At 43.8% G+C, this 143,512-nt stretch overlaps 3 protein-coding genes across 6 annotated transcripts; 2 read left to right on the forward strand and 1 right to left on the reverse strand.

Annotated features, from left to right (window-relative positions):
• Positions 1 to 796: 796 nt before the first annotated feature.
• On the forward strand, positions 797 to 14,964 carry LOC131556588 (cytochrome P450 2U1). The gene is made up of 5 exons (XM_058803294.1): positions 797 to 1,235; positions 6,505 to 7,137; positions 10,342 to 10,503; positions 11,466 to 11,633; positions 12,035 to 14,964. Exons 1-5 carry the CDS (start codon positions 797 to 799, stop codon positions 12,211 to 12,213), a joined length of 1,581 nt encoding a protein of 526 aa, XP_058659277.1. The 3' UTR covers positions 12,214 to 14,964.
• A 1,763-nt stretch (positions 14,965 to 16,727) lies between these two features.
• HADH (hydroxyacyl-CoA dehydrogenase) lies at positions 16,728 to 35,210 on the forward strand. The gene is made up of 8 exons (XM_058803748.1): positions 16,728 to 16,909; positions 20,111 to 20,239; positions 21,507 to 21,664; positions 26,362 to 26,488; positions 27,726 to 27,815; positions 29,349 to 29,421; positions 32,520 to 32,636; positions 33,667 to 35,210. Exons 1-8 carry the CDS (start codon positions 16,781 to 16,783, stop codon positions 33,783 to 33,785), a joined length of 942 nt encoding a protein of 313 aa, XP_058659731.1. The 5' UTR covers positions 16,728 to 16,780; the 3' UTR covers positions 33,786 to 35,210.
• Positions 35,211 to 46,748: 11,538 nt separating this feature from the next.
• LEF1 (lymphoid enhancer binding factor 1) lies at positions 46,749 to 116,821 on the reverse strand. Of its 4 annotated transcripts, XM_058802994.1 has the most exons (12): positions 116,612 to 116,821; positions 115,753 to 115,816; positions 114,166 to 114,299; positions 76,393 to 76,525; positions 72,360 to 72,450; positions 70,048 to 70,131; positions 68,124 to 68,246; positions 67,264 to 67,426; positions 64,502 to 64,609; positions 60,776 to 60,824; positions 60,074 to 60,114; positions 46,749 to 47,842 (listed from the first exon to the last, which is right to left on the reverse strand). In XM_058802994.1, the coding sequence occupies exons 1-11, from the start codon at positions 116,819 to 116,821 to the stop codon at positions 60,080 to 60,082; spliced, it is 1,194 nt and encodes a 397-aa protein (XP_058658977.1). In that variant the 3' UTR covers positions 46,749 to 47,842; positions 60,074 to 60,079. The 4 variants fall into 4 exon arrangements, with proteins under 4 accessions (XP_058658977.1, XP_058658979.1, XP_058658976.1 ...); XM_058802996.1 differs by lacking the exon at positions 70,048 to 70,131; XM_058802993.1 differs by lacking the exon at positions 60,074 to 60,114.
• Positions 116,822 to 143,512: the final 26,691 nt, after the last annotated feature.

Raw genomic sequence — 143,512 nt, forward strand, 5'->3', positions numbered from 1 at the left:
TATTGCAGTAAATTATTGGGAAGATCAGACAGTGGCAGTTTATGATGTCTAATTACCTCTTGGGGGTTAAATTTTATATTGCTGATCAGCTGGGAAGAGTGCACTCAGGTGTTTACTAGAGGGAGGGGGAAGTTACCCTCAACACCACTTCTGGGTGGGTGTGGGGGATTGGGGTGTTTGGGTGTGGTTTGGATTTTTGTGTCTGTGTTTGAGGTTTTTATTACTATTTTATTTGAGGGAAAGGAGGAGAGCTACATGTCTTTTTCCTCTAAAATTTAAGTGCCTCTCTTCGAAGCCTCACTGTGCTGTTTTACATTTGCTAAGCAGGGGACCTAAAGCTGGGATGTGGTTCTAGGTTCGTCCTTGGCTGTGGAAACAGAAAGTTTCGGTGTATTCCCTCGAACTGCCGGATTTTTGTGTTTGGGAACGGGGAAAAAGGATCCATCTGCATTTCCTTCCCTCCTAAACAGCTAAAAAAATAGACATTTGCCTAAGGAGCATTTGAAAGCAAGTCCTGCGGGGGGGTGGGGAGGAGCGCTCACTTTTGGTGTAATTGTTTTTTTGGGGTTTTTTCCCACGAGTAGGACAGCGGTTAATGTTCAACGCTTTACAAACCGGGGCTCTGCCGCGCCGTGCCGTGCGCGGGGGCGGTGTCGGGGCCGGGCCCGCTCCCCGCCCACAGGCCCGGCGGGCCGGGGTCAGGGCGCCGCCGGCCTCGCCTCCCGCCCGCCCCCGCCATCTTAAACCGCTACGCGCCTCCGGTGAGCCGAGGCCGGCGGTGCCGCTGCCCGCGGAGATGGCGGGGACGAGCACGGAAGCTCGGACGTGGCTGCTGCGGCCGCCCACGGCCACTGAGCTGCTGCTGGTGGGCCTGTGCTGGCTCGGCTGCTACTGGCTGCTGCGGCGCTGGCCGCGGGCGCTGTCGGGGCTGCCGCCGGGCCCCGCGCCCTGGCCGCTCGTGGGCAACTTCGCCTTCGCCCTTCTGCCGCCTCCGCTGCTGCGCAGGTGGGCGGTGGATGTGAAGGGCGACCGGCTCTCCCCCGCCTTCTCGCCCCACGTCTTCCTCACCGGCCTCACCAAGATGTACGGCAGCATCTTCCGGCTCTTCGTGGGCAGCCGCCCATTCATCATCCTCAACACTTTCGGGGCGGTGCGGGAGGCGCTGGTGCAGAAGGCGGAGGTGTTCAGCGACCGGCCCTCCGTGCCCATCGTCCTCATGATCACCCACCACAAGGGTAAGCGCCCGGGGCACCCCTAGACCCGCCCGGGCAGCTGCCGCACGCCCGGAGGTGGCCGGGCTGATGCTTGGGAGTGATGCGGAGCGGGGGCTGCTCGGGACCGGGGCTCCTCTTCCGAATTTATAAATAAGTCCCACGCATTGTGGACTGAACTGTTTGTTTGCTTTTTGCTCCTTGCCTGTGTCCCTCGCCGTGCTGCTGACAGAGAGAAACTCGCCCTGCCTTGAGGTGCAGCATCCCCGCGAAGTTCGCAGTGCGGTGCCGTGCACCACAGAGCGTCTCTGTGTGGCTGAAGTGCCCGGTGCCTTTAGCTCTGTGTGCAGTAACGGGACTGGGGAGCCTTTAGCTCTGTGTGCAGTAACGGGACTGGGGAGCCTTTAGCTCTGTGTGCAGTAACGGGACTGGGGAGCTGCTGGACTGCTTTAGACTGGAGAAGGGGAGGCTCAAGGGGAGGCCTTATCTCTCTCTCCAACTGCCTGCAAAGGGCTTGTAGCCAGGGCGGGGTTGGTCTCCTGGGTAATAAGGGATAGGACAAGAGGAAATGGCCTCAAGTTGCACCAGGGGAAGTTTAAGTTGGGCATTGGGAGGAATTTGTTCACAAAAAGGGTGGTTTGACAGTGGAATGGACTGCACAGGGGCATGGTGGAATCACCATCCCTGGAGGTGTTTATGGAAAAGCTGGATGTGGCACTCAGTGCCATGGTCCCATTCACAAGGTGGTGTTTGGTCATGGGTTGGAATCAATCTCCGAGGTGTGTTCCAGCCTCATTGTTTCTGTGGCTGCCATTTGTGCAGGGCTTTAAGGCACAGCTGGTCTGTCACCTTTCTGATTTTGGCTGTGTGAGGGGAAGAAATTTCAAGTACTTGGGCAGTGGTATGAAACTGAGCACTCCCCCAGCTCTTACCAAGGTAGCAGTGGCAGAGATCAGGCTTCTGCAGAGTCCCATGGCCGCGCACTCTGCGCTGCCTCTGTACAAGGTACTGTTGCTGAGATATTTGCAAATGTGTTATTCTGCTTGTCAAAACTTACTGAGCATGTTTGGGTTTGGTTGTCTTTTTTTTTTTTCTTTTTAAGTCCAAAGGAGAGTTACTAGTTTTTGTAGGAAAAAAGCATGAGGAGTTTAAACAGTGCTGACAATACTGCAGGTAGAATTTCTTCATGTTTAGTTTTTAGGTCATTACTGATCTCTGTGTTTATGGAAATATACTTACCTTTTTCAGTTTAGGAGGTGGACCCCAGAAGGCTTGTTAGTGTGCTAGCTTGTTGTGAGATGTAGTTTTTTTTTTTTTTTTCCAGGGCTAGGGAAATCTGGTTTTTAAGTGCATGAAACATTTTTCTTTTTTTTTTTTTTTTTTTTCCCCTATACCAGAATTGACCTAGTAAAGAGAAGAAAGTGAGGAACCTAGATCATGTTTATAAAAATGGCATCAGGTACCATTGCTGAAATCAGTTTAAAGAATAAAAAAAAGATGAATTGTGTTGTTTTAATGATATTGTTCCAAGACAGATCTTACTGGCAAGTTGTTATCGTGCGTGAGTATTTTTAGGTACAGTACTTCATGAAGAACTGGAGGAGGAAAGGGGAAGAGGAGTTAGATAATTTTAGCAGTGCTGCAAATCCACATGTTCAGGCTAGATTTTTTTTTCCCTTTAATGCTGTGAATTTCATATGTATCTTGTTCCTTATCAGATTTTTTGAATATGAAGAGTAGCCAGGGCAGCTGGCAGCTTCCACCAGTGGGTGCTCCAGGAGAGCTGGACGTAGCAGGAACCTGTTGTCCACAGCCAGAGCATGCTGCAGGCAAGCCCAGGGACAGTGCCTGTCTGTGTTGCGCTGTGGCAGGGACATTGTGTTGCTCTGGGTTTGGTTTTATCTGTAAGGTCACCATAGGCATGAGGACTGCAGCATCAGGGCTGCCCATAAAACATCCCCAGCTGTTCCAAGGTGCTCATGTTAGCAGCATGCTGGATTGCCCCAGATGCAGGAATATTGTAGAGTGAACCACAGGGCTGGTGTGTTCTGAGTGCACAAAGGGTGAATGTGGGCAGTGGGGCCACTGCCCCCCACAAGCTGGTTCTCCAAATGCCAGTGGAAGCTGCAGGTGCTGTCCCTGTGCTGCCTTGGGTTTGGTGGTGGCATGAGGAGATGACTGAGCCTCTGCCAGGCTGTGTTTGTGCTAACACAAAGTGTTGCTTTTTCCGTCTGTGGTTTGTGGGGGAGGCAGACAGGTTACAGCACTCAAACTGGAGGCCTCTTAAGATTGGTTTGGGTGATAATTTCAGGGGTTTGTGGGTGAGATGTTTCTGCAGCTCAGGACAGCAGCAGTTGTGTTGGTATGTCCTAGGAAAGGAAACAAGGGCAGGATGAGCCCTTACTCCTTCAGCTCTACCTCTCAGAATTTGGGTACTACAGCTCTGGGAGGTTTAGTGTCCATTTTGGGTTCCTGCATGTCCTTGGGTTCTTTGGGTTCCTTCATTCTCTAAGTGAGCTGTTGTGGTGAGAACTTAGAGACATTTTCTTGTGAGCTACATTTGCTGGTATAGTTTTGTCTTTACCTTGAGCTGCCCTGCCAGGTATGGAATGGAAGCTGTGTGGTTCTATTGCAGGTAAGATGAAAAGAAAGTGCGTGGGGGAGAGCAGGTAGAAGTATCAGAAATGGCAAATACTACATTTCAGCAACTTGATTAGCAAGTGAGGGAGGCCTTGGCTGGATAGGAAATGCCATAAGAACTTAAGGGAGAAGGTAGCAGTCAATTCTTAATTTTGAATTCATCATCACATATGTTTGCAGAAAGAGAAGTAGTAGACCGGGGAGAAACTAGACATTTCTGTGGTCTGATTTTAGTATTTTAGTTTTTTGTATTCTGTAGCTTCGAGTGGTAGCAAAGACTGAATCTGCAGAGTAGATGGAGTCAGAGGGGTTGTCTGCCTTTATAGCCCTGCCCTGTGCATATCCACATGTGGACATCTGGCAACACAGAATTTGAATGTTTTTAAATGTCATGAGTGCTGTGTTTGTCATTGTTCCCAGGACTGTAGCAGCACTAGAGCTAGCAGTAAAAAATGTGGGGGATGGAGGAGAGTAAGTAAGCCTTTGCTTCTTGTGAGGATTTTAATTTTTTTTTTTTTTTTTTTGTGTAAAAAGGGGGAATAAAATGAACTCTCTGGTTTTCTGAGTTCGTTGGTTATGTTGAAAGGGTTTCATTATCAGCTCATAGAAATTTGGCCTCTGTAGTGAGCATGAAGTCCTGGTTATTGTTGCTTCAGAGTTTATTATTGTATGGCCTTCAGGGTTTTTTTGTTGTTGTTTGTTTTGTTTTGCTTTAATTTCTTTACAGGGGAGGTTATTTTTGTTGTTTGTGGTTTTTTAAAGAGTAGAGATGTCTGTGCTGAGTAACTTGGCTTTTTAAGGCGGGCAGATTTTCTTTGAAATCAGCAAAGGACTGATTATTGTAGATTGCTAGGGATGCAGTTGAGAGTTTGCTTTCTTCTCTTTCCTCTGTTGTTCTGTCTTTATGCTCTTCTTTTTCCTTAATCTGTCTTCTATGTAATTATTTCCCAATTTACAAATGAGTTGTTAGTATTCTGCAGCAGTTTGGGGTTTGGGGACATCAGAAAACACCGATGCTCTCTGCTGATTGCTGGAGAGGCTCACTGTGTGTGAGGACATTTGTTGTTGGTGTCAGCTTTTCCGTGGGCCTAGGCAAGTCTCTTTTACATTCAAGACAATAGATCTGTTTTGTTTTATTGAAAGTATTTGGATCCTGAAACTAATTTTCCTAACCCCCCCCCCAAAAAAGGGAAGAGACTGTGGGTGCATAGTCTGTTTTAGAGATATTTGTTGTGGGATAGAAACAGTGATAATTTTGTTTTGTTCTAAGAAATCGATGTTTCTTTTGCAACCCAGCCACAAAGCCTGGAGACCCAGGGTTCTTGGTTCTTGGCCAAATTCAACCCAGGTTGGTTCTTGGCCAAATCCAGCCCCAAATACTCCCGTTTTTTCACTTAACCTACTTGAGGACACTAGTGCTAACAGGAAACAGTTGAGAGAGAAAATCTGGAAAGATTTTGGTTCTGTTTTTTTGAAGGGCCAGGAAGTGGACATTTGAATAGATTGCCTGAGGAATGTCTTCATGCAGAGAAGATGAAATTCAGCTGATTCTGAGCTTGTCCTGACTCTTCCTAATGTTCTTATTTAGGACGTTTGAAGCTAGGTCATGTGTTTGTATTCTTTGAGCATTAAGAACTTGGAACGTTAACTTGTAGTAGAAATGTAAGTAATGTTAAGTATTGAAACATGATGCATCTTCTAGTACTAATGTACTGCTTCTATTTTGTTATGACCATTTCTCTGTTTAAATTCAAGGTTAAGATTTGCAGTTGACAGATGAAGAACTGATGTTGCTTTTACAAAGTAACTTTTTGTTTCCAGAAAAAAAAATTTTTAAAAAGCGGTATCGTTTTACTAGAAGAACAAATCCAGAACTAGATCATGTTTGATGACTAAACTTCTCTGGTTAACCATGGAGTACATTAGAAATTGCAGGTTGTGTATTTGTTACCCTGTGGTGTCTTTGGTGTGGTCTTTTAATTCAACATAAGAGATGTTTCTGTTTGAAAGTGAGTAATTGGGATTTAATTTAGATGGTGTTTCTTAATGACTCAATCATCTAGAACAAGTGCCTGCAGGCATCAAAACTGTTGAGATGCCTATCAAGCAGGATTTTGCCAAGTGTCCCTGAACGTGCTTTCACCTTCCCAGTTTTCTTGCAGTGTGAGTATCCTGTATTTTTATTACAACTTAAAGATAAAGCTTGCTTGTAATAAACACACTGGCAAAAAGTTTGTATAACACGAAGGGGAAAAATGCAAATCAATTTGTGTTTTAATGTCTTCTGTTATGCCTTGCTGAAGAAGTTCATATCTCAGGATATTGGGGAGAAAAGGATGTATCTAACATATATCCCAGACTAACTGTTCCCTCTTCTCCATCTATTTGTTTCTTGCAAAGTCTAGTGAAACTAGTGATGTAACTAGTGATGTAACTTGGATATTTGTTTCAGTGATGAGGAAAAGGAGGGACAGGATTTCCAAAAGCTATGATAAAGAACCTTGTGTTTTTCCTTTAGCTCCTAGACAGGTGCTTGGGAGAGGTTTGCTGTGTATCATTTCCCTCTTTTCTGGCTCTTGGGTTGCAGGCATGGCTAACTATTTCTAATTGAAAGATGGGCATTTTGGTTTCAGTCTCTCCCTTTTTCTTTCAGGCGTTATTTTTGCGCCTTATGGCCCTGTGTGGAAGCAACAGAGGAAATTCTCTCTATCAACACTGCGTCATTTTGGAGTAGGGAGACACAGCTTAGAGCCTAAAATCATTGAGGAGCTGAACTTTGTAAAGGAGGAGATGCTGAAGCACGGCAAGGATTCATTTAATCCCTTCCCGATCATTCGCAACGCGGTGTCCAATGTTATCTGTTCCATGGCCTTTGGCAAGCGCTTTAACTACGAAGATGCTGAGTTCAAGATGATGCTGAAGAACATGGCCCGTGCCCTGGAGCTGAGTGTGAACAGCTACATGATCCTGGTCAACATCTGTCCCTGGCTCTACTACCTTCCCTTTGGGCCCTTCCGCGAGCTCCGGCAAACCGAGTTGGACATCACTGCTTTTCTGAAGAGAATAATTGCCCAGCACAGGGACACACTGGATGCAGCAAATCCCAGGGACTTCATTGATATGTATTTCATCCACGCTGAGGAAGAGAAGAACAACAAGGAGAGCAGTTTCAATGATGATTACCTGTTTTTTATCATCGGGGATCTCTTCATCGCCGGCACTGATACGACTTCCAACACATTGCTGTGGTGTCTGCTCTACATGTCTCTTTACCCTGAAGTACAAGGTGAGATTACTTTTATTGTAAGTGATTTATCCCAGACTGTAAAGCTCCAGATGGATGCTCAGAAACAGAAGCAAGCAGCAACAGCGAAGGAATCATTTGGAGAGCCAGCAGTTTGTGTTGTATGTGTGAATTGAAAGGCTGGTGTGTAATCAGGCATCTTCTATCCTGCTGTTCTATGATGATTTCTGGGTTAGTGCTATATATTAAGAGCTAAATAGCCCTTTAACCTGTGAATTTCTTCTGGTTTGGGACAACTTTATCTTTCCCAAGCAATTCCAGGGAACTTTAACATGTTTGAAAAAGTTTGGCAGTTGTGACATTCCAGGCTTGTAGTAGTGATAGAAGATGTGTGAAGACCATAGTGCTAAGGTCTGCTTTTATGGCTCCCTGAGCAGCGAGGTTCTTGGACCTGGCAGCAGAGTCTGGGGAAGTAAAACACCACCTGCTGTAGGGGAGGATCAAATCAGAAACAGCTTAAGCAAACTGGATTTGCACAAATGCACAGCACCAGCTGCCAGTGTTGTTAGAGGGCCTCTCCTCATCAGTGCTCAGGGCAGTTGGATGGGTTGCTGATGATGAGGGATGGGGGGACACAGACAGAGGCAGAACAAATTGGTCTTGTTCAGTGTTAGAGAAGGATGACTGAGGGGAAACCTTATGCTATCTACTACTGTCTGATGAAAAGATGTTAAGAAGATGGAGGCAGTCTCCTCTGAGGTGTGCTGTGGAGGGAAGGGAAGCAGTGGAAACAACCTTCTGTAAGAAAATTCTGATCAGATACCAGGAAAAGAAATTGCCCTGTCAGCGTGGCAAAGGAGTGACACAGATTGCCCTGAGAGTTAACAGAATCTCTGGTTTTGGAATTTTTCAAAACTAAGTGGGTCATGACCGGTGGTAGTCTCATCTACCCTGAGTTGGATCTGTTTGGAAAAATCTCTTCAAATAGGTCAAGATCACAGTTTATTGCACAAAGTCAAACAAACTGCAAAACAGGGAGAGAGTTCACTGGGGACAAATGTGAAGTAAACTTTTATTGCACAGGCTTATTCTTCTGTTTTAATGCTGTCTGTTATCACTGCTTGACTTGATATGCACTTACATGGATTATATACATTCTAAATTACACAAATGGAGTCCAGAAGAGATTTGTGTTTGTTTTTTTTTAACTTTTTTTCCTTCTGCCTGGTGCTGTATGTGTATGTGCTAGTCAATTTTCACTTTTCTGCTGATCTCTAACAATTTTATTACCTCTCTGCTTTCCCCTTATGTTGTGGCTCCTGTCAAGTAATCTAAATATGCTCAGTAGTTCAGACTGCATCACTTTTAATATCCCATTCCTTTTATCCTGATTGCCTTGGAGCTGTGTATGGGCCCCTTTTTTATTCCTGGAAATACATTTCTCTTAAATGTATTTCCTTCCTAGAGAAAATACTGGAATTATGTTTCCTTTAGAAGTAGCAAAAGTTGCTTGCAGTCATGGAAAGGAAACTAAGGGCTATCAGAGGAAAAAAAGTATTTTTCTCTGTGGAAAAAGGTTTTGCTTTTTACACGGAAATAGAGAATGATGTGGATGGACAATATGGTGAAGCCATGGGGAGTATTTGGTTTGTTCTGTTCCCTGACTTTGTTTTGGTCCTTGACTTCTGAAGATCATTGAGATTTTTAAAAATATGAAAAGTTGTGGAACAGTTCAAATAACATGCTCTTGCAGAGGCTGCTGGAGTTTACATTTTGCAGCTGAAAATGTGAGCAGCATTTTGGCTGCTCTCTGTGTAGTTCCTCATATTTTTAGAAACAATGAACAAATGAGTTCAGGATAAAGCACTGATGTGACATTCGGTATGAGACAGTCTCATTATATAGTTTTTTAATATTGAAAACTTTATTTATTTATTTATTTATATTACTGTGAACATACGTGCCTGAATATAGGGCTACGATAGGTCCCTAATAGAACGTAAAGAAAGAACTTTCTTCCCCACAAAGAAAGTACTGGAGAGTCACACCGTCAGCACGTCTCTTGCTGTATTTTTTGTGTTTTTCAATGTTCCTCATGCATGAGCTTTCCTTCTGGGGCAAACCCAGTAGGTGGCAGCAGCGGCTCCTCAGATGCAGTTCAGGCAGCAAGTGGGGATGCTGCTCGGGAAATGGAGAGGTTTTTTGCGTTGATTTATTTAATCTTGTATCACTGTTAAGGAGAGAAAAGAGCAAAAACTCAGAATATCAGCAGCCTAGTTGGAAAAGGCAAGTGGAACAACCACAAAGTATGCAGGATATAAAGGGTAAAAATAAAAGTTGACTTTTATTATTATTGAATAAAGGTTAGTTTTGAGGTCTCCTTCTCCAAGATTGTCTTTTGTGGTGTAGCCAGATTGTAAGTTACCTGCAAGAAAAGGCACATCATCCTGTATGTATGTTGGTGAAGCAAGTCCTGAATTTGGAAACTTCTGTGAAGAGAATTATTTGTATGCTGAGGCTTCAGCATACAAAGAAATGAAAGGGGCAAGGAAATAATCTGATCTTTTTTGCTCCTCATGAATGAGAAAGTTGATAAACTCATGAATTTTTTTGACTTTGCAGAAGGGCTGCAAGGGAAAGGAGCACTGCTGCAGCCTTTGGGGGAAATGGGAAATACCTGATTTTAGGTTCTGTGAATAGGAAGTAGGAAATGGCCTTAAGAAGTTAAATGACTTCAGTGCTTGCAGTAACAGCACCAGAATTCCTGCTCCAGAATGAAGTATCTAAAGCAACTGCATGAAAAACTTTCCCATCTCTTCATGCTCAGGCACACACTGCACACAGTTCTCTCACTGTTCAAGTTTTTAATTGCAGAGCAGAAGCTTGATCTTCCCATCGTTCAAATGACTGTATAATTAAACTCCTAAAGTAAGATTATGAATACATTTGGAGTAGCAGCAGGACTTTTCCTGTATTTTTCCAATACTGCAGTGCTAGCAATGTCTGTCAGCTCAGTAGCTTTACTCTTGACTCTTGTCAAGATTGTGCTTGGTTGTTTTCTCCTTGGCTGAGTCTGTTCCTAAGGCTAATGTTGGCATAGCTGTTTCAGCTAGGAATAACATCTTGAAGTAATTTTGAGAAATCTAAGTAAACAGTGAAGCAAGCACAGTCAGATGAAATTGAGATTATGTCTTCCCACATATTATGTCCTTTGACTTCTTTATTTTTCTTGCTCCCTTTGAATAGAGAAAGTTCATGCAGAAATTGAAGCAGTTCTGGGACGTGACAAAGTTCCCTCTCTTGCTCACAAGGCTCAAATGCCCTTCACAGAGGCAACCATTATGGAAGTGCAGAGGATGACTGCAGTTGTTCCCCTTTCCATTCCTCGAATGGCCTCAGAAACTGCTGGTAAGCATTTCTAGAGACTTGTTACTACAGCATTTCCTCTGGGGCTGAAGATGTGATGGGTTATCTAGTGATAATTTGCAAAGACCTCATTTACGTATTAGGCCTGTAAAACAAATATGTAAATGTCCTTTCTAGGAAGCAGGAGGCCTTGACATAGTTCTCTGTGTAAGCAGCATGTCTGACCTGACATCCAGCAGTTTTTCTAATCTCCAGTGATTTCTTCTCTGGGAGTCAGCATGTATTGACTAATGTGCTGAGTCCATAGCTGGCAGCTGAGACTGCAGCTTTGTACCTGAAGCAGCAGAGCTGTTCTTGGCATTCTGACACAGAGGTCTGAAAACATCAGTTTAGAGTGATTGGTTTGATAAAGGCTTACACCACTGACCTCCACACGTACAGAAAGCATTAAGAAATAGCACCTCCCAACTCAGCTATGTGTTTTCATAAACATAGCTGAGCCCTGGCCAAAGTCAGTGTGAGAGAGCAATACTCAGCTTTTAAACCTATTACTGAATTGATCAGCTTTTCTAAATGTTTTGATTTGCAGGGGAGTGAGGTGCAGCAAGCTGAAATGAGACTAGTAATTTCAAAACTCTTGTGTCACAACAGTTCAAAGTCCATCCTTTGACTGTGGTGGGGCTCTGTGACAGCACAGGAGCAGGAGGAAAGTGGGTCACAGTATTGGGGTGCTGCAGAGTGCATTTCTGACAACTGCTGCTTCCTTCTCTCTGCAGAAGCTGTTGGTGTAACTTGGTGTCTTTCCAGCTGCTCAGGCTTGTGTGATTCTGACTCAAGCAGGGTAGCAGAGATCACCTTTGCCTTCAGCTTTTGCTACATTTGCAGCCGACATCTAGGGATTGATACAATTTTTTGTGACATCCTCTTGTTGTCTTTTTACTGTTGTTTTTCCTATGTTTCCTTCTAGCAACTTGTCACATCTCTGTTTCTGCTTTTGTTTAAAGTGCTCCAGGGATATACTATTCCTAAGGGTAGTGTGATTGTGCCCAACCTGTGGTCAGTACACAGAGATCCAAACATTTGGGAGAAACCAGATGAATTTCAGCCGTCAAGATTTCTGGATGAAAATGGCCAGCTAATAAAGAAAGAGTCATTCATTCCTTTTGGAATGGGTAAGATAATCCACATGGAGTCATTAGCTGGGTGGGTGGTGGTGTTTCAAGTGTAGGGCATTGGGAGTGAGAGATGTAAAAGTTGTACATAGGACCAATTATAGAAATAGATTTATTATCCCAGTTGGTGTCTTGCAAAATGGTTTGGGTTCCTAAGAAGCCAGTCACTAGACAGGAATTATGAATTGTCCTTTGATACTACTTTTGCTTTGGATGTAAATGTTGTTAATATGAACTAGTACTGCTGAGCAAGGCTTAGACTCAAATACAGGGGGCCAGAGCTTCAGAGGTCATAGCTTAATAGTAGTTTGAGCCTTTTTTGGGCTGTGGTAGCACATGTGTGTTAACAAAGAGGTCAACTGTATAAAGCCAGTAATATTTCTCTTCTAATTGTTCTTTAGGTAAACGTGTGTGCATGGGAGAGCAGTTGGCAAAAATGGAGCTGTTCTTGATTTTTTCAAGTCTTATGCAAAGTTTTACCTTTATGTACCCTGAAAATGCTGCAAAGCCATCTATGGAGGGAAGGTTTGGTCTAACTTTAGCTCCATGTCCATTCAACATAATAGCTTTGAAGAAATGATGCAGTGTCAAAAAAGATTAAGCAAAGAAATACTGCACTTTTAAAATACACCTTTTTTTTTTCTCTTTTTTTCTTTCTTTTTTATTATTATTATTATTTCCAGCTTATTTTGTTACTTTCTTTCCAGAAAATAACCCCAACTGCTTAGGCCTTCCTAGTCAGTGAGAATGATCCATTTAGCCTTCTGGAAAGATTTTTTTTTGTCAGCTGTTGCATTCCACAAATGAACTGACAGCATAGTTTTTAATTTGATATTAAAACTTGGTGGGCTTAACCTCTGCCTATTATGGTCAGTTTGTCAAATGTTGATTATGGGAGAATGGTCCAAAACATTTGTTACTGTTCTGGCAAATAGTAATTGTGAAAAATTGTGAAAGCCACACATAAACATTTCATTTACCAAAGGAGTGAAGCACATCATGTAATATTAAAAATATTAATGAATTGTTAGCATTTTCTGTGAAAAGAAAGGTTATAACTGAGCTTAAATAATTACTTATACTTTTTGGAAATTACAAAATTCCATTACTTTTAACTTTGGAGGATTGTTTTTTGTAACTAACTTATAGGTGTAGTAGATGAGATCCAAATATCCTTGAGATTCAGGGCTCACTATAAAAAAGCAGGTACCAAGGTGGAAAAGCCAGGATTTGAGACCAAAGGAGTCCTTGACTATGCCATATTCTCAACATGGAATGAGTGTGCAGCATCAGGATGCAGATGTTTTATCTCAGAATACAAACAAGAGTGGAATTCTCTAACAAGGAACAGCAGAACTCCATTCTCTCTGGTGCCAAACATATTCAAGACATCTGTGCTGCCTCTGGCATTCATTGTTTACCTCATGGCAGCACTGGCTGCAGGCTGGATGGGACCAGCAGCAGCTCACTGGGGAAAGCACTACAGTCTGCAGTGTGTAGTCCTGAAGTCGGGGCTGGTGCTCAGGGTTTTCATCCACAGGCAGCGTGGACAGTACTTCCCTCTGGCTTTGGGAACTGGAGTCTTCAAATATGGCATCACTACAGCAGTACAGGTACTGCTTATGCATTTAGCAGGAACAGGAGGATGGGTCTCTCATTATTATCTTCCACATAGAGTAAAAGAATCTGTAGTTCATGCAGCATTAGTGTACCAGTACTTTTTCCACATACAGAATCTTAATACTCTTAACCACTGTCAAAACAGCTGCTGAGGAAACCTCATGTTAATTGTTTCAGAACAGGACACTCAGTCTTGCCTTGTATTTCAGACATGGAAAGTGATCTTTTGGGGGGCTATGTAACAACTAACCTTTAAATAGTTGTTCTTAATAATTCTTTAATCTCTTTACACTCCTTTTGATCTATCAGAATTTCATATCACATTAATTAAGTTATTACGTACTCTTCTAAAGACTTTTTTCCCCCTCACTGGAGATGTAGAGAATACTTGGAGTCCTCCTGATGTCAAGTTTCCAAGACTGGAATGTGAATTTGAATGTAATTTGGAATTGGGTATTCCATAGTAGAAACAAAACTTAAATTGTAGAAGAGACAACTTTTCAGCTTTAAATTAATGTCTGGTTTTGTCACTTTTAACCTTGAAGTTTTAAAAGCCAGGTAGTGCCTAACAAAGACTGTAAGATAGTTATTTTGCATTTAAATTAAGGTTTTCTGTTACCTGTTTTGAATAACAGAGTGCCTTAATTTTTGAATTATGTATTTGGTTGGTGAGGTATCCCACTCTTTCTGTGAGAACTTTCAATGCCTTTCAATTTAATTAGGTTAACTTTGGACTATATAGGCTTGTGGGTTTGGTTTTTTGGTATGAAGTTTTTGAAAACTTAGTACAATAAAAAGTTGATTTTGGTACCAAGGCTAGTGAACGTGCTCTAAAACCTGAGAGTACTTGAGAATTAAGCACTTTATTTAATTTAATTTTGTATTTTCCAATGAATAAATAGATTCTATAGGGTTGGGATATTTGTCTGGCAATCTTAAAATTATGCTTAATTGACAAGCTAAAATTAAGTGCTGATAATATTTATCTTTCTGTTGAAATGCCTCTTTAAACAACATAATGATGTTGGTGTGCAACTGATCACTTTTACAAAATACCTGTCCTTTTAATCAATGAAGACACATTTGAAAAGCACTTTAGTATTTTTTTACAGATGCCAAAGAAGATGCAATTCACATAATCCCCTGGTATGTGAAACTGTACATATTTGTGCTTGTTTTGCCTGCTGAGTTTAGTTTAAAATGTCACCTTTGAGAATATAGCCTTCTACAAATACTACTTTGAGAATGTGGGTTTTGGTGATACCTGTGATCAAATGCTGCAATGTGCCACATGCTAAAACTACTAACTGGAAATTCCAACCACTTCAAAGTGTGCTAGAATACAGGATGCTGTTGGAATAAATAAAGACAATAAACACCTTTCATACCTTCCAGGTGCATTGAAATTTTCACAGGATACCATAAAAGTAGCTAAACAATAGCGTAAAAGCAGCAAAATCTGTGGTTTTCAAAGTGTGTTGCCATCTTTGGCTGACTGTAAAGAGTGGTAGCAAAGTTGGTTTGTTTTTGTAAATGTATCCTCCCCCTCTCCTTTTTTTTAGCAGGGGAAGCATCTCAAATGCCTTGTTGAAAAATGTATGCCCAGATAAGTGGGTGACTGTTTCTGAAGGCTGCAAATATCTTTATTTCTAAAATTTCTTTGCTTCAATGTATTTTTATTTTGAATAAAGTAATTCCCAAGTGTTTCACAGCTTTGAAAAGTCATTTCAATGAGTTCCACTTACTGACTAAACTTGTGGTGTTTGGCATCTTACATCTTGCAGAAAAAGTTTCTGAGTGAGAAAATGTTAAAAATACTCTGGATGAGGAGTGAAGGAGGTGGGGAAACAAAGTGAAATTGGGAAAATAACATTGCCAGGCATGTTATGATCAAATGATAGAAAGAGATTTTAAAAAAACACTTAACTAGAATAGAAGAGGGAAGGGTAGGAGATAAGGAAGATAAAAAAGCAAATTAATTGTCAGCAGGAGGAGGTGTGCATTCTGCAGGAAAGGAAACCTGGGCAGAGAGGGAAAGGGGTGCCAAGAGGGAGCCTGGGGGAGCAGGCAAAGGGCCCCCAAGGGGTCTCAGGGGAAAGTGGGACATCCTTCCCTATGGAAGAGCAAGGGGCTGAGCAGGAGCCAGCTGAAGTGTTTGTGGGGAGGGGATGGGTATCAGCACTGGTGTTAACCAGGAGCTGTAGGTGGAAATCTTGTGTCTTATGCCCTGGAGTTAGGTTGCAGGTTACTTGGTATACTGCTATTTTTTGTTTGTTTGCTTGTTTTTAGGGGAAATTCATTAATTACCTCTCAGCTGTCATTTGTATAGACAAAGATCATTAAGGGTGAGTCTTTGGATAAAGCTGTTTCCACAGCCACTTCCTGCTCCTTGCCTAATCCGGGTGAAATTTTTTGCAGTAGGTTTGCGGTACAAAGTGCAGAGATATGAGAATACAACACTTTATTTGAATAAAACAAGTTGCTTAATGTTTATCCTGATGCTGACTCAAGTAGTAATTGCTGTGTTGTCAGCTGCTGCTGAAGTGCAAGTCTTTCTGGTGATAAATTAATTAGATGGGAATCAGGGCAGTCTGCATCTGCTATGATTCAGCTGTTAGTGTTAATAATGGAAGAATTTTTCTTGATTTTTTATTATATTTGTTTATTATGTATCTTGTGCTAGCCTGGAAAGAGCATCATCTTCTGTCAGGAAACTTTTGTTGTGGGGAGAGAGCTTTTATTGATGTGAATAGGAAGAAGATTGAGGTGCTGGAGCGTGTCCAGAGAAGGGCATGGAGGGTGGGGAGGGTCTGGGGCGCAGCTCCTGTGAGGAGCGGCTGAGGGAGCTGGGGCTGTTTAGCCTGGAGGAGAGGGGGCTCAGGGGAGACCTCATCGCTCTCTACAACTCCCTGACAGGAGGGCCAGCCAGGTGGGGGCAGACCTCTTCTCCCACACAACCAGTGACAGGATAAGAAGACACAGCCTTAAGCTGTACCGGGAGAGGTTTAGGTGAACTCTGTGTTCACAGAGAGGGTGGTTTGGCACTGGAATGGGCTGCCCGGGGAGCCGGTGGAGTCACCGTCACTGGAGGTGTTTAATGAAAGACTGGATGTGGTGCAGTTGACATGGTGGTGTTTGGTCATGGGTTGGACTCGATGGCCTCGGAGGTCTTTCCAGCTTCATTGACTCAGCGATTCAGCGAGCGTGAGCAGCGGCAGCGGGCAGGTGAGCGCTGAGGGCAGCGCGGTGACCTCTGAGGCAAAGGGCGGCCCTCAGCGCAGCCTCGGCCGCCGGCCCAGCGCCAGCCAGGGACTCGCGGGCGTGCCGGCAGCGTTTGCCCTTGCTGCTTGGCTCTTAAGGAATCAGAGGTAGCGAAGGTGAAAGACCCAACACGCCTGCCCCGTCGGCGGGCAGCTGGGACTGGGCAGCCGGAACCGGCCGCCTTCCCCCGGGGCGGAGCGCGGCCCTCGCCCCGCCCGGCCCGGCCCCGCCTGTCCCGGCCGCGCCGCTCGCTCCGCGCCTTCGCCATGGCCTTCGCCACCCGTCAGTTCGTGCGTGCTGCCTCTTCCGACGCCGCCACGGCGGCCGCCAAGAAGCTGCTCATCAAGCATGTCACGATCATCGGCGGCGGCCTCATGGGCGCCGGCATCGCCCAGGTGAGCGCGGTGCGGCGGCCCGGCCGCGGGGCGGGAGGGAGCGGAGGCGCCATGGCGGCCGGGGCCCGGGGCGAGCCCTGCGGCCAGCGCGGGCCCGTACTGGGCTGCTGCTCCTGCGTCCCGGAGCTCCGCTGGGGCTCTTCGCTCGGAGCTGAGCCCGGCCGTGGCGCTGCGCTCCGCGCTGTCCCCGGGCGGGAAGGGACGAGCTCTGGTGAGGGCGAGCGGTCAGCTGGCGGACCAGCATTAATAAAACCCACAACTAAACGTAACAACCCTCCTGGCGCTTCTCAGGACGTGTTACGGTCCATGGTCAAACTCCTTCGGGCTTGCCTTCCCAGGCTGGGTTTGTGCGGGAAGCAGCGGCTGCGCCGGCTCTCGGCCGGGCTGGGCGGGACGCGCCCCTGCCCCTTGCCGGAGTGCCGCGGGTTTGGGCTCCGCTGCTGCCGCGGCGGGCTGCGACGCATTGCTGCTCTACTTGCTCTACTCTCACACTTGTGATCCGCCCATCCTCAGGTCGGACGGCTTGGAGAGGAGAACCCAGGCTGATGGCTTAAATTGCTTAAGGTGGTTCTTAAGACAATGCGTGGGCTAATTGTAAACAGACAGTGGGGCTGTGGAAATACGTGGAAAATGTTGGTTGGAAAGAAGATTATTCTAACTTGGCAAGAGAGCAGATCTAGTGATTTTTTTTTTAGACGTTTTACATGCAGCAGCTAAAATGAGCATTTAGCTGTCATTCATCTTCAGAATTATGAAGTGGTTAATATTTAAATAGGACTTATTTTCCCAGAGTTTAACCTCAGGCCTTTGGCTTTTAAGTTCACCTTTGGCTTGATGGCTTTAGGACATGAAATGGAAGAGTCCTTTCAGAGATTGAAAATTTTGGCACTTAGTTAATTCAGAGAAAGAACCCGTTGCCCAGGATACCAGCGTGGTTCACTAACTTCACAAAGAATAAGGGGGGCAGGCAAACAACGGACAGTGAGGCTGGAGCTCATGAATAGTAGTTCTCCATCTCAATGAGTTAAAAGGTTTGCCTCTCAGAACTAAAGATTTCTTACATTCCTGGCAAATGTCTAGCATGTGGAATACAGTGGCAATTTATTTGGCTAAGAAAATAGTTGTTTGTTGTCTTTTCTGATAAAAACACTCCTCTGTATCATAATACTAAAGCTTGAGGTTTCCATTGGAGAGCCATCAAAGAACAACTTAGAAAAAAGTTGTTCTTGTGTTTGAGGAAGACGCAGACTATGCAAAGCTTATCATTTTCCAGGTAAGTGTGCTGATCTCGTTCTGCTGGACTGCACATTTTCAGAGAGCAGCTTGTCACGAGAAACATGTCTGGTATTTGACAGTAAAGTAACAGGGGTTGCAGGCCTCTACCACTGTTAAGGACCCAGGATTATTTTGCTGACCATCTGCCTCCAATTTATCAATCCAAACTTATCTCAAAGCAGAGGTCATTATAACACTGAGTGGTGTCTCCCCTGTACCCTGTTAATAAAGCTGCTTTTCATCCCTTTTTGAGTACTTAAGAAATTGCATCTCCTGTTCTCCTGGCTTTTCATACTGTCAGTGAAGCAAGCCTCTGGTAAAGTGTATGGCTTTATTTATATTTATTGGCTTTATTATAATTTATTTATAATTTTTGATTATGCTCTGTGAAAAGCACTTCTGTATGAAAAAAGCATTGATTTCCCAGCATTTGTGCTTCTTATTTAGAAACACATTCTTAAGATCATTGGATAGTAGAGTTTAGGCAAGTGTGTGATTGAGTTGCAAGGAAATGGTATGATCCTGTCTCATTTTCTTCTTCCCTGTCCATGTAAATATGGTGGGAAATGGGAGATGTTAATTTTTCTAGGATTTCTCACCAGCTGGTCAGTGACGGTGTCATAAATGGATCCTCAGTGAAGCACCTCTTAAAAATTTGCTTGGTAATGATTTTTCATCTTCAGGTGAAAAAACACTGTTACAAATTATCAGCAACAGATGAAGTGTTAGGAGTAGAAGTACAAGTTTGGTTTAAGTGGTTTTTATGGAATGGCCATAGTGAAAATAAAAAACCAAGCTGGATAAAGAAATGTCTGTCTGCAGACTGACCCCTTGTTAAAGCTCTACTGCTACTGTCCAGAGACAATCTGGCATTTCTTTATTTGCTGGGTTAGTGAGGCAAATTGGATGAGAACATCACCGTGCTTTTCTTCATGAGATAGCTGCCCTGCACTTTCCATTTCAGCTAGCTGTGTTGGAGTGGGTCTTGTGGGTTGCATGAGTCTTTAGTCATCACATGTAAGGTTAAATGCAAGGTAAAAGATTTACAGATGGGAAGCTCTGAAGTTGAGTCACTTTAAAACCGTCAGTGGAACTGTGTTTTAGTATTTGTTTTACACAGTTACTAAATCACAGCTCTGTTAGTTCAAGGATTCTAGAAGTGAAGAGAGGCTGTTGCTAACTAACAAGAGGAACATAAAGTAAAAGTGAAGTAACAGGTAATGAGCACTTGATCTTTAATGTGCTGATGCAGCGTGAGACAGTGATGTTACATGTTTGAAATTGATTTAAATACCAACCAAAAAGGCAGTCCAGTAGTGCTGTGTGTAGCTGAGCCAGTGTTTGCACCAGGTGCAGAGTAGGGAGACTTTGCAGCCATTCTTGTCTGTGAGGAATCCTGAAGTGGCAAATGTCCACTGCTGCTCCCAGCTTCTCTGTCCCAGTGTCACCTTCCTGTTGTTGCAGGGACATGCTCGTGGCCTGGCAGCAGAGCTGTGTTCTGGGACACAGGGTTGGCCATCCCCTGTGCCACCTGCTCACCCTGCCAGCGTTCCACTTTTGGCCTCCACAGCCCTTTTTCCTTACAAGATCCAAGGCTCTCAGCTAAAACGCTTGTTCCTTTCAAGACAGCTGTTTATTCTGTAGCCATGGCCACAGAATTTAGATGCCTTCAGACACAAGATTCTACACATAGTATGAGGGAGAGATTTCTTTTTCCTTTTCCTTCAAGTTGTTTGAGACTTTTATCCCTTCAGCATCACCCCAGCTGTATACAGGCTTTATGATTTTTCTAGTCAAGTGTATTTAATGCAATGTATTTTAGCTCTCTTTTGCCTAAATGCCTGGCATGTTGTCTGTCAACACAAATGAATATGGTTGATTATGTTGTGACATTGAGTTGAATTTTTCTTTTCTTTTAACTTGCAGGTTGCAGCAGCCAGTGGTCACACTGTGGTATTAGTTGACCAGTCAGATGAAATCCTTAAAAAGTCTACAAAAGGAATTGAAGAGAGTTTGAAGAGAGTGATAAAGAAGAAGTTTGCAGATAAGCCTGAGGTTGACACCTTCTTTATTTCTCTAAGAAAACTGGGAAGAATAAAAACTGCCATATTGAAGTTATGATATTACAGTTATGCATTATAGAGCATGTTATTATACTTGCTTAAAAAGGAAACTTTTTTTCCCAGTGTACTCAAGAGCCTGGACTTTCAGTTTGTTTTTTATTTTTAATTTAGGGAGGTTGAAAGATGTGTTACCTCACTTTCTTTCCTTAATAAACTCCAGCTTTAAGCTGAAGATCTAAACCAACTTAGCAATCTTTTAAAACAGATGCTAAGTGTGAAATGGAATAAAATTATTCATCTTAACTCAAAAGCAAGCCGTCTTTGAGTGCTTACCTGAATATGCACCTATTTTGTCCAAAAGCAAATAGTAACAAAATTGCCTTAATACCTGAGTAAGGAGTCATTTATTTTTTTTTTTCTCCTCCTAACACGTGGGCACAGGATTACTGCAAAGGAAATGAGAGTGCAAGTGACATGTGTTGGATTTATAACTTTGCACTTGCATTGCTGAGGAAGTCTTGCCTACAGCCAGCCACTGTGGTGCAGTTGATGAGTCTAGCTTTGCTTCTCTGAATTCCTCAGCAGATTCATTTGTTCTTTTGATACATATTAACGTATACAATGTATACTGGTATTGATGATTGCCAGAAAATGATGCAGCAGAGGAAGGAAATAAAAAGGGCTTGCTTGCAGGAGTATGGAAGTGCCAGGATACGTAGAGCATTATGGAGAGCCTTTTAATCAAAAAGAAAACTATCCACATAATACTCGCACTTTTTGTATGACATTATATTCTACCATATAGAGGTTTTTTTTATTTTTACTGTGTCTCCATGTACCCTTGGCTAAAAGTCTTGGATTTCTGTTTGATTTCTGCCCTTACAAACTACGTCCACAGATTTACTAGTGAGGAAACATTTTTCCCCACTTTTTCACTGGTATTTTAGCCACTGATTGACCAACCAGGTGATCACTCAGACTCTTGTGCTGAAGGTTGGACTGCAGCAAATAGTCTTCCTGAAAGAATGAGTTTAAAGGTCTCCTATTTGATTCAAAACAGATTTGATTGGCTAGGAAAACTTTGTCACTGGAAGGCATCATACCTCTACACACTTAGAATCTTCTCATTGATTTGGGAATGTGGTAGACTGCCTGCATTTTGGGGGGGTCAAAACCACCAGTTAACATAAGGGGATTCTCATATAAAAGTAAATTAAATCACTGTAAATAGACATTACAGCTGCTTGAAAATGTTTCAGGCTGGTGCTGAGTTCATTCAGAAGACCTTGAAGAACCTCACAACAAGCACAGATGCAGCATCAGTGGTCCACAGCACAGATTTGGTGATAGAAGCCATTGTGGAGAACCTGGAAGTTAAAAATAAACTCTTCCAGACGCTGGATAAGTTCGCTCCAGAGTATGTATATTTTTCCTGTTACATTTTGAAACTTAGACTATTTTCTGTTTTTCCACTCACAGTTAGTTCTCTGTTTTCTTAGCTGCTTTATTTAAGAGTGAGTTTTGCTGTCTCAGACTAGCTCCAGACTATTATGTTAGTGTGGAATAGTCGTGCCAGGTGCATATGTTATAAACATTCTCAGGTGTGTTGCATTGCTTCATTTGTTGTTCCAGGTGTGTTTAGTCATTAGGATTGCCTATCTACTTGGCAATTTCAAATCTTAATCCAACTACAAATGCAGAACAGTAGAATAGACTTGTTCCAGTGGACATGAGTTACTGTTAATTTTGTGCTCCCGTACTTAAATTGGGAATTGGAGTTATAAAGTATTTGTTTCCAGCACACCTGTCATAAACAAGTTCTAAGAAGTCTCAGTCAGCTCAATAATGTCTTAAGTGAACTAACTTTACTTTGTATTATAGGATAGCCAATAGCCAAAGATGGTTATTGTGTGTGATGTAAAAGGGTAAATAGTATTTTAGTAGGTACTCATTTGGTTACATAAAGTTCCTGGAAATGTCCTTGACCTATATTTGATAACTGTTGGAAGCTACTGTTGAATATTTTCCAAAGCCAAAAATGCTGTTAAGGTGAACATGCAGTCTCAGAAATTTGAGCCTTGTAATTGATGAGTCAGGATCACAAGACCTTGTCTGCTTGTTGAGATTTTAACTAGTGCAGGTAAATTTGAGGGTATTGGCTAAGAGATATTCTAGACTGTCTGACCTGTCAACTGGGCAAGCTGTGGCTTGAATATCATATCAAGGGAAAAAAGATGTTTTCATTAGTTGACTTCAGCCTGGGGAGATTGTCAGGCTTTCTCCTCCTGTCAGTAATTAAAATTACTTGGTAATTTTGAAAACAGTCAATGATCACAAGCAGCCACGTACTGAGCACAGGGTAACTTGCCATTACCCTGACACACAAAAGTAAATAGATGACTTCAACGTTTATGAGAGTACCTTGTTGTGGTTGGTTTGTGCCTATTTTGTGCAAACAGACCACTGGTTGGCCAAGTATTTAATGAGCAAATTGGAGTGTACTAAATGGTAAACTGTCTAAAACCAGTCAGCAAGGAAATGGGGACTTGGAGCCTCACTTAAAAATATGTGTGTTTGGAACACCTGAGGCTGTTTTTTGGAAGCCTGAGCTGTTTGTCAGCATAGCTGCTGTAAAACATCAGATTTTACATCACAGTGTTCAAAGATACTGGGGGTTGTTCAAATCTGCTCCTGCCCATTGCGAAAGGGATGATTTTGCAGAGTTGGGAAAAATGGCTAAGACAAGAATCCTTCCTTTTTAAGAGGATATTTGGAAGCTATTATAAACATACAGGTATCTTATGTGTAGGATAAAGGAAGGTTAAGTGGATGGCAAAAAAAACGGGTTGCAGTGTCGAAAGTCTAGATGAAAAGCTGGTAAAATAGTGAAACTTAGTAGTCAAGTGTTTAAAATATTAGTTTTGGATACAAAAGGTAATTTGTAACTGTGAGAGTGTATAGAGTTGCAGATGGTGTGCTTAGTGTGGGGAAAGACAGAAACCTGTAGTGAGTGTTTTTCCATGTGTTAGAAGGAAGCAGTAGGCTTTACTCATCCCACATGGCACTGTGCTGGAATAGAAATCTCTCCCTGTCAGTGCAAGCATTCTACAGCCTTTTCTAAGATTGAATAGTTCAAAATTTATAAACCTATTTTATGAACTAACTGTTGTGTCAGCTCAGTAGGGGTGGTAGACTTGTGGTTAATTGGTAACAAAGACAGGATTTGTTTAAAGACAGCTTTGGATGTCAGGAGGAGCTGTGTGGGTTACAGGAGGAGCTGTGTGGGTTACAGGAAGAGACCAGGAAAGACCAGGATGCTGTGAAGGAAGGACTCGGCTTCATTCAAATCCCAGGACTTCCCAGAGGGGTGGATGACAGAAGGTGGAAGTGTGAGGGGCTATGTATGACAGTTGTTCTGACAAGATGAATTCTGCCTGTGAAATGCAAGGTGTGTGAAACCCTGCATTTTTCTTCTTTTGTGATGTATTTCATGTTTCTTGCATTTCCTCAGCTGCAACATGTACTTGTTCATCTCCCATTTTTGCACTATGGAGATATCTCTGAGGAAAATAAATAAGTCTGGGAACTGCAAAAAACTGAAGTATTGCAATAGCACAATTAACTTAATTCCTTTTCCTTTTCTTATAAAATAACTGTAATTCCTCTGAAAGTGGATCTAAATATGTAGGGGATGGGAAAGCTACTCTTTTATTGAGAGAAGTTGTATTTGTGAGTGGGGAACAAATTTCTCATGAGTGTTCAAATCAAATGTAATAAGCCAGGAGCATTTGGAAACCCCAGAGCACCTTGGAAACTCAGAGTATTCCCCATCTGGGTAACTGTGCAGGTGAAACAGTGGGTGCTGTTTCTTGGGTGCCATTAGTCTGAGAAAATACTGGTTTATGTTCTCAGAGCAAAAATTTATGTTCTTGCAGCTTTGCAAAACGTGGAAGGCAGAATTGTGTGTTCTATTCCTCTCAGTATTAAACTCACCATATTTGCTATTTATTACTGTGTTACGTGGTCATCATCTTTGGACCAGAGTAAAGCATTGCTACCCATTCTTCAGTTCTGTTTTCCTTTTCTAGAATGGAGTTAGTCTTGCATTTCCATTTTGAAAAAGGTCAGGCTAGGATTTTTGTAGACACTGCAGCACTTTTCCAAACAGAGTTGTAACAAATATGACAAAGGAACTTTTGCATTTCCAGTTTAAGAACTTTTCTGTACTTGATTTTTGTTTGTTTTTTTTTTTTTATGGGATTGTAGGAAATGCTCATCAATATTCCTTGGTCTAGGAAGGAAACTCAGCTTGGACCTGGCCAGTGTTTTTCAGCTGTTCACTGTGTTCGAATGAATGTGTTAAAAAACTGTTAAAAAAAGAAGTATTACTCAGTGTTTGCTGTGTAAGGCAGCTGGACTGTAAGAGTTGGATTTATTGGAAATATTTATTAAGGTTTCTCTTGTGTTGGGCTCTGCTTTTGACGTCTTTCCCTGAGCCACTAGATGGCACCAAGAGAAAGCACTCTGCTGCTGGGAAAGCCATTTCTGTGGCTTCACTAGTTCTGGCTTCCCAAAGCCTCCCAACTCTGTTGTCATCTGAAGCGTGGATTGTGTAATTCTAAGTCACAGAGGCATGCAAATTCTATTCTAAACTCAATGAAATCAATTGGTTGGCCAGAGAAGAAAGTGTAACTAAAATGCACTTATTCACAGTGCAAATCCAATGCTTTTCTTTTTTCCAAGGCTTTCTATCGTGTGAGGCTACAGAAGAAGTACTGAGGTAAAATCTCTTAAGTGAACTCAGATATAAACCTAGCAATTATATTTCACAAATCAATGTGCTTCTTTTTTATATGAGTATTTTAATTTTTACATACAGTGCAAAGAGTAAGTGACTTTTGGTATTCACTGACCTTGCAAGGTCAAAACTATGAAATGTAGAATGCTCCTTTTAGTACCTCAGATCAGTATAAGGCCACTTTATGGTGGAGAGATAATAAAAGAATATTTGTAAGAAGAATAAGCAGGAATTTTCAGGACTTTTTATTTCTTCACTATAACAAAAAAGAAAACATAATAAAAAACTGAAAACAAAGTGAATGTTTTTGTCTTGAAATGTTTTCTTTAATGCCACTATAAGATATCACCATGACTTGGACATAACTTTTTCTGAAAGCTCTGTTGTAAAGCTCAGTTACACCTTACTACAATGTAAGCAAAATATCAACATAGATAAACATTTGCTGAGTCCAGTAGGATCATATAAATATGTCTGTTACATATTTATACATTCAAGGTGGTTTCCTGCAAAACAGAAAGGGATGGTAGAATGCAGTCCAAAATGAAAGGTAGGTTTTAATCTCTAATTTAGTTTCTGATTTTCTGATTTGAAGAAAAAGCCATTTCTCTAAGTTTTTGGTGTGATAGCAGGGCTGTTGAAGGTCTGAGATATTTCTGGGAGGACAAACCCAAACAAAATACTCAAACCATTAAGAATTACAGTTAGTAAATTTGGTTTATGTCTGGAGAAGGACTTCATATATGTCTTAAAATTCTTGGCATTTTGTAGATCCTTTGCGGTGTCCTATGCATGGCAGGTCTTACATTTTCTCTGGTTTTTTTTTTCCCTATTAAATCTTTGCTCTGGTGGTAGGTTTGCTCATCATGTCTATCATTGATAATTTCAAAATAAAGTAGATTACAAATTTTCTGTATGACTCCAAAGTGCATTTTTGACATGGCATATGATTGGGTTTCAATAAATGTATAAATGTGTTTAACAACAAATAAAAATACCCTTAGATTTCCAGGATTGCTGAAGGAATTACCTAGAATGGATTTGGGGAGTGAAATAAAATTTTCTAATTGCACAGTCCTTTTTCCTAGCCCCTAATAAAAGCATTCAATATAATTCCTCAGGAATCAGAAAGTCACACAGTCTTTGCAGTGGTTATTTGATTAAATTGCCGTGCTTGGACCTCAGCAAAAGGACTGTGATAAACTGCAGGGATATTTCTGAGAATTCTTGCATGATTAGCCAATGGATGTCTATTTATGTTTAGTGCCTCAGTCTCCTACTGTCCTTCATGCAATCTATATATTTCTTATTCCCAGGCACACGATATTTGCAAGCAACACTTCATCCTTGCAAATCACAAAGATGGCAAATGCAACCACCAGGCAGGACCGATTTGGTGGTCTCCATTTCTTCAATCCGGTGCCTATGATGAAACTTGTGGAGGTGAGTGTCCTGTGTGCACGCCTTACAGGGGCTGCTATCATCATGTTCCATCAGCTACAGCTGCAGCCCAGCAGTGCAATTGTCAGCAGTGGGATTTCACTTAGATTGACAGAGCAGATCTCAGTTTGCAGCTGCTCTGATATGGAATTTGCTACCTCTAATGATTAGAGGGTATTGCAGTCTCTGTTGAGGGCAGGTTTAACAGACAGAGGTAACTCCTTCAGTCTCAAGGCTCCCGAGTTCCCCACTGAACTGCCAACAGAGGTGCTGTTTATAGCCATCATTTCAAGCAGGGAGGCTTATTCATAGGAATTGCTGGTACTAGTGTAGAAATAAATAGAAAATGTCAGGAGATTAAATCGTATTGCCTTGTCACTTCTCAAAGTCAGTTGTGTTTGTTTCAATATTTCCAGTGCTACAGGCTGGGGAAGAGGGGCTGGAAATCTGACCAGAGGAAAAGGATCTGGGAGTGCTGGCTGACAGCTGCTGAGCATGAGCCAGTGTGTGTCCAGGTGGCCAAGAAGGCCAATGCTATCCTGCCTTGTGTCAAAAATAGTGTGGCCAGCAGGACCAGGGCTGTGACAGTCCCCCTGTACTTGGCACTGGTGAGGCCACACCTCAAATGCTCTGTCCAGTTCTGGGCCTTTCACTACAAGAAAGACATTGAGGTGCTGGAGTGTGTCCAGAGAAAGGAAACAGAGCTGGTGAAGAGTCCAGAGAGTAACTCACAGGAGGAGCAGCTGGGGGAGCTGGGATTGTTTGGCTTGAGAAAAAGAGGCCAAGGAGAAACCTTATCACTCCCTAAAATTATCTGAGAGGGGGTTATAGAGAGGTGGAGTAGCTGCTAGAACTTGTCCTATCAGGAACTACAGCTGTTTAAATGGGTCTCTAGGATGATGTCTTTGTGTTTCCCAAGACAAGAGACTATGTAGCTTTTAGAGTTATTTTGATACACTATAATCTCTTAAGTGTGCTTTCAAAGAATGGTTCCTTTTACCATCCTTCCGTAGTGGCTGAGTGGGAAGGTGTCTTAAAGAAACACAGCATTGCAAAATGCTGTATCTATGTGTAAAATAGTGTTCTGTGTCTGTTACATATTTATACATTCAAGGTGGTTTTCTGCAAAACATTTTGTGAATTTCTGGAAGAGTGTTCGGATTACATTGCTGCAATAGGAAAATGGGAGAGATTCTGCTCATTAATATGCTTATGCTCTCTCTACCTTCCCTGTACCCAGGTCATCAAGACTCCAATGACCAGCCAAAAGACTTTTGAATCACTTGTGGATTTCAGTAAAGCAGTAGGAAAGAGTCCTGTCAGTTGTAAGGTGAGTACATTTTGACAGTATACTGTTCAGAGGGTCTGTCTTTGTAGCCTGTTAATTTTAAGGTGGTAGGTTTTAGTAGATGTATGAGCACTTCAAAAGTTTCTAGGCTACATCTTGTCCAGTTTGTCTTCATAATTAAAAGTAATTTGACAAAGAAAACACCCATATTTACCACAAATTCTTCAAAGTTCAGTGACCCTCGACATCTTGCCTAGAGCAGCAAAACTCACAGGTATCAGAGCTTACTGTTATGGAGTCTTTTTTTCAAGTCCTGCAGAAGTATAGATTGGAGAGTTTAAGCAGGAGTTCATCTTTAGCCATGCTAGAGACAAAACTGCTGACTCTTGTACTGTGAGGCAGTTGGCTGGATCCTTCATGGTGTGTGCTCATTGCAAGGTTTTCTTAAGACTGCAGTAACTAGACACATATTCATCTTAATTTCTTCTCAGCTTTGGTTTATTTTCTCTAGAGAAACACCCTACTTTGAAAGCTCACTTTTTCTGAATCCATTAAGCTGTGGTCTGGATAGCTTTATGCAAGCTACTGCTTTGGGTTTCACAGCCCCCAGGGGACAGCTGATAATAAAAAGAAGGGCCTGCAGTCTGGTAGTTACTGGATTAATTAATTCAGCTGCTGGATGCTGGACTCTGATTCTAGCTATGTTCTCTAAATTCTGGTTAAATTGTTCTGTGGCCTTAGCTGACTTTTTTCCCATTTCTGTCACAGTTTAGTACCATGCAATGTGCAGAATATAGGAAGAATTGTTATAAATTAGCTTGGATAGAGAATAATGCAGTATTCATGCCTGAACTTTTTTTTTTAATTCTTGCTTATAGAAGAAACATTGCTTGGGATTCTCTGGATTAAATACTGAGATAAAGTGGAATGAATAATAAATATCTGAAACAGTAGTAATATACAAAATAATATTATATTTGCAGAACTCTTTCTCTTGTTTTTGATATATTCTGCTTTTGATTGATGCTTGTGCAAAAGAAGTTTTGTATTCATTTGTTACCTTCTGACAGCATGTGTCTTATCTTTTCATTGTCAGTGTTGATGTTTACTGTTAAAGCTATCCTAACTTTCAAAAGTACGGGTCACCAGTGAGCAGTGGGGGAGAAGCAGACTATTTAGTCAGGAGTGCTTCTGGTAGTGGACACACACATAAAAAACTTTCTAGGGAAGAATTGCTTTTCTCCTAACTTCAGGAAATTGTATCATTAGACTCTTGATAAAGAAAAGACTAGCCATATTAAATTGTTTTAAGATGGATTGCTTTGGCTTGTAGTAGTCTTATTATTCTCAGTCATGATGACTGTTTATATGCCATTCCTTAATGTTAATATGCCATTTCACAATGTTTTATGCTTTAATACTGAGCAGAAAAATTAGATGAAAAATACAGATCAGAAAGTATCTTAAGTAATGATACAATAAGTGTCTTCATCCACTTGTTTTATTTGTCACATAGCATTGAGTGTAGTTCTGGTAAAGAGTGTTTACTTAGAATGCCTTTTTTATTTTTCATAGGACACTCCAGGGTTTATTGTAAACCGTCTCCTGGTGCCATATATGATGGAAGCTGTTCGTCTTTTTGAGAGAGGTACTTGGTGGGATATTCACTTCAAGGGAGGTTGACATATAACACTGCTAAATGTTACATTGCTTCAGAAAAGCCATGGGATTCCCTCAAAATTTTCAGACATTAAAAGCTGGAAATGAATAGAGAATGTTAAATATGAGCCAACATGTGTAGCTGGAAAGGCCTTGCCTTCTCTTTGAAATTATGCACAGTCAGGTTATGCAGAGTTGGAAGGTACTTGTGTGTGAAACCCCTGGGGGTGGAAAATGTTTCTGGCTAGGAGGTGACAAGGTGAGTGTAGAAGCATTGTAAAAACATCCATTGCCACCTATTCAGGAGCTTTCCCTCTCTCTGTCCCAGGAGACATTGATAAAAGTGATTGAAAGTCCCATAATGGGACTGTTAGTAAAGTTCTCCTGAGTTCACTCATATGGGGCTTGTGAAATAAACCCCCAGTTTCGAGGTAAGTGGTGTAATAGTGTCACATTGTGGTACTGGTACTGAAGTGATTTCAGCTCAGCTACTGCCACATAAAACTTTCTGTTCCCCTTCTGTGTTGATTTTTAGACATTGGTTCTTCAGAACTCCTGTCTCACTGCTGGTCTCTTTTACATTAATATGTAGGTAAAAATAATTATGAATCCCCAAAGAACCACTGAATTTTTCAAAGCATTGAAGCTTGTTTTGAAAAGAAGCCAATAATGAATGTAGTGGATAAAGATGAAATTACAGACTATAATTGCTTTTATTTCAAGCTCTCTGCTCATAGCTCTGTGCTACTAAGAATGTCATTTGAAACATTTTGTTTTTGAAATCACTGCCTTTTTACAGATGAAAGCACTCCATTTTCAGGATTCCACCAAGTATGCTTTAAATATTAAAAATCTCTTTTAAAGCACATGGAAGGGATGGTTTGATTTCTAAAAAAAAGTAAAACAACACTACTTGTTTATCCATCAACAGATGTACCTAATTACATCTCAAAGGGAGAAAAGAGCAAATTTAGTGACTTGAAAGGCAAAGGCATGAATGTGAGGGGGCATTATTTTTTTAGAAAAAGTCACAGTTTTGAATAAAGTGTATGGGTGTTTCAGTGTGTTTAAAAGAGGTGCCTTTGTTAAGTGACATGTATCATTATGCATATTTCAGGAGACAACAGAACTTTTTAATTAAATGCAGGAGAAAACAGTTACCGGGTTTGAATGTTAAAACCGAGTGCTTTTGCCTAAGCAAAACAATATTTCGATTTAATCTTTATTCTTTTTGTATCTTCTCCCACAGTATAATATTTACAAAATTGATAAATTTCATTTGTGACTTTTTAACTTCAGTGAAATCGATTTAAAAAGCTAGTTGATGTCATGGGAAGGCTGATGGCTGTCTTTTAATTCATATGTTTGAGTGAATCAAGTTAAATTTCTATCTTTTGTGTTTATTCTCAGAGTAGACACTTGAGCCAGATTGTCATCTACATTAATTGAAATTGTGTCTCTTTCCTGGTAACCCCAAGCACTGAAATGCCATTTTATTGGGCTAGTCCTTGCATTTTTATTTGTACAAAATCTCATTCTGTTAAATGTGCACTTTTGCTTAAGCAATATACCTTTAGTATATTAACAATGACTTATACAGGGCTTTTGTAAATATTAATGTATAGTGGTCTGTACTGCTCTGCCCTTAGTAGAAAAACTAAAAAGCAGTCAGCTGAGTTTCTATGGAAGTCTGCTTTATACTAGGAGACACCAGAATGAGCTAGGGATATAGCCCTTGTTTGCTCTTTTACTGCTTTTTATTGTGCTGCAATTAAACTGTCGGGTGGCCTAGTACCAAGTTTGACAAAGTGGGACAAATCTATTGAGGGAACAAGTCTGTATACCTCCATCAGCTGCAAGTGAGTTGAGAGTTTAGCTGTGTTTGAATTTGGGGAACTGAAATTATGCTAGAATTAGGTAAGACTACTCTCCACAGCTTCTCAGAAATAAAATGTGGCTTAAAAAAAACATTGTCAGCTTTAAAGAGTAAAAGGAGGTATATAAATTATTAGTTCCTACAGAACTGTCACTGAAGTTGTTACCTTTACAAGAGATTTTGTAAATTTATTTCAAGGGCTCTCTGATCTTAGGCATATAAATTGCAGAAGCCTCTGTGTCTGCCACGCTACCGGACACCGTGCGTGCCTGTGCGCAGTGAGCACGGAGGTTACTTAACAAGGACCTCTGGGGTTTGTATAACTTCATCCTTTTTGTAGTATCTGCAGAGAAAGTGCACTGCCTTTCTCAAAATGTGAATTTGAGGTATGCAGTAGAGATGCATCTGCTTTGATGACAGTCTAAAATATGTATTCCCAGCTAAAGAATGAGGTTAAAGTTACTGTGACAATGTGGCAGTGCAGGATTTGTGTTTTTATAGGCTCAGACTGAAGTAGACGTAACAAATTTCTGATAATTTTGATTATTTCTTTTAAAGTAATTTTGGAATTCTTTAATTCATCTGCACCTGTGCAGTCATTTCAGGTTTCTGTTATCTGCCATCTCTGATTCCAACAGATATCCTCTGGTGATGGGTGCTGTAGCTAAGTGTGTTACTCAGACGCTCCTGCCCCCCTCTCCATGCCTGCCTTACCCATCAGCTGGATATCACTTGTGTTCTGGCAGCTGTAGTGTAAGGGTAGCTCTGTCCTGTGCATCGTCCAAAAGCTGCTGCTGATCTCATGGAGCTGAAATTGAGTTGTTTCCTTACTTACCCTGTTCTGCTGCCTCTAAAAGAAGCTCTTGTTTCTTCATAGTGACCAGTTCTTCCTTTAGTCATTCTGATGGGGTCAGCATGGTAGCTGTGGCTCCATCAGCAGTGCAGTGCTCTGTATTGAAATGCAAGAGGAAACCAGGAAAATAGAAAAGAGGCCTGCAGGGCTTGTTTTTTTTTTTTCTTTTTTTGGTGAGAGTTTCAGCTTTATGCTCCAGTATGTGTATGCTGACTCTAGTTTTTGTGGCTGTGAAACATGCAGAGATTTTTGTGAAGAGCTGCACCAGGGTGAAATAACACCCTGTTAATTATTTAGAGGTGGTGCCAAGGAGATGCGGAATCTTCTCTGTTCCTCAAACTGTCAATCTTTTCTCTAGGAGATGCATCAAAGGAAGATATTGATGTTGCTATGAAGCTTGGGGCTGGCTATCCCATGGGTCCATTTGAACTGCTGGACTATGTTGGGTTGGATACCAGTAAATACATTATAGATGGTACTGCATGCTTATTTTTTTCTGCTTTTCCACTTTCTAGCTAAATTGTAGATGTTTTAATGCAAATGTGACTCTTAATTATTTAAACTGAATGTTTATGGTATAGCCTTTGAGCTGTTGAGGAGAAAGGATTCAGCTCTTAGGATTCAGCTCAGAATGCTGTGTGAGTACAGCATTTGTACTGCATGCCTGTACTCTTTGTACTTGGGGACAGAACAGTGGTGGCTTTGCTGACTTCATCAAGTGCTGTTATAAAATAGTAATGATATTAACATAAATGGTACTTTGTATTACTAAAAAGAATCAGTGGGAAGGGTGACGTACTAGAGGTGAGGAATTCTGTGAAAATTGACAAATGTTGAGATTCCCTATCCTTTTTCTACCAGCCATATTTTTATTCTTAATTAAAAAGAAACCCAGCAAATATCTCAAAAGATGCAAGTGAACCATCTCCCCGTCACTTCAGTTAATAAGTGGGCGAATGTCAATACAGTAACAAAAACTTAAATAATGGTGATGACTTGTTGATGGTTGTTGTGTTCTTTTGAATGAGCAGCTTAAACATTCTCTGAGGCAGAATGTCACTTTGATGATGGCATTTTCAGTGGAACCTCTTTTCTCTTAGTACTGTGAAGTAGTGTTACAAGTCACCACGTGTTTTGCAGGTAGAAATTCAACTTGGGATTTCTTTGTACTTGAATTTCTTTTCTGCAGAGCCTTTATTTTATTTCCTTGTACTTAGCTATGTTTCAAAAGTTCTTAATTGTTTTAAAAAATCCTCAATTGTGGGGACTATAAGGTGTTTGGAGTACACTGAGCCTGAAGACTAATTCTTAGATTAGTGCATAATCATCAATACTGATCTGGGCTTTATGGAGCTGTACTGCAGGGTCTCAGAGAGCCTAGAATAGGTTCCAGTCCTTCTTCAGTTTTCTGACCTTTGAATGTTTTTCTAAGGAGATGCTGATCTCTATTATCTTTGTATGTAAACAGAACTGTTACTAATTCATCCACTTCCCTTCCTTTCCAGGGTGGCATTCATTAGAGCCCAACAATCCTCTTTTTGCACCCAGCCCACTCCTGAATAAACTGGTAGAAGAAAAGAAGCTGGGTAAAAAGACTGGAGAAGGATTTTACAAATACAAATGAACTCCAGACCTGAAGAGGTGTTAAGCAATCTGTATATGCTATTCAGCATTACCATAATACAGGTGTTTAAACCTTCCCAAGGGTGGCACAAGCTGCATTTAGAACATAACTCACTTGAGAACTGAGTGATTGCACTAGTTAACTATGGTCAAAGCTTGATTTGGTAGATTGTTTTTTTCTTGTAATTCCAAAAAATCTTTCAATGTACAGTGCCTTCATGAAATGTTGATTTTTCTCAGGTGCAGTACAGAATGACAAGTGAATTTATGTTTTTGAAACGTTATTATATTGATGGGGAAAATCCTAAAAATAACCTCATTTTCTTAAAAATAAAACTTTCAACAATTTTGTATTGAGTGTGAGGGCTTGCGGTTGTATCTTGGATGGAGCCCACAGGGTGGCAGCCTCTTCCCACACTGACAAATGCAGCCTGGAAAGGCAGTGGGTTGTTTTGTTAGGATTTTTCTTAAGTGCACTGCTAATCTCTAGATGTAAAATACAGTGCCTTGACCAATAATGTTTTGAAGGACATATTTACAAACAAATAAAAGAATCCCACAAAGGCAAGCTGCTCCCCAAACAGAAGGTTCCCAACAAAACAGTTAAAAGCAGAGGTCATGATTTGCATTGGGATTTTCTGTCATTTTCAATTAGTGGTTGAGGGCCTACTTTTGCTAGGTGCTGTAGAATCATAATGAAGATTTCTAGGGGATTTCTGGTCTCAGGGGCATAAGCTAGGATGCTGGTGGAAGCTTCTGAATGTTTTCTAGAGTCCTGTAAATTGGCTGTATTTCAAGTGTCATTTTTACACCATACACTACTACTGCAGTTGAGTACCTGCAGGATTGCAGTTGGGAGTTTGTGCTGGGTAAACAAATAAGTGTGTCTGGCTGTGTGAAGCACCTTCTGTTTTGCAACTTCATTTCCTTGGGGCTTAGCAAAGCTGAATTTGTCCATGGTGGGAGTGCATCAAATCCTGTCTTTTCTCCATTGCAGAGCAGTTGGGCATGAGGATTGGTGTTCCAGTTCAACTCAATAGTAGTGTTCCTTTACTTTCTGTACTTAGTGCTTATATACCTATTTTTAGTTACAGAAATTATGAATAATTATTTAATGCCAAGTTGCCTCTTCCTCTCTTCTCCATCATCTAATTCAGATTGCATCTATAGAAACTGAGTGCTGACAGAGGTTAGTTTCCTGGACATGATCACATAAGATCACACAAGAAATCTTTGAGTAGATTATAAAATTTTTGGTTTATTGGATCCTGGTCCTTAATTACATGTCATCTAATTTTGAGCCACTTGCCTTCAAAGAAAAGGGTTAAAGGAAAGAAACAGTACTATAAACAGCTTCTTTTCTTTACTAATATGTTGTTAAATTGACTTGGTTTTACTGGAATACAGTCCACTTCTTACATATGAAGTCTGTTTCACTGAAGGTTCTTAATGCTTGTAGCTCAGTTTAGTGACTTTTAAATACTGCAGGGTGAAGATAGCTTCAGTACTACTGTTTTCAGTAGTAATTAAAAATAGGAATATATATCACTCTTCTGTCTTAAAAAATGCTATTTGCTTTCTACAAAAAGCAAAAACGGTAGAAGTAATTTACTACTGGTCCCTTTACTTGGATGATGATCTTTAATTTGGAAAGGGGAAGGTTTATGGCAAGACATAGGCTATTCAATGTTAAATGTGCAAAATATTTTTCACTAGTAAATGTGATATTTTAGAAAAATAAACTTTCTCTAAAACAGTGTTTTCCTTTTAGGAGCTCTAACAGGTACAGTATGTGTATATGTAATAAGTAGAGGCATTTTTGAGTTAGACTTGCTATTTGAGAAGAGACTTTTTTTTTAGCGGAATAGGCCCTGTAGAGGTACCTTAATGGTGGGTGGGGATGGTTTATTTTATCAGCACGTGGAGTGCTAGGCCAGGATGAGTAGAGATGAGGTAAAGGGTGAAAGCTTCAAATGCTCCCTCTTAAATCTAGGTCAGAATGCAGAATGGTAATTTAATGACTGTAGTCATTGAAACAAGGTGAGCCTTTTCTTTTGCTCCTCATGGGGGAGGCATGGAGAATGTAGAAGTCCTTTTAAGAGAGGAAAATTAGGAAATTAGCCAGAAGTAGGATATTAAGTAGTCACTCCTGAATTTTCCAAGAGTTTCTACAGCTTTGATAGTTTAAAGATTTCTAGAGAGCTTAAAGAATGAATATGTAATGAAATAAAGGAGTTGTCTGTTGCCACCTTTTCCTCAGTAAAGATTATTTCCCATCCCTTGCTGTGGCTGTGACTTGAAGCAGAGGTACCTGAGCCACCTTCCACTGCACACAGTGTGGATGAAGGGGAATCTCCTGCTGGTCAGTACCTCAGACTAGCATGTGGTACATTAGACCTGCTCTCACCATTCAGCTATCCTTGAATTTTTATTAATAGTGGAAAAGAGATTGTTGAAAAAAATGAGGGATAGAAGAGAAGGGAGGGAAGGGTGTTTGCTTTCCCTCACTGCTTACTTTTAAAACCTTTAGTCTTTATTATCCTTTCTGTCAGCAGCCTCACAGATTTAGAGCATTTGCCCCGCTTTGGCCAAAGCTTTGGGATGTATGCTTGGCAGAGCTCAAGGGCAGCTTGACAGCCAGCAGCCGAGGAGTCGGACGTGAGCCCAGCGACTGCAGCTGGGAAGATGCTCCAGATTCAGCATCTGGGTCATTTCAGCTGCCAAATGGGCTCCATCTGTGGTCAACCTAGCTGCTGACACGGCAGGGGAGAAAACGGGAGCACAGCAAATTTTAAACAGGGACTTGAAAGCAGAATCTTTATTGGGCAGAGGAGGGTGCTCTGCAGGGGTGGCTTATGGAGAATAAAGTGCAAGAGGTGGCAGTAAAGTTTGATCTGGAAGGGAATTAAGTGTGTAGAATTGATTGACTCAGCAATTGCATAAAATAACTTGGAAAGGTATCTTTTTCATAGATGAATTATATTTGTCACCCAAGCCATCTGATCCAAGGGTTTTGAGGTGACAATGCAAATATCCTTCAAAAACCAATTAACAGAAGTTAACTCCAGCATCTAACATGGGCTCTTCAGAGTCAAGAGATCCAGTACTACCAGCCATGCACTTCAGCAGTGAATCAGGTCTCTGAAAAGCAAGGTAGTGGCTTCTGAATGAGATTCCATTGTGGTTTGGGTTTGTTTTCTTAGTGCCATATTTGGTGGCTTGTTCTGTGGATGGGGCTCTTACACACCTCCAGGTATCTGTGAAACTTTTGAGGTTCATCAACCAATCTCTTCTGGAGACCCACTTATAATTATAAATTAGTGAATGTTGTCAGGGTGAAGAAGCAAGAAAGAAGATATTTGCTGTATAAAGTGAAGTGTAGTGAGATACAATTGTCTTGTTAAATCTGTATCTGTTACTAGAATGAGAAAGGCATCTGAAAAATAATTGTTTTGTTTGCCTGCCAAAAAGGTGATTTTGATGTGAAGAGGTCTTGTGTGTTCCAGACTTTTTGCCAGGCTTTGGTCAGTAAAGTCTGCAAGTGAGTTAGGTGTAAACTAATGCTATGCAGTGTATTCCTGTGGGCAGGTGTGGTGCTAGGAGGTGGGAGGTAGTAGCAGACATTCTCTGTTGTTTAGTGCATGCTTGTTATTGCATCTAGAGAAGGCCCCTTTACAGTACCAAGTGACTTTAAAGATGTGGGCACACTACACACAGCTTCTGTAGTTTGTAGAGACCAACTTTTCCTAAGAATTTACTGCTGACAGTTTTGGAGCTATTTTTTCGAGAGAGGCACCTGTAGCTGTGGTGCTATGTTCTTTTCTAACTAGTACCACAGCAGTGATCCACATCTCAGTATTTTTATTCACTACAGTTTGTGACCATGTGAGCAATTATAAAACTGACCTGAATAATGCCTTTTTCTTGTGCTTTTTGGAAGAGCTGAGACCAGTAACAACAGCAGATGCTGTGATTCTTTTGAGAGCTATATCTTTTCATGTTACATGTTTCTTCAGTAGCTTTTTCTGTTATTCACTGCCAGAGGGATGTGCTTCTACTGAATTCTGTTAGAGAAGGGTTAAGTAGAGCCACAATCTGGTAACTGTAAAGATGATTTGTAGAATGATCTGCCTTGAGCTTTATGATCTTCTCAATAGTTCACATCAAAACTGAAATGGCTCTTTATATACCATTTATTATGCAATACTTGTTCATTTATAAATGCAATGCTATGCAGAGTCTTAATTTAAATGTATGAGATCACAGAACAGTCTGTGATGATGTCAGGTGTTACTGATAATATATTAGATTTAGGTTTGTATGCCCATGGAGCAACTTTGCACTTGTTTAATTCACTCTTCTCTTTGATTCCCCTAGAGGCTTTCTATTTGGTTTTCCATAAATTGAAAATAACTCACGGCAGTGCATTCTTTGCAGAGAAACCAGCACCATAAAGCTCTAATGCTGGCTGGAAGTTCTGGTTGCTTCTGGGGCAGGAATAATATAAAACATCAAACCTAGTTATTAAAGGAGCCATTTCTTTTGTCATGTGGTGGCACAAGGCATCACAGTGAGGCGTGAGGCCAAGCTTTGTTTCCAGCCTGAGGTCAGAGGCTGCGAGTTGGCCACGGCACAGGAGGATATTTTAGCACAAGGCTTTTGCTTGGCGGGCACTAAGGAACTTGTCGCTTACTTTGGCTGTCCCATGCTGCCAGATAACAGGATTTTTTCCTAGCCTGTTGTTTGCTGCTGCTTTGCTGTGTGCATCTCTGTCCTGCCTGGTAACAGCTTCTTCTATTCTGGTCCATTTTTTTCTGCCAGCAACCACTTCTGGGCGGTTTTCTGTAAATGGAGAAACCCTTACAGTATTCGCTAGTTAAAGAATGCAAGTTTTTTGTCATTAGTAACTTAAACCCCCCATTTGGAGTCTTGGCTTCAGCAACAAAAATGTTGTGGATTAACCACTTTCACCAGCAAGAGGCTTTCTGATGTGCTGTGGGAAGAAGTGTATGCTTGGTGGTAGGTCTACAGTAAACAGCTGGAATTTGCATGTGGTGAATTAGCACCAAATAAAACCCCCATTTTTTTCCTTAATTATCTTTGCATACTTAAATGGACCTATTAAACATTTGTGCAATAGGAATTGGTAAAACCACACATTTACAGTAAGTGGATCTTGGTTGGGCTCAGGCTGACATTTCTGTGCTCTGTTGGTGGCAGGACCTGTGTAAGTAACGTATAATCCAAGGAAAGGACCGCTCTGATCCTTGACTCCTTGGCATGCAGTGGTGCCCTGACTTGGATTGGAGCACTGCAGTCATTGGAAGAAAGCCCTTGCTTCAACTCAGAATCTTCACCTACTTTACATTAACTTTATTTGAGACCTGCTGCTTTGACTCCCACACAGCCACAAGCATAAGCAGGTGTAAGATACACTGCATCTGTATTTCACAGGCTTTTCAGTTGTTAGTTTTCTCTAAAGGGGTTGTAAAAGGTAAACTGTTTCTGACAACTGCTTTATTTCTCTGAATATGTCAAGAGGGCTAATGGGTTCCTTACAGCTGATGTTGCAATTCCTTTTTCATTGCAGTTTAGGATGAAATTTCTAAAAGCCTTTTATTTCAGTTGGAAGTCTAGTGATGTTTTCCAGAATGCCTAAACAGATGAGGCATCTAGCTTCCTATGATTTCTTCTCAGCACTGAAATCCCTCTCAGAACTTTAAGAAAGTATTTATTGAAGAGCCTAATTTTGGGGGCCCTAGTTTACTTTTAAATCTTGAACCTAATTTCCAAAATAATGGGGAATATTAGAAAAGAGCTGGCATGGACTTTGATGGCAAGTTCTCCCACCTCCTTTCAGTTCTTGAGACAATGTGAAAGAAAACAGCAACTTTCATACTTTTCTTCCTCTGTTTCCTCTTTGTCTACTTTCTCAAATACAATTCCTTGCAGGAACAAAATTCTGCTCTTGCTAATTAGTAACTTCAGACAGTAGCAATCAGACTGTGCTTCTGAGGGTTGGAAAAAAGTACTGCCTCCTGATTTCTTCACCCTGCTTTTTCTTCCTTGTGAGTCAGAGGGTTATCCCATCTGCTTATGGATGGATTTCTGAGTGCTTCTGTGACATCAGTGTCAGACAGTGAGCAGGGGACACCCCAATAATGTTTTAAGTGCCTAAAGAGACGTCTGTGAGTCCTTTGAGGAGGAGCATGGGTGAAATAGAGTGCAGGGAAGTATTTTATTGAGAGGGAGCTGATTTGAATGAGGCTGTGGGTTCTCAAACCAGTCAGGGGGCTTTTAGGAACACGGCAGTGTGTGTGAAGTGTGAGATTGAGAATGGCCATTTAAATAGTGTACTTTAAAGTAAGAGACAGAAGAGATACTTTTAGAATTTAATTAACTTAGTACTAGAGATATGAGGGTTTTTAAATGGTATTTTTTTTCTTTTAATAGGAGAGAATATGGGGGGACAGGGAGAAGATGCTATGAATTTCACATAAATGGTTTTCTTGATACCATTTTTTAATTGCTTTAAATAAAAACATTACTTAAAACTGAGGAAGAAGTCTTTCTCTTTCTTAGGGACTTTTATTTTTGGCAAAGACTGAAAGCTATTGTTGCCTAAGCTGACGCTTAACTGGCAAATCTATGAACTGAAGCCAGTATTGTTACTTGGATCTAAATTTGTAAGGACATTTGGTTGTCATAGATCAAAAGATGAACATATAGTTACCTCAAAGACAGAGTCATATTCAAAATACTCTTTGCACATGTTTACAGCTGAAATCATTGCTTAGCCTATTGACATGTGATATTTGAAGTAGAGGTGGAAGGGGAGAATAATGGCAAACAGTGATGAGTATGTCAAATGATTGTACAATTGGCACTATCTTTACCCACAGACTCATTGCTTTCTAGCAAAGACCGGAGCTTTTCCACAGTGGTGGACATTTCTGACATTACAAGGAGGAAAGTTGCTAGTGAAAACTATTACTTTGAAAAATTGCTTTTATTGTGTTTTTAGGGAATGAACTGTTTCAGTGACAGATAATTAGCTATTGCTGATATCAGTTTGACTCAGAATTTTGTGTCATTCATATTATGAGAGTAGTGCTAATCCACAGGCACATAGCTCAACTTGCAACAGATTTATATTAAAATTGGGAAATCAATCTAAAATGAGTGCCATATTCTCTACCTTCTGCAGGCAAGGAAGTGGCTTTGGAGAACTTGCTGAATCTGCTGGGGAATGGAGAGAGAAGTAACAAAGTTTGATATTTGGCAGCTGGAAATCCAGCATGTGTTTAGAGGATTTTAGATACCCTTGACTCAAAGTGATTTCAAGATTTGAGTTAGCAAGGACATCCTTCAACCCCAACTCCATTATGCTGTGAAGAATGTGGCAGACTTTTCTATCCTGGTTAGGAGTTGTCTTCTGCTTTATTTAATTAAGTATTGGCCACAATGTCTAAAATAAACTGTATGAAATCTGGTAAAGGGACAGGTGAGAAAGTCCTACCTAGTCTTCATAGTTTAGTTGAGAGTGATGTGTTGGCAGTGGTTGGAAGTGGTGTTTGCACTTTTCCATTTCATCTTTTCTGTGAGATGCTGCTTCTATTTTGTTACACCCTCAGCCTAAGCATGGGTCTCCACACTTCCCTGGGGCCATGGCAGTGTAAATGCTACAGTAGCAGTAGTGCCCAATAGAAAGTAGTTCAGGTGAAACTCTTAAATCCTGGCCCATCAGCTTTCTCTGTGCTTTGTTTTTTTCTGTTCTGGTCTGGGTTTCCTTGCCATTGCCTCTGAGCTAACTCCCACCCAAAAATGGCAAAGGGTTAAGATAGTGAGACAACTGCTGGAGTAAGGTGATCTGAAGAATTCTTTGAATTTTGGTTGATAAATACAGTATATTTCATATTTATATAATTGTGTGGTAGCTGTTATGACAACTGTACCTGTAGTGTAGCTATATGCATCTCATTTAATATATCTCTTAATTCTTCTCTCTGTAGTTTACATGAGTTACATATAATTGTATCTGATCCTGACAACATACCTGGGAGCTAAGGAGGTACCTACCATCCTTCAAATGTGCTTGGGGAACACATATGCAGGGAAATTCTTCCTTTACTTGCCTAGAAAATAGTCTTTCTCCCCTTTCTTCCTTCAAATTGTATTTATTTCCAAACTGGACAGAATGAAAATACAGTGTAAGTGTTAGACCTGTGCAAGATTTAAGTCAATTTTTTTTAGGTTCATAGGAAATCCAGCATTAGGTCATTGGAAAGGGGGGACTGCTTCTGAGTGGGCAAGAGCAGTTAGCAGAGCTGTTCAATCAGCACGGAACTCCTGCCAATGAGGGCAGGGCAAGAGCAGAGGAGTCAGTCAAACACTGGAGAGAAGGGAAGAGACCTAGAGTAGAAGTAAAATCAAATGGACTAGAGGAAGAAGGGAATAAACCACTTGAATATTGAGAAATGGCTTGTAATTTGCTTCAGTATGTAATTTCAGTAAATTCACATTTACTAAACAATTAAATATTAGTACCAGTATAGGCAGAATTAGACTGCTCAGTGATTAACTCAGTGCTGTGAGTGGTTTGATTTCTGGGTCATGCAGTTATACCAGTCCCACTCAAAGGGAAAATTTGACCATACATGAAATCTGCCTTATAAAATTTGAATTTTCAAACAGTGGCTAAAACCATTCATGGTTAAATTTGTTGAGGGTTATTAGATGAGGATGTTTTGATTGTGAATTCTTTCAGGTTATTGTCGTAAAAAGTTGAGTACAGTTTGAATCTATCAGGTCTTTACAGGAAAAAAGCAGTAGCTGTTCTGTCATGATTTTTTGCAAATATGATTACAACCTATTAATTTGGCATTAATAGACTGTAGAATGAAAGAAATTGTTGCTGCTGATGTTAATCATGACAAAATTAAACATTTCACAGAGAAGAGTAAAAAGGAAACATATTTCAGGGTAGCAAAAGCAATAACTAGAATGTGAGAATCTTGTCCATCTTGGGCTTTTTTCAGTCAAGGGATGTAGTCACTGCCATGTTGTGCTGTGTGCTGTTTCCTCTTTTGTTACCCAGCACTTTGCTTTCACAAGCAGGTGCCCAGAAGAACTAATCCTTGTACAGAATTCTGCTTTGTCAAGATCTGAGTCCTTGTTTCTGTGCCTTTTTCTCTGTCTTAAAAGACAGATGTCCTAACTCAGCCAAACAGATATCCTGTTGGACTTTTTTAGCCACTTTTCTTAGCTGTAGGAAATTTATACAAATTCAAAGAATGGCCTGTCCAAATAACTCTTCTGACTATCATTAAGTTTTGGAGTATGTTATTTTTCTTATTCTGCTGAAGATTTTATTATGTCAGTTACCTTTTCTCAGCACAGTGAACAGACCACTTCTTGGGTGAGTTGCTCTTCTAGTATGAAGCAGAAATTCTTCTCCTAGCTCTGTTGGTTTATGCTGATTTTCCCTAGCTGGCAGGTTAATGAACCTGTTGCTTATTTGCATTTGTTGGGTTTCTGGAAGGTGGGATGGGTGAGTTTATCAAAATGTGGTTTGTAGAACAGTGTTCACAGGAAGAAAACCTTGGTTTTTTAAGGTTCCCAGACCAGGTATGCAGTGACTGTTATCTCAGCCAAGCAGACATCTGTGATTCAGGGAGAGCATGGTTGTTGCAGGAGGAGTGTCCAAAGAGAAGCCATCATTTAAAATCCATGGCCTGAAGGCATGACTGTTTATCTAGGAGGATGGGGAGTCCTTATTTTGACCTGGCCAAAACCTGGTGATTAAGAGGTTAATTTCCCCTATTTCTGGCACATATGTTCCTTTTCCTGGGCAGATACCCATTTGCTTGCTTGGCTTTCTAAACTTGAGCTTCAGATCTATGAGGAGACTCAAAGGGTAAATTCATACACTAATCCAGAGTTTTTCTTCCTGATGTGTCATGGAGAAGTGAATGTGTTTGGGCATACTTTCTAGGTTTTTGGTTTCATCTTGGAATGTTTATAGCCAACCATTTTCCTGTTACAGCTTCTCCTTTTGCCTTCCTTTTTAGCCCAGTAGTTTTTCACTGACCTGACTTAGGAGAAAGGTATTCATAGCTGGCACGCTTCTGGCTATTTATGGACTTACTTATTTCCCCTCTACTGTTCTACTTTGTGTTAGGTCCTTGTTCTGAAGGAGAGGCTTCCCTTGCATGTTAGTCCCCTTGCAAATGAAGGGAAAAACCTGCAGCTGCCTTATGGGAGAGGTTACAGGGCATTTCTTAAGTCTCAGTAGTGTCCTTCATTTTCTGCCAGTCTTGCTTTAGCCTGATTAGCTGCCACATAGATGAGAGCAGGAGGCCACCAGGGAACAGAATGGTTGCTTCAAAACCTTGTGCACTGCAGTGGTTTCAAAGGAGTGCAGACAAATGCTGTGGATTCTGCTGTCCTAGAGCCTGGAGCAAGCATTGGGTCCTTAAGGTCCTACATTTTCTGCAAATTGACCCAGCCATGAAACTAAGTGACTGCCTTTTCTGTTGCCTAATCCAAAGTGGAAACTAGAACAGAAGATAATTCAGTAGAGCTGGTGAGTCCCTATAAGCACAACTAGTGAATCTGTCATCACTTGCTGCATAAGAAGCCAAAGTTAGCTGAAGCATTGTTCTTTTATGTAACACAGGGAAAATGGCTCTGGTCCAGGCGATGCAGAAGCCTGAGGAGCCAGACCATCCTGTGAGGTTGGCCTGGTTAGCTGGAAATAATCCTGGCTCAACTCCCCTCTTCTGTATCTGCTGGTTTTGGTGAGGGAAGCGGGAAGGCTGTGTGTTTCCTAGGCTCTGTGTTTAGACTACCCATGCTGTGATCCATGCAAGAACTGCTTTTAGTGCATGCACAGAACCAAGTGTGGGGGCAGAGAGTGGTTTGTGAGTGCTTGTACAGAAGTGTCTGGATAATTAACTTAGCCATTAGGTAGGAACATTTAAATCCTTGAAGATGTTTTCTGTGGGAAATACATGATAATCATCTCCTCAGGCACCCAAAAGAGACAATGTTAGATTCTGATGTCTGCCTAAATTGCACAACAGGAATTTAGGTGCTGGTTTTGATTCTCACCTGGAATAATTTGTTCCATGTCACAAGGATTTAAACCTAGTCTTACTGCCAGGGTAGCACCATCATCCTTGGCCATCTTTACTAGCTCATGTGTCTCCACTGACAGCTGGCACAGTGCAATGAGGGCTCTCTAAGTCCCACAGGAACAAATGCCAATTAGCAGGGAGTGGACACAGACCCAAGTCACAGGGGTATTCCAGGATAGCAGGGTTACTCTGTTTCAGGTGCTCTCATGGCAGAATCCTAAGCCTTGCGTATAAGTTAACATTTCCCATAGCTGCTGTGTGTGAAAGGTCTTTGATCTATGAATGAGCTCAACACATGGTGCTTGTTCACTGTATGTTAACAGCAGAGGTATTATTTTTAGCTCCCAAATTATTTTTCTTCACTATTAGAGCTGAAAGACCTTTTGTCCTTAAGGCAGGCAACTGTTCACAACAGTGTACTGGGGACAATGTGCCACATGAAGCTGACACTTCCATTTGGAACAATTTTTTTCAAAATGGATAAATGGCTCTTTAAATAGCCATTACAAAATCTAAACAGTAGTCATGTTTTATAAAGTTCTAAAGAGAACTGTTGTCTTTGGAACATGTAATTTGCAGATCTCACTGCAGTAATCTTTGATTTAGAACAATTACACCACTAAGTACTTGCCTTTTTCCCCTTTAAAAAACAAAACCAAACCCCAAACCAAAAGCCAGACAGGTTTCCAGCAAAGGCTGGGATAATTGAATGGAAACATAGCCAAGTCTTGCAAAACTCCAGTATACAGTTGCTATTCTCTCATGAGATATTTTCTCCTGCCATCTGAGAGCCTGGTCACTTGTTTTTCTTTTTTTTTTTTTTTTTTTTTTTTTTTTAAGATAATCACCAGTTGCTAGAAATAAATATTGCAAGAACTAATATGCTAGTTACGGCCTTAAAACTGGGCATGTGTGCAGTGCACACTGGTTGAAGAGGAAGTTGTTTTATAACATTTTTAATTATGAAATTTCTTATGCAACTGAGTTAAAGGGTCATTTATAAACAATTCAATTCTAAAGCTTCCTTAGGCAGTAACTGACCTATGTCATTTCTTGTAGCTTAAGCTTGACTCAGTCCAGTCTCATGCCAAACAAGATTTGGGAACTGGAATATAAAGAATGCTGATTCAACGTACAGTTCATAATATTTCTTTCCCACTCAAAAACAGGTGGAGTAGTTCCACCTGTGGCTCCAGTGTCTGTTTTTTTTACATCCCTTAGTAGAGGTGAGGCAGCTGTGCTGCTTGCTATGGCAGGAACATCTCCCAGGCACCACTGGCAGTAGGCAGGCCATGCTGACTCTGGATCTCAGACCATGAAACCAGGCCTTGAACAGCTGATTGTGCAGCCAGCTTCAGTCCCTGACTGAGGAATTATTTATACAGCTACAACAAATTTAACTGCAGGCCTCTACCTCTTGTGTGGGCATGGAGCGCATCCAGAAAGAAGCAAATCCTTATTTGTAATCATCAGCTTAAAACCACTGCCCTTCCCTAAGATTTTGCTAGGAAAATGATGATGGAGGGATCCTTAATACTTCCACTTAGGCCAAAGCTAACTGAGCAGCACAAGGGACCATCCCCATTCCTTATTCTTGCTATGGATCTGAGACTTCTCACTTTTCAAAGAAAAAGTCATTTTCCAAAATCACTTCAGGTGAGCAAACAGCCAGACACACTGTATTTCCTACAACAGAAGACTGAACCAAAAGTCTTCAGCCTTACAAGTGACTGTGCCTTCCTGAGCTTGCTTCTACCAAAACCCATTTTTGGTTGTTTTTTTTTAATCCAATTTTAAAGACAGTTAAATTCCATTTTATTAAAAAGCTTTTATTAAAAAACAAATGCTCAGCACATTAACTCAAACTGGAATGACAAAAAAAAAATTGGTTGACAGTATTTTTGGCAAAGGCTGTGCCTTACTATTTTAAAAAATGGGTACATCAATGCTCATTTCAACAACTGGCATAAAATCCCACTAACAGGCTAACAAAAACAGATACAAATACAGAACAATTGAAGTAATAATTCAAGTGCTGGGCTTTTTACAAGGAGAAGGGGAATGGGTGAGAAGGAGAACTCACTGCAGTCAGATTTTCTGAATGTATTGCTTATGTTTACAGAATAGATGATGCAAGACTAACATGTCTACTGACCAGCTGACTGTTGTTACATTTATTTAGTTCTATAGGACACTGTATTATATAGACTGAGAGGCCACTATTTGTTACAAATAGTTTAACAAAACAGCCACCTTTTTTCCATACAGATTTTTCCTCTGGAAGAAAAAAAAAAAAAAAAGAAAACCTCCTTTTATTTAAAAAGTATTTCAGATTTTTGACACTTGTTTAAGCTCATACCTAGTAAAATATACACCAAAGAAATTACAAACTAAAAGTTAAAATATAAAAGCATTCAAGTTTCTTAAAAAAAGCTAAAACCAAAATTGATCCTGTCGCACCATTAAATAAAAAGGTTGAGCGCGTCATCCTGGTCCAGGCAAATTCCATCCCTTGATGTGCTGTGTGGGGCAGCTGTGGTCTACGGAATTCTGCTGGCTGAAGCAGGCACAGACAGCCATGCTACTGTGTTTGCTGACTCAATATGGACACAGATGAGATGGGGGCTTAAGAGTGCAAGGCAGAGGTGAAGACAAAAGCTGCTCTGCTGACCCAGGAGCTCATTTGCTCTATTTATATCAGGGCTGGACCTCATGATAGTGAAGGATTTTGGCAGTGATTGTCTTTATGATTCAGTGTCTCTAGCAGTGACATCAGAGTGGATGACATCCTAGACAGACTCCTTGGGGTGGTCTGTGTGGATGAAGGACACACCTAGGGTTTAACAAGCTTCCATCTCCAGAAGGGGTCCTGGTGTCGCCGCCTTTGCTTTGCAAGTTGAGAAAGCATTTCTTTTCCCACCTACAGCAAAGGGGAAGAAAGAGAGAGAGAGTGTGTGATAAAGACTATCTGGAGCCTTTAAAAAAAAATTCTTCAAACAAGCTGGTGATGGGTCACTGTAACTCTTACAGCTCTATTAGTGGAATGTGCATTACAATGTCAAAGTTAAATGCAGAATTTATTACTAATTGCTTTTGCTTGAAGTTTGCAACTATATTTATGGAAAGTACTTTGCATTGTAAAGAGATACCAACTAGAAAGGTGGGGTTTTAACATATTACAGAATTTCTTCCCTTTAGTAGTGGATTTCATTTATCTACAACATTTGACCCAGATACCATTACAAAATTAGACATCCTCAGGCTTTAGTACTGCAGTGCAGTGGTTGAGGTCAATTAAACCTCTATTTCAGAGCCTCAGGCTCTACTCCCTGCAGACATGAAAAAATGCTGTCTTCTGCAAGCAGTTTGGTAGAGGAATGTGGTGGATGAGGCTTGTGTGAACACTGATTCTACCATCCATCCTCATGACTGGGGAGGATTTATTCTGCTCTTTAGTGGAGTAGGGAACATCTTCCAGCTGTGTAAGATCCATGGGCCTCCTCTCTAGCAGTAAAGTTCACTATATCTTGGAAGGATTTATATTCTTAGAGCATGTGAAATGGCCCACAGTACAGGCCTAATAGGAATTGCTGATCCAGAGGAGCACAGTCTAGGTTACATCAGCTGATTTATGAAATTGCCAACTCAACCGTCACCCTTGCCATTCTGATCCAGACAAGTGAGTTATAAGAGGGTCTCCACCCAAAATCTTTCTAACAAGTCAGACATTATTCCACACATGGACACATGCTCTCCAGTAACTGTTTGGGGATTATTGGTATTTCAGAAAAATCAACATTAACCTCTAGGTCTCCATGTACTACTCAATTGCCTAACAAATAGAAGGTTTGGTGAGCAAAGCTTTTGAGAGTGATCAAAATTAGCACAAGAATGCAGTTCAGTGGAGAAGGTGAACGAATTTTCACCAGAAGAAAGACAAAATGCTTAGTCACATAAAGATACACTGCCAGCACCTTGAGTCAGACAAGGCAACCATTATGAAGAAATGGTTTAAACCACAAGTTAAACTTCTTTTAGACTAATCATGATAGATAGACTGCTTAAGCCTGCAAGAGCTACAAGCTGAGTTAATCAGCAAAATTTACATTACATTTCAGCAGTATTTAACCAGGGCCATTTATAACTAAGCACCCACCTCCCATCTGCTGCAGTTTCCCTGTAAACCATTGCCACACAAAGTGTTTCACTCATAGTGGCTGAGGAGTGTGGCAGCTCCTGAGTAAGGAGCTACACTTCCTCATGTAGTCCAGGCTAGAAAGCCTCTAAAACTGATTTTGTACCCTTTGAATTTAATCAGCATAAGCTGAGGTCCCAAAATCTTATTAAACAAGTTGACTCCTTATCAGAGGTCACCCATGTGGCTATTGTTACAGCAGAAAGGAAAGTTGAGGACACTTAACTTTAGCTGCAGACTAAAGTAGAAAAGACCAGCATGTATTGATAGCAAACTGCTCTGTATAGCTTAGATTTAATGCAGACTCCCTTGTTGCCTACGTAGTGCCATCCCTGATACATAAGAAATAGCTCACAACTGCTGCTGGTAGCCACAAAAGGACATTTAAAGCCACTGAGGCCTCTTGAACAGCTAAAAGTCCACTGGCAAACCAGCAGTTTTAACAGAGGTGGTCTGTATTGACTAATTCAATTCCTATTTCCTCATAAAACCAGCCCATGTCCCAACTAAAAAAAGCCTCCTGAGCTTCCTGCCTTTTTTTTACTTTTTTATAAAGTAGCACAGTGCTCCGTAACACGTGCGGATCAAAGAGCTACGAAGGGCTCTACCTTTTCAAGGAGCACGAAAGAGAGGCCAAGCAAACAGCAGAGCAACACTGGGGAGAGCACCCTGCAGCTTTATATTTATTTTGTGCCTTTTCATCCCAGATTTTCAAAGGTTTGGTCCAGGTTGCTCTTCCTGGGAAGGTTTTCCTCTCAGTCTTACATGAAAACATTCAGCTTCCTGTTGAGGAATGGCCTTGAGGCGCCAGGCCAGTAGTTCACAGCAGTCTGATACAAGCACTGTGATTCAGAGCAACTCCCCATTAGCAGCCAGGAATGTCTACTTCACTGAAGGAAATGAAATGCTCTTCTGTTGAGATGGTTCCCTGCCTCTTCCCCCCTTCCCTTACCAGCAAGCTGTCTTTGAAGTCAGGAGGTTAAAATAGCGACCGTGGCCTTGCTCTGGCCCTCAGCTTTTTCCAACAGCAGCCATTGCTTCTTTCTCAATCCAGAGGCAGCACTGCAGCGCCTGCCTCCTTTCCATAGCTCCTAACTACGCCCAGCTCCTCCAGAGAGGCTGCAGACACCACGGTGATTCTGGAAGGGGACAGGCACAGGGAAGCCCCACGTATTTTTATTTCCAAGCAGTACAGCAAATTATAGAGTAGCTATCCTGAAAACAGCATCTAGAACCCAGCCTTTCCCTGGCTGCACATTAAGGCTACATGCTGGAAATTGCTTCTACTACTGATAAACCAAATAATACCTAAAAAATATGAGTGATGATGGTGTTGCCTTACAGATATAAAACAGGTCAAATCAGGATTCTTTTCAAGAAACCACAGGCATGTGCTAAGGAGACTGAAGACTTCCCACATCTAAGGCTTCACTGGGGGGCTGCAGCTGAAGTCTCGCCAGGCGAGGCATGCCCTAGCAAAGCCCAATCCACAAGCGAAGTCGGCACAAATCAAAGACTGCAATTACAGCTCCCTGGCTGTGGTTAGGCTTCAAAGAAAGTGCTGCAAGTCACATTTTACATATGTGAAGTCTTGAGCCTGAGCCACAATAGGAGGCACTGTCTGTGCCATTTGCAGTGTACATCTGACTGCAGGAGGAAAGGGGAAAAAGAAAAAGAAAACAACACCTCGAGTAAGAAACAGACATAAGATTCAAGAATAATGAAGTGCAAAAAGAAAACCCTTACTATTGAAGTGATAAAACTAATTCAGGAATTGCTACAGTAAAACTAAATTCTCCTAGCAAGCCTGGGCTCAGTGGCTAAGGGGATCACAAGGGGATCTGAAGTCCTCCCCATGCTTCAGAATGAAATGGATGAAGGCTGGGTCTGTAAAAGTTTTGTTCTCCTCCTCTGATCTTTTAACTTTTCTAGAACAAGGGAGAGAATTATGCAGCTTCATCCAGGTCATGCTAATCAGAAAAGGTTATTGAAGAAAGTCAGGAATGTCCGGATCAATACAGGAATAAGTACTGAGTAAAAAAGATACCTAACCCTTCACAGAGGGCAAGGGATATTAAACATTTTAAACGAAGTACTTTTTTCCCTACACCTTTTCCTATCACATTGTTTGGATACAGTTCTAAGGAGAGACAAGACTACATACAACAGGCAGTTTCATGTATTTTTTTTTAAAGAAAAAAGTTCGTATCCAAACCCGTCTTTTAATACAGTACTTCAAACAACATGGCAAATTCAGGGACCCAAAAGCTGAAACTGTCATTTTCTTTGTAAGTCCAAAACAGATATGTTCGACTTACTGCCAGCCATGGTTTATTCAATACTCCAGAAAGCCAGCTATGCAAAACCAGGTCATTATTTATCAGGGCAGTTTGTGGTGTTTGTGAAGTCCCTCTGTATTTTCTTTAACAGCAGAGTTGGAGAGAGTTTCAGGCACAAGCAGATAGAAGCCGGCGCTGCCGTCTGCTCCTCTTCCTGCCCAGCTGTGCCATGGTTTGTGGGTTTAGCCCAAACCAGATCCTTGAGATGTTCAGGGCAAACACAAACAAACACTCCACAACCCTTGTTGTTTCTAAACAAAAAAAGCACCTCCCAACAAAACCCCAGTCATTTAAGTAATCCAATTTGCTGCAGGGTCCCACAAGCTGTTACAAAACATAGATGGAGAGACCTACAGGAGATAGGGAAAAGCCCTCTCTGTCAGAGCTGGATACCAGCAGGCAGCAGAGGAAACTTTTTAAGCTGCCTTTGTATCCAAAGAAATGACACAAAATTGTACCATAAAACTGTAACAGATGCTGCCATGTTGAGACTACGTTAGTATCAAGTTCTTCTTGGTCTGTCTAACCCCTCTATCCTCCTTGCTACTTTTAACCTCAGTCCATTGCTGCTAACTGAACAGAAACTCCAACAGCAAATTATTCACTGTTGTTTTAAATGCCCTGAATTAGCTGCCCCTAAAATACCTCCTCATTGACTACAGGTGGAGCCTGGAGTCCTAACTTCTGTCCTCACAGTTTGACCTCAGCTAGATGCATTAAGTGAGCAGCAGGAATATTCCTCCCCCACCTTCCCAAGCCAGAGGCCTCTTCCAGAGCGGATTAGTTTCAACACAGAAAACGCCCAGGTATTTTAGGGTTCCCGTTTTGTGCAGCTGACGGCAATGGTGCCAAGCAGGTGTGGCTCTTATCAAAGGCCCGCAGTGTAGGCAGCACAAAACTACCAGCTTTATCACTTAGCTAGAATCTTTTAAATTATCTTACTGGAAGACCCAAGACATGCTTTTCCTGTTGGGTGTGGGAGGGGAGAGAGGCACCATGTTTATAATAAAAACCAGATTGCCTCTAGACAGCTGTCTCTAGCAGCTTCTTAAAGAGGAACAGTATCCTAAAGGCAAGGAAGAGGGAGGAAGAAACAGGCTTGTCTCCTTTCTGTATATTTATGGCATATAATAAATATTCAGGAGACTATTTTTAAAATTATTTGTTTTCTAGACTGAGAGCTAGGAGCACTGAAATTGCTACTTCAGTTTTCACCTGCTGTAACAAAGAACATGAGGTATTGGTAAAGCAATAAGTGAAGATTCTTTCAGAAGAAAGAAATAACACGGGTACAGTTTCCTCTTTAGATCTCTTTTGTCTGCCACAATTAAACATAGGTTAGAATTTACAGTACTTGGAAAGACAATCTCAACAGTTAAATCTTCTGATATATGGAATAATTTAAGTAGTTGCTTTCATGAAACCAAAGGCAAGTCAGATGTAACCTGAATAACTTCTTGAGCTTCCATCAACTCTTCTACGCACAGGCACCCACAGAGCAACACTAAAAGCATAAGACAGCAGTACACAGAAACCACTACAGAATTCAAACATACCAACTTCACTTGGATGCAATTAACTCATCTCATCATAAAATCTCTTCTGGTCCAAAACACACAACAGGAAGTCTGGGTACCTCAAAAGACCCACATATGTGAAGAAAACCAACTGTTCACCAAAATGTAGTCCCACCTAGTGTGTGCATTTGCCTTTACACCATAGAAACCAATTCTGTGTAGTTATTTTGGCAATAATATTTTACCACGTGTAATTTCAGGTATCCCTGAGATGAAGGATAGATACAAGGCTCTCATAACTCCTGAGTTTAACTCTGATACAACTTAATATTAATGAGGGAACACATATCCTGTGACTTTCGCAAGGAGGAAGCAACTCCAGAAATTATGTCTCTCTGCTCACTTAAGCCTACTTAACTCTCTTTAAGGCCTGATCCCACTGTACTGATGCCTGTGGCAAGAACAGCAATTCAGAGATGGTTGCTGGTACCATTTTCCTTAGTTGCCTCTAACCCTTCTCACACATTACACCCCAGTACCAGTGATACCTTCACTGCACAAATGCTTCCAACATTTGCTCCTACCCTTGGAAGGAGGAGCTGAAAGCTCTTTTCTGAAAGCTCTCACTAAAGCCCATAACATCTCACTGACTCACCAGGCTCATGTTTTAACTGGCCAGATAATGGTGCTTCAGCTGGCCATGCTATGAGCTTCCTTCCTTGTACAGCTTTCCAATCTGCAAGCTTTCAAAACTGTCTGCATGGTGCAATCTTAACACGCAGGTAAAGGGTCAGAGATTTAAAAGATGACTTGCATAAAAAATTCATAAAGTAGGGGATTAAGGAACTGACTGGTATGAGAAGGTTTGATCTGTTAGCAGTGACTTTTGCAATATCATGGTTAATACTCTTTGGTTTTGTTCTGTTCTTTTAGTTAGTTTTGTCTTCAGGATGGTTAGGCTTGCATTCACGTATATCAGAAGAACTCTTTAATCATAATCTCTAAAATCAGAGGCAAATGGAAGCAAAACTCAGTGTTAGGGTATGCTAGGGTTTGCTAAGCTTTGATAGAACTGCATTTGAATACAATTCTGTTGAAATTACAAGACAGATTTCACCCAAGCTTAGTCTCTAGAAACAAAGGGGAAAGACTTTGACAGTGCCATAAAAACTTGCTTTCTAGCTCATCAGGAACACAGTATCAAAAACTCATTTTGAAATTTTTCATGTAAATACACTAAAAAAAGTGAAACTGCAATGCAGACCTGAGAAAACCACTAAAATTCTATAGTTTGCTTCCAATTGGAAATGAAACAACATTTCAAAACCTTACATCTTATTTATGAAACAGTTTGTTTCTACAGAGTTTTTCTCATGACCTTAGACTTCTCAGTCTGGTGGTCAGTTTACTAAATCCACCAAAATATACCGTTGTTATCCAGAGAAGAATGGTGCACTAGCAGTCAACTCCCTGTCCCCACCCTATCCCACAGGAAGAGTTAGAACAATAGTTGTCCCACTGCTCTCCTTCATTCTAGCCCAAGCCACCTACTTCTAACACCTCAGAAGTGAAACAATAAGGGGTTTTTTAATCACTTGTAAAAGTGGTTAAGTTCAAACTTCATTCAGCATCTCTAATTTCACAGTAGGTTCTGCAACTTGAGTATCTCCAACAAAACAAACATATACATCGACCTCCTGAATTACCTATTTTTTCCATTTGTCAGTGTCAATTTAAAGTATGAAAAGCTTCATAACTGACTGCACTGTGCTTATTTTGCAAAAATCCTTAACATTTTTTCTTATTTCTCTAATCCCATATCTATGCTCATTATCTAGTCGAAAGTGTTCTGTGTTCTTTAATTTGTAAAACCTATGCTTTGCTACTACCCTCACTTATGCCTCCCACAGCGTGATTGCACTGAAAATAGCTCTTCCTTCCTTCCCTTCACAAGGGCCCTCCACCAGGATGATAATGGGAAGCAGGGACCTGGGTCTGCTCTGATGACCACTCCCAGCAGGTGTCAGTGCCCCTCTGTACCTGCCACCTGCATGGTCAGAAGAGCAAAGCCATGGCTTCTCTTCAGGTTTGCTCTTCTGACCTTTTCCTTGATGTCAGACAGTCTGAAAGAGAGGAGGGCTTCTGTCTTTCACCCCAGCAAGATCAATGTCAGATCAGAATTAAGTTGCTGGAGGAACTCACAGAAGGGACAGAATGCCGTCCAGAGGGACATGGGCAGGCTTGAGAGGTGAGCTGTGCAAACCTCATAAGGTTTGACAAGTGCCAGGTCCAGCAACTGGGTCAGAGCAATCCCAAGCACAAATACAGGCTGGGTGGAGGATGGACTGAGAGCAGGTGGAGGTGTTGGTGGAAGAAACCCAGCCATGTGCACTCACAGCCCAGAAACTCAGTTGTATCCTGGGCTGTATCCAGAGCACCTTGGCCATCAGGGCAAGGAAGGGGATTCTGCCCCTCTGCTCTGCTGAGACCCCACCTGCAGTGCTACATCCAGCTCTGGGGTCCCCAACAGTAAAAGCACATGGACTCGTTGGACTGATCCCAAAGAAGGGCACAAAGATGCTCAGAGGGCTGGAGCAGCTCTCCTCTGCAGACAGGCTAAGAGAGTTGGGCTTCTTCAGCCTGGAGAAAGTTCCAGTGAAACCTTACAACAGTCTTCCAGTTCCTAAAGGGGGCCTACAGAAAAGCTGGAGAGGGACTTCTTTCAGTGCCATGTAGTGATAGGATAAGGGAGAGTGGCTTTAAACTGACAGAGGATAGGTTTAGATTGGATATTAGGAAGAAAATTCTTTAATGTGAGGGTGGTGAGGCCCACGGAAGTTGCCCCATCTCTGGAAGTGTTCAAGGCCAGATTTGATGAGGCTTTGAATAACCTGGTCTAGTGGAAGGTGTACCTGGCCATGGTCAGGAGGCATTGGAACTAGATGATCTTTAAGGTCCCTTTTAATCCTAGCCAGGATCTGTCTGAGGGCTATACTCATTTTCTATGGAAATTTTATACCTATCTGAAATAATACAAATATTTTGATGCAGAAATTTTTTTTCTGCTCATTCTGTCCCTCTTGCCTGTGCTGAAGGTCACTATTCATAGACAACTGGGGAATAGGGAAATATGGGTCACATAGGAAGCAATTTTTAAAGCAAATCAGGACAAATCTCTGCACCACCATCACCACACACATTCTCACAGAGACTAACTTCTGTGCAAGTTCTCCAAGCTCTCTTTAAAGCTTCTGAGCAGTCAAGAGCTATGGGAAGGGGTGGAGCATTTGTTTCAATTTTAACTACTCCAGCAGCAATTTCAAGAGCACCGGACAACCCAGGTTTGCAAACATGCCTCAGAAAGGAAGGTACCACATCCTCTTTGCATCTCCTTTCTCAGATGCTGGCCAGAAACCCATGGTCAACCACAACCACAGTCATCAGACACTTCTTTTCCACAATATTCTGGCTGTGGACTGGTCCACTTTATAGTCTGCTTTCACAGCCTCACTCCAGTTTATTTTTACGTAATAGGGAAAACATAATCCAGTCATAAACTACTGCTCAAGAATCACTTCTGTGCTGAAATTTGGCTCAAATTTCCACATAGGAAGTTTGAAATGTTAAGATAATTCATTCTTCAAAGTTAAATGGTCTTAATCTGATCCTTTTAAGTACTTCTGATTGCAAATCAGTATTAGTCAAGTTTTCTTGGTTTTGAAAGCTTTGCTAATGTAGATGCTAATTGTCATGGAATTTTGCAAGCCACAAATAAACTTCTCACAGGTTTTCAGATGTCTATTAAGCTTCTCTATCACTCTTTTTAGCCCTTGAAGATATGCCAAAACACAATGTTAAATTATGTAGTTTCCCAATTGCATCCTGCCATATGTTGAATGATGAGCCTTTTAGAGTTCTGTACAGAGCAAGTCATAAGAAGTTAAGTATTTCCATGCTGCAGAACAATGAGGAATTTTTCTTAGTACCCTTCTATTTCCTTGCTGATTTCAAAATACTCACGAGATGCTAAAAATCACTGGGTTTTTTCTTCTAAAAGTCAGACTGGATAGGAAACTAGAAATCTCCACTTCCAACACAGAATTGGTTCTATTTACAAATCCCCTAGAAAGCTGTGCTTAAAGTAAAAAAAAAAACACCACTCACCTTTCAGAAAGGTGCTCAACAGGTGATCTCTATATTGTCCTTTATCTTAGCTTTCCTCATTTCCCCTCCCCTCCCTGGCCTCACCTCAATTTATTTTTTAGCATTATCAGGTTTAATTCCACTCTTGGTTGATTTCAAAAGAAGAGAATAAATAACACTTATTTCTTCAATAAATCAAAGTTATTTCAAACAGTTTGTTGGGCCACATCAACTGCAAACAAAATCCTTCCTGGGACAGTTCCACAACTCTTGAAGGACACACTTTAGAGTAACCCAGGATAATATAGCAAAGACTGGTGCAGAGTGTCACAGTATTTCTAGTGCATTCTGAAGTGTTTTACAAACTGGCCATTCAGTAGGTTGGAGTTCACAGAACTTAGTTCAATCCTAAGCAGTGAAGCCATAAGATGCCTCCCAGTGTGTACAACTCTTGGAAAGGGGGCAACTTAATGCTACCACCTTGACTTTACCACTCTAATCATGCTCAAGTCATAAAGCAAGATTAGAGGTCCACCTTAAAAATCAGTTACTTGCTGAATGTTCATGGACAAAAAAAAACCCCAACAAAAACCCCACACCCAAAACTTTCACAGTATCTTAAATCACGTCTGTTTGCATGTCTCTTCCGTTACTTTCCTCTGAACATCCCACCACACAACCCTCCCACCATTTCATCCTTCTCACTTACATCACTGTAATTACAGCCCTGGCTGATCTCCTTTGTGCTGATCTTGAGATTCTTTCTTTGGTCTTGCCACCTACTCATTTCTGATTCTTCTCAGATAACAGAACGCTTGTCTCCTTCCCAGACCTCCCACCCTCCTTCTCCCTCTTCCTTACACCATCCATACGAGTAAGAAAGCTATTCCCAAACTTATTATCTCCATCCAGTAAAGACTGCAACAGCTCTGCTGTGGGCCTGGTAAGATATTATGCTTGTGGGCAAAACATTCTTTGGATTAGGCTTGCAGAGGGCAAGAGCCTTAACCTTCAGAAGTTTACTTTGAAGTCTGGTTGATTCAGGTTCCCTAAATCATTCTGTGCATCTACTTCCAGCAAGAGCACATCTGCACATCTCCAGTGCAGATCATTCACTCAGCATGAAACACTTAGAGAGGCTGCCTTCACATGCATATATGGAGTCAACAGCACACTTCCTCTTCCCTGAAGAACATACTACTGTTCTCAGAGTCTGTGTTACAAATTGCCTGAAGACAGAGAGACAGATATTGTCAACAGTTTTGACACTGTTACAAAGTCAAAGAGGACTCAGGAAGGCAGCAATGTAAAGGTCAAAGGGAGAGAAAAAACCTCCACATTCAGAACATTCAACCTGTAATACAGAAAATGCAGAGAAACTCCAACAAAAGTAGGTCAGCATAGGCAAGACTGTAAGGCATCCAAGAAACCAAATATTTCCTGTTTTTACTCTGTCACTTGAACCTTGGTTGTATTCCAATCCCAATCAAATACTCTGCATGAGTTCAGATAAAATTATGGGTATTTTGCCTACTGGTACTGTGTTAAGATCAAAGTGAAAAATGTTCACAAGAGTCATGGATGTGGGCAACTAAGCTGAAATATCAATTACAAAACTCAAGGTTAAAGCACTTTATTTTTCAGTAGGTATAATGCTCTAAGTAACAATATTTCACAGCTACATTTGTTGTATAGGCTACAGAACCCCAACACTGCAATCCACATGATCTCAAAGCAGCATGACTCAGGCACATTGCAAAGGGTAAGGCTGCCTTGCCTGAAAAACTTCTGCTTATTAGGAAGAAAAAAAGAGCACACATTTTGTCTTTTCACTTCAGCTTAAAAAAACCCAACAAACAAACCACCGAAGTCTTAAGTTTAGACTAACCAACATAATGGCATAACTTCAGAAGAGGCTTGAATCATGCTGACTGCTGACTGACACACTGCACACAGCAAAGTGAAGTTGGCTTTCTCAGGCCTAGAAAGTCAGAGCAGAGCAGAAGGCCAACAGGAGCCTGCTTTGCTGACTGCTCTGGAGCACCACAGGGAACCCGTGGCCAAACAAGGCAGAGGAAGAGGACAGAGCCCATTTCTCATACAGCACGTAGGTGATTTGGAAAAGTCGGGTTTTGTTGGTTTTTTTGCATGATTCCTGAAATTCCTGGGGATCTCCCAGGTGCAATATAGGTTAGTAGCTTAGAAGCTACTATTACTTCAAATTAATGCCATTCCTACTAGAAAACACATCATGCTGAGAGGAAGAGAAGGACAAGCCTTCCAACACAGACACTGAGAAATTAGAATCTCACTGTGGTACTGTGTGCACTCACAAGCTGACTAGATGGTGTTATTGCACATGTGTAATCACTAGGCATTCCACCCTTAGTGCAGGTAATATGATATAAAGAATGAAAACACATGCTGGAAATACAACGACCACAAAAAACCCCAACCTGCACCACAAATGAAATGCCACTGTTACAGCTGTGGGAAAATTTCTTGAAACAACTGAAATACAGTCCCATTTTCTTAGCAGGTGTTTTGTTAGTATACAGGTGAATAAATTGTTTTTAAAAGGTGTACCCAGCCAGCCAGAATCTTGTTGATGTCAGGACATAAAATGTGCTTCAAAGCCAGTGTCTACCCTGCTCTTATATGAGCTGTGACAGTCTGGGAGGGCTTGCACCACTTAATAAACCCATCCCTGGTTCACAGGCAGACTTGCATTGAGTCAGTGAGGTGTGATCAATTTGAAAATGTTATGGTTAAGCAGTGAAATGGTGAACACCTAATAGATAGCCGGTATAAAAACCATCAGTAATCAAAGTAACATTAGCTTTGGGATATGGTAGTTCTGCAATTTTTGCTAAATCCATATTATTGCATAAAATTTATAAGAAGCCATATTTTACAATTCAGTTTTATCAGCAGGAAAGCTTTAGAGATGTTCTTACCATGCTTCAGATGTAGGCAGCTGTCATTCTGGGGCCTGTACCTGTAGAAGATTGTTTTCCTTTAACAAATTTCTGTTACAGAGTTTTTGCACATTCCAAGTAAGTTTGTTTGCTACAGTGTTACATGGAATTTTTTTGTGTGTAATTTTTGGTTTTGTTGTTTGGGGGTTTTTTTATGGTTCTTATACCAGCCATTTTTTGTTGGGGAAAACAGGGTGTTTCTTAATACATATTTTAAAGACAAAGAGGAGACCTCACTGATGCTTTTAGCCAACCTACTAGGCAGCTGTTAGTGTACAAAGAAATGTAAAATACAGTGAGATAAAATACAGCTACTACAAAAGGTCTGTGTAAAGCTTCCAGTGTCCAAAAATACCACACAGTATTTGAGCCACAGTTAAGTCTAAAGATGATACAACACGGATTGAGGAGAAAAGCAAAGGTAAAACAGGACAGGGTTTGCAGCAATGCTTAAGTTCAGCCAAAAATGTTGATGCCATCAGGACTGCTGCTCAGAAAGGTGTAAGGGAAAGCAGGCATGGGTTGTGTGCATGTTCACAAGCTTACATTCCAAGTGAAATATCTTAAAACATCCATCAGAAGCAAGTGTTAGGCAAAAGCTCGTAAAAATTAAATAGTGCAAGCCCTGGTTTCTAAAATATACCTGAGGTAAATGGCAAGTAAGAGGTGGTCATGGCCTACCTGATGCTGATTCCTGTAACTTTTCTCTCTTCCTCTTCTTTTTCTTCCCCTGAAAAAGAGGAAATTTTATCGTGCCATTACATTCATAGAACTTTTTTGTCACTTACCTCACAGCAAAAGTCATCTGGACACTGAAAATGTTAGGGAAAAGCCCAATTATTTTCAGGGTAGCTTTTCTATCCCAATTTTAATGAGTTCAATGGTAACAAAGTTTGCTCTGAGCATCTAAGGAGAAATATGAACATCAGCAATACATATATTTACATCCACATGGAATTACAATTTCTGACAGTTTTTCAACTACCACTGGCAGCCGCAAGCACCAAAAAGACTTCTCACGCTCAATAATCTGATGACACGTATGTTGATACCATAATTTATGGCTCTTACAAGAACTCTTCACACATTCAGATACTTACGCTGTCATACATGGTAGGAGCAGACAGGGTGTTGAAAGTACCTAGGACAACCATCACTTGTCCCCAGGGTGCAAACCAGCCCACAAAAGCTGTTCTGATAATGCTGGCACCTGAACAAAAGCCAAGCCTGGTGTGGCTGTGCCCGGAGAGCACGCTCTGCAATAACCAAACAGCAGAGACTGTACAGAAGAGCACCCTTAACATGGCTGAAGTGCAGAACACAAATAAATGCCTGGCAGCTGTCTTTCTGAGAGACCACACTGGCCACAGCCTGCCAACTACACACTCAGCCTTCTCCTGCACCCCTTCTATGGAAATGGCCACAGCTCCTGCTTCACACAGTCTCTGTCAATTGAAACAAAAGGTCAGCTTAGACCCACAATTTCGAACCTCAGTCATCTTGCATCACCCTAACCACCACTGATATTCCTCCATATGTCTTGTCTTTACTGCCCTCTATAATCAGTGAAAGCTTTTTGTGTGTGTTTTAAGAAAAAAATCATATCCATTTATGTTTTAAAGAAGCCTCCAGACAGGCTGCAACAGATGAGCTCTGGCAAAGGCTGATGCAGTTGCTGTGAGCAGGGCTGCAGCCTGCTGCCCATCCTCTGGCCCCCACTCTCATGGCTGGCAGCTGCATGTCCCACCACAGAGCATGCCATACACACAGTGGCCTCAGAGGGGAAGGGCTGAGGAGCTGGGACACATCTTTCCACACACTGGCTCTGCAAAGTACTGGGATGGACAGCAGGTGATGTGAGAAACCACCTCAAACCCCTGCAGTGCTCACTGATTGATAGGACAGCAAGGGAGGACTCCAAATACAGGCTGTGGTGAAGCTCCAGCACATGAACTTAAGTAGCCTCCACTCTGCTCTGACAGTCTGGGCCTGCCTGACTCTCAAGCTCCTGTCCTTATTTATCCCAAGGCTGGCAACTGGGCTGGCCAATGCCTTCTGAGCAAGATTCCAAAGTCAGGACCAAGACTACAAGTTGGAAAACACATTTCAAGGGCTCTGGGGAGCTCCCAGCAATATGCTTTATCACTTAGGCACCAAGGCAATGCTTTTTTGAGAGGAAAGTGCATTGCTGCAGATGTTAATATGGAAAAGTCTTGGGAGGAAGATTTGTTTTGCTCTCTATATGTCAGGCTGACTTCAGGTGCTAAAACATAAACTGAAAGCTGATCTGAGATCTACCTATGAGATAGCACAAGTGAACAAATAGAAGGCTGGGCTGAAAACTAGTTGTCAGCATTCCCAAGTAAGATAGTTTCTGACAACTGCAGCACACATAGACCCTCACATTGTGGAAACATTGTGCTTCTCATGTCTATCACACAATTTTGCATGACTGCTTTGGGTATCAGTAATAAAAAAGATATGGAAAAGATAGTTTCAACTGTTGAATAACAATGTTTAACATTTTCTTTGAATTCCTAAAATCAGGCAAAATTCCTAAAACCAGGCAAACCAAAATAGAAGAACTAAAACCAAACAGTACACTTTTTTCACTTGTACTGTTTTGTGAAACAGAAGAACCATCCCTAAGTAACTTCCAACCCTCAAAACACTACAGTAATACCTTTGATAAATAATTAAAATTTCACTTTTTGACTGCCTAAGTTAGGAATACCAAAGAGAAAAAAAAAAAGATACCATATATCTGAAAAGGTTTCAGTGACACAGTGTGCTCTCCTATGATCACTGTCTGACCACCACTGCAGAGCGTGTGCATTCCCTGAGAGGCAGAGGGGAGGGCAGCAGGAGGAAGCCAGCAGAGTTCTTCATTGTAACATACAGGACTGGAGTATGTCAGAGCTATACTTCCACACAGGATGTAGGCTGGAAGCACATCAAAGAGATAACTCATACGTGCCACCTCACACTCTGCAAATGTCTGTCAAGGCATTTCAGAAAGCGCAGGTCTGCTGCTCGTGCTGTGTGGCACAGGCTGGGGCAGAGCACAGCTTCTCAAAGCCACATGGTCAAACAGCACAGGACCATGCTGAAGCCTGATGGCCAGTAAGCACGAGCTGACAAGACTAAAGTGGTGTGATTTTCCAGCAAGTCAATTTGAGACAAGCTAAACCCCCTTGTTTCCAGGGAATCTTCCCTAAGACCCTGTTTGTTCCCAGCTGTATTTCAAGGCAGCTCTGTTGATATGGTCTGGCTACTGGAAATAACCCCTACCTGTGTAGCGGCAGGACTGTTTATTGGCTGTATAGAAAGGACAGAAAGAAGCTGCTAGGGCTTTCAGTTGTGGCTGTGCTTACAAAACTGGGCATGCATGTCAGCAAGACCAGGGCATTTCCTTCGGAGATAATCACATAGTTTCTGTGTCAATGCATTCTCTGCTAGTTTCTACAGTTTCTGTTAACACTGTGTTTAGGTACCTCAATCCTCAATGTCCAAAGACATCACTGAAGTAGAGAAAAACTGCTGTCCCCCTAATGCAGAAGGAAAATTGAGCCAAATATATCATGTACATTTCCTATCCCAGTAGATGGTGTCACATCTAATGGAGGGACAGAAAGCAGCTCAGAGCTCAGGTTAGGATCAGTCTCTCAGGACTGCAGCATCTGAGTTTGATATCATCACATTTGGCTACACTGACAGCTCACTGTAGGCACCAGAGTGCAACCATGCAGCACAGCCTATTTGATATTTAATTATAAAACAAGAATAATTGTAAGAAAACTTCTTAACGTATACATATATATATATATGTATATGAGCCTATAGACATATATACACATATATATATATATATATGTATAGAGCCTATAACAGTAGGCTCTATCATGAAGGTTACTTATACAAGATTTCCATATGGACCATTCTGAATTAATTTCATCTGAAGTTTAGTTTGCCTTGAGACCCCTGGGCTTGCAGTTCTCCTGAAAATAAAACATCCCTTTTTTTCTCAGGTCTAAGAAAGATTTCTGGATAATAACTTATCAGATAGAAAATGAGGGAAAATTCAGAGCTGTGCAGTACAACATGAGCTTCCAGACAGTACTGGCCATTGTCTTAGGAAAAAAAAGCTTTCCATGCTATTTTTTCCCCTCAAAAACTGTGAATTTTGTAAGAAGCATCTCAACAACAAAATACCAAGTTTTCTGGGTGCTTGAAGTGAAAACAAATTTTTGTTTTCACTTTTGTTTTGGTTTATGCTATATGTATCTTCACCATCTCTTCATCCAGAACTTTCCACAAGTTATAGAGGAAAATAAGAAACAATAATAATTTTAGAAGTTACAAAAAGAAAGTGAATTTTAAAAAAGAACCTTCAAGTGAGTGACTTACATAGTTGTCTCTTGCAGACCAGCCTGGGTAAAGCTGCATGTGTAGCTGCCTTTCTTTACGAGCTAGTTCATAATATTTTGCTTGTTCTTCACGGGAGAGAGCATGCCACTGCAAACAAAATAAACACACCTTTAGACTAGGAACTAACTTATACCTAGGCAACAGATGACTTGAGCAAGTGTTTTAGTGACTTTGATTCAGTCCTTCCCCACTGCAAAAATGAAATTCATTAGCAATTACAAGCACCTGTGTTTATTAACGACTTTCAGGCATTTGTCAGCTCTGCAACTGCCAAGTGCCTTGAGCAAGACAAAATTATTTATGGAAACAGGGCTCACCAAATAATCTGCTCACAGAACCGTTCTCTCCCAACACTACTTAAAAAAACCAACAACAAACAAACAAAAGCAAACCCCAACAAGAAAACAGCAACAAAAACCAGCCTTTAGCTCCTGACAGAACTGAGGGGGTTTGTGCTGCTTTTAAAGGGCAGCAATCTCCCCTTGACTGAAGGGTCTGCTGTCTTGGTTTCAAGCAGCCCCTGGATACAAGTTTTTAATGCCAACACAGAAGGCTTTCTGTGCACCAGCAACCCTATTCCAAAATCAACTTCTAAGTATTGAAATTTAAGGTACCTGCTTTCTGATTGAAAAAGGAAATGACAACTGCAAAAGTTTCAAAGATAAAGAAATTACAAATTATATGAGTTGACCTTTGTAGCCAAGCAGGAATAAATCTCCGGGTTTCATGTACTTAAAAGTAACCACCCCCCGCCCCCCCCCCCAAAAAAAAAGGCAAACAAAAATAACTCACAACCTGCACATTTGGAAAGGTACCAGCTACATTAGTATCTAATAATTTTGTTCTTGTTGAAACACCTATCAGAGACCTGAACCAGAAGGAGTAAAAGAGTAAAGGCCTTTTATTTAGAATTAAGTTCCACTGCTGCAGCATTAGATGCATCTTCTTGTTTGACAACATCCATGGGGAAGTAAGGGGAGAAAAAGTTATTCAAAAATCTAAAAACCAGACAATCATTAAGAAATCATTAAGACTTTCATACAAGACTGACATACAGAACTAAGATTTCAGATCACATCACTTTTGTATGATTTAATATATTGTTTGGTTACACAGCAGAGGATGGCTCTTGTCTGCCTTGACTTGGCAAGTTGGATGTGTTGTTGAGAGCCCAGGAGCTCAGCCTGTCTGCAACTCTCAAACTCTGCGAGCACATTCAAAAACTGGAAGGTGGTAAACACAATGCTGGAGCCCAGCAGCATGCAAAGTGTCAGCTCAAGAGAACAGAGGTGGCTCCTCCTCTGGTACAGCACAGGGTAAATAATGACCAGGATGATTGAACACAAAACATTTGACAATAATTAATGCCCAAGCAACTGGATAATTCATGCCCCATTTGCACCACAGGAGAAGTGGAATTTGAGGTACTTTCATGGAGAACAGTAACTTGAAAAGAGGAGTCCAAGCTGCAGTAAAAGCACACAAGACTGAGGCTGATTCCTTACCAAAACAGAGATAAATAAGCCACTGCCCTGGTTCAGGCCAAGAAAACAAGGCTGACACACTAAGAAACTAAGATCAGTCCTCTGGGACTGCCATCACCTGTAAGTGTAATTCACAGATCACAGAATACTTTGAGTTGAAAGGGACTCTCAAGGATCATCAAGTCCAACTCTTAGCAAATGGCCAATACATGATCCTAGAGACTTGCATGAAAGCATGGAAAAGGCAAGCGCCAAGATGTCCTTTAAGGGGAGTAACAACAACAGAAAGCAGAAGACTGCATGAACTGGGACAAGTACCATTAGATTTCAGCTCTGTTTGGAGGGGGAAGTCTTCCAACTGTAATATAAAAGGAGCACTTTAAGGTCATGTAGAGATTTCCCACTTAAAAGTACAGGGTTTTCAGAGAGTCACAGTGCCTCTCAATACTGCCTTGATCAGTGATCAAAAGGAGGTATTCATGGGGAATTTGAATAATCCCTACTCAAACTCAGATCAATACAGAAAGTCATCCCTTTCCTCATTTCTGGGAGTCAATTGCAAAATGGGCATTTACCTCTGCTGCCTTCCCTTGGATGAACAACACTGGCAGAGAGCACAAAGGCAGTCTGTGAGTTGGCCTGCATAGGGTTTTCTGTGAGCCTGGAATGTACAAAACACACCTACCATGCCACAGAAGCATCCAGCACTCAGCATGGCTCTGCTACATGAACTGGCACATCAGTGCACAGCTGATGGCTTCAGAGACATTCAAAACTTGGCTGGGAAGGTTCCTGAGCAACCTGATGTAACTGGACCTGCTTTGTGCAGATGTTGGACTACATGACCAACCTGCATGGCTACTACTGGACCATGTTATATTCACTTTTGAGTTTCATCTCCAGTGGCATCCAGTGTTCATCTCTGAACGATCCCTTCCTGCCCTGATGGACACTATCCTAAGGAGGGACCAGAATGTGATTAGAATGCTCCTTCTATGTGTGACTGAGGGTATTTAATGTCTGAGATTCTGACACCATAACGTGAGTGGAACAAACACAAATTTGATGATGTTGCTAATGCTGAAAAAAGAAAGTCAAGATACTGTTTTTATTTTTGTTGCATGTTTTATCTTCTGTAGCTAACTTGATAGTTGCACATCAGTTATCACCTCAAGCAGAAAGCCAGCCTTCACACCCAGCTAAGGGAAACACAAATTAGCAGCACACGTGAGCACTCACAAACCCTGCTGTACATACCCTTCTGCCAAGGATCTGGTTGATAGCTGCACTTTCTTTCAGAGTACACTCTGCTACAACGTTTGCTCTCATTTCTTTCATGTACAACATGAAAGCATTCAGAGGTTTCTTAATATGAGGTCTTTTTGGCTCTTGTTCTTTTCTCTGTTCGTGCTGAGGCTTCCTAAAACGTGGTTGGGAAAGGGAAAGGAAAGGAAAAAAAGCATTAATTTGCCTTCAACCTAAAAAGATCCAATGGAAAATTACTAACTTATGGTTACAGTAGCACTTAAGTACTAGGAATGAGAATTGCAGTGGTCATGTCCCATCCACTTTCCTATCTTTTAGTTTAATACTCAGGAAGGACATCAGGTTGACATTCTCTAGCAAGTAACATTTAATCTGTGAATCTGCTCCAAAGTGTCTCAATTCTCTTTTTGAAAGACTATCCATGGGACCCTAAAAGACCACTGCCACAGGCAGGAGAATAGCTTCTCATCCCCTTCTTTCCTGGGTCTTTTGCCTTGAGTACTAAGCAATGACACTGCTTTTTACTAGTGAATTTTGCAGGTAGGAACTTTTCCAGCAGAAGTTCATGAGTTCACACTCAAGCACCAGTCACGACTGGACAGGTTCATGATTATGGCTGAATGGAGATGGCTGTTGCCAACAGCTTGAAAGTGCTGGACTGGAATGAAAAATGGCTTCTCATTACCCTTATCAAACACCAGCCCACAGTCCCTGTTTTAGTTATAGGAGAAGAGTTAAAATTCAAAGAGGTCATGAAAGGCACTTTTTTAAAGCATCCTTGACTCTTCTTCAGATGGAGTTAGTTCTCAAACATTTATTCATCAAGGGCTAGAGCAGAAAGGCAGACTCACACATGCATTAGCTCACTGTCGTTGTGCAGATGTTCTTGTTTTACTTGAGGTGTTACAATAGCTGGGTGAGGGATTCCAGTTGTGTGAGGGCCTGGAGGACCAGGAATCATGTGATGTGAAAACCTAAAAGAGAAAACAAGGCAAGGTCTGTAACCCCACTGAAGACAGCGTCAAACATGTATGACAGCAGCAGGACACTCCAAGAATGCAAATGCTGTGGAGCTTGCAATTAAGACAACTCTTAAAAAGCACACCAAAGATATTTGGCTAAGATTTGTGCATTGTAGCCCAATTATTCAAGAAAAACAAACAAAAAAGTGAGTCAACATTTTGGTTGTAAAGAAGTTGTTTTTTTACCTTTCGGACAGAAATATTTAATATTTGTACTGTTGCACTGTCTAGCAATAAAAATACACATTTCTTAACCAAAAAAATGTATTTCCACACCAAGATATAAACATCCTTGAAATATCCACCACCAGCCAATGCAAAGGAGGAAACTGCCATGCAGAAAAAAATAAAATGAAAGAAGAGTCTTTTCAAGAAGTCCCCGATGGCTCTCTTTACTTTTCCAGGTACTTAAGGTAAAAGATTTTAACATCATTTCATCGAACCCACTATTCGTACCTCGAATGCTTAAAATAAACTTTGAAAATCCTGCATCCTGGATGACGGATGGGAGCAGGGAGAGATTTTTTTTGTCCTAATCAAAGCTTCCTTTCATTTGTACAAGAAGGAAAATGAAAAATAAAACCAAAATACCGCTAACTGAATAATCTCACCTTACTAACCCAGGTAGTTCTCAAGGACAGCTGAGACAGATCTTGAAGGTGCTAAGCATTGCAAACTCAGGTGCAGCAGAAAACCTGCATGCTGCATTTTAAACTAGTGGAAAAGCTCATGCTGTCAAGTTTTGCTGAAGGAGTGATGGCTAAGGAATGCCATCCAGCCTTTCACCATTCCCTAGTCTCCTTGCTGCCCTTTTCCTTCATGTGATCAAAATAAAGGAAACACAAAGCCCTGTAACCAAATCAAGTGATTTTATCATGGAGAAAGAATGTGTTTTCTTCCCAATCACCCTGACAGGCACATGCTTATCATTGCCCTGTAAAGAAGTGAAGGGACAGTGATAATCCAAAGGAGCCCACACACGAAGAGGTAAGAGGACCTACCACTTATCAAGTGACCTGCCTTAAATCCCTGTGCAGGAGGATGTCTCTCTACAGATGACAGAAAAAAACCCCAAGAATTGTATTTTGCAACCTCTTGTACACCAAGCACAGGATGCGGAAGCTGTCTTTAGAATGCAAAAGCAGAGCATAGGAGGTCTGGAGTGTGTCATGGCCAAGTCTCAATTAGCATTGCTTGCTTGCACTTAGACATAAAGACACAGTGCCTGAGTCACACACCAGTACAGTTACTGTGCTGGCATCCCCTGCCATTAGTGGCTTTGGGCTATGAAATACCTACTTGTGAGCAAGATTCCACACAGCATTACCTATGTGATTCAAGACTAATTACCAACAACTTTGAAATTGGGACTAGAGAATGCAGGCTAGAGTGACAATCCACCTGGCTGCATACTGACATGAGCAAAACCCAAGGATGCTATGCACAACACCATGTGTTGCATCTAGAAATGAACTAATGACTCATTTCAGATGAAACAGCTCAATTAATTGTTGACAATTCACTGGGTGCTCCTCATTGCAACACTTCAGAGACTGACAATAAAATGCTGAATGAGACCAGTGTGGGATCCAGGCAAACTGCATATACACACAAAAGTTAAATAAAAATGTATGCATAAGGGTTTAGCTGACTGAAAAGCAAGCAAAGGCAGACCAAGATGCAAGCAGAAGAGCAACTTGCCCTCTAATGCCAGCAGTTACTCCCCAGTCAGTCATTCACCTCCTACACCTACCTGGACATGGAAGGGTCGACTGAGAGTGAGGATGGATAGGGCTGCCTGAATCCACTCGAGATGGGATATACAGGCTGACCTTGCCTGAGGTCACAGAAGAAAGGAACCCATCAATCATATGATATGGTATTCAATCGTTATTCTAGAGTTACAAGCTCTTGATGGGAACTCAGTACTAGTCACAAATAAATAGTAAGAGCTAACACTTTCAAGAGTTCTGCTAATGAAACTAATGAATGCTTAAATGCTTTGAACTTTCTCCCTTGCTATTGAAAGATTCCCAATCTAAGTTTCCACTGGGAAGGAAAACAAAACAACCAGCCTTCCTCCCCCCCAAGGCACACATACTCATGCACACTTCTCTATCTGCATCCCTCTCTCACCCAGTTTTAGAAGCACTGAAATCAGATTTGTCAAACAAGCTCTTAGGAAAAAAGCATCTTATTCCAAATAGTTCTACTGTAGATCAGCGTGAGAACACCAGATGGTGAATTATTAAGCTAGAAAGCCTTTTGAACAGTTTTATTAAGTCTTTGAAAACTTATGACTCTCTCCATTAGCATATGCTATAGTGAGGTACAAGTGGACAGCTTTTCTAAGTAGAAACTGATTCCATAAAAAAACCCCAACCACATAAAAGCCCACAGTGACACAAGCCTATCTTACTACTTAAAGATCAAACTTTGCAGTCCAGTAAGAGAAGCTTGTGTGAAGTTTTTGTCTCCTTTGCACTTTAACCTATACAGAATATTTTGCCACCAGTCCATCACTTGAGGTCTTTAATTTTTATCATCATCACTACGTTTTGATTACTTGATGACTACAATGAACCCCCTGAAGTAGCACGCGATGGTAGCATGAGCAAATACCAGCCCAAACACCTCTACCAGCCAGAGGGACACCACATACATCAATCCTTTTTGAACAATTGCTTATCGACTGGTCAATCAGCTCTCAGATGAGAAAAAATGGAACCTGGCCTCTGTAAGGTTCCAAGAGTGAAATCTGTAAGGACACAGATTTCAGTCTTGGAGCATATTACTGGAAATGAACAGTGCTTAAAGGAAAGAGGAAATGAAAAAAAAAAAAAAAAAAAAAAAAGTTGAAGGAAGTGTCAACAGTGCTGCCACACAGCAGGGAGCCATAGCATAAGGGACAGCTGAGTATGTCCCGCTATTGGTGAGTGCTGCTGAACACATCCCTGAGCCTTGTAAGGTTGCATCTTGTCTCTCCTCTTCTTTCTCTTTTCCCTCTTCCCTCCCCCCAGTTTCTGCACTGAGAAACCATTCAGAAGAAATGACTGACCACATCTGGAAAATGCATGCTAGCAACTGCCTGGTGGCAGTGGAAGTGAGAAGTCAGCTAAGCAGCAGAATGGGGAAAGGGGGGCTGAAAGATTTAAAAAATAGATGGTCAGATACTTCCATATTTTAGTTTGATATCTACTAATTATTTGTTCCAAAAAGGCATGTGGCCTTTCCTGAAAGATATGCCAGCAATACAACATTTCACCATCTTCTGCTCTCTACTTTCTCTGCCTGTTGTCATCTGGATCATGTTTCCCTCCCATGGAGACATCAAAAAATAAAAAAATCTGTATCCCTCATTGAATGGGCACAGACTAGTCACAACATAGATTCTAAAGCACTGAAATTGTGGCTGAGTTGCCTTATTCCCTGCTCCAAGAGAACTGAAGGCAAGTACATATCTAACCCAAGCAGACATGAAGCACCCTGCCAAATCTATCTCTCTGAAAATACCACATTTCCTCCAAAAGGAAAATGACACCCTGAGTGGCAGCAAGAGATCATGAGAGCATTAGCAAGAGCGGCAAGATCTCCCAGTGACAGAGGCTTCTCTCTGTACAGAAACTGTAAAAAGCAGCAGGTTACAAAAATTTGTTCTCCATCTGGGGCAGTTTCAAGATTTAAACCCCCCCCCTCCACTTCAAAGTTCTTTCTTACCTCCCATCTCCTCAGTAATTGAAATTTTGTTTATTAAAAATTACATTTAATTACTTGAGAACCGTTTGCTGCTATCTTTCTGAAAACTAAGAGCCACAAATCTGAGCCATAAGAAACATACAGACTTCAAAGTGAAGTCTACACACTTCAATTCCTGTATATGTTCAAAAAACAGATTCATTTCATTTCAAAGATCAACTTTTTTTCATCTTTTCAACTAAAATAAAGTAGCAATTTCTTACTGGAATGATATTATTATTATTTTGCTGCAATTGTGATTGCTGCAATTGATTCAACAGCAAATGGTGTGAACATGCACCTGTCTGAAAAGAAGCTAAAAAATCTTACCAGCCAAGAGGTGGTGTTATCTGTCCAACCCCCCCTGGAGACAAGGGATAGAAGGTAGGGAGATCAGGAGCTGGAGGATGCCTGGACATGCCTGTTGAAAAGCACAGAAGAACAAGTGAGCTTCCCCTCAAAATACTGCATATATGACCTACAGTTCCCAGCTGATACTACAGTGGAACTAGTGCTGTGGATAAGGAATAACCACCTTCTTGGTTAGTGTTAAAAGCAAAAGGCTCCACGGGCCACCTTTAAAACAGTTTGCACACAATACTGCAATTCAAAGGGAGATATCAGAAAAAATAACATGGAAGGAGGAAATAAATGTATGGGGAAGGACCTGTGCAAGTTTAGATCTCCTGTGAAGTGCATTAGGTGCTACTGTCCTCTCAGTGGTCTCACCAAACCCAACAGGATCCTGAGGACCTCTTCTAACACATCATGAAACAAGGGGAAAATAAAGTGTTGTCAAAGAGGCAGAACAGCAGAGCTATTAGATTAGGTAAATTGCTACTTTTATATTTTCACGGGCTCCCTTATGGATTCACAGATTTTGGAAACTTGCTACCACAGAGGATCAGCGGTTAATTAAGAATCATTTTCAGGCCTGTAATGGTCACACTTGATATGATTCATTTGGCTTCCAATTGTCACTCCAGTTCCAACTAAGCTCTTCATCAAGTTGACTCCTGCGGGCTCCAAGGTCAATCTGTTTTGCAATGGTAGTATTTCATGGAAAAATAAGAGTCCCATCAGGAATGATCTTTCAGCTCACATTCCCCAGAACACAGAGTCCTACAACTGCAAGAATCACCTCAAGATTAAAGCTAATCCTTATCCCAAAAGGGTCTGTGGTCTCCATTCTTCACCTAAACCTTGTGCCCCCAGGAGATATGGAATTACAGTTGCAGAGGCCACAAAGACATTGGTTTATTTAAATGTGTTTGGGGAAGAGGGGGTGAAGCAGAAGGAATTGTTAAGTCTACTTCGCATGTTAAATCAGCTGCTTTAAAAGGGTATTAAATATTTATATGGTGACACTCCGAAGGTCCAAGACTGAGCATGTGCTACCTTGAGACTTAGTTTATAGATTGATATTACTGATTTATTCCCCTGCTCAGTTTGTACTTAAATCTTCTGAATTTAATTACAAGATTTGAAGAATATCTGTTAGGACCGTGTACAGGAAAGCATAGAAAATAATACCAGTGGTGTCATTGTCTCAAAAAAACTGGATTTTCAGACTTGGAACCACAACCTACATGAGAATCAAATTTCTGGCCAGCTGTCTTTTCAAAGGTGTTAAACAGCTGGTAGCTGACAGGAAAGGAAACACTTTACATATCCCAGGGCTTTTACATGAGAGGGAGCACTCTTTCCGAGTGGTTGAAAGAAAAAAAAACCAAACAAGTTGTAAAAGAAGCCCAGCGTCTCATCTCTCACATCTCTGATGATGACTGATGCTCCTGGAAGTGATGACATGACCTTGCCCCAGCCAGACCAGGTTCTGCACACGGAGCTGGGCCACTCCTTCCCCAGGATCTGCAGTTCTGACCCATGGAGACAACACTGCTCCCTCTGAACTAATGCGCATTTGTTATGGCTGTTCCAAAACTTCTGGCCCATTATGGAGGGCTACCAGCACCTAGCGCCCTCAGAAGCACACAGAGCTACCACATGGCCAGTGCCCTCCAAAGCAAGTTCTCTTGAGAGGGTTAAGAAAAAAATTAAAATTAAATAAAAATTAAAATAAAAAAAAGAAGAAGTGACTGCCTTTAGGAAGGCGGTGCTGTGTGTCCATCCCAAAGTGCCTTGGGTACAAGAGGCAGTCCTGAGGGCAAGCTGCTGTGAACCCCCTTGTTGGAGGATTTTGGTGGGAGGAGGGCACCAGAGCTAGGGCGCCAGGGCAGTGCCTTGTTCCAGACCCACAGTGGGAGGCGAGGACAGAAACAATGGTTGGAGGCGTTTGGCAGAGGACCTGAGGAAAAAAAAAAATCCTCTCTTTGCAGCAACTGCATGGGCTACTTCAGTGCGGCTGCTCCCACACGCCGGTGGCGCCGAAACTGGGAGTATGGATGGAAGGACCACACACATCAAGGAGACCATCCCAGACAAAACCAGTAGTCTCCAGCCTGCATTATCCACATCATCCATCTCCATCTTTGCCAGACACTGAGCAAAGGGATCAAGAGCCCGTTCAGGAACTCCAGAGGGCAATGAGTTTTGTGCCTCCCGGCAGAGGCCCTCAGCAGGCTTGCACTCATGACTGGTGGGATGCTGGACAGGGGAGAGAGTAGAGAAGAAGTAGAAGAGAGGATGTGCAGCAAAAACAAAAAACCAACAAACCAGATGTTGTTCAGTTGGGGTCTGCTGTACAGGAGTACAAAAATAAACTGGGGTAAAGGCAAAAAGATGGGGCACAGAAGGGCAAACTCAGCATGCAGTATGCAGAAACATCTTAAGCTCACAAACTGCAGCAGCGGGTTGTGCCCCAGCTGTCACAGCCAGCTTCTGCAAGAGGTGGAAATCCCAATCTCTTATCGCGTGGCACCCCTGGGATTTCAAGGAATGAGTGTGAATATCCTTCTCCTGGGCACTGATGCTAAGGAGGAAGACAAATGAGGACAGGAGGTCTCCATTTGCTTCTTCCAAGTCTGAAACAGATATTGTATACGTATTTACAGGCCAAGCTTTCCAGGCAGAGTGCTTTTTGTATTCCCCCTCCCTAGAAAAAAACAAAACCTAACTAACAAACAGCAAAAACCACACAGAGCCACCAGGCCATAGCATTTTCTGGATGTAGCCCATGTTATTATCTCCATAGCACAGCCAAAATAAAACCTAGGCATTCAGGGAAAGACAGAACAAAAAAAGTCTCTCTTCCTGAGCAATGACTCAATTCAGATAAATGGGACAACTGTGCATATGGATGTGAGCCCAGGTAAAGCAGAGCTTCAGGACTTTGTCAAATGGGTGCCATAACACATGGTGGGACATGCAAGCGCAGAGAGAAGCAGGGAGAGGCACCCTCCTGGACCAGTTGTGGCACTGACAGGCTTCCTGCCCATGCAGAGATGCACAGACTACAGTGAATGCCTTTGTAAAGCCTCTGCTCTCTCTCCTTCCCTCCTCACCACCAGCTCTCCCATGCAGGCTTTTTGTGCTCAGGTTCTTACCAAACGCTGGGTCAGACCCATGATGGCCATGGCTATCCCCTTCCACCTCCCCAGCTTCCATCACATCCCTCTCCGGCTCCTGCAACCCATTGCAAGCAAGCACACCCTTCCCAGGAATCCCTTGTGTTCTCCTGGGTATAGGGCATCAACTCTTGGCACAGGCTGGGACTGACACCTTGGAGACTGTTCCCTCTTCCCTGGGGGCCTGCAGACTGACCCTGAGCAGGGCTGGTCTGACATTCCCAGATGTGCATCTAGGAGGCTTTTGTGTTTGCCTTAAGGGGTCCTAGAAATGCAGAGAAAACTGACATCCATGACTCAGACATCTAAAAAGATGCTTTCTGTAGAAGGCACCTCCCAGAAGAAGGTTAAAAAATGTTTGATTTGTAAAGCTTTTACTTGCACAGGTTCAAAACTAGTTTTATGGGCCATGCTTTGATTATGCTAACTGACATATGGACAGCCAGAATACAAGGACATAAAATGAAAGAAAAGCTTTCAGTAACACCACTACTTAAGCACTTGTCCCCTGTTTTCGAGATGGTTGTCCTTTCTGTATTTGCATGCTGCAAGCCTTGAGCACCACAGGAGATGGTGAAGACTGGCTGCTATTTACTGAGATTTTGAAAGACTTTGATGAGAAAAGCAAGCCCAAATTATCACATTAGATGGAACATAAAAATTTAAGCAGCCATGTTAAGCATCAGCATCACGACAGAATGACCATATCTGAAAGTGGGCATATGCACCTGGAAGCCTCCCTCTAAAATATTACAAATTGGTAATATTGGTTCTGTCAGCAGCACAAAGGGCACCAGGGCCACCCTGCATCCCCACTGTGCTGGAAAGGATGGGCTCACCTTGTTTGGAGCTGACATCAGAGGGGACGTGAGACGGGTGTGACCCCGGGGAAAAGTGCTCATCGCTGTAGGTGATAAGAGGGGTGAGGGGGTGAACCGCATGAGAAGGCTGTACCACGGGCACCTTGTTGGACTGCAAGAGAAGAATAAAAATTAAATTGTCTTAGTGAGAGGAGGCTTCTGCTTTGAAAAAAAACCCAACCACCCAACATTTCCAAAATGCTATTTTTAAATATTTGCATGACTAAAGCGTGGGAAACAGATGGACAGACATGACATTGGGGCTAGTGGATGGAAAGCAGGTTTGCTGCCAGAATCGGCATCCTCAAACCCCTGGCACCCAAAGAGGGATGCAGATATTGAGGAAATGCAGGGAAATGGGTGGGGGCCGGGAGCAGGAAGAAAGGCATTTGGGAGCCATTGAGACGGGCTGCGGAAATGGCAAATGGAGAGCTGCAGGGCAGAAGGAGCAACGTGCTGGGTAGGCAGGCACTGTGCACCAAGGACAGCAGAGTCAGCAGCAGGGCTGGAGAAACCCTTTGGTTACAGGAACAGCATTTAAAAAGAAGGCTTAAAGTGCAGGTTTGCCATATCTCCAGCCTTAAAAGCTTCATCAGCTTCTCTCTTCCTTCCCACTGCTCTTCCTGCATAGCCATGGCATGGCACAGCTGGGACAAACCCCTGCCATCACCAGAGGAAGATTTGTAAATCTTTGTAAAACTGTCCCTTGCAGTTTTACAAAGTCTGGTTGAAAACTCTTGTCTGTCTAGTGGGTAACTAAAGGGTCACCCTTAGAAGGCTGATTTCATATAGGAGCAGTTGGCAGTGACCTCTCAAGAGGGTCATTTAGAGGGGAGGCACAGGAGCGCAAGGAACAGCTGGGAGGCTGCTGACTCTATCAAGGAGAACTCAAAGCGCTACAAATGCCCACAAGGGTCCTGAAAAGGGTGCCATAAGGTGATGTCCTTGCAGGGCAAGATGCACACTTCCCACCAGCACTTCCCAGAGCTCAGAGGCACATGGGAGGAGGCAGGCAACATGACAGAAGGATGCTGTCCAAAATTACTCCCTAAGATCAAGGTTGCAAGACAACAGAACTCCTCAATCCCAATGAAATCCTGCATTATTAATGCTGCTTAAAACTCAAGTTGCTTTTTCCACGGTGAGACGAGCCACAGTGATGATGCCAGCATGTAACAGGAACTCCTCATTTGTGCCCTGCCACTCTACCTTGCCCCTTAGCACAAAAAAATTATAGAACAAACAGGCTTTTAATAAAATCCCCCCCCAAAAGTAAAGCTATCCTTCAGACAGACACACTGACAGCAAGGACAGCCTGTCAAACATAAGGAATTAAAAAAGAAAAAGAATTTAAAAGGCGAATGAAATTAATTTTCATTGAGTTCGCTATTGAAATTCTGGCACAAAGCACATGTTAAGACATAGCTCCATGCACAAGTCCATGATTTTTCTGGACTTCTGGAAGCAGATGGGTTATTAAATGGACAACTCAATTTATTGTTAAGGCTGGTAGGAGTAGAGGAAAGGAAGCAAACGGGAACCAGTGCAGCATTTTCTCCTTTCCTTGTTTCCAGAGCACCACCTTAAGGAACTTGCATTAGCAGGCAGTATCTTCTTAATGTCTGACCTATCCCTCCAGTCATATAGCTCAGAATCTGGTGCCATGAATTTTTGCTAAATTATGCTATCCTTGCTCTCCTCTTAATTTTACGGTTTTCAACACAGATTTGCTTTCCTGTGGGAAAGAGATAAGAACCTGAGGATTTTAATTTAAGCTTCGGCCTTGTCTTATATTTTGCAAGATGGAGAGAGAAAGCAGCGCTAGTAGGTGTTTTAAAGCCAACAAGCATTAGGTCCATTTTTGTGACCAAATAATAAAAGCAATATGAATTCTCAATAATATCTATGAGTTGAGTTGTAAAGGGGATAGCTCAGACTGCTATTCATCTTCCCCATCCATATAAATTCCACAAAAAACAGATGCCAACAAATTTCAGATGATTTACAAATCGGGCCTCAGTCTTTAGCTATGAGAGTCATGGGCCAGCCCACCATTCAGCCATTACTTTATCAACAATAAACTGTATATTATGAATAAAGATAAGCAATAGATGTATTTAGGTCACACACACACACAGCTGCTAATCAGCATTAATTTCTCAAAATTTAGTAATTAACATTTTGTATTGTACTGGATGTAATTGTCATGCATGCCCCTGGTATCAGGGTTCCTTGCTTTCAGAAATCACCCATTTATACTTGGAGCATGCCAATCCCTGTACCCCCTTGCTCTCCAGCATCCTGCAGATTTTATTTTATTTTCTAATTCTCGGCACCTTATCCCCTAAGCCCATGGCAGCGGCTTTCAACGGGCGAAGGAACCATGAGAAGTCAGGAGAAAAGCAAACCGCTTGTCAGCGGGCTTAAAATTAACATATAAACAGGCCATATCTCCATTAAGAGCATTTGGGGGTCTGCAGAGCCAGAAATTGGGAGGGAAAAAAAGAACAATAAAAATAGCAATAATGTAAAGCTTCCAGCCTGCCTGCCCCACACTGCTTTGGGAAGACCCGGGGATCTCTGGCAGCTAAATCCTGCTGGTCGCCCCAGCAAGACAATAGACGGGGGCTCACTGGGCACAGGCTGAGCCTCTCTGAGATGGCCACAGTGACCAACAGCAGGAGGACACACCGGGTGACACATGCACGATGAAACCAGGAGGAGAAAGGCCTGATGACGTATTTCCCAAAAGCTCTATGGACTTGAAATGGTTCTGCCATGGCACCTGCCCTACAAGGCAACCCAGATGGGTTATGTGGGCCTTCCTCACAGAGAGGGTTCAGGGCAGGAGACCAAGACCTCATATGCAGACACCTGAATGCCCCTCTTGCCACCCTCTCAACCCTCCTATCCCCTGCAGTAAGGGATTGGCCCCAGGCACCCCATCCAGGCCATGGACACTGCCCTGCACCCTTTCCCCTGGGGACACCTGGACTGGGGATGTTGCCAAAGCCCCTTCCACCATCTACTGCTCCCAGCGGGCACTACTGCTTTCCAGGGCTGTGAACCACGGCCAAATCCTACCTCACACTGAGGTACAAAATTGTGCTGATGAGGCTGCTTCTACTGCTTCCCAGTCTTTACCCAGGCTGCCTCTTCCCACAAACATGGCATCCCTACTACATATGTCTCCCCAAGTCCTCCAAAGACAATGCACACAGCTGCAGAAACACTTGAGAGACTGACAGAGATTCAGTCTTGGGCAACAGACCTCCATGCAGGGGGAACTCCATTCCCCATGGCTTGCTGAACACCTGCTGACCAAGGCCACAACCAGCTCTCTCTGGCACACTGGTGACATTTATATCTAATTTGGTCATGGTCCATAGAGTATCTTTTCTTTTCTCCTCAGCACAGCCTGAAAATCTGCAAAACCCAATCAGTCCACATGCCTTCAATGAGACAATTACATAATTATGCACTGTCCTACATGAGGTTCTTCGGTATTTCAGTACAGAAATTATACTTCATCCACCCATCAAAACATAGCATTTTGGTGCAAATAGGTACTCAAGCAGCTTCTAAAACCACAATAAAGGGAATGAGGATTAAATTTCCATTTCTATTCTCATTTCCAAGACAATCTGGAGAAGCTGAACGTTTGTTGAAGCTGCCCCTAGCACAGCTCTAATGCCACATAAATGGTGCATTACCACACCAGTGAAGTTCCATTCTCTTTGCCTAAGGCTCTTCACATGACCTGGAAAGTAAGAGAAATGGGACATACAGCACAGCACAAGATATGCTGTTTGGAAAAAGTAAATTACAAAAAATGAGCACCTGTTTTTTACAACCTGAAGACCTCCTGTTCTGTTTTAGGACACCTTATCATGCATGTGTTACCTGTTACAAACACTAAAGGCTAATGGCAAAGGGACAGCCTATTTCTGTTAGCCTAGGGACACACAGCACTCAGCTCAAAGGAACACTCCTGAGTGACTCAGCCTCAGTGGTCTCCTTCTCAAAGACCACATGGCTACCAGGGATCCAGTCCCAGAGCACAGTCTTGCAGCACAGACCACACCAGCATCCTTTAGGAGCTGGCCTCTGTGCAGCCCTCCATGGGGCACTTTTCCTCATCAGCTTGGCCTTCCCAGTCAGTATCTTTTATTTCTCCCAAGCATGTGCTCTCAGGCTGAACTGAGGCAGTACAGGCAGGGGACGGTCCCCTGAAGGACACTACTGTACTGGAAACAGCAGGAACCAAATTATTTGGCCAGTTAGGGCTAAGATGAAACTGCTATTCAGTTTTATGACTGACCCGAAATAAAACCCCAAAATCCCCAGTACAATGTTGGTGGGCAAAGGGTAAGAGCTTGCAGGGAAGAGGGCCCTGACCCAGCAGTCAGCACTATCCCAGCAGGAGCTTTGCTATGCACCAGACACCTGTTTAAAGCTATTGCTGAGTTAAAGTAACTCAGGAACAGGTCAGCACAACAGGCAAGCACTTTCCTTGCAAACAGCAATCACAGTCTGCAAGTGGTAAAGCTTGAACTTAACTCAGGAATTTTGGCCAGGGCAAGGAGTAGAGTGAGAAATCCCCTGGCTGCGACACTGGCACAGCTGCTGTCACATGGTTGGGTGACCCCTGTGAGTGCCCCGCACTGGCAGTGCTGCACCTGCACTCACAGAGCCACTCACCATTTCAGACATGTGCCTGCCTTCTCATCCGAGGAGCACACTGTGAGACAGTTTAGATTAATCTCTGGTGAGTTCACGGTGAAATGCTGTGGCACAAATTCAGTCTGAACCCAGTGAGTTTTCCCTCATTTTTGAAATGCTTCTGAAGAAAAGCAAGAGTCCAGAAAAAAACAAACCTCAAGCCCTGCCCAAACAGCCAGCTAATGTTTCACTGAAGGCCCACACCTGTAAGGTATCTTATATGCAACAAGTGTGCAAAAACTATAAAAAGCCTGAGACAGCTACGGCAAAAATGCCTGTAGGTCAGCGCTGGGCGAGGCGGGCAGCTGGGAGCTCCTGCTGGAGCTGGGGCCACCATTTGTTCCAGCTGCTGCACAGAGAAAGATATTAAATTAATGACCCTTCAAAGGACACACATCTACAAAGGAGGTCGCAGGCAGGCAGGGAGCTTGCAGAGAACCATGAGGCAAGCAAGGCTCTGCACACAAGACCCGAGCGTCCCTTGTCAACATCCAAAGAGGTGCTGGGTTGGTTTTTATTTTTCCTCTTTTCTTTAAACATGAAGTTGCTCCTAAAAAGCCAAAAAAAAGGCCCCAGCCTGTCTACTCTTCCTATTCTGTCAGTAAGTTATGCACTAGTTACAGACACTAGCAAATGGTCTTCTCAATTAAGACTAAAATAAGTCAACAAAAAACACCACAAAAAACAAACCAACTTAAGGATGAATAAATGCATGCATTCCCTTTCACTCCTGAAAGAGGGGGTCATTTGAAGAAACAGCTTCAACTTTTTGACAGCAAGCATTAAGTTTAGGGGAAAAACACAACAGATAGCTCCTAAAAAAGAAACCCAGCACCAAAACCTTCCACTACTGCTACTGCAGTACCTCAAAATAAAAGGACTAAATGGTCCTGTTATTGTGAGAGAATTTGAGGCTACCTTGATCTAAAGAGACAAGAAAAAAATCATCCCTTTTTTACCCTATTCTCATTTCTGGAGCCCTAAAATCCTTTGGCTGAAGGTTTCAGCAAACCCAGAAGACAGCAGTTTCAGCTGTCTGGTTAAAATACCAACAGCATTTTAATGGCTAAACTAACTCTGTATTTATGCCTTTGCCCACCAGCTGTTGCAATAAAAATGCAAGAGCAAGAAGAATGTTATTTTGGAGCAATGTCAAAACCAGGCCCACGTCTGGGTTCATCATGGACAGGCTGCAGCAAACTACCAGTGGTGGAAAAGCAGGAGGTAACTAGTTATTGGCCAAAACTAGTTACCAGTAGAGGAAACAAGCTCATCAGCACCAGAAGTAATAGCAATCACAATCTGCCACCTCCCTGGGAGCAACTGTACAATCCCTTTTCATTGACAACTTCTCAGAGATGCAGCAAGGTCAATATACAGAGAGCTCAGGTTACTCCCCTGTCCCTAAACCATTGTTCAGAGAAAAGAGTTTTATGTCCAAAGCCAGCTTCTTTCTAGGCTCCTGACAGCAGAAATAATTTTATGCTTAATTTTCAAAACCTTCTCCAATCCTTGGACAGTGCAGTTGGGAAAATGCCAGAATAGCTATGGTGGGGGGTGGCTTGCAGCATTGCTTTTAGTCTCACCTGGAGCTAAAAGGAACAGGGATAGGAAAGCATGCCTGCAGGAACACACTGCTCACAGGAAACAGGGGCTTAGGAATACTGTGATTTATGAGAGACAAATAAAAAAGGTGCAGTCTTTTAACCCTGCTTCACAACTGGGCAGCAGGAGGCCATTTATCTCACTGACCTTTCATGCTTACCAACAGCAGGGGGGACACCCCAGGGACTCGCCATTTTAAGGAGGTGCAGTGAAAAGCTGCCATCGATGCTGATGTGAAACTTTCAGCTTCACAACTGCTAACACTTACTCAGAACAAAACTAAAATCAAAACCACACATTCAGGGGGCAGACTGATGGCTTGACGAGGTCAGAAAAAAAGTCCTCCTTTTCCTCATGTACTCTATTCAACTCTTCACCATGGAACTAAGTTGCACTTAGTGCCGGGAGTCAGGAAAGGGGTGAACAAAAAAGTTACCTAAATCAGTTATTGAAAGTTTCCCCATCTCCCAAGGACACACTTCATCATGAACCCAGAGCCAGAGCGTGCCAGGAGCCCTCAGAAGTTGGAGAGAAGTTGCAAGTACATCAGCAGCAGGTAAAGGAGGTACCCAGGATGCTTGCTAGAGCTTCCCATGGTTATCTGGGAGCAGGAAAAGTTTGTGACCTTCTTCCAGTTGCTCACACCACTTTCCTTTTTGGGAAGCCCAGGAGCTGTGTCTGCAATGCACAGGAAAGGCAGCTTCATGGCCAACAGGACCATGGCACAGTCCACAGGCACAAGGATCAGCACCTGAAGCAAAGGGGCGTCACGGCTGAAAGTGCAGGAAGCACTCAAGGATGGGCAAGAGGAACTGGACAAAACTGCTCTGCCTGAAGCCCAAAGGGTCGATGTGCAAGAAAAAATTCAGTGCAATAGCCAGGGGAGCATTGCAAAAGAAAGTGTAAATGTGATTTGACAAAGCCTAGAATAAGGATCTAGCTGGATAGATGGACTATAATCAGTCACTAAATTCAGGCTAATTGCAACACTACTGGCTTGTCTACATTTTTGTCTTTTTCCAACTTTTTCATCCCTCCCTCCCCTTCAATCTTGGAAATTAATATAGCACAACTGTGATTTTTTTTTTTTTCTGAAAAGTTGTAATAAGCATTTGAGTTCCCTCAAGACAGCTTTAAAAACACGGGTGTTGAATATCTGACAGAAACATGCTTTATTTCAAGTGTTCATTAAGCACTGCCATTAAGTAAGTGATTAAAGCACACCCAGTATTAAAATAGCTTGATTAGAAATCCCCTGCTATCTCCATTTTCTTCTCTCCCATGACTTCTTAATTTGTTTGTTCTTGCCTGCTCAGGAAGGCTGTCAGGAGACCTGGAGTGCTGGTGAACCGTGTGGGGAGCCAGGCAGGCCTTGTAAGGCTCTGATCAGGGGAGGACAAGCCAGCTCAATTTCTGCACTGTGAGTTCACATATAGAGAGATTACACCCAGTTTTACACAGCCCATTGGTTTGGGAAATATCACTGATAGGGCATTTAATTAGCAGAAAAGCCACATGCTCACAGAAAAGACTTTTCCTGTTACAATATTTTGCAATGTCTTATTTCGCTCTCTAAACTCAGCAATGAGTTCTCTTAGATGGAGATCAGCTGCCAGCAAACACTCCACAATTTGACAGCCAATGCTTGTTTTAAGCTCTGATTACTTTTAAGCAAGAAGGTCCTTTAACTTTGGCCATCCTGAACAGCCCATCTTTTTCTTGATGTAAAGACAAGCCCCACACCAACAAGCAGGAACCCGTACCATCAAATCACACACTCAACCCCAGGAGTCTCTCAGCACCCCCAAAAACCTGGTAAATGGGACTGCTGCCATGACAAATGCTCTGGATGGTGATGCAGCCATGGGCCTTTACCCCGCACAGTATCCCTTCTTTAGCCTAGTGCATCTTTGTCACATACAAGCAATTCCATCAGCTGGAAGGATGTTTTCCCCATTGTTTCCAGACCTGTCCAGAACACTTTCAGTTCATTAGTGGCTAAAGAGAACAGAGGCCCAGCAATGTTTTAACAAACCCAAGCTTGAGCCCCTGGGTTGCAGAGTTGACTTATTACTTGCTTGGACAATAAGGACAATTGTCCTAAGCCACCAGAGAAAGCCCACTGGACATCAGAGGAGCCAGTGCCCAGAGCCCAGCAGCTTGCCAGGGGGGAACAGTGGAATGTGACCAGGGACCCCCAGGGGTTCTGAGTGGGGGGAAGGGGGCTGGAGTCTATCCTGGTGTCACCTCTTGTGCCATCTTCAGCTGTTTCCTGGGGACAAAGCTGCTCTGGTTTCTGTCACCAGAGCTGTCTGCTGAGTTAAGACAAAGACATTAGTTTGTTTTGCTTGCCTCGAGATTATCAGGATCCCTGCTCACAACAACTTTGGCATTTTCTCCAGCGTACTCAGACCCACAAGATCATGTGCTTCTCTCACAGGCAGAGGGATGTGCTTCAAACCTTCTTCAATGTGTTCAAACCTTGGAAATGGCTCAGTAAAACTCCATCTGCCACATAAGCACACGAGTGCTGTGTGAAAGCAGGTTGTCCCACAACAACCTCTGAAGCCCAGCATTTCTGTTGTGGCAGACAATGTGCGTCACAGGATGGGATGACTTTTCCTCATCAGCCTCCTCAAGTCCCACAGGATACAGACCCAGGCTCCTGGGGGGAACCAAGAAAAAAATCCATCCTGCACCCTAGTGACAGGAAGATGACTTTCGGCACTGCACACACAGTGGATCAAAAGTGCTTGAAATAGGACCTCTCTTAAATGTATATACATTAAGTCTATGTTACAGCCTATCCAACACCATGTGTCATAACAAAGACTATCAGAGGCCCAGAAAACTGAGAAATGGGTCAACTTCTCTCTGAGCTGCAGCTTTCAAGGTGCACTGAATAGAGATGTTCTCGACTGAGAAAATGCAAGAGTATGACATGTATTGGAAAAACATCTCACCTCTGTCACATAGGAGGTAAGGACAAGGGCTCGACACCTGTCCGAGCACCTGGCACACCTTTACATTTTCAAAACCTCTGTCTACCGTGGCTAAGTCTGCAACTTAGAGGTTGACCAGGCAGCATCTTCTTACTTCTAGCAAAGCAGAGATCACACTGGGCTGGTCAAGCTGCCCAACCTGACTGATGTTTTTGGAAGTGCCCTTGCCTCATCCACCCTCTAAAAAACTGGGTACAAAAAGAAAAAACTATAGGAATGGATGTGATGGTAGAGGAGTGACAAACTTGATGACATCAGTGACTCCTCTCAGCTGGACTTTGCTCCTGGCAAGCCCTGTTCCCCACCACACTGATGCTGCTTGAAGACTCCTGCAGGGAAACCAGTGCCAAGGCCAAACCCCCTCTGGCTCCAAGGTGGCTGCACCAATTAGCCATGAGGTGAGGAGATCCTGTGCTGGGATTTTAGCTCCTTCAGGGGGCTTTTCTGGCAGCACTGGAGCAGACGTGAGCCCAACATGAAGCGCAGTGCTGACAGCTGAGGCTGCGTGCACAGCACTACGGGTGGTGGGGGCAGGCAATGGTGGTGGGATGGATGCAGGGGCTGCTGCATCCCTGCTCTCAGAGGGGGCATCTTCTCCAAATTTGAGGCTCTCAAACATCACTGACCCTGAGTACGCACTGCAAAAAGTTTTCAAGTAACTTCCTTGAGTCCGGCTAAACCGTATTAACAGATTTATCCAATAACATGCAAATTCAGGTTTTAATGAAAAGTCTTAAGTCCCAGCTCTAAGTGATTTGGACTTTTCTGCTAATGGCATCGGCTAATGACCAAAGATTTAATGCATCAAGTCTTAGCATACATCAGTGCAAACAATATAACCATTTAGTGGAGGCAAAAAGTCATCTCATTAGACATCCATCACTGGATGCGGGCAAGATGGTCCAAAGGCTTAAAATAAAATATTCATTTTTAACTAAAAAAAAAAAAAATCCCTAAAAATGTACAAATGATTAGGCCAAAAGAAGCAGTCTGCTAAAGCTTCACTGGGATTGAAAATGCAAGCTGCAACGTTTATCTGGAGGTAAAAAGCATTTGCAAGTACTTAATTTCGGCAGCACTGTTCCACAGAAGACAAAACCAATTTTAACAGGAATTAAAGCAATAGGGCCCTCCAGAAACAGGATGTCTCTTAGACAGGTTATTTGAACCATCAGTAGAAGGTCACAACAGGAATTATTTCTCTACCACATTGTGCAAGATGATTTCAGTACAAACAAAAGTGTTGAAAAGCTACTAACTTAATTTTATAGATCATTCCCACGAGGGTTTGTCACATCAATGAGACACAAAAACATGCCCTAAAATTACATTTTTATGTCGCTAAAAATACAAAAATCACAGCAGACAGCTAAGGACGAGCAACAAATGACCCAAACAAGGCATGGGCTCAAAGAAGCAGGGCTGGAAACACTTTTTTTGGCCCAAACCATTGATGCTGAATGTTTCATTTGGACTCTTGAAATAAGGAGGAGCAATAAACCTACCACATAACACAGCTGGATGCTGAGCCACTGACATAAATACTAAATGCTCATTATTTTTAGTCTTGTTTGCCAAATGGCATCTTAAAAGACATAAAAAAATCCAGACTGATGCCTCCCAGCTATGGGCTGATGGTGGGAGATGACTGAGGTAAGGGGAGGACTGTAATTACAATAGACCTGTGCAAGCTGCCTGTTTGCAGGTGGAGTGGAAAAAGGATATCCAGATAAGATAGAGCACCCCACTTCTGTGCCCATGTGCATCTCTCCCAGGGCAGCTTAGGAATTGTTTTTCTTCCACTCCCCAAAAAGCAGATGGCAAACTCAAAGCAAGCCCTGCCTCCAGACACAGAGGGAAACCAACAAAGGAGCCCCAGAGAGATGCTCCTACATCAGCTTTGGAATTAGATCATCCCCTAACAGCTGTCTATCCCCACTGAAACACACACTTGTGACCCAGGGAGTCCTCAGGACCCTAAGCAAAGCTGTGTCAGGGGAGGTTTAGGTTGGATATCAGGAAAAGGTTTTCCACCCAGAGGGTGACTGGGCACTGGGACAGGCTCCCCAGAGAAGTGGTCACAGCAGCAGCCTGACAAGAGTTCAAGAAGTGTTTGGACACAAACTCAGGCATGGTGTGACTCTTGGGGTGTCCTGTGCAGGGCCAGGACTTGGGCTTCGATGATCTTTGTGGGTCCCTTCCAGCTGAGGATATTTTATCATTCTAAGAAAATGCATCTTTCCCTGTGTTGGTGGCATTGGCTATCCTCCAAATCTTCACCGGCCCTGTGCACCACCCATCCCTGCCTCTGCTCCACTGTCCTGTACTCACCCCTGGGAAGCTTCCTGGGCCTCCTGGCCGTGCTTGGCTCATTTAACTGCACAGCACCCTCAGGCTCCCCAAAACCAGGCATTTCCTTCAGCTTTCAGGCCTTACCCATGCAGGTGCATGGCTGTCCTGGGCACTGACCTGCAGACACTCTGGTGGCTGGGGTGGCAGCCCATGAGATGGGGGAGACAGGAAGAAACCTGGGGCTCACCTACTCCCTCTTCCCACCCCACACAACCTGGTCTGTTACAACTAAGCTTCTTCACCCACTTGGCCAGAGGGCTTAAAAAGGGTTGCTGGTATGCACAAGACACGTGATGCCTTTTAAATCCTGCACAGGATATTTCTGCCTGCTGCTAGACTTGAATTCTTTTTTTTAATTCAAGAGCTGCCTTTAAAATTTAAAAATTACTCTTAAAAACAAAAATAATACACCCAGCCCACAACCAAAGTTCTGTGCAGCAGGCATCTATGTCCTCATAAAAGCCCTGGGCTGTGCTTTATAACATGGGTAGAAATCTAAACATCGTAAAAAAGAGCCTAAATTGCCAGATTGCCCAAGCCTCCAGTAAATCACCCTTCCAGATGGGCTTAGAGCTGCACATAGAGCCCCACTAGTAATAATGGGTCACCCTGCAATTATATTTCAATCCTACTAAACTCAACATTATATGAGAGTTATGCTCGACTGCCTTAAAGAGACACTTCCAAAGTTTACCATCACCCTGTCATTACCAACAGTTTGATTTTTCATTCAATTAGTCTTCCCCTGTGCAATTAACTCCCCCCTCAAAGCATGGCAGAGGCTGGGATGGACAATTTCATATCATAACTACATCCCTCCTTGCTAGTTTTCACTGCAATAAAGGCTGTGCTTGGGAGAAACACAGTGTGTTAAGAGTCTGCAAAACACCACTAAACAATTTATCAGGCAAAAAAATAGCTCATGCCAGGAGAGCTTGGGGAAGCACTCAGGCCCTCACCCCCCTCCACTGCTGACAGGGCAAATGGTCAAGAGTGCCACAGATGCCGCAATGCAACCTTAATCCTTTTCTTTTTGGTGTGGACATACAAGAGATCTGCATGAGACCTGCCCATCCTACAGCGGCTGCCGTGGGGCAGCAAACCCTGGAGCTGCTGCAGTGCCCAGTCTGGCTTGGCATTGGGGCTGGGCAAGCTCTGCCCGCAATGCTCCCAGCCAGCAACCCCTCCAGCTGCCACCCAGCAGCAACGTGGGCAAGGTTGGCAAACACATACTGGAGACAATTTTTTATTTGGGTTTCTTTTCCCCCTGCTCCTACCAGACCAGGCAGACTCCTTCCCCATTGTCATCGTTTCAGAGTCAAGGACCAGACCCTCACCTCTCCCCTGCAGAGGGAGCAGAGTTTTTAGCTGGATGATCTGAGGATCATCTGGCAGTCAGGCAGGAGACACAGGCACTCATGCTGCAGGCCCCATAGATGCTGCACACAGACATTTTGGGTTTGCTCCAGAGGCCACATGTCCACAGCCGGCCACACAGTTTACCACGTTTATCTGCAGATGAGGCAAATTTTTACTGCCCCCTTTTTCAAGAAACAGGCTGGGAGACAGATTAAGGGACATTCATTTAAGCCTTTTAATTAAGGAATCAAGTGCTATGCTCTAAAAAATTAATTTTTTTTCCTATTTATGGCAAAAGTACCTTTTCTGATGGAGAAAAATTATGGTCCCTCTTACTTCTATCCTACAACTAGAATAAGGACACCTTAGCCTCATCTGAAACTGAAAATTACCCCCAATTTCAGGCAGTTAACATAATTCCACCATCTCACTACTCACACTATGAAACAGGCAGAGTCCCCCTTGCCTTTCTCAGAGTTTCAGCATCCATGCCTGAAGACAAAGATGCCAAATACCCTCTGCCAACCAACAAGGACAAGGACAGTCAGCCAGAGACAGGACCATGAGCCATGGGGTGAATCCCTGTCACCCCTACTCAGGGGATGTACTTCTCCCATGCCACTGAACTAGGACAGATGCAACACTACAGCATTTCGTGTGCAGAAGCACAGACAGACAGGATTTGCCCATCTCAAACACCTCATCCTTCCCTTCGCCCTCCCAAACCTCCCTGTCCACGCACAAGCAGCTTGTGGGGGACAACAGCTCAAAGTGAGAAACTGAACGCCCGCCTATCAAACAGAGTCCATCAAAAGTCTATAAAATCAGTGAGAAAACAATATCCTCTCACTGGAGGACACTAGATGATTTCTCATCTGCCCAGGATTTTGGCACTCACCGTTGCTACCGACTGCACAGAACTGGGAGCTGAGAACATGAGGAGAGCAGCCCCTCGGTGCAGCACAGACAGAGCACAGCTTTTATCGGCATTAACTCTCTCGCGCTAAGTCAGAGGAAGGAAATGCTGCCTCCCCCACAACATTATTTTTTTTAAAAACAACCACCTTTCCTCTTCAGAAGGCCCAGGCCAGGTGTTACATGCTCTCCACATCAAGCTAAGGCTGGGCTGGCTAATCTGTAGGTTCACTCGTTAACAAGATAAAGGACTTCAGTTCGGTGCCACGGCCAGGCTGTGGGAGCTGTGGGCTGGAGCAGCGCTGCCGGCAGGCAGCTGAGTGTCACTCCTGGAGGAATGCCTGACCTTTCCCGGGGCTTTGATCATGCTGGCTCGCAGCGTGAGATAACCAGCCCTTTGCAGAATCCGGAGGTAATAAAAAAAGCAGCTTTGAGGCCTCGTGTTTTTGCAGGGAAATACTTACCTGTGTTCCCAGCACACTGCCCAGTCCCCACCACCGTCCTCCCCAGATTTCAGCCACTTTACAGCCAAACCCCACTGCTGTCAACTAAGGGAATCATGTAAAGCCCTCAGATGAGAGTTTTTAGCCTTGTTTAATTTCTCTTAAGTGAAGAGGGTACTTGTGCACTGTTCTTAGGGAGGATACAGAGACTCAAAAAAGAGCAGAGCAATGGAAGTAAGGTCCCCAATTAGTATGTGATTAAGCTGTAAGTAGGATAATAGGAGGAGAAATTTTGTATCTTATACAAACAATATAGCAAAAGAGATAGATAAAAGCATGGAAGGGGAATAAAGCTTTATCCCCAGTTCCCCTCTCAACACTCAAGCCATACAGAAAGGAGTGGATTTGCTGAGGGTTTTTTGTTCGCTTGTTATTCTTTTAAAGGTGGCTGTCTTTCTCAGGATAGTTCATGGTGGGCAATTTAAACAAGCCAGTGTAGCACCAGGTTAGTAAGGCATGAAATACTTGGAACCCTGGGCTGAATGCGCTGAATCTGTAAGTGATAATTAGATCAGTCTTGAATACTTCCTTTAATGAGTCTACACAAGCACCTCACCCACCCAGTCTGCTTTTGGTTACCAACCTAGAGAAGCTGAATGAGAATGATTTTCTCAGGCTGGGGTGGTTTTTTGTTTTGCTCTGTTTGGGACACGGCAGCACAGTCTCTGAAGTGGGAGCTACAATTCCTTGATGCTCTCCGCAGGCTGTATATGAGGCACAGGGCTTGCGCTGCAGCACTCCTCAGCTGCAAGCAGGCTGATGCCAAACCGAGCAGACCTGGATAAGTTACCCCTCTGGGGGGGAAAAAAGTTGTACTCAGCTACACTGTCTTCCTCGCGGGGTTAACTATGTAGATTTCTGATGCAAATTTTACTTTAGGGCAGGCTTTATGGTATTAAGAGTCTCTTTTTCAGCCTTCTGAAATTTCATATGTATACATGCTAGAGCTCTCTCATCTCTCTTAATTGGGTTTTGTGGAATTTCAAGGCCCGGGGGCCAAGAGGGGAGGGCTGCTGATTAAAGCACGCCATGCAAAAGTGGATGCAGAAGTGTTGCACAGTAACAGGAGGAAAACAATTCCTCTGAGCTACCTACCTCCACGTGCAAACCCCATCTGCCACTCAGGAGGAACCCCATCTTTTGTCCTGGTCTTCCTGAAGGTGCAAGGATGGCTCCTGCCCTCTGCAATGGGCACTGGAGGGAGGATGTTCAGCCCTGCTTCGCTGGATGTGCAAATCAATTTCAGAGGTTTAGAGGCAGCTACATTTGTTTATTTCACTGGAAATAAACCTGTGTGGCTGTGTCCTCACTGCAGACCCAAATGGGCCTTCTTCCCACAGCCCTAACCATGACTTACACACTTCAGGACCATTAAGGAGGAATTAAAGGGTATTTAATCTCCCTTTATCCCTTTTCATAACCCAGCATATACATGTATGTCAGAATTTGTTAGGTTGTGAGGTCTGAACTGATGAGATGACATGTGTCTGTGTGTCCCCACAATGAGGGCACAGAAAACACCCGTTCCTGCATTTGGCCAAACTGTATTTCTCCACATACAGGGATTCAGTCCAGGAGCCTGCTTGCAGCAGCTAAATACAGATATTCACACACCCATTATAAATGCAGTCTAGTTTCATTTTTAACCCACAGGAGGGTGTGGAGGGAGAAGACATCAAAGCATGGACACAGGCTATCCTGGCATTCTGGATGTGCAATTTTATCTTCCCCTCATTTCCCTCCTCTCCAAACCAGCTGCTACAACTATCATGATGCTTGCCCTCCAGCCAGTAGGCTGGAAAACTGGCTTCCAAGGCAGTCATTAATCTCTCCCCATTGCCCAGCTGGCACAGGATTTAGCTTAGATGGGAGAAGAGTCAGCCCCGTGCCCTGTGGAGCACCAGTGGCAGCTCCTGCAGCCGTGCGTGCCAGGCACCCGCTGCCCACCCCGGCACAGCCTGGCACCGCTCCCCTGCCGCAGCACAGGGGTCACCACGCACCGAGTGAGAAGGGTAAAACTCAAGCACAGGCTCTGCAGAGCACTGAAAGAGGAACTCTGCATTATATAACCCCCTCTTGTCAGCAGTGATGGCGAGAAGAAGCGATGTGCATCTTTGGGGGAAGATGTCTTGGCTCAGAGCTAAGTTTAGAGGCTGACTTGTGGCATAGCAATAGCAGCAGAGAGTAGCCCCTACATATGCAAGTTATGCAAGTGAAATGAAGATGCACATAAACCTTTAGCAGGAGAGCACAGCTCAGCAATGCTGTGCCTTTCATTCGGCCAGCAGGGTTCAGCCCGTCTGAGGTAACAGGGCTGGAAATACACAGAGGTGTTTGCTGAGCACCAGCAAGGGCTGCTCCAGCACAGCCAAACCGAAACGAGAGTAAAACAGGCTCACAAAGTACCCTGTGCACCACTGCAAGTTTGTCAGGGAGATAAAGTAACAAGAAATGTGTTTCATGTGGTTATAGTCTGAAACATAGCCATTTTACTGTCCCCCACCATGCACTGCACTGCCCCAGCAACTTCTGAGGCCACATTTGACCATGTACATGAGTCAAAAATCATCTTTTCAGAGAATACTTCTTTCCTGTGTTGATGGGGTGATTCATAAACTTGTCATATCCTCTCAGTAATGTCATTAATTTGCCATTTTCAGAGAGGGAAAATGGGGCCCACCAAGGCCCCATGAATACACACCTAAAGCTGCATTTGATCTGTCTGTAGTACTGTAGGCTTCCCAAAGAAGAAGAAACATGCAGGCAACTTTTTGATCTTCCTTAAAGCACCGCTTATCTCAGCTTTTGTTTGTTTTCTGTTTTTCAGGTGTGGGGTAGTGTCTGATGTGAATGCCACCCACTGTAAGCTATCTAGTCAATGAAATAACCATCATAAACCACCATTGGAACAAAAATAGCAGCACCTTTCTCTCCCCTGCCTCCCCCAGGCACGGGCCACATGCAGGACAGTACTGACAGCATGTGCAGCTACAAGCACACTTTGCAGAGCACAAACTCAGAGGTGCTAAGCATGGGTCTCCCCTCATGTATCTTCCAGCCACTTGTTAGGGAACCACCGAGTCCTTCTGGATGGCTACCAGAAAAGGCAGCTGCTCATAACAGCTGTGGAGCAGAGAGGGGTAGTCCCTCAAGGCTGCTTGTGGGTTCAAACCCCTGCTCGGCCTAAGGAAAGCCAGCACCTGCAGTACAACCAGACGAGTGAGCACTTACAGCAGCACAGTTCACACACAAGAAGCCTACACCACAGTGAGCTGAGCCTTCTCCCACTGCCCAGGCTTTCCTTTTCTCACCCCCTCCTCTGCTGTGCCAGTCCACAGCTAGACATAGGACAGGGTGCAACAGCAATGGTACTAACTAAAAATCCTAACTTTGAATGGGGAGACAGATCTGAAAGGGATTTACATGAGGCTGTAGATAAACCAATATTCATCCACACTTATGGCTCAGTCCCTTTTACCTCTACAGCAGGCTGGCCAACCGCAGCCACACCTGAGCTTGGAGGTTTCCAAGTGGCTACTATGCTCCTACCAGCTTTGGGAGAGAAGAGAAAGGACAGAACAACACAGCAGCCAGGTAGAGGAAGCGGCTCTTCCTGAGCAGGAGGCAGCAATCAGCCGCTGCGCCGCCTGTTCTGCAGCAGCCGGCCGGGTGAGCATGCAGCACACGGGGCCACTGATGTGCACCACATGAGCTCTCCATCCCCAGCACATCCTTCCTCACTGGGAAAGGACAGAAACCCCCAGGACACCCAGATGTGGGGTCTGCTGCTGAAATCCTGCAGGGCTTCTGCTGAAAAAGGCACTTCAAATTCAACTAAAAATAGAGCCTGCACTGATGCTATATTTAGCAGGAGGGTGCATGCTTTCAGAAAAAGGCTGTCGTCCCCTCCAGCAGCAGAGGGAAGGCAGCCAGGCATGCCCCTGGGATGGTCCTGCATTCCAGCCCTGCTGCTGCAGCGGCACGTGCTGGCACCCCAGCATGAGTGCCTCAGGAGAGCTGCCTTTTCCTTTGGAAAGGTGAAGACAGGGTGCACAAAACCATTTGCGAGGTCACTGGATAGAGGTTCCACAGAGGCCAAGTGGGATGCAGGACCTTGGACCTTCCTGGGAGCTGTGCTGCTGGCCAGTCCCAAAACTGGATTCCTGCCCTGTGCTGGGGTTTTTCTAAGTGCAATAATGAGCATTAGGTTTTTCATAAAGCACTTACAGATACCTTGTTTCATCCAGGAGAGCCAGGCATGGCCACTGAAAACTTGTCAGCTAGTGAAAACACAAAACCTCCTGCTTTGCCTGTCAAGCCAAGTATCTGGCAAAACCTTTGACTAACTGTCTTTCAAGTAAAGGGCAAAATGCTCATTCCCTGGCTGGACTACTTAGGCTGTGGTGACAGATCCAGAACTGATGCAACACAGATACCAGTGTCCGCGCTGGCAAGACCAAAGGGGCAGGTTTGTACTTTCCACAGTTTGTGCTGTGCTTCCTCTCCCACAGAGCAAAGCTGTGGGGAGGTGCAGCACAAGAGGATGCCCCATGGTCCACGCAAATGCTGCATGGGAAAAAGTGGCACCTTCTCCCCTTGACTCGCTGAGACCTGTGGGGTGGCAAGATGTGGCAGGGGGCATCCCACCTCCAGGGCCCAGGAGGAGCCACTGAAAGCCAAGCTTCTAATTAAGACCACAGCTTTGGTTAATTGAGTCCAATTCACCTGTGACATGAAGAGTCCCAATCCCATCAACAATAATGGAACTGCATCGGCTTACACCAGTAATGACTTCAAATCAGTGGCATAATAAAGCTAATTCAATACTTGTCCAGGTCCGGCTGAGGAGGCTGCCGAGGGAGAGCAGGAGACAGCCTTCCTCCCTTGGCACCAACACCTGCTCAAGGGCAATGTGATCAGCCCAAGGCTTGGAAAGACAGGAAATGTAAAAAATAAACTATGTTTCCAACAAGACCAAAGCTTAGTTTCAACACTGAATTACTCCTGCAGGTGACCCTGTGCAAGTGCTGATGACAGAGCAGCATTCCCCACACCTACATTCCAGGAGGAGGAACTCTGAAAGGCAGCCACAGGTCCCCAACCTGCTGTGTGCTGCTGAGCCACCCCACCAAGCTGAACCCACCAGCTTGGGGCACCGGGAACAGGACTTGTGTCACAAGCTGGTAGCACCTGCCAGGGCATGGGAAGGAGCTCCTGAGAGACAGCCACGTGCTGTCAGGCCTGGGGAGGAATGTGGATGAACATGGAAGTTGCCCGATGTAGGCAGACATGCAAATCAGCAGCTGCAGGGCCACACCGACAGCCTCCTAATTGCCTCGGCAACCTCCTAATTGCCACGGCACCCCCAGCGCTCTCGGGGCAGGGACCGGCAATAGCCAGGAGGAGCGGGAAGGAGCGAAACCCTCCCACGGCAGCAGGGGCTGTGCTGCCAGGTCGGTGACGCCCTGGGACAGCCCCAGTGCCCCGAGGGATGGGAATGGCATGGCTTGGCCCCCGGCCGCCCCACACAGGCCACTGCCTTGCGCACACAAATTTGTCTCTGCCTCGAGACAAAAAAAACTAAGCTGACACTCTTTAGAAGAGACGTGCATTATTTTAGAGCAGTCAAGTTATGACTGGTCTGATTTCCATAATACACGCTCTGCAAACATCTGCCTGTTATTTAAGGCTTGTCTCCACTGGGACAGAACTTAACAGGGCAGACCTCTGAGCCGGTGTCTGTGGAGGACTCCTTGGTGCCAGAGATATCCCGGAGCAGCAGTGTGCCCGGCTGGTCACTCCCCACTCCCACAGCCACAACCAGCTTCTCATTTCTGAGCCTCTCCCCATGCACCCAGTGCTGGTCCCGTCCCCCCCTCTACCAGAAGTGTCTGCTCGTGCCAGTGAGCTGGTGTCACCCCTCTGAGGGCACAGCGACGTCTCTCATCGTGGGTACCTCGCAAATCACCTGGCACCTTCAGGCCGCCTGCCATTTTTGCAAGCCGACTGCTGAAAGCTGAGTGTCCCAATTAGATGAAGTTAAATGCTGCCCTGAACAACAAGAGTTGCTGGCAAGAAAGTTATCCCAGCATTATTAGACTGCTCCCTTCCTACGAAGAGACCGCAAATTGGTGTTTACTTCAGAGGCCAAGTAGGCCAGCTTTGAGAAAGCATGCCTGCCCCGCCATCCCACAGGTTTCCCATGGGCTCCTGGTTCCTCAGCACACACCTCCACGCCATGGCCGTGCTCTGCCTTTAGCCCGGGCTCCAACCTGGCCTGACACAGCATTCAACCACTGGGTTTATCCCCTGCGTGCTGTACTGGGAGAGCTGAAACAACCCAGTCTCTGTGCTGCAGTCAGTTGACACAGGCTAAGTCAATTAGCTGCTATTGCTGTGATGCTCAGCTAGGCCAGAAGACAAAGAAAGACAAAGAAAGAAAAAGGCAAAGAAAGAAAAGCCTCACACTGAGAGGAACCAGGTCCAATCAACACATTTGTCTTCGATACTTCAATCAAAATATTTGAAATGGGAAAGGGAGATGGCAAATGCTTCCCAAAGCAACTAGGTACAAGCTTGCTTTCCTAGGGCAGGAGGGGCAGAGGGGCCAGGCAGAGCATTGCAGTTCCCATGCACCTCTGCTCCAACCTTTGCTTCCATTCAACAAATCCTTCAAATAAACACACAAAAACCAAAATATATTCTGTAAGTTCCAGCTAAGGCACTTTCAATTTCAGAGTGGGCTACTCAAGCCCTGTAAATCTCATCCTGACTCAAACCAACACTCTTTACAGCTTGTGCATAGCATTCTTCAGGAGGGACACAAAAGATCAAAATGCACCACAGGCCTCGCATGTGGGCAGGATTATTATTTTGCAGGTCTCTGCTCTGTATCAGCCATCCCAAGGACCACTGGTCTTCTCACTGGCTTTTGCAAAACTACATTAGTCAGCAGGCAGTATATCCAATACCAAGCATTGTGAGTACCAAGCCCATTTTTGCCTCCAAAAACATTAATTTTTCTTTTGAGAGGTTGACAGTTACTGATGACAAGGCTTCACCTACAGCTGAACTGAAGGAAATCAGAACTGGTAAAGGACAAAAGCAGGTCCACAACACTGAGCTGCAGCTGGGCAGCCTTCAGCTTCAGCTCAGCTCCTTGTGCAGCCGCTGCTGTTGTATCATGCCACGCTGCTCCTCACTTCAAAGAGGACAACCATAAGGAGAACTATTAAAGCAATTTAAAAAATATTATCTTTAGGATGTAATCTACCCAGAGATGAATGGGAATAATTATCTAGCTGCAGATTTTTATGTGGTTTTTTTGAGGCAATAACTGGCTGAACATTCATTCTAAGTAGTTACCTACACTAACTTCCACCTTATTGAAACAAGAGACTAAAGATACCATTTTTTTTCACAGCGTGGGCCACGTATTCCATACCATATTTCACAGTAACATCTATACTCACTAACCCTTTTTCCATTCAGTTCATAATCCCATAAACACCTCTGTAGCAGCTCATGCAACTGTTCACGTAGAAAAGGGTGCCTTCTGTTTTTCTCAAAGCAGCAAAGGCAGCAGTTCAACAGCCTGAAGTGAGAAGATCCAGCTCCAGTTTACCAGGCAGCTGTCTGAAATCGCCCCCTCAAATTCTCACTGAAGAGCAAGACCTAACATCAAGAGCCTTGCCTTAGCATTCTTTAATCTGCATACCTTGAACTCTTTATTCTTTCTCTTCTGCTCTGTTGCCCCACCTCTGAAATTGATATTATGCCATACTGTAGACAGGGAAACAGGCCCTGAGACACCAGCTACTGAGCTGAAGTTGTGCATCAACAAGACTTCCCAAAATTCTTTGACTATCTGTTCACTCCAGGTATTTTTTGAAGGCAATGTACAACCTGGGTCTGTTATTCACTTTTGGTTGGATAGGTATGTTTTCTGTAGCTATTGCTTGAAGCTTTACCATCTCCTCTCTGCCTCTTATGTGTCCATGGCCAGGTACCAGCACCAGCTGTCCTGATGCCAAGGGACACTTGAGCTCCTCCCAACAGTACACAAACACGTGCTCACCCATATTATAAACACGGCAAAATATACAAGAAAGCAGAAAAAGGTCAAAGCCAACAGATTTCTTTTCAAAAAAAAAAAGCTTTTTTTGGCTTGATTAGACCCCTAAGATGTCAGCCCTGAAGAGACAAACAGAGGGATTTGGGTCGCATATCACAACACTGAGGTGCAATGCTTTCCCCTTTATAGGTTAAGGCTTAAGCCACACACTTGATTCAATAAAGGCAGTTAACTGACATAGAAATTTTCATGAAAGAGCTATGAAAAAATGTTAAAGAACTCCAATCAATTTTAAAAAATCTATTTAAAAAATTCCTTTGTAATTTAAATTTACTGGGAGGCGGGGTGGGGGGGAATAACCCCAGAAGGAAACAGTTTTACTTCTTTTTAGATTATGCATCTTTCACCAAATACTGAAAAAGAAATCTCAGCTCATATTTGTAATAACAAGAGATTATTAGAGTCCTCGATTTACTGTTGAAGTCTGCAGAAAAGTTTCATACCTTGAGTGAGGTGCAGCCTAATCCCTGCATGTGATTACATTTAGGAGTGAGAGGGAGGTATGCGGGGGGTAGGGAGAAGCAATTTTTATTGAAGACAACGCTTCAGGCAGCCCTGGAGCAGAGTGGATCCAGTTTGAAAAGAATTGGCAACCCTAAAACTTTTTGATAAGATAAAAATTCATTGATGTTGGCTCACACTAGGCCCACTTCAACTCTGCACTTGTCCTCTGTGTTTCCTTGGCATATCTGTTCCTTTCCTCTATCTGCTTTAGCATAACTTTATTTTTCTCTTTTATCTTTAGCTAACTGCACCCAGGGACTGGAGGGATTGATTTTTTGTTTTGACTTATTGTTTGAAGATCTGTAACTCAAAGCAGCTTCTTGCGCCTCTGATGTCTAAGCCCAAGCAGTATAAAAGGTAAAGCTCATCCTGTGTACCAAAGTGAGCAGGGATACCATTTTATAATCAGTCATCTGTGTTTTATTTTGCCTTTTGGGGAGGAAAACTATTTTGAGACTTTATAAGCAATAATACTTTAAATAAACATTCTCATGGCAGATACTGCACATGCCAGTTCCCTTTTTAAAGACAGACAGCTAGTGCTTACCGCTCATGGGAAGAAACAAAAAAGTTCTTAATTAAAGGAGGCCATTATACATCAGAAGATATTTTGAGCATCACGTCACACTACCAACAGCCTATTGCAGCCAAAATGTTACCATGCAAATGTAGAAATGCTCTTGCTCAGAGATGCGCTGCCATGAGGCCAGTGAAAATCCCCGCTGGGAGGGGAGGGCAGGAGACAGAGCCGCCGTAAACAGCCATCGCTCATTGCCACGTTAATGCCACCCCAGCCCCAGCCGAGACACCAAGCAATGGAGATGGAGTTCTGCTTGCTTCCTCTGCCTTCTGAGGGCCAAACTCTGGAGATTTCTCCTTTTCCCAGGCAATCCTTCCCTCCCCCCACCGCCCGCCCCCCCCCCCCGGACAAAAATGCCTCCGGGCTGTTTTAAACAAGCAGCTCCTTGAGACATGGCACAGGGGTTTCTCACTGCACATGCACATTTCTGTATCGAGGAAAGCCAATAGTCATGGCACACACGGACTTTGTTTACGATCGCCACTCTCTGCTATTCCCTGAAGTTGCCCAGCTTGCTGAAATATGGTTACATATGCAAACATTATCTCCCAATTGTAACCTCATTTTCTGCTCTGCTGGACAGCGTGACCAGCATTTGTCATCTTGCCGCCCCCGCCCGCCACATCATTCATGTGTCTATAATTGTCATCAAGATGTGGCATGTCAGCAGGACTCCCGCGTCCGCTGCTCCCCATCTCCACGCAGTCACTCAGGTAACAAACCCATAATCTCACCCTGTTTTCATGATGGTTGAATTACACATAATTGTTTCTGCACAGTGATTGATTTCTGCCTGAATAGAGACCTCTGCCTTTTTTCAATGCGAGCGAGTGGCAGCCAAGTCTCTCCATCTAGGAGGAGGCAGCAGCCTTTGAAGAGATCAAAGCCAAGGCCGCGAGCAGTTGTGCGCCCTGGGAATATGGAAAGCCTTTATGCTCTCAACCCCATTTCCAACATCATGTTGGATTGCAGCTGCATTACATTCTGCCAGCATTCTTAATGCTTTTAGTATTGACTCTGACATCACCGATAGCTGTTTTAAAGTAACAAAAGCTGAAGGATGACTTATTTTCACAACTCCATAATTGGAACATGCAAAGTTAGGGGAAGGGAGCATTTGTTTTTAATCTGAGATACAAAAGAAAGCACAGAAAATTATATAAGTTCCCCAAAATTAAAAACACGTTTTTCATATGGAAAGAACAGAGGGGGCATTTTTATAGCCTAGACCACACAAAATGAACTGATTATGCACATGCTTTTTCAAGCCTAAAGGCTGAAGTAAAATACGATTGGGCAAGCGAGTCAAATCGGGAAAAAATATTGTGACTCACAGTACATTTAGTGACTTTTAGCACCTGATGCAGGGAAAATAATGCAGATGCCCAGGCTGTTGTCTCCCCTCTGCAGCTCCTTGTAGCAAACTGACAGTAGTTCACCTACCTTAAACCAGACACACAGCACATGGCAAACACTAAATCTCCATTAACTAACCTAAATAACGACCTAAAACGATAAAATACTGCAAAGCTTCATTCAAGCATTTCTCTGCTCCAGTTATGCAGACAATTCTTGGGCTGCCTTAAAACTACTCTTGCCACAATATGGTTTTCAGGGGCATCAAATGCTCCCACGCTCCTTCTCTCTCTTCATCTGGCTTTGCTGGTGAAAATAAAAGTAAATTTCTATCAAGAAAAGACTGTCCTGAATTTTAATTAAATGTACATCTACATTACCCTGAAAAAATATTTCCAGGAAACTTTAAAAAGCTATCAGCAGAAAGGAGGGAGGATAAGGAGGATGTGAAAAGCAAGAGCCCAGGAGTGCACAGGAGCTGAACCATTCTGTATGTGTGTGCTGCCCAGTCTGAGCACCAGGGCAACTTTGACATATATTTTTATTCATGGTAAAACCACTGAACAGGAGCCTTTAAGAGCAGTAATTTTGAACTACGGTCCTGCCGCTACTGTGCAGAGTGCTCAGGAAGGAAGAATGTGCAAATAAAGCATAAGCTGTAAAGAATTAAACATTACGAGCACTCATGTATTAGCAATAAAAATAATTTCCTCTTAGCTGTATCGTTTTTGTTCTGCTGTACTAACACCCCTTTCCTCCCTGTAGTCATTAAAACCCCGACTCAAAGACAACAGCAAAGGGATCTGCCTCCCTCCCTATGGACTCAGAGCTTACGTCCCTGTCATTTCAAGGCTGGGAAACCGTCTCATTTTCACTTTGACTGTTCCTTTACGCACTAACCATACTGAGGCTGAAATTAGAGTCAAACCTAGCAAGCTCTTTTCCAAGATGTAAAAGCTTATCATTTTTTTAGTATCAAGACAGAAGTCTTTTCTGATGTAATCCAAGGTTTTGGAGTTTTTCCTCCTTCTACTCTCCTGCCATCCCTAACAAATTTACTAGTTCCTCTGCACAGCCTGCTTTTTAAAATCAGGGCTAATTCTTTGTGGCTCTGGTGTTCATTCTGATAAGCAGAGGGATGCTCGTAAAGAAACACAGAGGAAAGAGTGGAAAGATACAGGGAGCTGCAGCCATCACTGTAAACAGAGGGATCTGCTGCCATTATCTGCAGGACAGCTAAATCAACTTCTGCCTATCCCACAAGCAGTGTCAAGTATCTGGAAACGAATGCCAGCCTCCAAAAACTGAGCAAGTAACATGCATAGCATTGCAAAGGTCTCCAAAACACTCACTACTATGAAGACACAGCAGAAAAATAACTTTTACATGATGCTGCAACCCTACCTTTCAACATCAAACCATTACTATGATGAAAAAGTATGTTTTACTGTAATTACTGCTAATTTTTCCCTTCCGGGGACTTTTGTGTTCGTTTACAGAGGATTCACTTGCTACTTGATACTTTTTCTCAAAAGCTTGCTCCAATTTTGTAGCTATTCAGTGAAATTCAAGAGACACTATTTAGCCCAGAAGAGGCACCTGAAGGCTGTCTGCCAGGTTTTCACCCCCTCCAGCCCACTCCATAACCTGCACAGGCGGCATTCTGTGCCCAGGCAGAGGCACGGCTTCTCCTCATGCAGGATCCTTTGCTAACCGCATTAGAGAGAGCCAGCGGCCCTGACAACCAACCTCACCCACTCCTGAAATCAGGAACTGAAATCCCTTCAAGGTGACTACCTGCAGGACCACAACAAACTGCGTTTTAAGCGTGGCTGTGGTGCTGGGGACCGTGCAGCCACCCGCTGTGGCCACAGTGTATATCAGCTGTGGCTACAGAGGTGTGAAGAAACAAAAGAAAACACCACAGATGACCTGGCTAACCCTGGCAGGGCAATGGCACCGGGGCACACCGCTCAGGGAGCACAGCTAGGAAACTGAGAGCTGTGCTCCAGTGAACACAGCCTGGCTGCACTGTAGTGTATTAAAACAGAAGATATTTCAGGATGTCCAGGAAAAAGTTTAAAGCTTCCAGCTGCAAATGAGCCGGCACCTCCTCACAAACCATTCTTCCCACCAGAGGTTGCCGAGGCACAGGGCTCGGACGTCACTGGGCCTTGGCCGGTGCCCACCACGGCTGGAAGAGGAAGACAGGTGCCATTGCTGCCGAGCTGCCATCCCAAAAAGCTGCTCTGAGATCTTCCCATCCCTACAGTAAACAACAAAAGTCCCATCAGGCCGGTGCCAGGGCAGCTGACAGAAAAACGTGGCTGGTCATTCCAACACATTGTGCGCAAGGGCTGTGAATCAATGGCAGGTTCCCGGGAGAGGGAGCGCACCGTGCTCGTTATCTAATTGTGTTTGCATTGAACTTCTGAGAGGGAAGGAGACAAAAGTGGGGGATGAAAATAATGATGCTGAGGGCAAACAGCCTGCTCCCCTGCAGGGGAGAGAGCAAACAGAAAACCAAGTGAGAAGATATGGGTGCTATTGTGTGGCAGGGAGGTAAAATGAGAAAAAACAAAATTTGTTTTTTGACAAAACCTTTTTTGGGCTAATTTTCTTAGGCCACTTCTTGCTTTTATTTAGAAACTTCAGTAGATTGTTTGCTCCTCCATTCAAAGGCTGGGTATGAAACACAGCCACAGCCAGCACTGACACAAACTTTCTTCCTATCTGCACTGGCTTCAATCGTCTTATTTTCCCTCCCTCCACCGCACATATCTCGGTTTTTACTTTCTCAGACTTCTCATTTGCTTTCATTAAAAAACCTAAGACCAAAACCAACCTAAGAACCATATGTTTAGAAGTGAGCTGTCTTTCAGGTGAATTCCCAAAGTGAACTCAGGAAATACGGATTTTATTCCCACCTCTGACATCACCTTCCTCTAAGGCTCCGAACAAATGTTGCTTTTTCAGGTCCTCATTTGCAGAAGTCTCCTCTCAGACTGTGCCTTTACTTTTGGGAGTGGAGTGGGGGGAAGCAGAAGACATCCACATGCACAAACACACACATAACCCCAGTGCCAGCATGGGCACCAGGGATACTTCCCAGGAATCTGCCAGCAGTCACTGACACACCGCAATTTCCACGGGTCACGTCCTTGTGCTACACTCTAGGCTGGGCAATTATACACAGAATTTACCTATTTCATGCTTAATTGCACAGGCACAAACTTTTCCTCCAGCCCCAAAATAGCTATAACTTACCAGCAGCACTTATGTTACCACAGGCACCTCTGCCATTCCTGGCTTAACCTCCGAGGATCAAATCTCAGCCACTGGCTTAACCAGCCAAAACCCCTCCTGGGAGAACCCAGCAGAGGAGAGAGAGGAAGCACAGGTAACACAACAAAGGCCAACATCAGCTAGGGGCTCCTGGGCTGTGACATGCCACCTCCAGAAGAAAAATGAAACACCCACCTGTAGGCTCTTCTGCTGACTGAACCTGAAAAATAATTTGTCCACTAGATGCTGGCCAGAGAGATTCATTTGATGGAGGAGGGCATGTTTGTGCAGTAAGCACTACTGTGTAATTTTCTGACTGTATTTACTTGGAGTCCTGGAAGACAAGCTTCACAAACCCACCGCTGAGATCTCCTTCTCCTAGGAAGTCTGCCTGTGCCCCAAACACGGGGTTTCTGAACTGGCTTTGATTCAACCACATTTCCCTACTGAACATTTATTGTTCTGCCCCATTAGCCTGCATTATTCTCACTTACACACATATCCTTGGAAAGAAAAAGCAATAAAAGGGAGGATTTAAAGTGTCAGAAAAAAGAGGAAAGCTCCCTACACAAGTTGTTTTGGAAGCACCCTTGAACTAAAAAATGTTTCAAGACAGTGTTTGACCAGCTCTTCTACAGTCTCTTAATATTTCCTTATTACAAAGTATGAAGTCATCCTCTTACAGGTCACTCTGATAAGAAGATTATATTTGCCAGTTATAAAAAAAAAAGTGTTTGCAATATTGCTGTCAAACTGTCTAGGGAGTCACCTAATAAATTAGCGTTTCTTGTGGTTCTCCTATTCCAATCTTTCCTTCTGAAGATTTACATCTAAAACAGGATCACTGCGCTATTACCTTAGAAATATTCTCAAAATAATAGAGATAGGAAAAAGAAGTCTCAACAAAACCTGAAAAATCCAAACACTTAAGAGTTAAGCTTTTTAAAGTTTTATTTCTTTTCTTTTGCCTTTAAATCCACCACAGCTTCCTTTTCTTCCTATAACAAGAGTATTTAAGATACAAAATAAAGTGCAAGAGGGAAGGGTTTGAGTAACATTTTTTTCAAATCAAATATGTTCATCTGAAACTTATTTTTTCAAGTTGAATTTAGTTGTGTGCAGGAGGTAATTGGGCAGTAAAACCAGACAAAATACAGCCCAGTGTGCCACTGTCAGAAGGCAGCCAAATAAGGGGAATCCTAAGGGAGTAAACTATTTTAATCGCTTGAGTTTTCAAAAATGTATTCCAATATGTTCGATGTATGGCTTATTTCCTCAAGATCCTCACTGGCTCTCCCAGTGCCAGCTGGGTGAGCTCATTGCTCCTTCCCATATTGACCTCCAGCAGTCTGGAGGGGACCTGGGCCTGCCCCATCACCCTGGGCTCCCACCCTGACCCTCACTCACCTGTGAGCTCCTGCCCCACTCCCAAAAGCTCCCCAAGAGGCTGAACCTGCACATACATTTGTATTTGAGAAAGGAGGACCTGGATGTGAGCACATGTACAGTTTTTACACTTGGCAGGGTCTAATTCACATGCAGAAGTTCAGGGGAGATATCAGCCTCCCCCATTTTGGAGGAGTCCCTGCACTGGGTCAAGCCCAGCTATTCTCCAGCTTCACCTCAACTTCTCTGTACACAAGTGTTTCATCAGTTTAAGATACAGAAGTGCTGCTGATCAGACCACAATGATGGAACAAGCTGCCACAAAGCCTAAATTGAGGAGAGAGCACAGATGTGAGAATGAAACCAGCCTGTAAAAACTAATTGAAGAAGATATACAATGGAATTTTGCAGCATGGGACAGAACACAGGTTGGTAGCAAGAACCTTGCTCACTGTGAGGGCACAAGGGAATGATACAGAACTGCAATGAAGGAAATACAGGACTGGCAGGGAGCAAAGTAAAGAGCAAGGAAAAACACAATGACCACTCATAACTGCAGCTTCCTGAACCCAATACAGCAGCACTCAACTTCAGAAAGGAGAGACCCTCAACAAATCCCTGGATTGTGGCATTTAAACAAAGCAAACACATTTGCATTGCCAGACACAGTTTAACTGCGTTTTAGCACATCGGCAGGCAAAAGGCCTTCTCCCAGCCCGTGGTCTGTGTTTGACAAGCGTTGACACCTGTAATCATCACCTCCACATTGTACTTTTTTTATGCTAGACAAAGCTTGCCAATGCAAGACTTGATAGGGATGAAGAAAGATCAAGGCAAAAAGATACGCCAGAACTGTGGAGAGACAACAGACGGCCACAAAGATAAACCTCTGAGACAGTTTTGAAACACAGAAAAAGACAGAAAATTGAAGAAATAGGGCTTTATAGCATAGCTAAATGACCAGTTACAGAGAGAGAGCTCTGAGCAGCCAGTGTCACTTGGATGCCTACTCAGAAATATAGAGCCTACAGGGACAGCATTTTAGAGCTCATCGCTCTCCACCTCTGAGCCAAAAAAACTGCCCAACCAAAGTCCAATGATCCCTTTCCCTGTTTTTTGAACATACATCATGAATCAAACAATGTCCAGACTGGTTTTCTTTGGATAATGACTGCAACTCCATCCACACCTCTGTTCAACTCCCTCAGGTGAAGCTGAGCTGTCATCAGTATCCACAGGATTTCAGCATCATGCCTTGCAATTCTGTGCAGTCTCACTCCTTGTACTGACACTGTGAGGTTCGTTGCAGTTCACACACTTTCCAAGTTTCTCAGAGCAGGGCTGCTGGTTACACGCAAAGCCTGGCACTGTGCTGGATGTGCAGCACCAGCCTGTTTCAAGCTACTTTAAAGCTTCCCCACTCAGAAAGCAAGGAGGGGAAAAGAAAAAAAAAAGGTCACACAAGCAACTTTCTGCTACTCTTTGCCAAAGCAGCATTACCAGGGCTGCCTCACACCACGAGCACATGCCCATGTACCCTGCTCCTTGGCAAACACTTGCATGAAGTCCCCTGCTCCCAAGGGACACCCTCCCCTGCCCCGGTCTGGGTGAAGCAGACCTGCCCGCTGACTCGTGCGGCACTGTTTGAAGTACAGGGCTGGAGTACTGAAAGTGCTTGGATAGACAGGTGCTTTTGGGAATTAACTGCTCTCTGGCTTGCTTAATAACTCCTAGCCAAAGCAATTCTCTGGTTTATGTGTTACAGCTGGTGACAGCACTACACTCACTTTTTAAGTTGAGCTGCCCATTTTATAAATATTCAATCGAAGCCCCGTAACTTTACACTTGTTATTTTTGCTGACTAAACTCATCCCATTGATTTTATGCCTCAACCTTACCTATATCCACAGCCATTTAAAGAAAATAAACAATCATTGAGTCAACCTTTCAGCTCTGTTAAAATGCTCTTCTACACAAGGGATTTGGTAACTTTGAAGATCACACATATTCCAGTTCCTTCATCCTCCATCTGAAGCCCCAGCAAGCAACATCACCACCAGAAGCCACGGAAGGCCAGCCATTTTTTCTTGGGCAGTTCAGGCCCCTTTTCTTCCCCTTTAGGAGAGCAAGCAATCCCTGACTGATTAGCACAGTTGGTGTACATGTTAACTCCCTATTGCACTTTTCGTTCAATCCCGAAGATTCAATGAATACATTTTTATTTAAGTGCTCAATCACTTTCTTGCTGAGAGGACAGATTCCTTTGAAGTGGGAATCCCAAACTAAATAAACATATCCACAAGATCCAAGTCTCAAACAGAAGCCACTGGGTTGCTAGATTAAGTTATTCTGAGTGCAATTTTCTTAAGTGAATCTAATGCTTATGAAGGGCTGAAGCAACAGAGACACTAATGCCCAAGTCTTGGGCAGGAGCAGCATGCCAGTGTCCTGCAGAAAGGGACCAAACCCAAGAGCCAGACGAGAAGTGTCCTCACCCCAAACATATCTTACAACCAAAACCAGCTTGGAGAGAAATGTCTGCCATCCTGGACAGGGCAGTTTGGGGTAAATGGGAGCCACATCCGCACAGTTGGAGCATCACAGCACATGGCTTCCCTGCAGCAGCGGGACGGACACAAACAGAGGACAACCTGACTTGACCAGGGCAAGGACAGACTGCCTGGCTCCCAGCAGTGCTTCCCTTGAACCAGACAGACACTGGGTCAGGGTCCATCCATGTGAGAGCAGCACAGGAGATTACAGCAGGACACACACACAGAGTGTTCGGTGTCTGTATTAAAATGGACTCTTGCATGTCTGTCTCTTTGTCTTCCTGAGAGACATGATGTTTTACCACTAGCAAAAAAGAAAAAAAAGCACATGCCTCTGATAGGACTTCAGAAATATTAAGCAGCAGTAAAATGCTTTTGTGTGGGTTATTTCCTTCCCATATCAGGAGGCATTTTCGCTAACTATAAACAGAAGTTAAGTACTCCAGAGAAGCCAGGCCTGCGGTACCCAGGCTTTTCAATGCCTGCAGGCATGCAGCGCGGCAACTATCTGGAAAAAGCCTTTTCCTCTTTTGATGCCTGAACCTGTGGAGCTTCAGGCTTTCTTCTTGAGCCATATCCTCCTTGGCACTTGCAGCCCATAACAAGCTATTCTTATTAACATTTTTTCTGGGCTGGGATTAAGTTGGAAAAGAGACAGGAATGACATTTTGCTTAAACCACTTTAAAAAGTAAGCAGCAGCTCTACCATTTAAAGTTTATATTGAATCAGCTCCTAAATGTTTGGAAAAAAAAGGGATATTTAGGACGTAAACACAGACACGTATTGCTATACAAAAGCTCCAACTTTGATGATTTGCAATGGGTGGGGTTTTTGATAATGCCTCTGCTCAAGCCACACACACACACACAATTACTGCCTCTGCACTGACACATCAGGAGAACATTTTGTTTTCCCCTTACCAATCCACAATTACATAGATTTGTTAATTGCATCAATGTGACAAGGAGGAAGCAACAAAAGCTGAAAAGGTGTTCTCTTCACTAGCTTGTGCCAAAGATCACGGTAACAATGAACTATATACCTAAGACTCAGCCTGGAGCTCTGATTAGGAGCAGCCAGACCAAACTTCAGATAAGGACAACCTAGAGCTAGTGTGTTAACTTCTTCTGCCCCTTTTCCGAATGGAGGATTCATCTTATTACATGGGAGAAAGAAAACACCACCAAAACTCATCCCATGACCATTCACGGCATGGGTTTATGTTTCACAGCGGCCTGACTGACTTAGACTGATCAGCTGTGATTGCTTGAGTCAGAGCAGCTGAGAGACACATTTGTTTGTAGCAATGAGGTGCCACTATTGGGGCTGAGCAGATTCCTCTTCTTTCCCTGGGCTGCCATTTGGCAGGACTCACTGAGCTACTCAGAAAATAATGCTAAAATTCCTCCCTGGGCAAATGCTAATACACTCCATCAAGTTCTGCTTCCATACAGCCAGGAAGCTCTGTGCTCCTGTGTGCTTGATTTCAAAGTTATTTAAGGAGTTAATCGGCATCATTCAGCTGCACGGGGTGAAGCTGCGGAGCGTCGGTGTTGGATAAGCAGCTCTGGCTTGTGGAGCCCCTCACAAAGCTGCCCATTTCCTCAGGCACGGGCCTGGGGTTGTGGATGGAAGAGAGACATCTGTGGCAGGGCCACAGCTGCCTGAAGCCCCAGAGCATCCTGCTCCAATGGCAGCTTGGGAAGCAGAGCAAAGGTTTCTGCTGCGTGATACGGGAGCAGGAGCCGAGCCACAACTTCTGCACTGTGAAAGCCTATTTCATTTTGGGCCAGGGAGGTTTCAGCTGGCCACAGCTCCCAGCAATTCCCTACAACTGCACAGTGAGAAGAAGCAAATTCTCAGGAAAAAACAACACAGTGAAAAATCAGGTTTGTATCCTTCTGCAGCTCCCATACATTCCCCTTGGGGCTCCAAAATTTCCCCACAAGGGAATGAATCAGGCTGCTTTCAGAGGAACAGAAGACAAAGCCAGGGAAACAAAACCTTCACTGAGGCTCCATAGCCTCTCATTTTTGCTATTTCTACCCTCATCCTTCCTTCTGCCCATATTATCCTCTAAATCTCCTGGGACATCAGCTCTTCAAGATGGGAACTACCTCCATACCCCCTGCCATGCAGAAACACACAAGGAATATCCAAAATTTGGGCTAGTCCTGCGTTGTTCCTAGCAATCCAACTCTCTTGAAAGAATTCCTCGTCATTTTCAGATATGCTGCATTGTGCAAGTTGCCATAACATGTTTATACATTGTATCCTCCGACCTATTTAACACATCCAGCTGCTACAGAGAGGCAGGAAGAAAGAAACCCGGACCCCAAGAACACAGACAAAAAGTAGGTTGCAGAAATCCCCTATCTTTCCATAGGAAGTTTAACTCATGGGGAATGAGAAATAAATCCAAAATTATCTTCTGGATGAATTTAAAACATGGAGAAATGATCTTTCTTCAGTCACTTCCTCTGTTCCCACGTTCCCATCAAACAGTCAAGAAAGCTTTGCCACCCCAAAACTAGTCTTGTTAACCAAAGGGAAAAACCCCCACATGTTAGAAAACAAACAGCTGCCTTCATCTCCCATCTTCAGCGCCCTGAGAGGCTCAGAAACCACCGAGAGCTATCTCAGCACACAGGATGCACATTCACCAGGTGCTCCTGCGGTCTGGCACCCTCACCTGCCGCTGCTCCTGCAGCCACCAACCCACTGCTGCTTCTCCACTCACCCACCCATCTGATAAGAACACGAACTGCGGCACCAGGCTCCGACCTGAACTTGCAATTCACACTCTCCTGCTCCCACTAATACAACCTGGAAATAAATAGCAAATCAGCTGCCAGTAAAATAAGAAAATTTTAAAAAAATTGAGGAAGAGAATGGGGAAGACGAGAACTCTCTAACAACAACAGAATTTGGAAGATTTTGAATCCTTGTCAAACATTCTCTTCCTTCCAAAAGCTGCACTGAAATTAGACTTCTATTTTTTTTTATTATGGTTTATTAGGCAAGTTGTGTCTGACTACAGATTTCTACTTTTAATTGTACAAAGCAAGCTTTTAAAGCATGTGCCTTTTTTAAAAAAAAAAAGGAAAGGCTTTTTTTTCCTCCCTCTCTACATATGGTGATGAAAGTAACTTTTTTCCCTTTCCAGGAAAGCTTTGCTCTCCCTTCTCATAGATGGTCCTTGCCCTGTGTCTGGACGCCGTTCCCCAGGGGTGCATCCCCGGGGCAGTTTGCAGCCAGCAGGTCCTTCCAAGGTGGAAAAAAAGATTCAGCGCCCCAGGGCGCCTTTTTAATCCCGGCTAACACCTCCAGGCAACAGATGCATCAACAAGAAGCTTCTTTGTCATGCAAATAGCAGGGCGCAGGTACACACCAGGCACAAATGGCTGGGGACTAGTGATACCCCAGGGGAGAGCTCTGCCTCCGGTGCTTGCTGCTCAGCTGCCGCTTGCCCTGGGAAGGGGAGGCAGAGCAAGGCAGCGGCCGGACCCCGCGGAGGTGAGCGCGGCGCCGGAGCCGCGGACCGGCACGGGGACAGCGAGCGTGTCACCTCCGCGATGCCGCGCTCTGATCCTGCGCGCTCTAAAACCCAACTGTCAGCACCGAGCCTAGCAAAGATTACAGTTCAATTAAACAAAAAAATTATTTAATAACTCAAGCGTGTAGCCTTGTGGTTAAACTGAAAGAACTCCGGGCTTATGTCAACATTGCAGCCCTGCAACAGCACTGTTTTATTGAAACAGCGGTGCTGCTGTAACATGCAAGAGCAGCACCGAACTAAATTAGCCCCTCAGATGTTCAGCAGGCAGCTCTGCAATTAAAAACAAGACGCGTTTTCCCCCTTCCTCCCCTCCACCACACCCACAAAGGGCAGTTCCTCAAGAGCCTCTGCAAGATGATATTCTGAGGGCACTGATGCCAGATCCGTACAGAGTGGCAGCCCCACGGTATGCATATATGGAGAAAATCCTCGGTGAATAATTAAATTAGATTTTGTTGTTCTAAGCCACGCACCAGCACTCGGGACTTTCTTAGGAAGGTAGAAGGCAAAGAGGGGGTAAAAAAAAAAGTCTGAAGTTTCCTAGTCCCGCAAAGGGTAGGTTTGAGTCTCGATCCCCTCTTGAAAAGCGGCATGCTTTTCCCTATGATACATCCAAAAGGAAGTTTTATGTAGAACAACGTTTACAACAACAAATATCAACAGACTGTGATCATCATGCTTCACCCTAAATGGCTGTAGGCCTCTGAACTGGAATTTATACACAAAAAACCCCTACAGCTATAGAAAGTGATATATTGCATGAGTTTTTGCATCTTTCAAATGCAGATCCATGTGTTTTGCAGTGCCAAAGCACCCTGTCACTCTGACTCCAAATATACACTAATTTAAGATGTTTCGCTGCTGTCAAATTACCAGCACAGATCAGGCCCCCTTCTTTTTGTTTTTGAAGTCGAATGCCACAGTCCTGAATAAAAATCAAGAATGTCAGAGCGCAAAACAATGCCATGACAGAGTGGCATGACAGAGACCTCCAAGAAAAAAATCTAGGAGCCAGTAAGAGGGAAAACTGCTTTATCACAGGCAAGTAACTCCTCCTCTCACAGCACGCACAACGGCGGCGGCATTTTTCCAGCACGATGCCTACAAGCAAATCGTTTCCTGCTCCTCTCAGGTTCTACTAATATAATTTCCACAGATCATTTTAACACTGCCTCTCCATTGCTCTGTATGCCTCTTACAAAAATAAATGGGGATTGACTACCCAGAATTAAAAGTACATTTAAATCCATTAAACATGAATCTACACCAATGGAAACAGAGGGACCAACCTGGAAGAATCAGTGCTCGCCACAATGTAAGGGAAAGCTGTAACTACTGCATCATGGTTGATATTAATTTCTAAACGACCATTTCACAATTTCTGGCTGAAGATACAGAGTATGTTTCAAAGCAATGCTGCCAGATAGATAAAACCTTCACGCAGACCAACTGATGGTGGAAATAAAATATCAATCAGCAAAGAGCAATGCCACATCTGAAGCAAAAAAAAAAAAAAAAAAAAAAAAAAAATCCAATCTTCTCATCTTACTGTCATGTAACTTTAGTAGTTCTGCTTCCAGCCCTTGATTTTCCTCAACAAACAAAGAGTTAAAGCCAGAAAATTCACATCTGTCCCAGTCACTATAAAGACAGCATTTACATCATTCTGCCATACGTTATCCTACAGTAGTAAACCAGAGCTCCCCCCACAAAGCCCCCAGCCCTGTTCACAGACATTAATCTCAGCTTTTCCACTGTGATCATGACCAATACCTCTAAGAGATCTCAAACTCCTCTGGACAGAGGCTCTGAACAGCAGAAGCTCAACCTTCACTGTCACTGAAGCTAGCCAAAAGACCCCATTGTAAACAGGCTCTGCAGACCAAACAGGAGGAAACCCAGCTTGCCAAAACCAGGCTTTGGAAGAGATAACTCACTGTTCTGGGGATGGGTGGCGACAGAGATCCATTAGGCATGTATGGGTCGTTATTCATATTTGGCATCATGATATACCCAGAATAACCAGAGTACGATGGTCCCTTGCTGTATAAGCCATTGTCTGGATGCTTTCCTATGGAAGATGAAACAATGATTACATTATTCCCCATGTATGCATTTCTCACGATTTAGAGCACTCAAACAGGTACTGCGCATATATAAACATGCTCTACATGCAAATGTTTCCTTACTCGTGGAAATTACTGCTGACAGAAAAATGATACAAAGTAACTTGTAAAAACATTTTTTTAGGAAGCATAAACTGTTAAAATAGCGAGTATTCTCAGTGAGGAGTTTATGTTTAAAATACAGAATAGCCTCAAAATAAACAATTTTGCTAGTACTCACTGAAATCAAAGTAGACACATCAGCAATGACATCACATTTCTCAAGTAGCAGTTTTCCCCAATTTTATACATGCCTCTAGGATTTGTCAGCTCAGAATTATTGCCAGTATGGGTTTCCAACATCACTGTTAGGAAAGGCTGTGATAACTAGATATAATAATTTCCTTCTCTTGCTGAGACAGTGTGTGCAGCAAACAATTCATTCTGACTATGCTCATTGGGAACAATTAAAGGGCAGGGGGTGCTTGGAAGGAGATCCTAACAATTTGGGAGGGAGGCTGTTAAGCACACATGGTACTACAGCCAAGAGGGAAGCCCCGTGAGGGAGGCTATCTGGTAGGGAAAAAAGGTATTTGGGTCCAGATCCTGCAAATAGGGTGAACAGGTCTCCCACCTACATGCCCACAAGGACACTACTTGACAGTGAGGTTTCAAGAAGATGCAGAGCTGAAAACTATCCGGAGCTGAACACCTCCTCCTCACTGCCCAAATACAATGAGCATGGACATCACTGCTTTTAGGCTATTTAATTACAAATTTGGAGGAAGATGGCCACAGAGTCCTGGAAAGCACCAGGACTGGACTCTGTCTGTCTTTATATGGAATTTATAATCTGATTTAGTTTGAGATGATAAGCTTTTGATTTTAAACATAATCTCCCACCCTTCACAGCACACGCATTCTTTGCATGCGTGTCCAGCTTCCTAAATGATATTTGATGAACTCTGCTACTTCCTCTGTGTTCCTCAATCGAAATTAACCATTTGAGACATTTAAAAAAATGCACAAGATCTGCCCATACTTAGATTTGAAAAAGGAGATTTAAGTAACAGACTTTGGCTATGGGGAAAAGCAAAGGGTTTCTGAACACAACTGTACACTGTATGAGTCAAGAAATAATGTATTTAAGGTGATATCCTAAAAATAGTTACTTCTTCAGTGAATATCCATTTGGCCTACTTATCAGTTTCTAAACAACTGGAATACCATTTGGTCACTCAAGATAAATGCACTGCACGTTCGTCTGCTTTTTAAATGCGCTTCGAAAACACTTTGGCATCCCTCCCCCCCCAAAAGATATAAAATTTATGTTTTCCAGATAAACCAAGTTCCAGTTTGAGGACTGTGTGGCGGGTCACAGAGGGACAAAACTGCAAGACAGGACTGTGCGAGTCTCACCTTCCTCGGGGTGTTCTCTGCCTTTATCATGGTAGGAATCCTGTGCTTGAGTCTGCCTGGAAACCTGACCACAAGGAATCCACCATCAGAAAAGAAGAAAAAGAAGAAAAGTCATTGTATGGATGCTCGTTTATCAAACACGCCGCTACAGTTTCTTGAAGGAAGAGAGGATTTCAGAGCACAAGATTAACATCTTTCTTTTTCCTCCTAAGTGGCTTGGAAGGCAACTGTTCCAGAATCATTGGTGTAAGCTATTGTTTTATGACAACGTGAATAACTACAGGGCTTTGCAAAGCATTTCTAGCAGAAGCACCCTGCATTTAATGGAAGTGGATCATTTATGGAAAATATTTGGCGCTCTGGCGGTCAAAACGCTCCTGGTAAAAAGATACCAAAAACAATAATGAAAATCAGGTTGCCCTCCTTAGCAGATGTTTAGGGGGAAAAAAGAAAGAAAATTAAAAAAAAAAAAAAAAAAAAAAAAAGAAAAAAATTAAACAAAAATTTTTAAAAGGCAGGCTCCCCGCTCGCCCCGAAGTTATTTTAGAGTCGGGAATTTCTTCCCTAACAGTTTTATGCAAATCCCTTAAAGAGTTTACAGCTAACGCTCCGACCCCGCTGATTTTACTGAGGAAATTTCATGGCTGCTTGAGGTCTAATACCACCGCACCGTCGGGGAACTCGCGGCAACTTTCTCATCCCGGGCCGAAGCGCGGAAGGAGCTCTGCCCGGCGCACCTCTGGAGACAGGATTCGGGGTAGAACGATCTCTGTTCCCATGGGAAACGTTTCCCCGGTGCCCCTCCGCAGCTCCCTCCCGCCGGCACCCCGCGCCCCGCGGAGCCCCCGCGGCCGCGCACCTCGTGCCCGTTGGCGCCGGGGGCGATCTCGGACTCGTTGACGAGGGAGGACTTGATGTCGGCCAGGTCGCCCTCCTCCTCGGGGTGGCTGATCTCGGCGAAGATCTTCTCTTTCTGGGGGTCCCCCTCGTCCTTGAAGGGGATCATCTCGTCGGTGGCGCAGAGCTCCGGGTCCCCCCCGCCGCCCCCGGCCCCCGGCAGCTGCGGCATCCTCACGGCAGCGCGGCGTCTGCTGCGGCCGCCGGCCCGCCGCGGGAAGGGGAGCGGGCGGAGCAGCGGGGGGAGGAGGAGGAGGAGGAGGGCGGAGGAGGAGGAGAGAGGAGGAGAAGGAGGAGAGAAGAAGGAAAAATCCCGTGAACTCCTCGGGGTTGCTCTCGGCAGCCGGAGACCCCCGCCCGCCCGTCCGCCCGCCCCCTCGGGGCCGAGGTACCCCGTCTTCCGCACGACACCGACGTCCCGGGGACCCTCGCCCCGACGCGCCGCACGGCCGGAATAGGTCGAAATACGCTCGCCCGTGTCCCGACCGCGCCAGGGACCGCCCCCCAGGAGACCCGACCCCCCTCCATCCCCCCGGGACCCGGGCTCACCCCGGGGGCGAGGAGACGCGGAGGGGAGCGGAGCCCGCCCGCGTTTCGCCTCCGAGCGAAGTTGCCACCAGCCCGGCGGGACCGAGTTAAAATGGCAGGGGGGAGGCGGGCAGGGGGAGGGGGCGTCCCGGGGGAAGGGGCCGGCGCTGCCCGTGCCGCGCACCCACCGGGCCTTTGTCCGCCGCTTCGTCCGCGGCTCCGGGCACGGCTCGGCTCGGCTCGGCGGCACCGCGAGGGGCGGGGGGCCGAGGAAGAAACAGCCCCAGGAGGGAGGGAGGGCAGGAGGGGAGGGATGGAGCGGGCGGGGAGGTGACCCCCCCCCCGCTTCCCTCCGCGCCCGCGGGCAGGGGAAAAAGTTGCCGGCGCGGCGCCCCCGGCCGCCTCCGCGCTCAGCGCCCGGCGCGGGGCCTCCTCCTGCCGCAGCCGGCGGGCGCGGCGCCCCACGGGGGGCGGCGGTGGGGCGCGGGGCGGCGGCGGCAGCGCAACTTCAGCATCGCTCCCGCCCTCCTGCCCTGCGCCGTCGGGGCGGGGCGGGGCGGGGCGGGGGCGGCGGAGATGAAAGGGACCGCCGCCGTGACTGACACCGTGTCCGGGCCGGGAGGGCCGAGCGGCGGGGGCGGGAGAGGAGGGGGCTGGGGCAGCGCCAGCGGGGAGGGAGGAGGGGGCGGGAGGGAGCGGGTGCGGGGCTGCCCCCGGGCAAACTTTGCTCTGGCTGCGCGGAGTGGCCTCTGTGTCCGTGTGGGTACCTACACGCACACGTGTGCGTTTGTGTGTGCGTGTCCGTATCGCGGCGGTGCGCCGGGCACTGCCGCTCCTCTCCCTTCCCAGCCAGGAGCCCGCCGAGGAGGGCACGGGCACTGGCTGCATCCCCGGGAAGGGCGGACAGACCTGCTTTTTTAGGGCTGCTTTGTTGAGCCTTCCCCATCGCCACATGGCGCTGCTCCGGTGTGGGAAGTGTGCGAGTGGTTGACCAGCCTTGCCCGCGCCCGCATCGGACGAAGGGCAGAATTAAGACATCCCCATTGAATCCAGCAAGTGCCCGGCAGAAACGAGTGGTAGCCCCCGAGAGACGGGGAGAAACCCGCCGGGGCGAGCTCGTCCCAGTTTCGGAGCGGTAAATGGAGCCAGAGCAGTAAGGGAGATTCATCTCTCTATCCTGTCCCGTTCCTCCAGCACCGCGCTACCCCGTTATCTCCAGGCTGATCCGGCATCACCCGGCGACAGGGCACGGGTGCAGTAAAAAAAAATCATCCACACAAAAGCAGGCGCTGCGCTTGGGGAGCGTCAGGATCCACAACTTTTATTTTTCGAACACGATGGGCGCACATTTTGCAGGAAACAACTTCCCAGTATTTTGGCGTCGGAAAAGTGCGCTTTGTGCTTTGCACATGCCCCGTCAGGTTGCTAAACCTTCAAGCGCCGGGAGCCGGAGGAGCGGGAACATGTGGATGCTCAATCCGTTTTCGGCAGATGCTGGGCTCGGCACGGCGGCACTGCCGGCCGGGACACGGGCGGGCTGAGCCCGCTGCCCACGCCGCCGCCCGCGGCTCTCCGTAATCGTCCTCGAACGGGTAATTAAAATCCAGCTGAGAAATTAGACCCTCCAAACCCCGAGAAAGGGAGCAAGGTAGCGGGAAACTGGGGGGGGGGGGGGGGGGGGGGAATTGCCAAGTCGAACAAGTGCGTGAAATAAATGATCGAGAAAGGAAGAAATTAGAAATGTAACTTCTGGGAAAGGGCTTAATTGTGCAGTGCTCCCCAGATGCGGGGAGACCCTCTCTCTCCCGGAGACGGCTGCAGAGAGGCGATGGGGAAGCGGTTGTTTGGAAAACGACAGACAGCTCGGGGATGGTTCCTGAACGGAGATGCGCATCTCCGCATCTCTCCCGCCCCTCTTCCCTTTGCTGGCGCTCGGCGGGCACCGGACACCCGGGCCGGGCAAAGCTGCCCCGGGACGCTCCCGTTCTGAAAAAAAAGACCTTTAATGAGAGGCTGAGGTTTGGAACCCGCTCACCCGACGGGACGGGGCGGCCCGGGAGCAGGCAAGGGACCCCGCCGGAGCAGCCGGCAGCGCGGCCACTCCTCCGTTTCATTACCGTGTCCCCCTGGAAAAGCAGCCTCCCCCCGCCCCTCCGCCGTGCCTCTACGTGGGCTGGAGTCTTTCCCGGATCGGTTTTTTGGTGGAAGGATTTGAAAGGCAAAAAAGGGCCGGGGTGGGGGCGGCGGGACCGGGGCGGGGGAATGTGTGTGTGGAAACCGTAATGATTTACGACAAAAAGATAAACTCAGGAAACGTCAACTCCAACGTCAGATTTGACTGGAGACAGCACAAAGCTGTCGCTTTACTCGCAGTCCTTGGGGCACGGCCGGAGGCGGGGGGCAAGGCCGGGGTACAGGGACGCCCCACGCTGGCCCCGCTCTCGCCCCCGGCGGGACCCGCCGCCCTCCCCGGGCCACCGGGAGCGCGCCCGCCGCCGTGCCCGGCTCCGCCGCGGCTACCGCGCCGTTCGGCGCTTTCGCAGCGCTGATTTTTGCGCTTTAGGTGTTTCTTATTTTTTTCTCTTTTGCTTTAAGCGTGAGTTTGTATTTTCCTGTGGTTTTGTTTTTGGTTTTTGTTTGTTTGTTGTTTAAATTTGGGCAGGTTCTGCTGGGTCGTTTGTTTTGGTCGTTTGAGTGGATTTTAACATTTCAGAGTGAGTTGAGGAGTTTTTGTTTGGCCGGTCTTTTTGCATTTTCAGCGTTGAAGGGACCCGCACTTGGAGCACCCCCCGACGGCCAGCCCGGCTTGCCCGGGCTCAGGGCAGGGTGGGGGGCGCGACCGGGAGGGCAAACCCGGCCGGGACGGGGATGGGCTCCAGCGCTCGGGCAGCGGGACGAATCCCTGGAGCTTCAGGGGGGCTGCGCGGGGGGACCCGCGGTGCCGATGTCGACCCCTCCGGGGGCAATGAGCGGGCGGGGGCACACAGGACACTCTGGCGTGCGAAGCGGCGTCCGCCGGCGGCGCCCCCTATATAGGGGAAGGGCGGGAGTGGGGCGGGGCGGCGGCGCCTTTGATGTCCCGCCGGCGGCCCCTTTCATCCCCCCCGGCTCCCCCCCCGAGCTCTTTGTGTGACTAAATTTGGCAGGAGCATGGAGGCGCGCCAGGGCGCCCACGTGTGCGCCGAGCTCCCAGCTGAGAGAGCCGGGGTTTTCTTCCGGGTAAGGAGACAGCGGGGGAGATCAAAGAGTTTGGGGAGCTGGAGCCGAAATGTGCAGTGGAAATAAAGTGAAATTAAATAAATAAATAAATAAATAATAGGAAAGGGAGAAAAATAATGTGCAGTGGAAATAAAGTGAAATTAAATAAATAAATAATAGAAAAGGGAGAAAAATAATGTGCAGTGGAAATAAAGTGAAATTAAATAAATAAATAAATAATAGAAAAGGGGAAAAAAAATTATTTCTCCGTCCTGGACGCGTGCCAGTCAGAGGCAAGGGGGAGCACATAGTGGTCGGGGGCACCGGCGGGAGGGGAAAAAATATTCTCGGAAAAGGAGTTTTTTCTGAAAAGACAACAAAAAAAAAAAAAAAGAATAAAAAACAACCAACGGACCAGCAGACCGAGCCTTTTGTTTAAAGCCGCCGGGCTGTGGAGCCGAGCGGGCTCCGCCGGGAGGAGCCGTCCAGGAGCGCGGCCGGGCCAGGGCTGCGCGGCCGCGGGGCAAAACTCCCTCGTAGAGCCCGAGAAACGCCGGGCGACCGGCGGCAAACATCCCCTTCTCCCGCCCGCGAGGCCGGTTCCGAGGCTCCGAGGGAGTCCCTGTGAGCAAACCCCCGCGGTTTTTCCTCCCCCTCGGAAGCGATGCCGAGGGTGGTCCCCGAGGGGAGCGTGCCCCGGGGCCAGGCGCCCTTTGCGGCAGCCCACGCTGCTCCCCGCGGCTCCCGGCGGGCACGGCGCTGCCCAGGGACAGCGGCGCTGCTCTCCGAGCTGGGCTGGCACAGCCGGGCTGCGCCACGGGAATCCCGGGGCCCGCTGCCCCCCCCCGGGCCTGCGGGATGGTCACCCGGCCCTCGCTGCTCCCTCAGGACTGCAAAGCACAACAAAGAATGTTAGGTTTTAAAATTTCTCCAATCGAGCCTTCTCGGTGCCTTTTCAAGGCAATGTGACTGAATTATGCGTGTTCCCCGGGTCTGCGTTCGCCGCCCCGTTTAGATAGCACCCGTGATTTATGTGCAAGTTGAATATATAGGCTGAATTCCCAAATTCCTTCTGAATCAAATAAATCCTCCTCCTTCAGGACGTGGGGTGAGCAGGGCCAGAGCAGGGATGTGATGATTAGCCCTGGCTCTGCAGAGTTGTCGCTGGTGTCCTGCACATCCCGCTGCTGCACAGCATCACTGGGGAGCCAGCCCCGGGCTGCCTCAGCTTGTATAGATGTGTTTGCAAATATGGACCTGTCCTGTGCCTCTAAAACAAGGGTAATACCTCAAAGGCATTTTCTACCCTGTGAGAATAAGTGCATTGATGTGTTTAAAGAGACTCTTCTGATGAACGCCATCGGGAAAGCTGTAAATAACAGATTGGGATTTTTTGGGGGGAAAACCCAGTGTCCTCTCTCACTCTTGTGTTGTACCAGGCACAGTCCCTTTGGTGATGCAGTCCCTTTTACAAGCACAGTGTCCAGATATCTGGCATACCTTTGGATGTGGGTCCATGTTTGGATTGCAGGCACTGTGGCTCACATTCCAAGGCTATGCCCAGCTGTTTATTGGGGTGGGTCACCTGCCGTGGCCTCCAGATGATGCTGATGCCAGTTCCTGGTAGCCTTGAGGGAACTTGGGTGTGGTGTGGAGGGGATTTCTCATTGCACTTAGGATCATTCCTGTCATGGTGGCTGAAAGAGATTCTTTCCAATAGTCAAGTCAAGAGGATTCTGCAGCGTGAAGGGAACAATTCTGTATTTGGTGCAGATTTATATTTTAAATGGAGAAAAAAAAAACAAAAAGGGAATAATATGTTCTGGTTTTGAAGACTCATTTATTATGAGCCTTTATGAAATACGAACTCATTTTTCAAATTTATAACAAAGGGCATCCTGGCTATGTTTCTAGCAGCTATATCAAAGAGTAAATGCACTTCTCATTTAAAGCTACTTTGAAAGAGATCACATGTAATAGGTATTAGGATATTAAGAGTGTATATGTGCTTTTTGCTTTTTAATTTACACATCCAGCTTTCCAGTTTTGGGATGCCATTAATGTTCTTAAACCAGAATTACTCTATTTAAAGAGCTAGGTTTTCTTAGCTCTTGCAACAACATGGGCTTTATGAGATTTGAGTGGGAAAATCTTACCAGTGCATTTTTACTCTAAGAGCTTTTGTTTAGAGGAAGGCATTGGTGGCTCAGATCTCATGAATGTGTTATCTTATTTTGAGATTAAAATAGCTAGTAGTTAGTGAACGCTCCCCTTTTTTTTTTTTTTTTTTTTTTTTTTTTTTTTTTTTTTTTTTTAGTTGAAGATAAAATACAGGGCAAGTGGCATGGTTTATTGAAATAAGTGATGACACAAAGTAGCTTGCAAAGTAACCCTTACATTGAGCAGTGCCGTTGCAGGATTATTTCTGATGACTCATCAGATCAGATAATCCACAGCATGTGGATAAAAGGGGACACAGGACTCAGAACTAAACCCAGAAAACCACGCTTGGAAAAATGCAAAATCTGAGGTTAATGTTGTATTAAAGGTAAGACCTGAAAAGGGCACGGCAATGTGCTGCCCCCCAGCAGGGATTTTTAGCCTGGCATTTTTGAAAGGACCAAAGAGATGTTCAAAGGGAGTGGAGTAAAATATCCCTGAAGGGGCCTTTGAAAATCCAAACTTTAGTAGTTTTGTGGGATGCCACATTAATGTGAGATTCTAGCTGAAGAAATGTGTTTTAATTTCAGAGTAGCAGTTTTGCCCATTTGCGTCAACATTTCCTACTTTTTTGGAGGGGGAAGTTCAGCTCCTGAATAAATAAATGTTATACGTGTCCCAGAACAGATGAGATTTTCTCCATCCCTGGAGCTAGGATGCCACACCCAGGGGCAGTGTCTGTGGGCAGGCTTTCAAAGGCCCCTCCAGCCGAGTCCTGCTCCTGCACCTCTAGCTTGGACTCAGAAGGGCTGGCGAGTGTCTCACACTGCAGCTTCCTGGATGCGCCAGGGAGAAACCCCGAGGGCCTTTTGCTGGGGTTTTTTGCTTGTGTCGTTGGAAGCCTTATGCTGAAAATGTTTATTTCTATTTGTACTTGGTTTCACAGCGCAAAATTAGTATTTGGAGCTCCATAAGTATATGAGGTGTTTTGTAAAGCAGTCACCCTTTTACAATAGCCCTTGGCTTGGCTCTGGCTAGACCTGTTTTGGAATTCAGCATACACCAATTGATATATTCTGCCCAATACATAATGACCATGCAGAGCTGACTGTGCACCAGTGTTTCCTTGTGGCTTTTGAAATGGCGATCGCTCCCTTTCTGTGCTCCCAACGAAATCAAAGCATCTTGTAATCCTTTGCTTGTTTTTAAGTGACAGTAGTCCTCTGTTCCCTGACAAATATTGCCAGCAGAAGCCTGGTAGCTCCAGACAAGGTCCTTTGAAAGAGGTGGGAGGGGAGAGAGGCTCTGCAGGCAACTTTCCAGCAGCAGCTGTGCACTAACAGCATGGGAGTGTGGGAGGCTACTCCCGGGTTGGGAAGACAGTTCAGCAATGCAGTGAATGTGTGCTCGCAGTACATGACTCCTATTTACTTTTTTTGAATTCCCTGACCTTTGTCTGACCAAATCCATCGCCAAAACACAGCTGGATGGGGAGGGGGAGCAGCAGCCAGGCTGTACCAAGGACCCTGCTGCGCTTGGTGGAACACACGGCACTCCCCCAGGGAAATGTTTAAGGACAGTGATGAGGTGGGGAGTTTTCCTTCTTGCTGAGAAAGTTACTTGGAGTTGGGTCTTATTTTACTGTACCATCTCTCACTTTCCACAGAAGTAAGTGCCATCAATTTGCCTGGCAGAGGTATTAAACTGTAACAGCTGAATGCCAGTCAAAGGCAGTGCTGTTTGATAGGGAAGTGCCAGAGAAAGAGGACTTTGCAGGAGTCTGGGGTATTGTTCAGAGTCTTGTGATCTCAGCTTCATCACAGCTTCACAGTTTCAGGTCTGGTAATGATCTGAAAATACAAGTCTTCATGGTGACTGGAAGGCAGAGAGGCACAACCTATGGGGACAGCAGTTAGGGCTCACCTTTTGATGAAGAGCAAGATCAGTCTGAGTTGCAGCTGGCCATTTCACCTTCAGCTCCATTTTCCTTCGAGTGGGTCTCATGGACCCCTTGTGTCCACGTCTAGGGGAAACAGGCAGTTTTGGCTTGGAATTAAGAATTTCAGAAAGACTCTCTAACACCGAGGGAAGTAAATAAATGTGAGCAAAAGTTCTGCAAGTTGTCAAAGGATAACATCGCATGCAAGGAGATTTCAGTCAAATCCTGCAGAACCTGACTCATAATTGTGCTGGAGCAAGTACCTACAGATGAGACCCCGTGCTGAGAAAGAGCTGATGGGGGTGACACTGAGGACAGTGTGGGGTAGAGGAGAAAATTGTAAGTGAATGGTGTCACATAAAATTCCAAAATTCCCTGTGTGGTGCTGTTCTGAGTCTCCCAGACCACTTGTGGTTACTGCTGAGCTCAGCCAGAGCATGGATCTCAGGCTGTCTCCAAGTAAGCCCTGCCTGAGGAGGAGAATGGTTTCTGCCCTGCTGGAGAAGGGTAATGGGAGAAGGGGACCCTTTAGGCTGGCAGGGCTATTGCAGAGGGTGGAAGCAAGGGTTTGGATTGTGGCCCTTGTTGCTCATCTGCCAGGTTGTAACCATGATTGACCAGCCAGCTTCGGGTCTGTACATCTCCACAGAAAGCTGTGCTTTCTCTCCTGTTTCTACCTTGCCTCCTCTGCTGCTTTGTGCTGGTCAGAAGGAAGGAGCAGCTGCAGAACTTGCACGTCTGGGTGAGCCTCAGTCGTCAGCTGAGCTGCCAGCCCTTGCCCACGCAGCAAGGCTTTTCAACAAAACCAGAGACTCTGGATGAAAATACTCTTCCTGGCTAAAAGACTTTAATAACTTTTACTAACTTCAGCACCTTTTTAAACAATGTGTAATTAAATTATGAAGTTTCTTGCTGCAAGATGTTATGGAGTCTGACAGGATGAATGGATTCAGCAAAGGATTAAGCAAATTCATTTTGTCTATGAAACAACGGGTTGGATACAACTTCCAGCCTAAAAACTCCCTGAACCTCCAACTGCAGGCAGTCATTCTGGTCACATGAAGGTGATGCAGCACAGGAGTGCAGATTGGAAAAGCAAACACTGCAGAAAATTACTCAAATGCATGCTGTGATGGAAAAGTCAGAATCTGAATTTGCAGCATGCCGTCCATCACTGGCCTCAAGCTATAACCAAGATTGATACCAGATGATGTATGCATGCTGCTACTTATGTTGATAATGAAATAAAACTTTCCCTGCTTTATTTGTCTGTCCCTTGAGGAATTCAGTTTTTCAGACCTCTCTCACAGCCAAGACTACTTTTTATTACATCTATTTGTGTTTGCTGGCTGTGAAGCATCTAAATAGTGCTTCATTTAAAAAAAATCTTTATACGAGAAAGATCAGAAGCGTTCCATGGTATTTATTTTCCTTTAAACAGGGTATCTTTGGCATGCAGACAGGCTGTGGCTAACTTAACTATTATGAGTTAGCAAAGGATCATCCATGAGATATTCATCATAACCAGAATAATATTAGATAATTAGAAAAAGCAGCTTTTAAAGGGATTTAATTTCATGTAAAATATGTTATTCTGAATTTCAGTAAAGTTTTTCCTTGAATACAAACAAACACCTTGTTATTTTGAGTTCTCTTCCTCTTAAACACTGTGCATTTAGCCCTGATATGGGCATAGGATTCACCAGATTATTTTGCATTAGAAGAGTGCTATCTTTAGTGAGAGCAATTAAGGCAAAGGGGCTGCAGGCCAAAGCACTGGAGCTGTATAAGGATAGCAGAAGCTGTAGATTAATATGTATATTAATTACTTGGTTCCCTACTTGGAGCTATGAACAGTGAATTCTTTAATTTAACATTCCATTTTTAAGGTAGTTTGTGGTTCACTAAAACCCAAAGCATTGGGAGGTTTTGAAGGTAGATGTTAAAATGGTGAAACTACTATGGATGTTTTGGAAAAAACAGTTGAAGCAGACTGCAGAGGTGGATCCAGAGGGCACAGGACAGCACTTGGAGATGCCCAGGTACATTGCTTTATGCAAGCTCTTGCACAGGGCTGCAATAAGATGGGTTTCCTTCATCCATACCCTGAGCTGGGCTCTGGATTTGATGTTGTGTGACTGAATGTCTGGTTTGGGCAGGAAGGTCTCCCCTCTTGCTCCCCTCCATGGTTTATGGAGCTGCCCACACAGCCCCTGTTACACATGGCATGCTCTCCAAATTAACAGGTCTCTGCCCCACAGAATCTTATGCTCTGAAGGAAGTTCATATCTTTGAACTTATCTGAATTATCCTCATCTGGGGAAATTAATTCCTTCAGCTCATTCTCATCCCTCAGAAGCTCCTTGTCCCCTCAGTCACACTTTAGTCTCCTCGTTACTGCTGCATATCCTCCCTGTGGACTCCTCCCACAGCTGGGCAAGCCTGCAAGATCCCCTGGGGCTGCTCCAGGGCAGCTGCCCAGTGCCCGAGCAGGGGAGGGGGCCCTCCTAATGTGACTTTGTTCAGTTGATCTGGGGCTTGTCAAACATATGTGCCTTCAAAAGTCCTGGCTCTGACCTGGGAAACAGGTGGCACCTTATTAGCCTTTTCAAAGGGAGCTCTCCTGATCTGCTGTGTAATTTGGGCTCCTGTGTTAAATATAACTCAGTGTGCAGTGGTGCCTGTAACCATCGTGCTGGGGCCAGTGCCTGCCTGTCAGCTCCGTGGGGCTCTGCACAAGTGCAAGAGCTCCCACTGGGCATCCTCCCTCCAGGCTGAGGCTCTCTGCCTGTGGTGGCAGTCATCTGTCATGCAAGGAAAGGATCCTTTGTGCCCTACTCCCATCAAAAGCACTCCTCTATATGGTAGAGGAGGAAATGGCAGCAGCAGCAACACTCTTGACACTGATTCTGAGATCCATCCCTACCACAGAGCCACAGAATCAATGACATTGGAAAAGACCTCTGAAGTCATTGAGTCCAACCTATGACTGAACACCACCATGTCAACTAAGCCATGCCACCAAGTGCCACGTCCAATCTTTCCTTAAACACCCCCAGGGGCAGTGGCTCCTCCACCTCCACACATAGCCTATTCCAGTATCCAAATTCCCTGATGATAGACATCTGTGTAGTGTAACTTAGAAAGTGTGTAATAGTTAACATTTTACTTCTCTGCCCCTTTTCCTCTGTCAGGAGCCTAAATGCCAGCCATCATCTGGGTGATGTGGACAATACATGGCTTGAGATTGACCCAAGGGCTGAGCTTCCTTCAAAACTGCTGTGTGGCAGGAGGATCCCAGAGAGAGACATGGTTGCCATCAGGCCAAGGAAGAAAGAGTCCTTGCCCCACAGGACTGTTGGAAGTGGTTTCCACAATCTCTCCCTGGAAAGGCAAGAGGCAGCCAAACCAGGACCTTTTATTTGTTGTTGCCTGCTTGCCCTGCCTGAGTTCAGACCACGTAGCTGTGGGACATGTGAGCACACCTAGCTGGGCTGGTGTGGTGGCTGCACTTTCCATCAGCAATGAAAGGTTTTCTACTGTGCAACTTACTGTGCTGGGCTGTGCCAGTAACCAAAGTGCTTATCCCAGGAGGGATAAAGAGTTCACCATCTCTGTAAACAGTCCACCATCTCTTTTGTAAAGGTGAGTAGGTCTGGCCAACCAGTGTAACCAGAAGGTGTTATCAGTAGGCATTTTTCAGGAATACTGATTTATTTAATTGACATAGAAACTATAAGGACAGCTCTCTAAGTTTGTAAGGCTTTAAAAGCTTAGACCAAGTGAAATGGTTAGAAGAGCACAAACCTGCTCATTCAACTCTGTCAGCCCAGCTCCTCTCTCAGAACCCACCTCTGCTGGATGCAGCCTAGAAACATGTGATTTACAGTCCATGATGAGCCTTTGCTGATGCTGTCCTGGGAAAGGTGAGAAGAACTCTCCATAAAGCTGAAGGAGCCTCACAACAGCTACAGTACCCTGGAGCCCTTGCTCCTTCAAATTTCATAGCATCTGGCACAAGCAGCTCTCAGGTGTGATGGCTATGGAGTAGTGCATGCAGAAAAGCTGTGAATCATTTGGAGCAAAGAAAAAGTAAGACACCTGAGAGTATGATGTCACATGGAAATTAGGGGCATTCAATAGTAATTGCACATGCATGTTATTTATCATCCACGTTTTGGGGTTGTGTTGGCCTTTTTCTTAATGTGCATGAGGATCTGCCCCACTTCTCCATTGCTACCAAATTCTTAAGTTGTTTGACAGGATTTGGTCAAGTACACCATCCCATCAAGTTTGTGTGGGTTTTTCTGTGTTTCAACTTAGAAGTATTTTTTTTTTTCAGCAAAATTTTGGAGCAGGATTTATTTTCAGTTTCTTTGAGGCAGTTTGGAGCCAGAAAGGAACAAAAAAGCCTCCAAACACCAAAGGAAATGGTGCCACTGAACAAAGGGTATCTTGTTTGTAAACTTCCATTTTAAAGCGTTGGTGCATATTCTACTGGAACAGTTTTTCATTTTTCACTTACACAGTCCAATGTTTTAAATACTAACCTATTCAACAGTCGAGTACTTTTTAGGGCCCTTTGGAGTGTCTTTTCGGTGCTGCGTCTGTTTCTGAGAAAGCTGAGCTGTCTTCACTCCTGTGTATCGATCCTCCTAGATAATGTATCCAGAGAGAAAAGGGAGAGAGTGTTTCAGTTTGCAGAGAAGCACAACTGAGGAGAGGGAGCTGAATCTGTCCTGTAATCTGTCAGCTGCAGAGCCTTCATCACTGACTGATCCTCACCTCGTGTTTCTTGCAGCACAAGAGCAAGACTCTATTTCAGAAAAATAACAACCCAGGAACAAAATAAATTAAAAAAACTCCCAACACTCCCTTGCTCCCCCCTCAATTTTCCTTTGAATCAAGACATGGTTTAACCAGGAGAATTTTTTTTCTCTGCACTTTTACCTCAATATTTCTGTCTACATTTCTGTGCCTCTCTCTGCTGCCAAAGCTAAGTGTTTGCTGAATTAAATAAACCATGCTGCATTGACAGAGCTTGTGAATGCTGCTATTGTCACCAGAATCCCTCTTGCTGGTCTGACCCCAAATCCTAATGCCAACTGTGGTGCAGTCACAGTGAACAAGAATTGATCATGCTGATGGGACTAAGAGACTCTCCAAAAGGTGATTTTGTAGGTTGGTTTTGTCACCACGTGGCAAAACTTTGGATATGTTACATCTGGTCTTGTTTGGAATCACTCCTGTCAGAAAAGGTTTTTTAAAAAAGTAAATGCTCAACACATTCAAGAAAAGCTCTTGTCATATGGCTAAAAGCCCCCAGGTAATCATTTCAGTTACAGATTCGTTAATAATATTGGATTTAATGGATTTCCAGTGTTTGCATAATGGGGGATCCACAATAGGGGATCCACAAGGAAATGGATTCTTCCTATCTGTATTGTGGGGAAGAACTTAGGGCTGATGCAATATAAAGTCTCTAAGATGAATAATTAGAGTAATTTGACACAAGATAGTTTCTTAATTCCTGAACAGGAGAACAGAACTGTAATAATTAAAATCTCCTAATTTTGCATATCTTAAATGCCTACATGCTGTTGTATATTCTAGAACTCCATACTACTGAGAAGTTAATATAAAATATTAGGTCTACTCTTTTTTTGTGTGAAGTCTAGAGGCAAACACGTCCAACTTAGAATCCAGTTTGTCTTTGTCAAACTATCCAGGAAAAGAACATCCCACCTCAAATCCTCTGCGATTATTTCCTCTGGCTCCTGTTGTTACTTCTCCTTGTGGACATGCTGAGCAGCAGCTGCAGCAGATTTGCCTTTGGTAGCTCTGGTGAGGAGCTGGTAGCTCAGACCAGTATTGCAGTTCCAAAAGAGGCATTCACCTGTGGGTTTCAATTTCTCTTCCAACACATTTGCATGAGGCAGCACTAGAACCCTTTTCAGCAAGGTTTTCCTCTTCACTTTGTCTTCCTTTCTGACAATCAGCACAAACCCCTCGATGTGCTTGTACAGAGAGCTGCTGCATGAATGACTCGAGCTGTCTGCAGGCGCTGTGTTCCACTGACACACATCCTCACCTGAGAACCAGGGTTTCTCCCAGAATGGGCACTCCCTGTGTGAGCTTTACAGAAATAAGGGGAATTGTCTTCTTCCACCTTAAGGCATGAGGAGAAGTGTCCTAGTCTGTAATAGTTTTAGGTTTGTAAGCAGAAGCTCTGGCCATCAGGGCTTGCTCTGTTCAGGCTCTGGTGTCCCGGAGGATTGCAGGAGCACCAGCTCTCCTGAGCTTTGGAGGCAATGCAAGAGCGTGGCAGGAGGAAATCCCTTCCTTCCTCAGCCAGGGGAGACAGAGACCTGCACATTTACAGAATCTCTTGTTCAAACAGCGATGTCAACCTTGCCATGGCAGTGACCAGCAGAGCCCAAGTTACCATTTGACTCCTGCTATGCAAGCAGAGGCTAGCACAAGCCAAACTGATAATTTACATCCCTCAGAATTCAGATTGCACCTCAGAAGTGACTCTTTAAAAGCTTTGGAATAATTATTTCACCTGTAGTTGGAATTTTTTTTTCTCCAGGCTCGACTTACAGTTTATAAATATGTGAGACAGGCGATTGGTAATTCAGTTTATAGTTTGTATGAACCCTGAAGCTTATGTCAATGCTGTTATCTATTATAGAAATGCAAACATGCTCTTTGATGTGTTATTCTCAGTGACTTGGGAGGATAAAGACGGAATACTCTATGGGCATTTGTAAAAGAAATTCAGAAATTGCAAGTCTACTAGAGCCTAACAACATATTTTCATTTATTTTTTTCTCCTTTGCAATATGCTTGATTACAGTAACTGAAAAACAAGAGAAATATTACTTCCATCTAGATTTCTGCATTAGGAGAGCCCAAACTGGCTCCCCTGCTATGCCAAAAGCCCTTTTTGGAGTACGCCAAACGTGTTTTGTATTACTGTAGAAGGGAAATTTGGTGCCACAGATGTGGATTTATTGTGTTGGACACATTTCCTTGCTATAGGAGCACCTCCTGCTGGCTCTGCACTGCGCTGCCCTTGCACTGCCCGTGTTTCCCAGACTTGGGAATAAAAAATGGAGCCACGGGAGGGTTCTGGAGATAGAGGAGAGCGGCCAGGTCATGGTGGGGCCAGTTCTGCTGCTGTGAAGGGTGAGAGGGAAGGCTCCAGAGACTGACACTTCCCAGTCTGATACAGATTCATATTTCTACAGTCCCTAGTGAGGTGTTGGTACTCCACTAACTCAGTTTGGGGGTAACACACTGTCTGCTCCCACGTGCCTGCAGTGACCCAGGCAGCTGGGAGTCCACAGAACAGCTGGGAGTAAAACTTGGTAATAGTAGGTGACAGAGAGCAAACAGACATTGTCCCTGGTAGCTTCAGTTTCTCCATGAAAAATAGCTCAGAATGCTTTTCCGCACAAAATGCCTTTTTTTTTTTTTTTCTTTAAAGAAGAATGTATAGTGGCTTTGTGGTCATGTTAGTGAATTTTTTTAAAAATATAAAAGCAAGATATTAATATGTCCTTTCTGATTTCAGTGGCTTTTTTCCAAACAATTTCTTCCTTTAAGGTTTTTTGGGTGGGGTTTTTTTTTGTGTTTGTTTGGTTGGGTTTTTTTTTGTTTGGTTTTTTTGTTGTTGTTTGGGGTTTTTTTTTAGGAGGCAGTTACAAAATAGTTTTTAAAAAATAAATAAAGTCAGCCTACAAATGAAACGTTAACGCTAAGTGAAATAAGCTATCCTGACCAGAGTGCTTTTCTTCCTTGGAAAATTAAACCAGTTGAAAACACTTGCTGTCATTCTGATGCACAAGAAAAATAAGTCCAAAATATCAACATTTTCCCCAGAATGAGAACAGTGCCAGCTCTGACATGTTTCCTTTGGTGATCAAAGCTCTTGGGATGGCTGGAGATGACATGAAGAAAACGTGGTTTGTTCGTTTAAATGCAGTGGGTGGGGAGCATGAGAGAGCAGAGTGGAGTGTTGTAGGGAGCAGGACTCAAATGCAAAATGAGCAGCGAAGATCTGTTCAGCAATGCCTTCTCCTCGCACTAAGCACTAGCACTGTAGTAAGGAGCACTTAAAGGCTCCTGTTGTTGTTATTCCTATGGTCTAGAAAGGGGCTGCTGAAGCACCAGTGAAGAAGCACAAGGAGACACAGACCTTGTCTCTACAGCAGTTAAACTTCTGGTCTACAAAGGGATGACCGATGGTTTATTAAAAAAGCATTTTCTTCTTTACTGCCCTGTGTTACTATTGTGACACACCCTGGAGAAAGCCCAGCAGGCCACTGCAGTGCCGTGCCCTGGTGTCAGGCACTGTCTGTCTGTCTGTCTGTCTGTCCGTCTGTGCCCTCCGGCTGTCCCTGCAGCCCTCCCTCGGTCACTTGTCCCTTGGGGCTCCTGGGGACGGTGCCACCAGGGTGAGCAGCAGGGATCAGGTGACAGCCACTGCAAGTGCCGGGACAGTGCCCTCCGTCCTGCATCCTGCAGGGCGCACATTTTACAGGAAGAAAAATAGGGGAAAAAATTCAGAAATGCTGTAGAAAATGGTTTAAAACTTCTCTGGAACTACTTTGGTAAATCTTGCTGCTTGTAAAACCAGACTCCTTTTATCTCATAGGAACTGAAAGGCAGAAGAAAATTATGACTAACATATTTTTAAGAATTAGAAAAAAATCACCTAACCCCACATATTTGGAATATCAGAATATTACCATTTAAGGCTGCGATTTTCAAAAGAGCTTATGGGATTGTGGCACCCAGACCCACTCCTGCCCCCATGGAAATGCATATTAATTTGCTATCAACTTCCATGTGAGGGATCAAAACTCTTCAACTCTCACTGCATTTCCCTGGGAGGTTGGTGAGTGTTGCAAAAATCCCAGCTCAAACCTCCTCACTGTCACTCTCTTTTCAGAGGAAATTCAGTGACTATTGCAAAAATCCCAGGCTGAACAGGCCAATAGCTCCTGGCTTTCAGGGCAGGAAGCAAACTCTGTGCATCCCACCCAAAACCAGCAGCAATCTCTTTTCTCCAGTTCAGAGGGGTTTGACACTTTTTGCCTTTTACATCCCTCATGCTGGACAATCAATGAGCTGATTACTGAGCCTGATGGTGATCAGGTTGTGATGGGTTTCTGTTATTTGGGCACTGAGAAGAATCCATGTCTGGGCAAGAGAAAGCAATCCTTGATCTGGATGTAGGGATCCATTTCTATTAAGTAGTTACTGTTTGAAAGGTGTCCAAAACCAGGAGGTCTCATGAGCTGGGCTGGGGCTGGGGCTGTGGTGCCTTCAGGGTCCCCCATGGCAGGAAGGAAATTATGAATCTGAGTCCATGTTCTTAGAAGGCTAATTTATTATTATATTATATCATATCATATCATATCATATCACATCATATCATATCATATCATGTTATATTATGCTATACTAAAACGATACTAAAGAATAGAGAAAGGATACTTACAGAAGGCTTAACAAGATACTAATTAAAAACTCATGACTCTCTCCAGAGTCCCAACACAGCTGGACAGTGATTGGTCATTAAGTAAGAACAATTCACATGTTGGATAAACAATCTCCAACCACATTCCAAAGCAGCAGAACACAGGAGAAGCAAATGAGATAATATTGTTTTCCTTTTTCTCTGAGGCTTCTTAGCTTCCCAGGAGAAGAATCCTGAGCAAGGGGTTTTTCAGAAAATGACAGTGACACTGGGGCAGTCATAAACACACATTCCCAGCCCATTCCAGCTCTACCAGTCCATTTTACAATTTAACTCTATATGTGTGTGTGTGTGTGAGTGTGTGTGTGTGTGTGTGTGTGTGTGTGTGTGAGGGTGCTGGCATGGGGCTGCACATCCTGCTGCATGTCACACATGCAGTTTCTTCTGCTCACAGAAGAAACAAATCTGCTTTACACCAACAGATCTGGGTCTCTGCTTGTTAGACAAAAACACCACTTACAAACACATAAACCAGCCGTGCTTGCCTGTGCTCTCAGAGCAATGGTAATTACATTGATTTTTGGCCAGTCCTGTCATATTTACTCCACCAAATTGATTAACCTATGTAATGAGTACAGGACTGTGACCAATACTGACCCCACATCAAAGCCTGATCTTGCTGCAGTGTGCTGACCTGAATTTTAATTGTTCAGTAGGTTTTGTAATTAAACCGTAAATGTGCTAAAGAAGAGATTAGGCATTTCAGCTAGCAGTGAGTGTATTTTTTCCCAGGTGTGCCAATTGTGTACATTATAAAATGTCCAATGCCTGCCTCAATACACGAAGATCTAACAACAATGTCATTTCACAGATGACTAAAGTTTCTTCTATTTTTTTTTTTTACTTCATATATTAAAATATGGAAAAAATGTAATTTGTATCCTAAAATTTTCAATATACACTATTGTGTGGCACTAAAGCTCTTGCATGTAAATGTATGTAAATAAATCAACAATGAATAAATTAGGACTTCAAGTCTCTGTGAAGTTCCCACAGGCTTGTACACTTGGTCCTCAGAGTCCAAAGGAACTACTGCAGACAGATGTGTTTTTGTTCTTCAGGATCATCAGTGTGGCACATCTGTTGCTTCAGCCAGTGGCTATGCCAGACTTGAGAGAAGACACGTTGCTCATTAAATGAAGACAACTATCATAAATAAACTAGAACATTTGGAAAACTACCCATGCCTCACTTTTGTTTGAAAGAAACTTCCCCTTTGGAAGTTCTCGCAACATAAAAGAGAGGAACTGCACTGCCTCATTCCACATGAGTCTTTCCTCTTTCATTTTTCTGGAGAAAAACAGGCGTTTCAACATCTGGGCTTCCAGCAAATGTTGCCTCCTACCTCATGTGCCTGCTCCTTTGGCAGGGAGGAATCCAGTGTCTCTGTTGGTGCAGCTCCCTGCTTTATTTTCGACCACACAGTGGAGATGGAGCTAGAAGGAGGTGGGTTAATCTGGAATTGGGTGGGTTGCGCTAGAAGGGAGCAACTGGGAAGAAGATCCATCTTTCATTCATAAAATTTAGTTTGAAACACATGGGGAGAATTAGGAGCTACATTTTCATCTTCATGAGCTGGGATTTGGGAGCCTGCGTTGAGATTTACTCAAGACCATGAATCTGGTTTGAAACTGTTCTTCGTTGGTGTGCTTGTGTTTCTTCCATCTCCCTGTAATTTAGTCCATCTTCCTGTGATGGGTCTCACCAGAACTCAGAAAAGGTGATTGACTCTGGGTTTCATTGTGAGCAGAGAGCTTGGCTGAAGGAAGAGCAAGACCAAGTTTCTTTCCTAGAGGAAGGCTGTTCTGCATAAAGAATAATGAGGGCAAGATGATAAAATGTGTCATGTTTGGGGAGTAGCAGTCTGAGACACAGGCTATTTGTCTCATAGATTTGGTAGACAGAGTTCATCTAGAATTGGCAAAAAAAAAAAAAAGAAAAGTAGTCATCTACTGATACTTGGAAAAAAAAATAAAATTGAATGTAGATATGTAATTTACTGGAATGGTGAGACAGGCCTCATCTTATCTTTTTGATTTAAAAAAATCACCCTGCAGACTACAGAGTACCCACCTAGCACTGAATAGTGTCCTGTAGGCACTGATCTTTACATAATAATGACAACTTATTCTCCAATAAGAGACAATCTCTGCTTTGCTTTTCTTTCCTGTGCTCGGCCCAGAAATCCCAAAGGCATCTCTGGGGAGATTTTTCTTTCAATGGGGAAGTGTTTTGTTCAGCCACGTAGTCGAGTTCACCAGCTGGATGTGTTTTTCCCTTTGCAGTGTGCTCCAGGATGCCTTGGTCCGTGATGAGAGCCTCAGAATCCAGCTGAGCATTGCTTGGATGTGAACTTCCCTGCCTGTTTCCCTGCACAGGTTCCTCAGGCACAAGACTCTGCAGGATATTTTGGTTGGTCCTGCCATGAAGGTATTTTCTGCATGCTGGAGTTTTTAAGAGTGTTGATTTATGTCATTTTGACAGCAACGTGCTGAAATTTTTCTACCATTTTGCAACTGTTTTTCATCCATTTAAACATGTGACCAGCCTTGATAAATCAGTGAGGACTCTTAAATGCTGACTGTGGGAATCTGTGAAGAGTGATGCCTTCATTATCACACTTGAATATGCACTGAACCTTGCTTCCCTGTCCAGAGGCACCCTCTCCTCCACAGAATACACCCTACCTGCCATGCCTGAATTTCTTGGAAGTATTTGCAAGAACTGTGCATTAAGTAAAACACCTGTGACCTAAATAAAACAATGTAGCCCCTCTAAAAACACCAATGCATTGTATTCTTTAAGAGTGAATGCATACACCTGTAAGAGCAGATTTTAGATTGCTAACAAGACCTCCACATTTTCCAGCTGTGACAAAAGACCTTGCAGTGCATAACCATGAGTCCAAACAAAACTATGTAAATATGCCAGATAAATAAAAGTTTTTGCTTGCAAGAGATGTCAAGCTCTATGAAATAGGTTTGGGCTCTTAAATTGAGACAACAGTTTTCAAATAAAATTAAATGAGGTAACCAAAGACTGAAACCCTAATATAAGAATTAAGAGGCAAGAAAAGTCATAAACAAATTACTGATATATAATTTAAAGTAAATATGTTAATTTAAAATAAGTTTGCATACCCATTTGAAAGATGTAATTTCAAGAGAGAATAACCAGTTTAAAATTAATATAATTTATTAACAATTAAAAATTATAACACAAGCTGAGCGAGGTTGGAGGTGAAATATTGAGTTTCCTTTGATAGGTAGAGTAATTATGAAGTATGCTTTTGAAGTTCAAGAAGAGAGCCTTAGGACACAACATTTTTTAAAGTAAAAATTGGCTTGCACTCTGTTCAAGTGATTTATTTTGCACTAAGAAATGGGTGTGAGACATGATGTGATTTAAAATGTCATCCCTTGATGGAACTGCTTGAGGGTGACATCATTTTTTCTTTTTTTTCCTCTACTTTTATTTATGTATTTGGCCGCTTTATTTCTAAAGTTTTCTATCTTAGGGAATCTAATGAAATCACGTAGATATTTAAAAAAACCCAAGCCATCAACACCTTTGCCATTCCCCAAATAAAGCTTTCCCCTAAAGTTCAGGGAGCTGAAAGCTGGACTCTGGAGGGAGCCCCTGGGAAGGAGCAGAGTTTTCAGCTGCACTATGTCATCTGTGTTGTGGCCAGCTTCGAGGAATTCCACATGGAACAAAGGCTCTAGGAGTGCTGCTTCAAGGAGTCTTCCAGACCAGGCTGTCCCACACATCCCTGGACAGGGAGGGCTGCTCCTCCTCTGCCCTCTCCTGCTTTTTCTGCAGGGACCTGGACATTGCACCCCCTCTTACAGGTTTTCTTTGAGGCACAGCGCTGTGCAATACATGTGGCAGCCAACAGCATGGCTTTTGGGACATCTTTGCTTGTGCTGGGCCTCCCTGCCAGGGGCAGGCAAAGCTGGCTCTGGTGGAGCAGGCCCAGAGGACAGAGGCTGTGCTGTGGCCAAAAGACACCCTTGCCTTGCAGACCTGCCTCTTGAGAAGCTTTTGCTTAACCTCAGTGGTGTTTTTGTATGCCTGGGGATTTTTATCATAGATCTCACAAATTTTGTTGAAAGCCCTAGCTGTTGGAGGCAGAGGATTTATGTGAGAATGTCATAAATTTAACTTAAATGTGAGTCCCATTATGTTTTGACTACTGGTAGCTGAATAGGTCTTCAGAGTCCTGGCTGGGACAAGATTCTGGACACACAGAGTGCAGTTGGGTAGCTGTAGGGCAGATCCACCCATGCTTGTTGTATACAGAAATAAAAAAAAAAATAACCCAAACAAACAAAGCAACACCCCCTCCCCACCCCCCAAAACAACTCCCCTAAGAAAAAAAACCCAAACTGGACAACAAACCCTTCAAGTTTCATACAGATGTGTTCTGGAAAGCCATAGGATATGGATGGTCTCTCTCTGAGCTCTGCAGGCTGAATGACTGAGAACAAGGGCACTGTGTCTTGTCACCAGCATGAAAACGTTATAACCTAACACACACAGGCACAGATCTGCTGAGTAAGAGAAGCCACTTTTTTCCTCGTCATTTTTTCAGCTGAAATTGCCATCTAATCTAAAACATGGCAGTCTTGCTGAAACTCTGTGAATTTTCTTTGTATGAGGAGCTGTAGCAAAGTTCATAGCCAGACTTGTTATGAAAAGACAGAAGTTAAAAATAGCTGCACAGTCAGGGAGCAGGATCCAGCTCTAAATGGGTGGCCCAGTTTGCTCTCACAGTCGAGTATCATAAACAAAAGCCAACCCTTTTGTTTTTAGGCTGCTGCTGATAGCCTTTTCTTTTCCATGGGGAAATAATGGTGCTTTCCTGTAATTTGACAACTTTCAACTCTTTTCGTGGTCTTTGTGAAAGGTCTGTGCCAACAAAGTGCCAGGGCCCTTTTGTCTGCAAGCAGGACTTCTTTGGGAAGGTGTTATTCATGGAGGAGAGGGAGTAGCTGTTTATCTTTTTTACTGAAGAATGTTGGAAAGATTTCTGCAGGAACTTTGCAAGGAGCTCACAACACTTTTCTTCTGGGCTTGCTGAAGAAGTTGCTGCCCTGGTTAGCAGACAGAATTGCTACTGCAGTGGGAGATGGATTGGCTCCTTTTCTGCTCTGACAGCCATGAGGCTGCATGAATTCCACAGCCTGGTGTTCTGGGTGGAGCAGTTCTGGAGGATTCATCCCAGCTGGGTCTCACACCAGGTGGCAAAACAAACCATAAAGGGCTGAGGGGCTGAGGGAGTGGGTTCCCTTCTTTCCTACTGTGCTGTGGGCAGGGGTTGCTGTGGGTGATGCTGCCCTCCTCGACGCACAAGGGAGAAAGCTGAGCCTTTGAAAAAGGAGGAGAGGGTAAGCGATATCTAAACTGGCATAACTCTGTCATAACTGGAAGTTTGGGGCTTTTAAAAAATGCTTGCTTGAGGAACTGAGTCAGTTCTGTGTTTTTTAAATTGTGTTGATCCCCAGCCTGGATGAAGCCTGTGTTGTATTACTTTGCAGGCTGTATATATTAAATATAGCACAGAGAGGTCTCTCTAGCCATCTATGAAATGGGAGAATAATATTTATTGATATTACAAGGTTTTTTTTTCCCTGAGGTAATTTTTTCTTCTGTTTTTAACTGTAAACCTTCTGAGGCTTGGTTCTTGTCTTGTGTGACTGCTTGGTGCCAAGCAGAGATGGTGTTAAAGGCAGACTGTAAAAAGTGGCATAAAATCCATGGATGCATGGGCTAAAGAGTGAAAAGTCATTCCTTTATTTTAGCTACTTAAAATGGTGACAGTCCATGGAAAGCTGTAGGCATGTTCTCCATTACTAACTCATATTTTAATATGTGGTCTTGTGGGAGCAAAAACATCTGCTGTTTTCCTAAAGCTGGTATTCCTAATACTTTATACCTCTGATGCAGTGTGAGGGATAAAGTCAAAATATGTATCTGTTACCCAAGATATGTTTGATGATATTGTAGCCTGTGATGTCCTATTGCTGAATCAGCTCTTGCAGAAGAAGTCTGGAAATCTGTTACAAAGCTGGGAAACACACGGCTAATCTGTAAAACCTTAAATATATGTAAAGCAATGTGCAAATGACACCTACTAACTGGAAATTGCTACAGACAAAAGAGATCTGGCAGCTGAATCACAAAAATATTATTCAAAATAAATACTTACACCAAATTAATAGCCTAGGAACAGTTCCACCACTCAAACAGCCTTCAGAAGTATCAACTGGTTTGAAAGAGTGGGCTGTTGTTAAAGTAATAATGAATCCAGCCTTGTCCTTGCTCCTTGGTATTCTCCAGGCTTTCTCTGGTGGGGTGTTTTGACTGCTGTGAGGATTTAAAAGAACTTTCTTATCACTGATAAATATCAAAGCTGGTGAGACTGCTGTGTGTGGCAGAGGGTTTGCGATATGAGACCATTAAATACTGATGCTATACTTGATCCTGTAACAATTTCTGCTACTTCAGCAAAAAATATCCAGGAAAGGTCTCTAGCCCTTTCCCAGAGGGGAGTGGGCACGTTAAAATGAATAACTAAGAACGTGACGTGTTGTTGGCATAATGCATTTGCATATTTGGCTAATGAATATCTACTTGTTTCAGTTTTGGTGAGGCTTGTGTTGTCCGGCAAGTGTGGTGTCTTGCTTGGCAGCTCAGGAGCTATTGCCCATGCAGTGTGAGGGAGCTCCTTCCCTCTGGGTCAAGCCAAAATGATGTTCTAGACTTTAGGGTGGTGACCTAGGGCACGGCAGCTTTATGTTCACCACTCTGCTCCCTGCCTATACAGTGCTAGGCTTTGCTTCCCCGTTGAAAATAGTGAGGATACAGGGCTGGTGTCAGATTGCTAAAGGTTGCTTTTTGATAGTACAGTCATGTTACAGGTCTCACATCTACTTGTAGAGGAATATAATCTACCTTGTGTATATTAATGTATAGAAAGCTTGGCGCTGGGTTGAACAAGAGCTGCTCCTACCATTCTGGAGAAAAAGTAACAAGAATGTGACTTTAGGTTGTTTTGTTTTTGGTTAAGGACTTCTGATGTTGTAATTTGAATAAAATTATCTAAGTTCTGCTTATTTTGGGTCTCTTCCAGTGTTGGTAGAGAGGTCATCTGCTGAGCTTGATGCTGCCTAGTCTGGGCTGCTTCCCTGGGAGGTGATTTGCTGAAGGCTGGGTATCTGTTCTGAAGTGCAGGGTGCACATTCCTTCCGTGTGTGATTTCCAAAGCACCTCTCCCTCACATAGGGCAGATATTCCTGGGTGGATGCTATTGCTTCACAGGCTCAGGTTCAGGTGTGCAACTTACAGATTGGGCATGAGACATGTAAAAGAGTATTAGATAGTGCCTTCTGAATTCCATGCTCATAAACTCTGTGAAAGGCCACTGGTGTCTCACAGATTCCTAAGTTGCATATTCCTCAAGCATTTCTTCCATTACGTGGATCCAGTGCTCAGCATCTCTAAGGACCCGGTTAAAAGTTAAAACTCCAAATTTCTTAGACTAAAAACCACGTTATTACTATTTGACCTCATTATTTATTGAAGAACACTGTCAAATCTTAAAAAGAAGAAAATAGCCTGTATTATACCTGTCAAGAGTAGAGGAGATACATGCTGGCACATCCATGGGTATGTGAGCTGGTGGCTCAGCTCCTCTGGAGGAGGGCTGAGGAGCCCCATGGTGTCTCTGGGTGCTGGATTTTGTGCTTGGAGCTGTGCACTGACACCCCCATAGAGTGGCAGCTCACTGTTGGATGCACATCTGAAGCACTGCAAGGGTGCAAATCATTCCAGTGAGGGCCTGCTCTAAATTACACGTGGTAAATTGCCTCCAGACAAATCTGGCTTGGACTCTGGGATGTGAGGAGCTCGTGTGGTGTGCTAAGGCCTCCTGTTTCTTGCTCAGAGCCTGCCTTTTTGCAGGGAGCTGCCATGGCAGTCCCAGACATACAGATCCTGAGTCTGGCAGGTTTGGGATGGCCAAATCCTCCTGGATCATGTTTTGCACAAAGGCTGCTATCAGCCTCCTGGGCTTATCACTTAACTGGGATGCAGGCAGTGGGATCTAAGAGCTGATCAGATACTTCATTTAGCTGTAGCAAGTTGTGTTTAAGTGCCAGATTCATCTTGATCTGAATACAGGCAGGCTGAGATTATGGAAGAGGTAGATATGGTATAGTTGTTTAAACCTCAAAATATGTTTTAAATAATTGATTTCCATGCATCTAAAGTAAAGATCAGTTATTCAAAACATATTTATACTTGCAAAAAAAAAAGGCAAAACCAAACAATATGACAAAACAAATACTTATAAATAATTTAAAACATATTTTGAGGCTTTTAATGTTGCAAAATATGTGTCTCCAACAGTGGTAAAACCTCAATAAATATGATTTAACAATTCTTTGTATTTAATACATAATTGTGCTACTGAATGGAAGAAAAAATTAGGTTCAATAAAAAGTTTGACAATGTGGTGGATGAGGTAGAAAAGCCAGCCTTTAAATTGACACCTGTTTAGTGAAAGGCATGCACAATTAACAGTAAATGGGAAGAAACTGGTGTTTATTAAGAATTCCTAATTATTGATCCAGTGCTGGGTGCAAACAGTGCTTTATAATCTGATAAAGCTGTGTTGGGAGGCTTCAGGCTTAACATTAGGAAGCTCAGAGGGTGGCCAGACGCTATAATCAGCTTTCCAGAGAGGTGATTTGTGCCCCAAGCCTGCCAGTGATAAGGGGTGTTTGCACAATGCTCTCAATGTGTGTTAACTTTTGGTCCGGCAGTTGGGCTGGGGGATCATGGTTCATCCATTCCAGCTAAATTTTCTGTATCAAAGGATAAATGTTCAGTGAAGTTCTGCAGGCTGTTGAGATCAAGAAGTGCAAAGGGAAATTTAAAATGGCTGGTGGTATCTAGAAGACACTTTATCTCAACTGCTGAGGTTTTGACTGGTGTCATCCCTTTGCCCCAGGGAATTTCAGTTCTATGACTGAATCTTCCTTACTGATGCAAACAAAAGGTGAGGTACAGATCTTGTTTTATGATACTAGAGGCAGGCTGGCTGCCCTTCCTTGGGCAGAGCTTCTACTGGCCTTACTGGCTGCTTTCTTGGAATAAAGAAAGCAGAGCATGCACCAAAACAACATTTAGGTACTAAACAGTGGGCTTCAGTATCACTTGTAATGTAATCAAGTTACCAGCCTGTAATTCCCTTTCCTTTTGTAAAATAGCTTGTTTGAAATCCACTTCAGATACTGATGTTCCCTTACTATAGTAAAATCAGTTCTGGCAAAAGTAAAGGCAGACACAGGAGTTGTGCAGTTCGTAGATTTTGAGCTGGCTTTGACTGTGTGCCATCATATGTTGTCATAATGCAGCTGGCTTCTTTGTGAGGAGTTGCTGGTCTCAGTAAGTTGTAGGCTTGCCTACATGAAGTGTGTTTA

This window comes from Ammospiza caudacuta, chromosome 4 (genome assembly GCF_027887145.1).
Source record: "Ammospiza caudacuta isolate bAmmCau1 chromosome 4, bAmmCau1.pri, whole genome shotgun sequence".
NCBI lineage: Eukaryota > Metazoa > Chordata > Aves > Passeriformes > Passerellidae > Ammospiza > Ammospiza caudacuta.

Excerpts from the sequence above, each read along its gene's own strand:
- LOC131556588 (XM_058803294.1), top strand. The coding sequence starts at position 797 with ATGGCGGGGACGAGCACGGAAGCTCGGACGTGGCTGCTGCGGCCGCCC. Across the intron at positions 1,236-6,504 it reads CATGATCACCCACCACAAGG|GCGTTATTTTTGCGCCTTAT; the intron begins GTAAGCGCCCGG and ends TTTTTCTTTCAG. Across the intron at positions 10,504-11,465 it reads AATGGCCTCAGAAACTGCTG|TGCTCCAGGGATATACTATT; the intron begins GTAAGCATTTCT and ends TTTTGTTTAAAG.
- HADH (XM_058803748.1), top strand. The coding sequence starts at position 16,781 with ATGGCCTTCGCCACCCGTCAGTTCGTGCGTGCTGCCTCTTCCGACGCC. Across the intron at positions 26,489-27,725 it reads CTATGATGAAACTTGTGGAG|GTCATCAAGACTCCAATGAC; the intron begins GTGAGTGTCCTG and ends CCCTGTACCCAG. Across the intron at positions 32,637-33,666 it reads CAGTAAATACATTATAGATG|GGTGGCATTCATTAGAGCCC; the intron begins GTACTGCATGCT and ends CTTCCTTTCCAG.
- LEF1 (XM_058802993.1), bottom strand. The coding sequence starts at position 116,821 with ATGCCGCAGCTGCCGGGGGCCGGGGGCGGCGGGGGGGACCCGGAGCTC. Across the intron at positions 76,526-114,165 it reads CGCCACCCATCCCCAGAACA|TCCAACAAGGTGCCCGTGGT; the intron begins GTGAGTTATCTC and ends CTTCTCTTGCAG. Across the intron at positions 68,247-70,047 it reads GTCGACCCTTCCATGTCCAG|GTTTTCACATCACATGATTC; the intron begins GTAGGTGTAGGA and ends TTTCTCTTTTAG.